This window comes from Erinaceus europaeus, chromosome 7 (genome assembly GCF_950295315.1).
Source record: "Erinaceus europaeus chromosome 7, mEriEur2.1, whole genome shotgun sequence".
NCBI lineage: Eukaryota > Metazoa > Chordata > Mammalia > Eulipotyphla > Erinaceidae > Erinaceus > Erinaceus europaeus.
The window spans coordinates 88,116,663-88,260,841 of record NC_080168.1 but is presented as its reverse complement, the minus strand read 5'-3'; the positions used below and the strand labels follow the sequence as shown (position 1 = coordinate 88,260,841).

The 144,179-nt window shown below is 40.5% G+C and overlaps 4 protein-coding genes across 17 annotated transcripts in view; 1 reads left to right on the top strand and 3 right to left on the bottom strand.

Annotated features, from left to right (window-relative positions):
* SMAD9 (SMAD family member 9) overlaps positions 1 to 20,669 on the bottom strand; it is a 98,751-nt gene extending 78,082 nt beyond the window's left edge. Inside the window, exon 1 of the mRNA XM_060194923.1 lies at positions 20,544 to 20,669. The gene's annotated coding sequence lies outside the window, so the exon portion shown is untranslated. The remainder of the gene's footprint in view (positions 1 to 20,543) is intronic.
* Positions 20,670 to 33,248: 12,579 nt separating this feature from the next.
* On the bottom strand, positions 33,249 to 75,539 carry ALG5 (ALG5 dolichyl-phosphate beta-glucosyltransferase). 2 transcript variants are annotated; one of them, XM_060194920.1, is made up of 10 exons: positions 75,383 to 75,539; positions 70,637 to 70,808; positions 70,207 to 70,253; positions 67,204 to 67,272; positions 65,994 to 66,086; positions 63,151 to 63,264; positions 54,475 to 54,534; positions 43,764 to 43,915; positions 38,284 to 38,369; positions 33,249 to 33,441 (listed from the first exon to the last, which is right to left on the bottom strand). In XM_060194920.1, the coding sequence occupies exons 1-10, from the start codon at positions 75,446 to 75,448 to the stop codon at positions 33,326 to 33,328; spliced, it is 975 nt and encodes a 324-aa protein (XP_060050903.1). In that variant the 5' UTR covers positions 75,449 to 75,539; the 3' UTR covers positions 33,249 to 33,325. The 2 variants fall into 2 exon arrangements, with proteins under 2 accessions (XP_060050903.1, XP_060050904.1); XM_060194921.1 differs by lacking the exon at positions 75,383 to 75,539 and having other exon boundaries at positions 70,639 to 70,775.
* A 1,699-nt stretch (positions 75,540 to 77,238) lies between these two features.
* EXOSC8 (exosome component 8) lies at positions 77,239 to 86,922 on the top strand. The gene is made up of 11 exons (XM_007526528.2): positions 77,239 to 77,300; positions 79,222 to 79,258; positions 79,402 to 79,465; positions 80,919 to 80,992; positions 81,779 to 81,824; positions 82,649 to 82,754; positions 82,844 to 82,889; positions 84,788 to 84,884; positions 85,038 to 85,158; positions 86,295 to 86,401; positions 86,711 to 86,922. The coding sequence occupies exons 1-11, from the start codon at positions 77,284 to 77,286 to the stop codon at positions 86,824 to 86,826; spliced, it is 831 nt and encodes a 276-aa protein (XP_007526590.1). The 5' UTR covers positions 77,239 to 77,283; the 3' UTR covers positions 86,827 to 86,922.
* On the bottom strand, positions 86,836 to 133,398 carry SUPT20H (SPT20 homolog, SAGA complex component). 13 transcript variants are annotated; one of them, XM_016189735.2, is made up of 25 exons: positions 132,975 to 133,398; positions 129,858 to 129,949; positions 127,111 to 127,146; positions 125,723 to 125,781; positions 125,382 to 125,448; positions 121,301 to 121,430; positions 120,326 to 120,429; positions 116,182 to 116,298; positions 116,013 to 116,066; positions 115,363 to 115,502; positions 111,649 to 111,805; positions 111,256 to 111,312; positions 107,702 to 107,773; positions 106,196 to 106,353; positions 104,051 to 104,083; positions 102,690 to 102,807; positions 101,654 to 101,756; positions 101,370 to 101,528; positions 99,224 to 99,530; positions 98,360 to 98,514; positions 96,307 to 96,362; positions 91,631 to 91,753; positions 89,579 to 89,684; positions 88,095 to 88,198; positions 86,836 to 87,333 (listed from the first exon to the last, which is right to left on the bottom strand). In XM_016189735.2, exons 2-25 carry the CDS (start codon positions 129,858 to 129,860, stop codon positions 87,190 to 87,192), a joined length of 2,562 nt encoding a protein of 853 aa, XP_016045221.2. In that variant the 5' UTR covers positions 129,861 to 129,949; positions 132,975 to 133,398; the 3' UTR covers positions 86,836 to 87,189. The 13 variants fall into 13 exon arrangements, 10 of the variants coding, with proteins under 10 accessions (XP_016045221.2, XP_060050897.1, XP_060050894.1 ...); XM_060194914.1 differs by having other exon boundaries at positions 99,224 to 99,293; XM_060194911.1 differs by having other exon boundaries at positions 133,148 to 133,398.
* Between the last annotated feature and the right edge of the window lie 10,781 nt (positions 133,399 to 144,179).

Sequence of the window (144,179 nt, the reverse complement as noted above, 5' to 3'; positions counted from 1 at the left end):
GGTCAGATTGATGGGATTTATAGTTAATAGTATTTATATGCTTTTTCCATATTTGGGAGCTACCCTCTGCCCTGATCCAGATTTCTAGTCCTATTCTCAACTCTGACAATATCTTCCCAAATAATGCCTTTTTTTTTTCTTCCTCCAGGGTTATTGCTAGGGCTCAGTGCCTGCACTATGAATCCACTGCTCCTGGAGGCCATTTTTCCTATTTTTGTTGCCCTGTTGTTGTTATTATTGTTGGATAGGACAGAGATAAATGGAGAGAGGAGGGGAAGATAGAGAGGGGAGAGAGAAAGATAGACACCTGCAGACCTGCTTCACTGCTTGTGAAGTGACTCCCCTGCAAGTATGGAGCCGGGGCTCGAACTGGGATCCTTGAGCCGGTCCTGGCGCTTTGCACCATGTGTGCTTAACTTAAGCCCTGTGCACTACTGACTGCCCCAGACAATACTTTTAGCCCATCTGCATGTTAGCTATTGGGTTCAATCAAAAAATGATGGCCCCCTTGGAATATACCTAAAAAGACTTCCTAACTCCTTCCAACATGAAAACCCCAAATTTCATCTGCTGTACTTTTACCTTTAAGTTCCTGATTATTAGACAATTTGTTCTGCTTTATATCTTAATGCTTTTCAGCCACAAAGTTACATATGCTACCATGATGCCAACCTGAGTTCTCTGGGCAGATGACCTCACCAATGTGTCCTGGAACCCCACCCCTACTGCACACCCAGAGCCCTACTCCACTAGGGAAAGATAGAAACAGGCTGGGAGTATGAATTGACCTGTCAATACCCATGTCCAGCAGAGAAGCAATTACAAAAGCCAGAAACTCCCACCTTCTCCACCCCATAAGGAATTTTGCTCCATACTCCCAGTGGGATAAAGAATAGGGAAACTTCCAATAGAAAGGATGGGGTACGGAAATCTGCTGGTTGGAACTGTATGGAATTGTACCCCTCTCATCCCACAATCTTGTCGACCATTATTATTAATTCACTAATTAAAAAAAGTCTCCAACTGTAGTAAAACTCTCAAACTGCATAAAACATTCTCCCTCTCTCTCTTTACAATAGCGTTCCTCAAATAGTAGTTTGATTTCTTTTTATATTAATATTGAAGTTTTCATAAAGCAAGAAAGAAGCCCAGACTCAAAATAACATCTATTGCACCTAACCAAGACACACTTTACTTTTCTCACCAGATGAAGTGCTATGGTCATCTGGGATCACTAGAATTTAAAACTAATTAGTCACAGGGGAAATACTGAGATATGTTCATTTGAGTTCCTAACACACAATTCTCTTGGTCACTCATCTAATTTGATCTTGTGCTAGAATACCAATATTGTTCACATATCATTTCTTATACTCCAATGGAGATTCAGAATTATTTTCTTTACTTTTTCATATTTATTTACAGAATTGGAAGATAACATAACGGCTATGGAAAATACCCTCATGCCTGAGTGAGTCTCTGAGGTCCCAGGTTCAATTCCTAGGACCACCATAAGCCAGAGCTGAGTACTGCTCTAGTATCTCTCTCTCTCTCTCTCTCTTTCTCTCTCTCTATTCCTCCCTCTCCTTCCCTCCATACCTCCCTCTCCCCTCATTAAAAATAAGTAAATGCATGGCCCAAAGCACAAGGACTGGCATAAGGATCCCGGTTTGAGCCCTTGGCTCCCCACCTGTAGGGGGTTGCTTTGCAAGCAGTGCGTCTGGCATCTAGAGAATAAACTTGGCATCTTTCTCTCCCTCTCTCTGTCTTCCCCTCCTCTCCCCATCCTATCCAACAACAACAACAACAGTAATAACAACAACAGTAACAACAAGGACAACAAAATGGAAAAACTGGCCGCCTCAGGAGCAGAGGATTCATGATGCAGTCACTGAGCCCTAGCGATAACCCTGGAGGCAAAATAAATAAATAAATCTTATTTATTTATAGAAACAGAGAGTGGGGCCTTGCAGTGGCATACCCAGTTAAGCACACATCTTATCAAGTGCGAGGACCTGCGTCTGAGCCCCCGCTCCTCACCTCCGGGGAGTCTGCTTCTTGAACAGTGAAGTAGGTCTGCAGTTGTCTAGCTTTCTCTCTTTCTCAATTTCTCTCTATCCTATCAAATAAAATAGAAAAGCAAAAGATGGCCACCAGGAGCAGTGGCTTTGTTGTGCTGGCCTCAAGTCTAGTGATAACCCTGGTGGCGATTAAAAAGAAGAAAAGTAGAGAAACTGAGAGAGGAGGGAGCGGTAAAGACAGAAAACAAGAGATAGCTGCAGCACCGCTCTAATGATTTGTGAAGTTTCTCCCTGCAGCTGAGGATCAGTAACTTGAAGCCAGGTCCTTGTGCACGGTAATGTGTGTGCTCAACTGGGTGCACCACCATCTGGCCCCCAGAATTATTATTTTTATTATATTTATTTGTTTATTGGATAAAGACAGCCAGAAATCGAGAGGGATGGGGGGGATAGAGAGGGATAGAGTCAGAGAGACATCTGCAACGCTGCTTCGCCACTCATGAAGCTTTCCCCCTGCAGGTGGGGACCAGGGGCTCAAATCCAGTGCCTTGCACATTATGACATGTGCACTCAACCAGGTGTGCCACTGCCCAGCCCCCAGAATTATTTTCTTAAACAAGGAGATGAGCTGTTTTTTTTTGTTGTTACTCATTACCATTTCTTTTGGAAAAACAATCATTATTCTACTGACTAGTTGGTATTTTACTTATGCCAAATAGTAGTAAAAGGAAAGTAAAATAAGCACCAGAGCAACAAAGAAGGAATCTAAAGAATTTTTCTAACTCTTAGGGTCATATTTAGAGTGCTATATGTCTTTTCCACATAGTTTTCTATAATGTTGGGAGGGTGGCGGGGTGCCACAATGGCTATGCAAAAAACTTTCATGCTTGAGGCTTTAAAGTCTCAGGTTCAGTCCCAGAGCTGAGCAGTGCTCTGGTAAAAACAAATAAATAGAATAATGATGATAATGTTGGGAGTGGCCCAGAAAATGGCACAATGAAGAAGTATTTGACTCTCAAGCATGAAATCTTGAGTTCAGGGAGCCGGGTGGTAGCACAGCGGGTTAAGCGCAGGTGGCGCAAAGCACAAGGACTAGCGCAGGTATCCCGGTTCAAGCCCCCGGCTCCCCACCTGCAGGGGAGTCGCTTCACAGGCGGTGAAGCAGGTCTGCAGGTGTCTATCTTTCTCTCCCCCTCTCTGTCTTCCCCTCCTCTCTCCATTTCTCTCTGTCCTATCCAACAGCAATGACATTAATAACTACAACAATAAAACAACAAGGGCAACAAAAGAGAATAAATAAATATTTAAAAAAAAAAAAAAGAAATCTTGAGTTCAATCCCTGGTGTCAGATGTTATCAGTGATGTTCAGGTTTTCTCTATCTCTACTCTTTCTCATTAATAAATAAATCTTTACATAGAAGAATAAACTTGGCAGCTGGAGAAAAAGCTCAACTGCTAAGGCACCTGCACTGCCATGTATGTACACAACCTAGGTTTGAGCCTGACATCACATTGGAAGTGCTGTCATCAGAGGTTAACTCTGGTGCTGTGGTGTCTTTCTGTTTGTGTTTTTATCTAAATGAAAAGGTGATCCAGAGTGGAGAGATCATGCATTCACAAGGGCTCAACAAAAACAAGAGGAATGGGGAGTCGGGCAGTAGCGCAGCGGGTTAAGCGCACATGGCGCAAAGCACAAGGGCCGGCTTAAGGATCCCGGTTAGAGCCCCCGTCGCCCCACCTACAGGGGGGTCACTCTGCAAGCGGTGAAGCAGGTCTGCAGGTGTCTCTTTTTCTGTCCCCCTCTGTATTCCCCTCCTCTCTCCAGTTTTCTCTGTCCTATCCAACAACAACAGCTATAACAACTACGACAAGCACAACAAGGGCAACAAAATGGGAAAAATAGCCTCCAGGAGCAGTGGATTCGTAATGCAGGCACCCAGCCATAACCCTGGAGGCAAAATACACACACACACACACACACACACACACACACACACACACACACACACACACACACACACGAGGAATAAGCAGGAGGAGGAGAAAAGGAAGGAAGGAAGGAAGGAAAGAAAAAAAACAAGGAAGAAAGTAGAAAGGCTAGAGCTGAACATTTTCTCTTTTTGCTGTTTCTTTTCCTGGCATTTCATTGCTACAAGTTAACTTTTTCAGATGGAGAGGAAAATAGACAGAAAAGGAAAGACACCACATCACTTCACTGAAGCTCCCTTCAATTCTGTGGAGCCTAAGTTCAAACCTGGTCACATGCATGGCAAAGCAGGTACACTATTCAGGTGAACTATTCTGCCAGCTTCAAGGTTGACCATTTTAATAGGAAATGACTTATAACAGTGTTATTAGAGTATGTGCACATTACTTTGGGTAGATAATGTGTATGTCTCTAGCATTCCAATCTACACTCTTTATAATGTCAACATATTCTTGAAATACTACACACCACCCACAAGTGTAATATTTTATTATTCAAGTTTAGAAAGGCCTTAACTATAAGTTGTGTTTCCAAGAATGAGAGGCCACTAGATGATGAAATGGATAAAATACAGGCTGGGAGGAAGACGAGTCTAAATGCTAGCTCCTTCACTAACCAGATATGACCTTTAAGTAATAAAACGTGTGTGTCCTGTTTCCTCTGTAAAACTGAAACAAAACCACCATCTTTCATACTCACAGGCTGTGCACAAAAGCATCTTGAAGGGAGTCAGGCAGCACACGTGGTGCAAAGCACAAGGACAGGTGTAAGGATCCCGGTTTGAGCCCCCGGCTCCCCACCTGCAGGGGAGTCGCTCCACAGGCAGTGAAGCAGGTCTACAGGTGTATCTTTCTCTCCCCCTCTCTTTCTTCCCCTCCTCTCTCCATTTCTCTCTGTCCTATCCAACAACAATGACATCAATAATAACAACTACAACAATAAAACAAGGACAATAAAAGGAATAAATGAATAAATATTTTTAAAAGCCTCTTGAAAGCTATAAGCTAATTACAGGATATTTATTTTTATCATTGATAAAATACTTCATTGTGGATGTGAAAGATATCACAAAAGAAAGAGAAGAAAAAAAAATCCTAAGGAATAAAAAGAAAACTGTGGGCAAAGGTTAAATGTTTACGTGAAAAATAGCACCTGAATTAAATCAACACATTAGCACCCCATTAAGAATTATAATAGAGTGGTCTGGGCGGTGGTGCAGTGAATGGGGCACTGGATTCTATACCATGAGGTTCCAGGTTCAATCCCCAGCAGTACATGTACCAGAGTGATGTCTGGTTCTTTCTCTGCCTATCTTTCTCATGAATAAATAAATAAATTCTTTAAAAATTAAAAAAAAGAATTATAATAGGGCAGGCAGTAGTGCAGTGGGTTAAGTGCAGGTGGTGCAAAGCGCAAGGACCGGCTTAGGGAACCTGGTTCAAGCCCTCGACTCCCCATCTACAGGGGCATCGCTTCACAAGCAGTAAAGCAGGTCTGAAGGTATCTATCTTTCCCTCCCCCTCTCTGTCTTCTCCTCCTCTCTTCATTTCTCTCTGTCCTATCCAACAACGATGATATCAATAACAACAACAATAATAACTACAATAATAAAACAAGGGCAACAAAAAGGGAGTAAATAAATATTTTAAAAGGAATTATAATAAAATAATGATACCCTTTTCTTCTTAATCAGCATTAATTGCTACTGTTTACTCATTCAGTAAATCCAACTGATAGAAACTTCTGAGTCTATAATATAATACCTTTTTTTATCATTCCAGGGTCTAATAGAAAAAAATATGGAATCTGTATGATAAGAAAGATAACTCGACAAAAATCTGACTATCCAGCAATTTCTTCTGTAGAAAACATAATCAAGGGCTAGAGAATTGATAGTATAATAGCTATACCAAAAAAAAAAAAAACTTTCTTGCCTGAGGCATCAGAGGTCCCAGGTTCAACCATAAACTAGAGTTAAGTAGTAAACCATAAACCAGCACCACCATAAACTAGAGCTAAGTAGTGCTCTGGCCTCTCTATTTCTATCTCTGTATCTCTTATTAAAATTAATTAATTACTAAGCAAATAAAAATATAACAAAAAAAGAAAGAAAACAAATGGGAATAAGCAGCAAAGGAAGAAACAAGGTTTAAGCAAATATAATCTGTTTCCAAGCTCACAGAAAATTGGAGCAGCAGCATATTGGGAGAGGGAAACAGAGATGCTATCAGCAGAAGCAGGGGGAGCAAAGCAAAATCAGAAATGGCAGCTTGACCCCAAGGAAAGAGACCAAAACAAGCAAACAAGTGAGTGAGAGAGAGATTAGGAGAGAGAGAGGGAGAGAGAGAGAGAGAGAGAGAGAGAGAAACCTAGTGAAAAATAACCCCAATGGCGCAAAGTACAAGGACCAGCATAAAGATCCCGGTTCGCCCCTAGCTCCCCACCTGTAGGGGAGTCGCTTCACAAGCAGTGAAGCAGGTCTGCAGGTGTCTTTCTCTCCCCCTCTCTGTCTTCCCCTCCTCTCTCCATTTCTCTCTGTCCTATCCAACAATGAACAACATCATCAACAACAATAATAATAACCACAAGAAGACTACAACAACAAGGGCAACAAAAGGGGGAAAAAATGGCCTCTTGGAGCAGTGGATTCATGGTGCAGGCACTGAACCCCAGCAATAACCCTGGAGGCAAAAAAAAAAAAAAAAAAAACCCAAGACTCAATATACACGAGTTTGAAGTTACTAGACCTGGGCATTTAACAGTCCTTCCTCTGAACTCCAGAAGTGCTTACTTTGCAGTTTCCAAATAAAGTTCATCAGAATTCTGCAGTTGAGTCACTGGAATGAAAAGGTGGCAGGAATGGGGCAGCAGGGGCTGGACAGTGCTCCAGACTGTCCCTCTGCAGTTGCCCCTTTTCACCAGAGCAGCCCTGCTTCATTCAGGCATACTTCATGAAGCTTCTTTGATCAAAGTGCCCTGCTAGTTCAAAAAAATTTTTTTTAATATTAAAATTTGAAGCCCATGGAATCGCTCACTTGGATAGTGTTCCTTCATATAAGTGATCCAAATTTGACCCTAGCTCCCAAAACATTGAAGGATGCTTTGGTACTGTGGTCTCTTTCTCTTTTCCTCTCTCTCTCTCTCTCTCTCTATTTCTCTATCTCTCTGTCTCTATCTTTTTGTTGGTCATCATTTCTCCTTTGGCTAATTCTGCTTCTGTTTCTATCCGTGTCATCATGCCTAGTTCCCCTGCATTGCTTAACACTATGGTCTATTTACATAATCATTGTTTTGTTTGAGACCCACCCTGCCTGCAGGGCATTGGTTTAATGCCCATTGGTTTAATCTCCACTGGTTTAATCCCCACTGGTTCGTGCTCTTTTTCCACTCTGCCCCCTTATCCTACGTACTTCCTTTTCCACCCTACCACTTCCTTCCTGGAAAGTATAAATGCAGATTCTTTTCTCAGTAAACATTGGATTGCATTCCTGCTCAGCCATGAGTTCCCGGTCGTCTCTTTCCTGCGAAGCTAGCCTGGCATCTTTTAATTTGGCCACCAGTGACTTTCATTCTCCAGGGGTGAGAGGGAAAGAGGAATAAGCAAAGCACAGAGGTCACTGGGGGGCAAAGTGACTATTCTGTATGATCACATAAGGGAAGACAAATGTCAGTCACACACCAAAAGTGGAACCTGGATGACAGCCCTGCACTCGGCAACTGTCCATAGTTGGAGAGATTATCTGTGGAGATGGAACATAGGGTGACTCTGAATCTTTTGCTCAATTTTTCTACAAACCTAAAATTTCTCTTAAAAAATTAAACTTGAAAAAGAAAAGTCAAACTTGGAGGGCCAGATGGTAGCATGGTTAAACACACATAGCAGGAAGCGCCAGAATGGGTGTAAAGATTCTGGTTGGAGACCCCAACTACCTCCCCCGCCAGCGAGGGGGGGGGTCACTTCACAAACGGTGAAGCAGGTCTGCAGGTGTCTTTCTCTCCCCTTCTCTGTCTTCCCCATCTCTCTCAATTCCTCTCTGTCCTATCCTACGACAATGGCAGCAGTGACAAAATAACAATCACAATGATAAACAACAAGGGTAACAAAAGGAAAAAAATAGCTTCCAGGAACAAAGAAGCAATATATGGTTGGGGGAGAGACCCAGAGCACTGATCAGCTCTGGTTTATTGTGGAATAGAGGCTTGAGCCTAGACCTTGGAGCCTCAGGCATGAATATCTTTGTGCTATGCTATCTCTTCTGCACTAGTTTTTCACTGATGTTTTGTCTTTTTAGAAACAAACGGAGCCTATATGTTTTCTTTTCTTTCTTTATTTATTTATTTATTTATTCCCTTTTGTTGCCCTTGTTTTATTGTTGTAGTTATTATTGTTGTTCTTGATGTCATCATTGTTGGATAGAACAGAGAGAAATGGAGAGAGGAGGGGAAGACAGAGAGGGGGAGAGAAAGAGAGACACCTGCAGACCTGCCTCACTGCTTGTGAAGCGACGCCCCTGTAGGTGGGGAGCAGGGGGCTTGAAACGGGATCCTTAAGCTGGTCCTTGCACTGTGCGCCATGTGCACTTAACCCACTGTGCTACCGCCCAACTCCCTATATGTTTTCCTAAAACACTGTTCTCCCACCTTGCTCTATTTGCTGCAGCAATCTTCTCAACCACTTGCACAAGCTAGAAACCAAGGATTCTCTGAGAACCCAAGAAAATTCTTTTCTTTCCTCTTTTCCAATTTCACATTCTACAGTGTCCAAATCCTGTTGATGGACCTCACCAAGTATTTCTCAGCCAAACCCTATTTAGATATTACCCCAAGAAATCTGCTCTTGTGCCTCCTCTCTTGCCTCCTCTTTCTAGTCTTCCCACACCCAGAAAAGCACCCTCCTTGTAGGGCCCATCATAGCCTGCCCTTTTAAGTCCAGGCAAAATTCTGTTACACTCGTGAAGGGCATCAAGCTGTGAAGCTGCTGTCAGTGCAATCAGTGGCATAGTAACTATTCCCATGGAATAGGATGAAAAGTGCTTTAAAGGGGCTGGGCAGCTGTGTCACAGCTGCTAGAGCACACATATCACAGTGCACAAGGACCCGGGTTCAAGCTTCCAGTCCCCACCTGCAGGGGAGGAAGCTTCATGAGTATAAAGCAGTGCTGCAGTTCCCTCCCTCCTTCCTCATCTTCCCCCGTTCTCTCGATTTCTTGGTCTCTATCCGATAAATATAATTTAAAAAAAATTTTAGGTAGTTGGGCGGTAGTGCATCAAAGTACACGTGGTGCAAAGCACAAGGACCGGCATAAGGATCCCAGTTCCAGCCCCCGGCTCCCCACCTGCAGGGGAACTGCTTCACAAGCAGTGAAGCACGTCTGCAGGTGTCTATCTTTCTCTCTCCCTCTCTGACTTCCCCTCCTCTCTCCATTTCTCTCTGTTCTATCCAACAACGAAGACATAAATAACAACAACAATAATAACTACAACAATAAAACAACAAGGGGAACAAAAGGGAATAAATAAAATTTTAAAAAATTATTTAAAAAAAATTTTAAAGGAGAAGTGCTTTAAAATGTTTTCTTCCCACTGCTTCTATGAGTATGCATTTATATATTTTACATGAAGAAAAAATGATCAGGATCCTGGGGCAGTATAAATGAGTGTGTTTTTGTTTGTTTGTTTACCTTCAGTGTCAAACCAATCTGTCCCTCCCCCACTGCCCTCGCCCACCTCACCCCTGTGGGTCCCTGGTCCGCTGGCTCAGTGCCCTCTGCCCAGAAGGTCCCTGTATCTGTTTCCGACTATTCCTTCAGGACAGAACTGGAAGCCAGCTTCCTGGAGACCTTCCCTGCGGGTCCTAGGCAGCAGCATTAATCAGCTCTCCCTGGCTCCTTTGGGCTTCCACAGCACCTAGTGGAGAGCTCCACATCAGCACAGAAACCTCATTTTTTTAACTCCTTGGCTGTGTTTGCTTTTCCCAAAGAGGATGGGTTCCTTCTAAAGATCACAGGCCACACCACAGCACTCTTGCTGCCTAACAGTGGTCACATTACTGTTTATTAGTGTATATTATTATTCGTGCTCACAAGAAATGTTGTATGAAAGAAGGTACAATCCAGTTTGAGCCATAGCATTAATTATTATCTTATTCAGCCCCAGTGTAATCAGTCTAATGTCTGATCTAAAGGCTACTGCTTTGCTGATATGATACAATGAATCCCTTTGAAAAACTGAATCATATGATTCCGGAATTCTCTCCTTCCTGCATATGGAATAGTCTTATCTACTTATGCTTAATGTGATGCTCTACAGAATAGCAACCTGTATTTGAATACCTCAAAGTGTTAAATGGCAATAAAAATGATCTTAAATGCTTTTTATAAAATGGTGTGTGGGTACTTTTATGCATTTTATAGACTGTGTGTGTGTGTGTGTGTGTGTGTGTGTGTGTGTGTGTGTGTGTGTGTGTTGTGGGAGATTGAACTTCCTGGACATAGGCTGCCTATGGGGCGAAAAGTATCAAGTGATGTGGAAGAATCACTGAGAAACGGTTCTGGGCTATTTCTTGGGGAAACACTTAGTTTTCTTTGTCAACTGCACTCATGAAGCAGTGGGAACCATGGGTCAGTTACCACCTCCCCACTTTAGCCAGGTGAGTTCACATGAGCATTTCAAGGCACATGTCATTTCAGTTCAATCTCTACCCCCTCCAAATACCCTACTGGATTACATGATTTGTTGTTGTTGCTCTTGTTGTTGTAGCCTTGTGGTTATTATTGTTGTTGTTGATTTCATTCATTGTTGGATAGGACAGAGAGAAATGGAGAGGGGAGGGGAAGACAGAGAGGGGGAGAGAAAGATAGACACCTGTGGACCTGCTTCACCACCTGTGAAGCAACTCTCCTGCAGGTGGGGAGCCAGGGGCTCAAACCAGGTTCCCTACGCCAGTCCTTGCACTTTTTTCCACATGCGCTTAACCCTCTGCGCTACCACTCGACCCCCTAGATTACATGATTATCCTGCTCAACCCCTTTTATATTTCTCTTCTGACTGAAAAATTAAAAAAAACAAAACTGGGAGTTGGGAGTTAAAACAACAAGGGCAACAAAATGGAATAAATAAATGTTTTTTAAAATGTTTTAAAAAAACTAATGGTTTTATTTTTCTTTTGCTTACAGACAATCCCTCCAACTTCCCAAAAGTACCATTCTTACTATATTTATCAAGAGTGACTCAAAACGTATACACAGTCATAATGAAATTTTAACGACAGGGTGGGGGGGGCAGAGTGGTCCAGAAGACAAATGCTCTCTGGTTCTCTTCCTGTATCTTTTTTTTTCTTTTCTTTTCTTTCTTTCTTTCTTTCTTTCTTTCTTTCTTTCTCCCTTCCTTCCTTCCTTCCTTCCTCTCTCTTTCTTTTCTTTTCTTTCTTTTTTTCCCCAGAGAACAACTTATCTCTGGCTTACAGTGGTACAGAGGGATTGAACCTGGAATGTTAAAGACTCAGGCATGAATGCCTTTTTCATATAGCCATGATACTATTCCCCCACCCATGACTCCTATATTAGGTTGGGAATACAGTAGTAAATACAAACTAAGTGCATGGAAGGAAGTACTCTCTGTGATGTTCACACAACAATGAAATCACCTAAGGATACATTTCTTAGTACCCCCAGTGAAGGGTCATATGTCTGTAAGTATATCATCACAAGTGAAAGAAAACTTTAACAACAAGTGAAAGAAAACTCCAAGAATGTGGGGCAAGGGAGTGGAAAAGAAATAAGGAAAGAAAGAGAGGAAGGAGGGAGAAAGGAAGGAAGGATGGGAAGAAAGAAAGAAAGAAAGAAAGAAAGAAAGAAAGAAAGGAAGGAAGAAAGAAAGAAAGAAAGATCACTACAAGATAACAAAATTCTTTCAGGCCAAAATATTTTCTCATCTTTCACATGCATTACCACCACTCTTTTAGCTTGCCTGGGAGATGACACAAAAGATAAAGGACCAAACTCTCAGGCATGAGGGTCTGAGTTCAAACCCCAGTATTGCACATTGTCAGAGTGATGTCATCACTCTTTCTCATAAATAAATAAATACTTGTTTATTTTCAGAGCACTATTCAATTCTGGCTTACACTGGTATAGGGGACTGAACCTTAATCTTGGAGCCTCAGACATGAGAGTCCGTTTCTATAGCCATTATGCTATTTCCCTGACCCAATAAATAAATCTTAAAAGAAATAAAGAAAGGAAAAGTAAAAGAAAAACTCAGGACTGATGGCAGAACTCACTTGGATAGTGCACTTCTTTGCCATGTGTGTAGCCCAGGTTGAGTCCAGTCCCCACCTCATTGAAAGAAGCTTCACTGCTGTGGACTCATTCTCTCTCTCTCTCTCTCTCACACACATACACACACACACAGAAACACACATAGACACTCCCTCTTTCTCATTGCCTCTCTGTGTTCTCACTCTCTCACTGCCTCTCTGTCTATAAATTAATAAATAAGCATTTATATGAATAATAATCTATCATGTCTTTAATAACTGGCAGTCCTACTTTATAAAGAACTTATGTTCACTTTTGCATGGTTATCTGGAAATTGGAATTCTCCACCTAGAAGCAAAATTAGGAATGCTATTATATTCCCAGGCCAGCCCAGTGCCCACTGCCTTTTTTTTTTTTTTTTTTAACCAAAGCACTGCTCAGCTCTGGTTTATGGTGGTGCTGGGATTGAACCTGGGACTTCGGACCCAGGCTTGTTTTAATCCTGGAGCCTATAATATAGCCAACATTAGCCCAAACAGGTGACTTGGCATTTGTCAACATGCTTTCTGCAGCAGCCCCTGCCTAAGTTCAGCAGCATTGTATCCTCGTCACTACCGTCCATGCTCTCAAATTACTATTCTTGCTTGCTCCTTCTCCAGTTCTCTTACATGTGATTCTGAACAAACAGAAATAAATGAATTAATGGATTCTAATGAAGTGTGAGTAACATCTACCGTGGAATGGAAAATTATGCTGGAATCTGTGAATCATTTTCTAGGCCCTTTTCTGAAACGTAATGCTACTAAGTCAGTTAAATTTAGATAAAATAATTCAAAATGCAACTCCTAGCATTTTAATTGAATTCTACCATACATCAAATTCTCCTTTAAAAGTATCTGTATAGGAATCCGGCAGTAGCGCAGAGGGTTAAGCGCACGTGGCACAAAGCGCAAGGACCGGCATAAGGATCCCGGTTCCATCCCCCAGCTCCCCACCTGCAGGGGAGTCGCTTCAAAGGCAGTGAAACAGGTCTGCAGGTGTCTCTCTTTCTCTCCCCCTCTGTCTTCCCCTCCTCTCTCCATTTCTCTCTGTCCTATCCAACAACGACATCAGTAACTACAATAATAAAAAATGTATTTGTATATGTGCTCTAAACTTTTTCTTATATTTATTTATTTATTTTCCCCAGACCTGCTTCACCACCTGTGAAGCGACACCACCTGGGAAGCTGGGGGCTCCAACCGGGATCTTTGAGCGGGTCCTTGTGCTACGCACCACATGCTCTAAACTTTCTATAGTCTCCAAATACTTAGGGAAAAAAATCCTTCAAGGTCTTCTATTCAACAGCTCCAATCTACAGTCCTCATCTGTCTTTTGCCTTAACCATTTAAGAATATTTGCATTTTCCAAAAACAAATCACAACATACAGACCTGCACGCATGCATACACCAACCAAAGTAGATTTATATTTCAAGTAGTTTAACAGCTTAAAAGTGAACAGCCACAAACTATGTGGAGATAATTCATTAAATTCAAGCAAGGTTTGTAAAGAAAGTACTTGGCCTGCTCTATTTTTGGGATGTGCTCCCAGGATTAGTGAGCATTTACAGAATGCTTCAACTTCCACCCTTCCAACCTCTCTTCAAGCTGTCTCGGACAAAATGAATCCCCAATATCATCAACTTATTGGGTAACTCCGAGACACATCTGTGTGTCAGATTATATGCTCCATGGGAAAGACTGAGAATTGGCGTTATGAAATGAGTTCTTTCTGGCAGTCCCTAGTATTGGTACATCAAAGACTACTTTTCACTGACCAAAGCAACAAGCCTAGCTCCTGATTGAAAAATACGCACTTTCTATTTATAATTCTTCAAAATTAAAACTGAAAAGGAGGAAAAGACAGGCATAAAATAGCAAAGGTTTCCAAAGGGAAATTCACAGATTAAAAAATAATCCCCCGGGGTTGGGTGGTAGCACAGCGGGTTAAGTGTATGTGACACAAAGCGTAAGGACTGGCATAAGTATCCCGGTTCGAGCCCCTGGCTCCCCACCTGCAGGGGAGTCATTCCACAGGCAGTGAAGCAGGTCTGCAGGTGTCTATCTTTCGCTCCCCCCTCTGTCGTCCCCTCCTCTCTCCATTTCCCTCCATCCTATCCAACAACAACATCAATAATAACTACAACAATAAAACAGCAAGGGCAACAAAAGGGAATAAATATTTTTTAAAAAATCACCACATCCTACTAAATGATTCAGAATTAGTAGCATTAACTTAATGCTAAAAGTAGTATTTTTGGTAATGCTTGAGCAAGGCACATAAAGGAGATTTAGTTATTTTGACAAGACATGATAACAAGTGCTTTTATACATTCTCCTGAGCAGAACAGAAGTTCATCTCACTAGAAGTCTGCATTACCTTTTGTGAAAATAGTTGGAATAGAAGCATACACACAAGAAACAGTGTCTATTTTCATGGTGGGAAGAGAAGGGGGTCAACATATCATGTTAGCATTTTCTGTGGAATCATTAAATTAGAGTTGTCATCATGGGAACCATTCCACATTAAAAATCTGTTGTGTTTTTTTTCCATTTTGCTAAATGGTTTCCATTGTGTATTTAGTGAATCTGATACGGAAAATTGCTAATGCAATAAGAGTATCATGTAAGCTTTCCTGACTCTAATGCTCAGCCACAATATTCAGGAGAAGGAAGTTCAGCTGGCCTGAGGAGGGGGTCGGGGGTGGGTGGGAGGTTGGGCTCAGCCTCCACAGTTCTTTTTTTTAATTGTTGTTGTAGTTATTGATGTCGTTGTTAGATAGGACAGAGAGAAATGGAGAGAGAGGGGAAGATAGAGAGGGGGAGAGAAAGACAGACACCTGCAGACTTGCTTCACCTGCAGGTGGGGAGCCGGGGGCTTGAACCGGGATCTTTATGCCGGTCCTTGCGCTTTGCGCCACGTGCGTTCAGCCCTCTGCGCTACCGCCGGACTCCCAACCTCCACAGTTCCTAGCAAGTCCTCAGCTTAAGTTCAACACTGGCTTCTTGAAAGATATTCATTTTAAAACCTACTGTAGGGGAGAAACTCAGTTGCAGATCTTATTTCAGAAGAGATGGTGGGTTCAGTGAAAGATTCCTCATTTAATGAATCTTTATTGACTGAGTTCACTGCAGGGAATGCAGCTGGCATTAAGGGTATGAATATAACCGATAAAACATGGTCACTTCCTTCGTGGACGTTAAAAGATGATCTCTGGAGGAGAAGTAACTAACATATGAGTTTCTTGACACAAGACAGGATGTGATTGAAAATGGAAAATGCAGAGAGCCACAGGAGCACAGAGGGCACACCTAGGATTAGGGCCATGAGAGAAAGTTCTGAGAAGGCAGCACGCTTGGACAGAGGCATAAAAGATGTCAATGAGGGAGTCGGGCGGTAGCACAGCGGGTTAAGTGCACAGCGCAAAGCGCAAGGATCAGCGTAAGGATCCCAGGTTCGAGACCCCGGCTTCCCACCTGCAGGGGAGTCACTCCACAGGCGGTGAAACAGGTCTGCAGGTGTTTATCTTTCTCTCCCCCTCTGTCTTCCCCTCCTCTCTTCATTTCTCTCTGTCCTATCTAACAAAGATGACATCAATAATAACTACAACAATAAAACAACAAGGGCAATAAAAGGGAATAAAATATTTTTTTAAAAAGATGCCAATAAGGTGTGAGGATCTGGTAAGAGGTGAGGAAGTAGGTGCAGGTATTCTAAGAATTCGCACAAATAAAGGTGCAAAAGAAGGCAAAGTCAAGGTATTCATGGGAGTTATAAGTCATTATTTTAGTTGCTGATTAAAATATGGGAGGAGGTATGCCACTACCCATATTAAAATATGGGTAGTGGCATACCTTGTAGAGCACACACATTACATTGTTTAAGCCCTAAATCCGAATCTTTAGGGGAGAAGCTTCATGAGTGGTGAAGCAGTGCTCCTTGTGTCACTCCCTCTCTCTTTCCCTCTTTTTTTGTTCTTTTTTCCTCCAGGGTTATCGCTGGTGCTCAGTGCCTGCACCACGAATCCACTGCTCCTGGAGGCCATCCTCCCCCCCTTTTGTTGCCCTTGCTGCTGTAGCCTTGTGACTATCCTTGTCATTGTTGATGTCGTTTGTTGTTGGATAGGACAGAGAGGAATGGAGAGAGGAGGGGAAGACAGAGAGGGGGAGAGAAAGACAGAAACCCGCAGACCCACTTCACCGCCTATGAAGCGACTCCCCTGCAGGTGGGGAGCCAGAGGCTCCAACCGGGATCCCCATGCTGGTCCTCACGCTTTGCACCACGTGGGCTTAACCAGCTGCACTACCGCCCGACCCCCTCTTTCCCTCATTTTCTCTCTTCCCTCCCTCTCGATTTTTCTCTATCTCTATTAGAAATGGAAAAAAAAATGTCTGGTGCTAGCTGTGAGTATAGTGTAGGCACCCACCTCCAGGGATAACCCTGGTGGCAACAACAATAATGAAGACTCTGGATTTCTAAAATATGGAAGAAGTAGAAAGAAATATGGAAATGAGCTTGGGCTCTGCTTGTGGCTGTCACCAAGGGACAGAAGTGTGTGAAGCTCAGGATGGAAGTGACCAATACAGTTCCTGACAAGAGTAGCATCCAGCTTTCATGGGTGGGATAGCTTCTTTTCTTTTCTTTTTTTCTTTTTTTTGCCTCCAGGGTTACTGCTGGGGCTCAGTGCCTGCACTGCTCCTGGAGGCCATTTTTCCCCCTTTTGTTGTCCTTGTTGTAGCCTTGTTGTGGTTATTATTGTTGTTGATATCGTTCGTTGCTGGATAGGACAAAGAGAAATGGAGAGAGGATGGGAAGACAGACAGGAGGGAGAGAAAGATAGACACCTGCAGACCTGCTTCACAGACTGTGAAGTGATGCCCCTGCAGGTTGGGGGGGGGGCTCGAACCGGGATCCTTAAGCCAGTCCTTGCGCTTTGTGCCACATGCGCTTAACCTGCTGTACTACCACCCGACCCCCCCCCCCATGTGATAGCTTCTAACTTTAACAATTACCTTGCAATTTAAACAGTTTTAATTAGCACACATTTCTTAAGAAATATCGTTTGTTGGAATGTTTATTTTAAGGTTAGTTTATTGCCAAGATCTATTCATTTTTTGTTGTTGTTGTTTTGTCCCTACTCATGACATTATTATTCACCAGGTTACCAGAATAACAAAAATCACTGATGTGCTCAGACTGTTATAACTACTTATGAATTTACTAAGTTTTTTTTCTTGTCAACCCACTAGCAACAGTAACCAAGGAAATATAAAACCAACAGCCTAGAAACACAACTATTTGAAGAGATTCATGCCCTCTATGTACTGATTTACTGTTTCATTCTGGAGACTTCCCTGTTCCTAAATTCTTCTCTAATGTTAGAAGCAATAAACAGAACATCTGCACTAAGCTTTACTGGAGGTTTGGAATTTAATGCAGTATGTTTTGCAAATTAAAAAACAAAAAAGTTTTCCATTACCTTTCCCTTCCTTTAAATCAGAATACATTATGTAGATATGTGTTATTTCTGATATAATAAAGCAGAATACAATGAGTTAGTTTTTTTATTTATCACAGAAGGAATGTCACATAGTCAGATCCTTAGTATTGTGGTGACCTCTTATTAACCATGCCTCTCATGGCATCAGGAATTACTTTTTTTTTATTATATTCCCTTTTGTTGCCCTTGTTGTTTAACATTGTTGTGGTTATTGATGTCGTTGTTGGTGGATAGGACAAGGAGAGAAGTGGAGAGAGGAGGGGAAGACAGAGAGGGAGAGAGAAAGATAAACACCTGCAGATCTGCTTCACCGCCTGTGAAGCAACTCCCCTGCAGGTGGGGAACGGGGGGCTCGAACTGGAATCCTTACACCGGTCCTTGCACTTTGTGCAGAAATTACATTTTTAATTAAAACTCTTTATTACATAATTCAAAAAGATTAAACTCATCATGTGTTTATTACTTACAGTTATTCTTAGGAATGCTTCATTTAAATCTAAAAGAAAATTCAAGTATCTCTCATACTGTATGGCTGAATACATCAGAGATGCAGTGGTTGCTATCTGTGAATATTTATGTTTACCCACTAGCTGGAGATAGATGCAGCTAAAAAAAGTTCTACAGCTCTTGACTGAGAGGTACAAGAATTGTAACTAACTTGGGCTTAATCTAAAATTTGTTTATATCTTTACATAGAGATTGTACTGCTAGAAAATGAGTTTGCTCAGGTCAAGAACACACTGGCATTCTCTTAAACATAGCTCACAACCACAGAGCTCAAGCATAAAACAACACTGGCAAAGATAGCTAGTCAAGCAGAAAAATGGGAGTTGCTTGTGTCAGAAGAGATTAAGAGGTTGAAGGCTCTCTGTTAAAGACAGATGTCTCACCATCGATGAAGGCAATTGCTACCAAGGGAAGTGATTTTTCCAGTATATTATTTGAAACTTCTGTCATATTTTAAATGTTTATTGCTAAACAATTACATCATTTTCTTATCTGCAGTGACCTTGTTTGAGAACCACAAACTTGAGTGTGGTCCAAAATCCAGTTCATGGTTTCCCTCAAGCATAAGAAAACCCATTTGCTGAACTATCTATTTAGAATCAGAAAAATAGTATTTGGGTTTTAATTGGTTCCTTTATAAATATAGATCACTGATTTTATGATGTAAACATCCAATGGCATTCCTTCACACTGACAGGAATCTGAAAGCAGAAGATATTCCTGGAGTGCTTGTATTTCACTCATCTCAGAAGGATGCTTTGTTACTACCAAAAAAGTAGCATTATAAATAAATGTTCATGACTTGACAACTACTCTTTATTATTCCCGCTAATCCATTACTTCTAAAAAAAAAATAAATCTAGCAAGACACTGAAACGGTACTTGAAAACTGGATCCACTAAACGCAGTCCACAGTGTCCTGTGGGTGTGTACCCGACTGTGAATGACTGGGTAAGGCATTTTACATGCAATTTCATTCTAAAATGAGACCTCCATCATTTGTAGGTTATTTCGCAGAGGTTAGCATTTCTAGCCCAGACACAAGTCAACGGAGTATTTTGTAAACTATCATTTCAAGTGTCCACTGTCAAGGGTGGGAGGAGGAAGGACTAGTAACGGGAAGACTTGTCAGCGATTAGCCATCCATAAAAATGTCTCTCCACCATACCACAACACACCACACCACCCCCTTCCCGCGCTTCTCCTTCCGATCACAATGCTGGCGTCAGTGAGTCTCCTGTATCTGTCCCCCACCTCGCCCCCCTCCCCTCTGCGAGAGCTGGCACCGGGGAGGGGAGCAGGCGGAGGAGAACACAAACAGCCCCGCTCCCAGTGCAGCCCGAGCGGGAGCTCAGAAACACTTGGACATTCCTAACTTCTCCCCCCACCCCACCCTCCTTCTCACTTAGCGTGCCTCAAAGGTAAGCAGGAGTCAAAAGCGCATGAACTAGAAAGTCAGGCTCACAGACCCCCACCCTCATCACTTTAATTCTTCTCCTCCTTTTTTCTTTTTTGTCAGAGCACTACTGGACTCTGGTTTATGACGGTGCAGGAGATTGAACCTGGTAGCCTCTGGCATGAGAGTCTGTCTGCATAACCTTTATGCTGTCTCCCGCCCTCATCACAGCTATTTCTCCACCTCCGCCCCCACCCACCCACCCACCCACCTCTTCTCCCCTCACACATTACAACTCCCCCACCAGCCACACCGAGCGGTTACTCAGCTCCTGGAGTCGGGGTCTTGGAGGCGCCTGTGCTCCGAGCTCGGAGCCCTGGGGGTGCGCGGGTCACCCCGCGACCCCCGGAGCGCACCGCTGTCCGCGCCCCAGCTCCGCGCCGCCGGCGCCCCAGGCCCGGGGAGCAGCATCTTCCCACCGCGCCCGACCCGCGGCCACCTCCCTGCAGCGGTCCCCAGCAGCCCTTCGTCCGCCCCGCCGCCCCAGGCACAAGCTCCACCGAGAGCCTCGGGGATGCAGAGCACAAAGCGCCCGGCACACGCCACACAGAGCCGCCAAGACTCCCCTCGTGGGAGCAAAACTTGACCGCACACGCACACACCCGCGCACACGCCCAGCGCGCGCGCCAGGGAGGAGGGCAGCTCTTACCTGTCCCGGCGATGCCTTTCACCACCCCCCACCCCAAAACACACACACCGGCCTGCCCGCCCCCCCTCCCTCGTACCCCAAGGAGGGTCCCCCCCGCAGCAGGCTTCCCAGCGCCGCGCACTCACTGCCTGGCTGCGCGCGCCCGGCGGCGGCGGGGACCGAGACAGCGGCTGCAGCGGCGGCAGCGGCGGCGGCGGCGGCGGCGGCGGCGGCCCCAGCGGCGTCAGTCAGACTGGAGCCGCGAAGCCTCCTCGCCCGTATTAGTGCGCGGACCTGGAGAGTCGCCAGCAGCGCTGCTAGCCCCCGCCCGCTGCTGCAGCGCGCCGGGCGGCCAGCGGAGCCCGCGGGGAGACAGCGCCGCCTTGGCCTGGCCGCAGACACGTGCGCGGAAGCTCGCGGCGGGCTGCCAGCAGCTGGGAAGCGCACCCCCTCCCCCCCCCAACCTTAGGCTGAGCTGGGCGTCTCCCTGGGACGCTCCCGCCACCAGGTTTCTCTCGGTGGGGTGCAGGGGAGGGGAGGGGTTACCTGGCGTCTACTCTCCCGCTTGCCTCCGCAGACGTCTCACCTTCACCTGGTCCCAGGCGTTGAGGGTTGTCACTAGACGGAGAGATACACGGACTGAGCTACAAGTCAGTTTGGAAAGACTTTTTTTTCCCTGACAGATTTTCGCAGCCCTGGTCATTAATGTCACTTGCTCTTCGTGGTGAAGGGGAACGTTCCACGTAATGACAGTGCCAGAGCAAAGGGGGGTTCCATTGGCACAGGTAGAAGAAAAAGAAATCTAATCTCTCTGAGGGTGAGTGGTGATTTAAAGTCTTGCCATTGTGTGGATTATCATTTCCTTACGTGTATGTATTTGCTTAGCAACCCATATAATATAATACGATATCTAATCTAATAAAGATACAACAGTGTGGGGAGTGGGCCGTGTTAATAATGTAACCTTCTTGCCATATTACCAGGCTGCCTCCTAGTAGACTGACTTTTGAGGTTACTGTGGACTCCTGGAACCCACTTAGGATACCTTAGGGAATGTCACTCTAAGTCCTGAAGGTCTTTGACTCACAATTAGTCAGTCAGTCCCTCTTCTTAGAAAAGGCATAAACTTACTGCAGGGGTGAAAATAAAATGATGCCACAAGGTATTCATCTTGTCCCCCTTGTGCCCAGACAAATTGGTCTTAAGAAAAGGCCTGTAAACCCTGCATGTAAATGGAAGGCCTTGAACTTAGCACCTTGTTCTCTTTTCTCAAAATGCAGCTCTGTCCTGGCAGATGCCATTTTTGCAGAATCATGCTGTTGTAGTTGAGTTATGACCTTGCTTCACATTGCATTTGTCGATGAGCCTTCAATTCGAACTTAAATCCTCTTCTACACCTGGCCAGTTTAGCTCTACTCTAGACGGAGCTCTAGACGGAGTGTCAAGTTCCATAGTGCTCTGGGTGTGAACCGTGAGGGCATATTTGGGTCGCTAAAAGCTGCAGTTTGCACTTGATGTGCACTTTGTGGCAAGTAAACTAATCAGGTCCTCAGAGCTGAGGTTTTGTGACTCACTGAAATGAAAACTGTTGTTTAGAGAAGAAACGCCCCAATCACTGCCCCTGTTTCATTCTTTTGTGTGCTTATACAATGCAGAATAGTTAACGTGTTAACGCAGAGCAAGAAACTGTAACCTCTGCAGTGCTGGATCATGTTTCTGGAGTGGAGTCTTCTGAAGTTCAGAGAATTCTCTGGGCTCTTGGCAGGACATTGATTTCAGATTCTTTGAGTGTGAATAGTCTATTTTTGTGAGTTCTCATTTACATACCAACAAAGTTTGGCACCTAAAAGCCTGTCACATATACAAGCCTGCCATTTATTTTTCAAACTAAATATAGGAAATTAGTCCATGGGGGCTGGATGGTGGTGCACCCAGTTAAGCCTTCATATTACCGAGCACAAATACCCGGGTTTCCCTGCTCCCCACTTGCCAGGGTTCCACTTCACAAGCGGTGAAGCTAGCCTGCGTCTCTCTCTCTCTCTCTATCTCCCTGTCCTCTCCCAATTTCTCTGTCCTAATAATAATAATTTTAAAAATTAGGGGAAAAAGTTAATCCACTAAGGGAGCAGGTGGTGACACACATACTATCATGCATGAGGACCCGGGCTTGAGTCCCCACTCCCTACCTGCAGAAGGAACACTTCACTAGTGGTGAAGCAGGTCTGCAGGAGTCTCTCTTTGTTGCGCCCTCTCTAGTTCCACCTCTTTTCTCAGTTTCACTCTTTCCTAGCCAATTAAAAAAGAAAAAAAAAGGGGGGGGGAAGAAAGTAAGCTAATCCACTATATCCCAAGAACAATAAAATTTGGTGAGTTCTTGGGTGAGGTAGAGAGTACAGGTCCTAGAAAAGGATGACAGAGGACCTAGTGGGGGTTTTATTGTTATGTAGAAAACTGAGAAATGTTATTCATGTACAAACTATTGTATTTTATTTACTGTCAAATGTAAAACATTAATCCTCCAATAAAGGGAAAAAAAATTGGTGAGTTCCAGGAAGGGAAAAATGCAGAGGAGGACCTAGTGGGAGTTGAATTGTTATGTGGAAAACTGGGAAATGTTATGCATGTACAAACTATTGTATTTTACTGTCAACTGTAAACCATTAATCCCCCAATAAATAAACTTAAAAAAAAAGATGGGAAAAATGTTGGACTGGGGGTAGGGGGAAGGTGTGTAGTGTGTGTGTTTAAGATTTATTTATTTACTTTGAATGAAAGAATGAGAAAAGAGAGAGAGAGCCAGAGCTCTGCTCAACTCTGGCGTAAGGTGGTAGCTGGGATTGAACCTGCAGCTTCTGGGGCCTCAGTCATTCAAGTTGGTACTTTACCACACTGAACTATCATTCTGGTCCAGAAGAAGGCTGTGTGTTGACAATTCATTTTGTAGAATTTGATTATCCTTGTGATAGAAGGCTCTTACTTTTCACTTTTCCTCAATTTGGGTTTTTTATTTATATATTTATTTTTTTGGTTGTAATTTTACTGCTTGTTAGAAGTTTCACCAAACAAACAAACAAAACTACATAAAGGGAGAGAGGTGAGATTCAGTCACAGATTTAATTGGGTAGAACAAGATTTTACAGAAGATACTTGAAAATTACAGCTAAGCTGCCAGGAGATAGTGTTGGACTCTCACATATGAGGTCTGAGTTTGATCTCTGTCATCACATAAATGCCAAAGTCATGCTTTAGTTCTCGCTCTCTCTCTCTTGTCCCTTTTCCCTCATAAATAAATAAATAAACCTAAAAAGAAAAGAAAGAAAATTATAGGGCTGGGGATACAGTATATTTGTTATGTGGAAGTCATTTATGCCGAGACTCTGAGTCTCAGATTCAATCACCGGCTCCACCATAAGCCAGAACTGAGCAGTGCTCTGATCTCTTTCTCCCGGTATCTCTCTCATAAGTAATAATAATAAACTAATTTAAAGAAAAATATCTGTGATGATGGGACCTCTGGTGACAGGAGTGGTGAAGAAAATTAGTTAATTAAAAGGGGGCGGGTGGTGGCACACCTAGTTGAGTGCACAGGTGTCTCTCTTGTCTCTCTCCCTCTTCTTTCTTTATTTTTTTCCCTTTTGTTGCCCTTGTTTTTTTATTGTTGTTGTAGTTATTGTTGTTGTTATAGATGTCGTCATTGTTGGATAGGATAGAGAGAAATGGAGAGGAGAGAAGACAGAGGAGGAGAGAAAGATAGACACCTGCAGACCTGCTTCACCGCTTGTGAAGCAACTTCCCTGCAGGTGGGGAGCCGGGGGGCTGGAACCAGGATCCTTATGCCGGTCCTTGAGCTTTGCGCCACTTGCGCTTAACCCACTGCACTACTCCCCGACTCCCCTCTCTCCCTCTTTATCTCCCCCTTTACCTCCCCCTTCCCTCTCAATTTCAGGCTGTCTCTATCCAATAACCAAATAAAGATTAAAAAATAAAATAAAAAGGGAAAGTATAGAAAAACTAAGTGTCACTTTCTGAATTACTAGCATGAGTGACCTCTAGAAAACAATAATAGTGAGGGCACATTAATAATTTAGGGCAGGAGAAAGTGGAGAGAGCTCACTAGCTGTGACATCTTATGGTGACATTTCGTCCCCCTGATGAAATGTTTTATTCTGTAACCTTGGTTTAAAGAATGGAATAAAAAGAAGGAATTAACCTAAATGTCTAGCAGCTGGAGGATTTTTCTTTGAATTGTTCATAGTACATTTTTTGCAAGGCAACCTGAATGGTCATGGACTTATAATAAATGAACTTTTTATAATAAATGAAAAAAAATAGTGAGGACAGCTCCCTTGCCTTTTAGGAGATTGATTCTTGTCACTTGTCAGATACATTACATAGCACACAACTGGGACAGAGTCTGTATAGTATGCCATAGATGTAAAGATTCTGCTTTGGGCAGTTATTATACTGTCTGTTTGATCTAGTATTATAATGGCTCCATTGGGAGCCATAACTAAGAATTGCTGCCTGCATACTTCTATTCTCCTTTTTGCATTCCATCTATAACTCTGGCCTAACTCCGCACTTGTTTAACCTCTCCCTGAACTTTCTGTGAAGAGTGGTCATTCATTCATTCCAGAATCATTAATGAACACTTTCCAAAGCACCAGGTAGACCCAGAGTACTGACCTTGTCTTGCCAGAAGACACACATTGCAGTGATTCTCATACTACATTATGGTATATGAATACAGAGAAGTGTCAGGGAGGGCAGCCAGAGAGGTGTCCGAGAAGACACCAGAGGTGAAATTTCAATTATCCCTTGAGCAGTGCATTCGATTGGCCATCACACTGAAAATCAAAGAACATTCCCACTTCTCCTTCCTTGGCAAATACAGCTCTGTGGTTGCGGACTTGGTGGCAGAGAACAGGCCAGATTTTGGCCCCCTTGGGGTACTCAAGCACAACTTGCACAATCACAAAGGTAGCCCGCAGTGCCTACTATGTGCAGAATTCCTTGAAAATTTTGAATATTTTTTGTTGTAGTTATTGTTATTGATGTCGTCATTGTTAGATAGGACAGAGAGAAATGGAGAGAGGAGGGGGAATACAGAGGGGGAGAGAAAGACAGACACCTGCAGACCTGCTTCACCACCTGTGAAGCGACTCCCCTGCAGGTGGAGAGCCAGGGGCTCGAACCAGTATCCTTTTTTTAAAAAATATTTATTTTATTTATTTATTCCCTTTTGTTGCCCTTGTTGTTTTATTGTTATAGTTATTATTGTTGTTGTCGTTGTTGGATAGGACAGAGAGAAATGGAGAGAGAAGGGGAAGACAGAGAGGAGGAGAGAAAGATAGACACCTGCAGACCTGCTTCACCGCCTGTGAAGCGACTCCCCTGCAGGTGGGGAGCCGGGGTTCAAACCGGGATCCTTATGCTGGTCCTTGTGCTTTGCGCCACCTGCGCTTAACCCGCTGCACTACATCCCGACTCCCTCGAGCCAGTAGCTACATCCCGACTCCCTCGAGCCAGTATCCTTACGCTTATGCTGGTCCATGCGCTTCGCATCACCTGCGCTTAAGCTGCTGCGCTACCGCCCAACTCCCTAACATTTTTTAATATTTATCAACAATACTTATACACCTTTCCCATATTTAGGAGCTACTCTTTCCCTGATCCTTTTTCCAACTATGACATCATCTCCCCAGATAATAACTTAGATCCACCTGCATATCAGATGTCAGGCTCAGGAAAAAGACAAAAAAAACTAGTATAGTCATGGGCTCTTTGGAATTTAACTGAAATAGGACTACTAACTATCTACAAAACAGAGACCCCACCCCAACTCTTCATCTGAACTTTCCAGCCTTCAGGTTCATGATTAGTCAACAAGTAGTTTGACTCTATATGTTAACTCTTTTTTAAAGTTTTTTTTTAATTTTATTATCTTTATTTAGTTATTAAATAGAGACAGCCAGAAATCAAGAGGGAAGGGGGTAATAGAGAGGGAGAGAGACAGACACCTGCAACACTGCTGCACCACTCATGAAGCTTTTCCCTTGCAGGTGGGGATGGGGGATTGAACTTGGGTTCTTGCACATTGTAACACCCGGCCACCACCCGGCCCCATGTTAACTCTTTTTTTCAGCTACCAGGTTCCAGATGCTAACATGATGCCAACGGGACTTCCCTGGGCAGAAGACCCCACCAATATGTTCTGGAGCTCCGCTTCCCCAGAGTCCTGCCCCACTAGGGAAAGAGATAGTCTGGGAGTGTGGATCGACCTGCCTATGCCCATGTTCATTGGGAAGCAATTACATAAGCCAGACCTTCTACCTTCTGCACCCTGTAATGGCCCTGGGTCCTCACTTCCAGAGGGTTAAAGAATAGGTAAGCTATCGGGGGAGGGGATGGGATATGGCATTCTGGTGGTGGGACTTGTGTGGAGTTGTACCCCTCTTATCCTATGGTTTTTGTGAGTGTTTCCCTTTTTTTTTTTTTCCTTTTTCTTCAGTGTTTCCTTTTTATAAATAAAAATTTTAAAAATGAAAATTTTGAATATTAAAACCTCAGATTTTCAGAGGCCGGGCAGTAGTGCACCAGGTTAAGCGCACATAGTACAAAGTGCAAGGACCAGCGCAAGAATGCCCTGGACTCCACATCTGCAGGGGAGTTGCTTCACAAGCGGTGAGGCAGACCTGCAGGTGGGGAAAAAAAAAAGGGGGGGAACACCTCAGATTTTCTTAGAGAACTGTAAAATTAGTTGGTTAAATCAGGAAAAAAAAAGATATCACAGATGGCCAAGAGATGGCACATCGGTTAAATGCACATATTACTATGTACAAGGACTGGGTCAGAGCCCCTGGTCCCCAGCTGCAGGAGGAATGCTTCATGAGTGGTGAAACTGTGCTGCAGGTATATTTCTTTCTCTGTCTCTTTTATTTTTTAATTAAAAATATTTTTATTGACTTATTATTGGACAGAGACAGAGACATTGAGAGGGGAGGGGAGATAGGGAGGGTTAAGAGACAGAGGGTTAAGAGACAGAGAAGCCCAGTCAGTCTATCTTGGCGTTACTCTTGATCGCACTCTGTCATTTCACAAACATCTCATAAAAACTGCAGCAAAGGTGGGCGCGAGGAATAACATCATTGCAAGACTGGCCAGCTCCTCATGGGGCGCGAGCGCTTCCACACTACGATCATCATCTCTGGCATTATGCTATTCCACTGCAGAATATTGTGCCCCAGTATGGTTCCGTAGCCCCCATGTCCACTTGGTCGATTCCAAATTATATTCCTCCATGAGGATAATTTCTGGAACCATCCGTTATACCCCGGTTCCATGGCTGCCAGTTCTTAGCAACATCGCCCCGCCAGATATTCGTGGGGATGCGGCATCATCTAAGTTCATTTCCCACGTTTACGCTCGACCGGACCTGCCAATATACGTGGATATCTTCGCCTACCCTGTTCAACGCTTGATGTCTCGTCACCCGATCTGGTCCCCTACGCCTACACTGAACTTCTCTGTTCCAGTCTCTTGGAAACAGAGCTGGCAGTCAGCTGAGGTAAAGAACAAACACCTCATCACAGACCCCTGCAAGCGTCAACCCGGCTTTGACCTGGCACGTTATGATTGGGCCCTCCTCAATCGCTATCGAACAGGCCATGGCCGGTGCGCCGCTATGTTCCATCGCTGGGGAGCCAGAGACGACCCGAACTGCTCCTGCGGCTACAGACAGACTATGACCCACATAGTCAACGACTGACACCTCTCCAGATTCAAAGGAGGTCTCGAAACTTTACATCAGGCTCAACCTGATGCTGTTGACTGGCTACGGAAGAAGGGCAAACGCTAGAAGAAGAAGAAGAGACAGAGAGATATCTGAAGCCCTGCTTCACTACATGTGAAACTTTCCCCCTGCAGATGAGGACCAGGGGCTTGAACATGGGTAATTGTGCACCATCTTGTGTGCGCTTAACAAGATGCACCACCACCTGGCCCCCTCTCTGTCCCTCTCTATCACTCCCTTCCTTCTCAACTTATCTCTGTCCTATCAAAACAGAAAGAGAAAGAAAAACAAAAAAGAAAGAAAGAGAGGAAGAAAGGAAAGAAGAAAGTAAAAGTGACTATCAAGAATGATGGATTCATAGTACTGGCATTGGTGGCAAAAAAAAAAAAGACATTACAAGACAGGTAATCACAAAATAAATGCTCTGGCACTGCACCAAGGTGGGGGGGGGGCGCAGTAAGAAGAGCATGTTTGTTTGGTGAGGAAGAGTGAACACTAGCTCCTGTTTGAGAGTCTCCTGGCTAGGAGGAGAGCAGTGTTTTATGCAAATCATTCTTGCCTTTATGACATCTCCAGAGATGAGACTGATAACTTATTTTATAGTTGAAGAACCTGAGGGAAGCACAATGAAATGGCCCTTTCTGACACAGAATTTGAACTTCAGTTGGCTTGGCCTCAAAATCTAGACATTTACTATGTACAGCTCTGTCTCCCTGGAACTTGGAGGTTTTATTGAAAAGTGTGAGAACAATGTGACACGCTAGCTAGCTATAAAGGATTGAGTTTGGGAGGAAAAATTTAAAGAGACAAGAGGTAGGTGACTAAGAAGAAAGTCATTGCTAGTAGTTTGGTAGTGGTGCACCTGGTAGTGTATAAGAGTTACAGTGCTCAAGCACCCTGGGTTCAAGTCCCCTGTCCCCACCTGCATGGGGAAAGCTTCATGAGTAGTGAAACAGTGCTGCCAACGTCTCTCTTCTTTCTCCTGCTCTTCAGTGAAAAAAAATTCTTTTTTTAATTTTTCTTTTTAAAGACTTTTTAAAATATTTATTCATTTTCCCTTTTTGTTGCCCTTTTTTATTGTTGTAATTATTATTGTTGTTGTTATTGATGTCTTTGTTGTTGGATAGAACAGAGAGAAATGGAGAGAGGAGGGGAAGACAGAGAGGGAGAGAGAAAGATAGACACCTGCAGACCTGCTTCACCGCTTGTGAAGCGACGCCCCTGCAGGTGGGGAGTCGGAGGCTGGAACCGGGATCCTTAGGCCTGTCCTTGCGCATTGCGCCACCTGTGCTTAACCGCTGTGCTACCACCCGACTCCCTTTTTTCTTTTTAACCAGAGCATTGCTCAGCTCTGGTTTATGGTGGTGTTGTGGATTGAATTTTGGTGCCTCAGGCATGAAAGTCTTTTTTTGCCTAACTATTATGCTGTTTCTCCAGCTCTCACTCTCTATCCCTCCTGCCCCCCTCTCTTTTGCCTCCAGGGTTATTACTGGGAATCAGTGTCTGCACTACAAATCCACTGGTCCTGGCGCCCATTTTTTTTTTTCTGTTTTTCATTTTATTGGATAGAAGAGAGAGAAATTGAGAGAGATGAAGATATAGAGTGGGAGAGAAAGATAGACACCTGCATACCTGCTTCACCACTTGTGAAGTAACCCCCCCCCCCCAGCACCACAGGTTGGAGAACCGGGGGCTCAAACTGGGATTCTGGCATGGGTCTTTGTGCTTTGTACTATGTGTGTTTAATCTGGTGAGCCACCTCCTGACCACCTCCCTCCTTGTCTGTCTCCCATCTCCCCTTTCCCTTTTGACTTGTTTATTCAATAAATAAATAAAATTATTATTATTGTTATTATTTTGCCTCCAGGGTTATAGCTGGGGCTTGTTGGTGCCTGCACTAGGAATCCGCTGCTCCTGGAGGCCATTTTTTTGTTTTTGTTATGTTGCCTTTGTTATTATTGTTATTGCTGTTGTTGTTGGACAGGACAGAGAAAAACTGAAAGAGGACAGGAAGACGGAAAAGGGGAAGAGACAGATAGTCACCTGCAGACCTGCTTCACCACTTGTGAAGCGACCCCCCTGCAGGTGGGGAGCTGGGGTCTTGAACTGGGAACCTTAAAAATGGTATTTTTTTTTCTTTCCTCCTCCAGGGTTATTGCTGGGCTCGGTGCCTGCACCATGAATCCACCGCTCCTGGAGGCCATTTTTTTTTCTTCCCCCTTTTATTGCCCTTGTTGTAGCTTCGTTGTGGTTATTATTATTGCCCTTGTTGACGCAATTCGTTGTTGGATAGGACAGAGAGAAATGGAGAGAGGAGGGGAAGACAGAGAAGGGGAGAGAAAGATAGACACCTGCAGACCTGCTTCACCGCCTGTGAAGCGACTCCCCTGTAGGTGGGGAGCCGGGGGCTCGAACCGGGATCCTTATGCCGGTCTCTGCGCTTTGCGCCACATGCGCTTAACCCACTGCGCCACCGCCTGACCCCCCAAAATGATATTTTTTTAAGAGGCCACTGCAGGCCATCTAGACATGAAGTGAGAACTAACTGGATTATAATAGTGTCTATGGGACTCTAGAAAAGGTGGCAGGGGCTATGTTTTATGGATTCTTTGACTGGAAAATCAACAGACCATATCAAAAGTCTGGAGGAATTAAAAAAAAAGGGAGAAGACTGGAATTTTTGGAAGAAATAGGCATTGCCAAGCATTTCTTTTGAAATAAAAATAATTATTTATAACTGTCCTAAATTTTTCTATTTATTTACTGTCTTTTTTTTCTTACAAAAATGTCACTATATGCAGTTCTATCTTTGTTTCAAATGGTTTGTGATAAGCATGCTTTTGGCTTTTTTTGTTTTCTGACTGCTACATCCTATAGCCTGAACATCACCAGCACATAGTAGGTGCCCTATAAACATTTGTCAACTCGATGAAATGTTTAGTATAAGATTAAAAGTTTTGGGCAAGTAATTAGAGCAGATAGAGATTTGAAATTTATCACTAGAGGTGGTAGCAGAAACGAGAATGAATGAAATTCCTGACGAGAAATTTTGCAGAGGAGAAAGTTTATATACATTAAGGGCTTGTGAGTCTTAAAAGAGAAAAAGGGGGAGTCAGGCGGTAGCACAGTGGGTTAAGTGGTGCAAAGCACAAGGACCAGCTTAAGGATCCCGGTTCGAGCCCCCGGCTCCCCACCTGCAGGGGAGTTGCTTCACAAGCGGTGAAGCAGGTCTGCCTGTGTCTGTCTTTCTCTCCCCGTCTTCCCTCCTCTCTCCATCTCTCTGTCCTATCCAACAACGACAACAACAACAATAATTACAACAATAAAACAACTAGGGCAACAAAAGGGAATAAATATTAAAAAATAAATAAATAAAAGAGAAAAAGGAGGGGTTGAGCGGTAGTGCAGTAGGTAAAGCGCACATGGCATGAAGCATGAGGACCAGTGTAAGGATCCTGGTTCAAGCTCTGAGCTCCCCACCTACAGGGGAGTCGCTTCAGAAGTATTGAAGCAGGTCTGCAGGTGTCTTTCTCTCCCTGTCTTCCCTTCCTCTCTCCATTTCTCTGTCCTATTCAACAATGAAGAAGACATCAATAACAACAACAATAACCACAACAACGATAAAACAACAAGGGCAACAAAAGGGGAAAAAATAGCCTTCAGGAGCAGTGGAACCCTGGAGGCAGAGAGAGAGAGAGAGAGAGAGAGAGAGGAAAGGAGCCTAGAATAAGACCAAAGAATGGTTCCAGTGGTAAAAAAAAAAAAAAAAAAAAAGCAAGTCTATTGCTTTTCTTTCTCTTACACACCTCAAGACTTTTCCACTTTTCCTTCTCTGTAATCAAACTTACAAGGTCTTTTGTCAATATTTGTTTTTTGTTGTCCAAACTATATTGACTATTATTTTTATTGATGATTTTGCTGTTCCAATAAATGTACAATTTGGTGGGGGAATAATTTGAATGAAAATTAAGTTAATGAAACACAAATTAAATAAAGAATAGGAAACATCTTTTTTTCCCCTCCAGGGTTATTGTTGGGGCCTGGTGCATGCACTACTAACCCACCACTCCCAGTGGTTGTGTTTTTTTGCTTTGTTTTGTTTTTTTCTGTTTTATTCAGTAAGATAGAAATTGAGAGGGGAGGGGAAATAGGGAGAGAGATAGACACTGGCTTTTCACCACTCAATTGAAGTGTCTCTGATGCAGAGTGGCTCAAACCAGTGTCTGTCCACTTAACCAAGTGCCCTGCCCAAACTAGTATAACTACTAAAGATAGGTTTCTGGATCTTGACTGCATGCCCTGGAGTCCTGAATACATTATTTCCCAGTGGTGGGACTTTCAGCATGACACCTCTGTGCCTCAGTTTCCTCTTTATGTATCGAGAGCTTAAAACAGTGGTTGGAATGCAGTAAGCTCTCAATAAATAGTAGGCCTTATTATTAGTTTCTCTACAACATCAGAAACTATCTAATTCAGATTTTTAGAGGTTCAGTACTTTATAATTGTTATTAACTAGTCTTTACAGTATTTTAGACTTTTGCTATTAAAAAGTTCCTTAATAATAAATACCTTCTCTTCATAATAATTTTTTTCATAATAATTTCTAATAACATGAAGTTAAAAAGGGAAAGGTTGCCAGGAATAAGAGAGTAAGTACAGTAATCATAAGTAAAATTAGGAAGGACATAAATTTGTGTGAGGAAGTGGATACATCTGTGCTTGTGCCTATGTCCTTGTTTATATCAAATAATCCTGGCTGACTTATAGGTTTCTTTAATATTGGTAAATACATAGGTTTACATATATGCACATTTTATTTTTTAAATTTCTGAACACCATACCATGAATATAGTCCATATCAAAACTCAAGAAAAGTATGCAAGGATTTTAAAGTAGTTGCTTCTATCTGCAGTGTAAAAGCTGCTCAGAATCACGATGATAGTTAACCTGACTTTTGTTACAGACACCTTAAGAACTTTTTTTTTTTGTCCAATAAAGGTATAGAAATTATTGTTTCGGTAATTAATTCTTTAAAACGAGCAAAAGGTAGACAGTGACATAGGTTTATTCCAACTTTATTTAGATGAAACAGTGTGACACTGATACATAAGAATACAATCAAAGATCGAAGATGCCTTAATTCATTTTCCTGGTTTGCTCAAGCTTCCAGGCACCAGTCAAGTATCGAAGTCGTATAAAAAGTAGGTCCTTGCCCATTTGTAGCCAGCTCCAAAATGGGACTAATTTAGAACCTGAAATTTAAAATAATTAAGATTAAAACAACCTCAGGAGAAAGCATCATTTATTATATTGTGTTTTAGAAGTCAGTCTATATTATCTTTGTGAGCTTCTAGTCATCTTACTTTTGTGATGTTAAATGTTTAATTTGATTTTAATAATAAACAATGCTCTTTGGGAATTTTCATTTTATTTATTTATTTTCCCAGTTGTTGCCCTTGTTGTCTTTTTATTGTTGTAGTTATTATTGTTGTTGTTATTGATGTCATTGTTGTTGGATAGAACAGAGAGAAATGGAGAGAGGAGGGGAAGACAGAGAAGGGGAGAGAAAGATAGACACCTGCAGACTTGCTTCACCACCTGTGAAGCAACTCCCCTGCAGGTGGGGAGCTGGGGGCTCGAACCAGGATCCTTACGAAGGTCCTTGTGCTTTGCGCTACATGCGCTTAACCTGCTGCGCTACCACCCAACTCCCAGGGAATTTTCATTTTTATAACTACTTTTCAGTCCCATATCTACTACAGAAAACTATGTATCCCTCTACATATAATTTAAGGATAGATTAATAACCTGATATTTGAAAGCTCAGATCAAATCCTAATGTTTATTCTGCTTTAATCAACTTCTCTCAACTAACTCAAGAAACCTAAATTTCTTTTTTCATCTTTTTACTTAATTTTATTCATTTATTCATTGAGTAGAGACAGAGAAATTGAGAGTGAGGAAGGATTAGAGTGGGAGAGAGAAAGAGAGATACCTCAACACTGTCAGTGCTAGATAAACTTTCCCTCTGCAGGTTGGGACCTGAGGCTTGAACCAAGGTCCTTGTGTATGGTAGTATGTATGTTTAACTGGGTGCACTACCACTTGGCCCCAAAAGCCTACATTTCTTTATCACTTGAACAAAAAAAAAAAAAATTTTTTTTCTTTTTTCTAATTCAGGACTATAGCCTTCCTCTTAGCGCCTCACAATTGCAGAGGTCAGCTAACTGGGGTGCTGGGTAAAGTGACCTGATCAAAGCCAGGGTACTAAATCATTAACAATTTTCAGCTGTAAGTCCAAATGCTTTAGCCTAATTCTCTTTTTCATCCTGTGCTTCATCTCAGCTTTACTGTGGTATAATTGATAAATATTAAAATATTTTTAAAGTATCCACTGTCAAGGTTAAGCACACAATGCATATACACATTGTAGATTGGATAACACAATCAAGTTAATTAACACATCCACCTTAATTTTATTCAAGGCAAAGGAATGAAAAATTTTTAAAGCTGAAGCGAATGGTTTCCTTATTGACAACAACAACAACATCCTCTAGAAATGATGGATGGGACAAGGGAGTATCTATCTATGGCTTAGAATTCTGAGAAAGTCCAATAGAGTAAACTGCTCACTGAATAGTTTCTATTGTGGAATAAAGTAATAATTACATACAACATAACTAGTCAAACAGAGGAGAATTACTGAGACCATTTCTATATGTGAATCCAATCATTTTTAAAGATTTCTTTTTTCTTTCTTTTAAAATAATATTTATTTATTTCCTTTTGCTGCCCTTGTTGTTTTATTGGTGTAGTTATTATTGTTGTTGTTAATGATGTCGTCATATTGAATATTGAATATCCAATATCCATCAGAAGGAGCGTTTAACATTTCATTACCATTTCATTACACTTTACCCACAAAGGACACCTTTTGCACTGCTCTGAATTTATACAGCAGTTTTCTTCTGAAGACAGTACCATCAAAACTACTTGTAGTCATTAGTTTTATTCTATATTATTAAACAGGGGTAAGTATAATTTTCATTCCACAAATGACAGATTTAAATTACCTAGAGTTCCTATCAGGACACAGCTGCATCCTAATGCATCTGTTTATAACGCAAACAAATGATATAACCCCTCTGCCTGCTTCTAAATCCCGTTTGATCTAAGTAACTACTGTAGAAATTAGTATCATAGCACAGCGGGTTAAGCGCAGGTGGCGCAAAGTGCAAGGACTGGCTTAAGGATCCTGTTCGAGTCCCTGGCTCCCCACCTGCAGGGGAGTCGCTTCACAGGTGGTGAAGCTGGTCTGCAGGTGTCTATCTTCCTCTCCCCCTCTCTGTCTTCCCCTCCTCTCTCCATTTCTCTCTGTCCTATCCAACAACGATGACTTTAACTATAACAAAAATAAAACAGCAAGGGCAACAAAAGGGAAAATAAATAAATAAATATAAAATAAAATAATTAAAAAAAGAAATTAGTATCGTTCCTGTAAACTCAATTTTAATTCAGCAGGACTATCAGAGGCTTGACTCAGTTCTAGACTGTATAATTTTATAATCACTAGACTGGCTCTTGACTGTTTTCTGTCCCTGAGGTAACATCTGAGGTTACAGAGTAATAATGGCTTACTGTAACAATGACACACAAAAAAGGGGCCATGGTCATCCAGGGAGATGGTGACTCTTGAAAAATTCTTCAGTTGATTTATTCATTGACCCTCACACTGGGAATTAATTTAAGATTATCTTGAGGTAAGCAATGGAGAAAAATTTCTTTTACATTCTAGATAGTTAAAGCTATTCAAATTTCTTGTTTGTGACCTAGGTTTGAGCCCTGCCCCTACCCCGTTGAAGGAAGTTTCAGAGCTGTGTTATGTAGTATCTTTCTCTCTTAAAAAGTCAGTTTATTGGCTTGGGGGTATAGCATAATGGTTATGCAAAAGACTTCCATATATATATTTCCCCCCCTTTTGTTGCCCTTGTTGTTTTTGTTATTGTTGTAGTTATTATCATTGTTGTTATTGATGTCGTTGTTGTTAGATAGGACAGAGAGAAATGGAGAGAGGAGGGGAAGACAGAGAGGGGGAGAGAAAGACAGACACCTGCAGACCTACTTCATTGCCTGTGAACCGACTCCCCTGCAGGTGGGGAGCCCAGGGCTCGAATTGGGATGCTTAGGCCAGTCCTTGCACTTTACACCAGCAAAAGACTTTCATGTCTGAGGCTCAAACCTCCTAGATTCAACCCCTAAGACCAGCATAAGCTAGAGCTCAGCAGTTATCTGGTGTTTCTCACTGTATTTCTGTCATAATATATGTAATATTTATTTATTTATTTATTTTTTAAAGCTTCAGGCAGGGGTAGATAGCATAATGATCATGTAAAAAAGACTCATGCCTTAGGCTCTGAAGACCCAGGTTCAACACCCTGCACCACAATAAGCCAGAGCTGAGCAGTGCTCCGGCTACAAAAAAAAAAGAAAAAAAAACTTTTGTTTTTTGTTTGAACAACCCAGGACAGCCCAAACAAAAAAAACAAACATGAAGCATTAAAATTATTATTAATCAGGAGTCGGGCGTTAGCACAGCAAGTCAAGCTCATGTGGTGTGAAGCGCAAGGACTGGTGTAAGGATCCTGGTTCAAGCCCCTGGCTCCCCACCTGCAGGGGAGTCGCTTCACAAACGGTGAAGGTCTGCAGGTGTCTATCTTTCTCTCCCCCCTCTCTGTCTTCCCATCCTCTCTCAATTTCTTTCTGTCTTATCCAACAAGAACAATAGCAATAACAATAATAATAAAACGATAACAAGGGCAATAAAAGGAAAAAAAAATAGCCTCCAGGAGAAGTGGATTTGAGGCACCTAGCCCCAGCAATAACACAGAAGGCAAAAACAAAACAAAACCGAAAATTATCTCAGGCAGTTGGGAAGGTGGTTCTGCAGGTAAAATACAGGACTTGCATACTTAAAATCCCAGGTCCATTCCCACCACTATATATGCTTTGCCTTCTCTTTCATGAAATAAATACATACTAAAAAATAAACAAATATCCATTCTCCCAAAGGGGTAAATGTTAGGGGAAGATGACCCACAGCTCTGAACTCCCAATTCAATCTGGCTCCAGAAAGAGAAGAAGAAAAAAAAAGGGAAGGACACTCAGAAGTAGTAGTTGTGACTTAGAAAGAAAGAAAAGGCAGGACCATAGAAAAAACACGGGAAAATATATATAAATATTGATAGTTCTAGAAATAATAGTCAGCCCTTATCTGTGACCTTGGGAGAACTATTATACCCCTATTATCTTATAATTTTGTAAATTATTAAATCACTAATAAAAACTAATTATAAATAAATGGGGGTCAGGCAGTGGCATACCTGGCTAAGCACTCACATTACAGTGTGCAAGGACCCAGGTTCAAGCCTTTGGTCCCCACCTGTAGGAGGAGCGCTTCACACGTATTGAAGCAGGGCTGCCGGTGTCTGTCTCTCCTTCTTTCTATCTCCTCCTCCCCCCTCAATTTCTGGCTGTCTCTGTATAATAAATAAATAAAGATAATAAAAAAATTAAAAAAAAAAAAAGAAAACTGGTTCTGAAGGGACTGTGGACACCTGGAGTTAAAAAAATTACTCATTTACCTTCATAATGTGGTTTGTTGGGACTCAGTAATTGCCAGGAAGTGAAATGATGCTAAACAACAGTGATGATATAAACAAAATCTTAGCCTATGTTAGGCACTGGCCAACAAATCTAACCTTGCCTCACTGTGATCTTATCTACTGCAGCAAGTTTTATTGACTTTCCTGAGCAAGGTTGAGGGATTACTTGAAGACCCCAAGAAAAACACTGAAAAGAAGTGTAGGTCAGCTGGGAGGTGGAGGGAATTCATAGACAATCCTCTCTAAGGAACAGCCTGAAAGGCGAGAAAGCTGAGAAGGTCCTCACTGGAGGTGGAAGACTGGGGGGGGGGGGGGGGGGCGGGGGGGGTTGGGGGGAGTGGGAGGACATCATCAAAGCTGGCTGAGTCATTCAATTACGTCATCTGATGGTCTCCTACTTCAGCCTGGATGTAACTTAAGCAATATACTCACCTTCAATTTCAGTCCAGTTAACAGCAATTTCTGCTATTGGAATTTTAAAGGACTGTGCGATGTAAAGAAGTTCTACATCAAATGCCCTGCAAGAGACAAAATATTCATATTTATTTTTAAAAAGACAAATAGCGTGTAATTAAATCTCCACCGTGGCAAGTTTTAAAGAAGCTTACAAGGCAGATATAATGTTTGCATTGTAAAAACTGAAAGTCAGATCCATCTAAGATCATAGAAAAGCTAACTCATTCAGAAGCTACAAGACAAAATCACTTGTGTCACTGCATGACATTTAAATGAGAAATGTGGTTTCTCTCACACAACTCAGAAACTCTGAGAAGTAAAACAATCTTTTGGGTTCCAAGAGAATCCTAGAAATCTGTGAGACTGTTAAGTTTTTAATACTGGCTATAACTAGCTTGAGATACAAAATTCATAGTATTTTTCAACTGATTCAGAGAGTTAATAAAATAGTACCTTGAGCAGCTCTAGGAGAGAATGCTCTTGATCTTGTTAACATGATTTGATTACATTTTCCTACCACTGAAGGATCCAAGTTTCTTTTCTAAACACAGTGTGCCCAAGGCCTTATCTCTTCCTTTACCTCACCTGCATCCTGGGAAGTGCAGGGCTGGCAGCTACTGAGAGTGAAAAGCCAGTTTTGACTCGTGTCAATCATTCTTTTGAGAAGAACTGAGCACACACATAGGACTCAGATATATTGTTTTAACAAACACTCTCTACTCTAAATTCTCAGTTTATCCTTTTACCTGTGGTAGGTAGGGGCTGGAGGCTTTAATCTGGGTCCTTCTACATAATAATGTGTGCACTCAACCAGGTGCACCATCACCCAGCTCCCCCCTTTTTTGCCTCCAGGGTTATTGTTGGGGCTTGGTGCCTGCACTATGAATCCACTGCTCCTGGAGGCTATTTTATCTCTTTTGTTGCCATCGTCATTTATGGTTGTTTTATTATTATTGTTGTTATTGCTATCATTGTTGTTGGATAGGACAGAGAGAAAGCAAGAAAGAAGGGGAAGACAGAGATGGGGAGAGAAAGATAGACACCTGAAGATCTGCTTCACTGCCTGTGAAGTGACCCCTCTGCAGGTGGGGAGCCCGGGGCTTGAACCGGGATCCTTTAGCCATTCCTTGCGCTTTGTGCCATGTGTGCTTAACCCGCTGTGCTACCGCCCAGCCCCCCTTTTTGTTTTTTAAGGGTCGATGTACAGCTTGTGTACACTCATTAAAGAAGTAAGTACTTCATATATTAAGTGTGGGACTTAACTCTTGATTCTCCAAACATCATTCAGAGGGCTGGGCTAGTGTTAATGATATTCAATAACTAGATAAGATTTTTAAGTATTTTTCTAAGAAAACAGCATATACTTAATGACTTATCAAAGACACAAGGCAATGCTTGAATAGTGAATAAAAAGTGTGTGTGTGTGTGGGAAGCATTGATAAACTGAATTCATTTTAATTAAAACAACTGAAAGGGATATTCATCTTCTGAACTGTTACTTCTATTTTTCTCCCCCTAAATATAGTGCAAAACATGAAGATGCATATTAAAAAGTAAAGGCTGTTTACATCATATTATGTTCCTAAAAAGTAAACATTTTAACTAAACTACCAAGTACTTCTGTGTAGAACTGTATTTTATTACTGACAAGCAGTAATAGGATTAGTTCCTTTCTTTCTTTTTTTTTTTAAATTTTTTTTTATATTTTATTTTATTTATTTATTCCCTTTTGTTGCCCTTGTTGTTTTATTGTTGTAGTTATTGTTGTTGTCGTCGTTGTTGGATAGGACAGAGAGAAACGGAGAGAGGAGGGGAAGACAGAGAGGGGGAGAGAAAGATAGACACCTGCAGACCTGCTTCACCGCCTGTGAAGCGACTCCCCTGCAGGTGGGGAGCCGGGGTTCGAGCCGGGATCCTTATGCCGGTCCTTGTGCTTTGCGCCACCTGCGCTTAACCCGCTGCGCTACAGATTAGTTCCTTTCTAAGAAGTCCTTCATATGCTTTTTGTAAATGTGCAGAAGGCACATTCCTGAAGAACAATGGTTACGTTAAGACTTTAAATGCAGTAAAGCCATCTGAGAGATGATACAATGGATACAGCATTGAACTTTAGGCCCTGAGTTCTACCCCTGGCATTACATCTTCCAAAGTGATGCTCTGGCTCTCTTCCTAAACAAACAAAAAATCTTTTAAACAAATAGCATAGTAAACAGACATGTAACCTCCTGAAATCTCACTAAAATTAAAGAGTGACGGGATACACATAAGAGAGAGGGAAAAAAAAAAGATAAATATTTGGGTTATAGTGATACAAAATGTAATTGGAAAGTAAAGAATTGCTAAGTAGCCAAGGGCAGTGGGAGAAATTCAGAAGCAGGCTGGAAGGTACCATAGAGCCCTTTAAAAGCTCAGGTAACAGTAGCCTCAACAGATGTCTACATGCAAATGAGAGGATGCCTTGAAAAAAAATCCTTTCTTTTAACAGGTTCTGCAAATGCTGGCAGCCAGGATCATATAACCCAAGCAAGAGACTGAAGGATCCCATTTTGTGAAAATACCCAGCCCAGAAGATAATAACAACTGAGAGCTTCAGTACAAAATGGCCCTACTGGTTTTAATCTTGAGCGAAATCTTTCAGTAGACGAAAGGCTCTGTTCATGCACAAAGCTCCTGACAAGCTTCCTATACTTCACTGAAGACATCTGAAGGTAGATTGTAATGATAAAAACAAGGGCCCAGGGAGGTGGAGTACACATGTTTGTTTTTTAAATTTTTTTATTATATTTATTTATTTATTGGATAGAAACAGCCAGAAATCGAGAGGGAAGGGGAGATAGACAGAAAGACAGAGCACTGCTTCACCACTCGTGAAGCTTTCCTCCTACCAGGACTTGGACCTGGGTCCTCATGCATTGTATCATATGCACTCAACCAGGTGTGCCACCATCTGGCCCCCACGTGTGTTTTAAGACCTGGGTTTGTTTGATCCATTTCACGTGATGGAGTCGTGCTTGTGTTTCTCTCTCTCTCTCTTTCATTTTTTTTTTTAAGTTGAAAAACAAGACTTGTAATAAATTTAGAAAAAAATTTTAAGGTATCTTTAAAAAATATTTTATTTATTTATTACTATCTTTTATTTATTTATTTATTTCCTTTTGTTGCCCTTGTTGTTTTATTGTTGAAGCTGTTATTGTTGTTGTTATTGATGTCATCGTTGTTGGATAGGACAGAGAGAAATGGAGAGAGGAGGGGAAGACAGAGGGGGAGAGAAGGATAGACACCTGCAGACCTGCTTCACCGCCTGTGAAACAACTCCCCTGCAGGTGGGGAGCCAGGGGCTCTAACCGGGAATTTACTTATTTTTAATGAGAGAGACAGAGAAAGAAGAAAACACTGCTCAGTTGTGGCTTATGGTGGTGTTGGAGACTAAACCTGGAACCTCAGAGCTTCAGGCATGAAAGTATTTTTGCATAATCATTATGCTATACTCCTAGCCCAAGAAAGTAAGATTTTAAAAAGTAGAAATAAAATTTCAGAAGGAAGTCTGAAGGATAAAATTGGGGACATATCCTTAAAGAAAGAAAAACAGAAGAGATTAGGATCAGTAAGGAGGCTGCAGATGAATCAACTATGAAAAGCGAGAAAATAAAGAGATTTTTTTTAGGGGCAGGGGAGATAGCCTAATGGTCATACAGATAGACTCATGCTTCAGGCTTTGAGGCTCCATGTTCAATCCCTAGCACCACCATATGCCAGATCTGAACAGTGCACTGCAAAGAGAGAGAGAGAGAGAGAGAGAGAGAGAGGTTGTCAAACAAATGGGACATTTCTTAGAAGTAAAGAATACGTTTCTAGAGTTAGAAGGTCTGTTGAGTAGTTAATAAAATACATGAAAAAGAGCCACAGTAACAGGTTGGGGAAATAGCTCCGTTGCTAGTGGCTCAAGGCATGCACACTTGAGGTTCCAATTACGAATATCCAAACTGCATATACCAGAGTGGTGCTCCGATCTCTCATGAAATAAACATATATATATATATTAAAGCCACACTAAATTCCCAAAGCATGATACTTCCAAACCTTGTGGAAAAACTGTTCCCCTTAGGAGGTAGACATATGCCCTTGACACAGAGTCAAGATTCTGATTAATGAGGGACTTGAACTTCTCCACAGATACACCATGAGCCCAAGATAGTAATAACAATGCTCTGAGGAAAAAGGATTTCCAATGTAGAACTGATTTCTAGCTAGGAAACTAGGTAAATGTGTGAATAAAATATACATTTTCATACCCATACTCTCCCAATTTCTTCTATCTTTTGGAAGTTATCAGTGAATCCTTTCATAATAGGAGAGAAGACTAAGAAAATGAAGATGGAGGGCAGGGGCTGTGCAGAAAAGAATGAAGCTGAGAAACAACCTGAAGTGTCAGAATATACTGAGGATTTATATTCCCAGTAGAGTATGGGCATCTTCAGAGTAAACTAATACACACCAAAAACTCCAGATATTCATTACCTACAGGAAAAGAATGAGTATTATAAGATAATTGGACTTGGTGGCTCAAATACCAGTTATCTTTTATACAGTTAAAATGGTCAACACTGATCTAACCAAAATTATTTAAAAATTCTATTAGGAGAAAAAGTACACAGGGCACAAGGGAATTTAAGAGAACTCAGTACTGATCCATTGATTTCCTATTTTTGGAAGTAGACTTTAAATTGAACAACTGATAGCTAGCTATGCAAACCCATCATTTTGACTAAGGATGAGAACATCACACAGAAATTATAAAGGAAAGAATTTAGGTGATGTACACTTCAGATGTGGAATGAATGAAAAAAATATATATCATATCATATTTGAGCCTTTAAGTCTCAATTCAGAGATGCCTATCATCTTAACTCCAACTATCCTTGATATTTTCTTATACTTAGAAGTTCTACCTGATTTAGGTTTCCTCAGTTATGAAAAAAGTCTGAAATCTTTAGGACAATTAAAAAAAATTTTTTCAAAAATATTTATTTCTTTGGGGGAGGGGGGAGGAGAGAGTAAGTTCGCACACGCCAGAGCAAGACCAGAGTACTAATCAGCTTTGATTTATGGTAGTGCTAAAGACTTAAGAAGGTGGCAAAAGATAGAGAACTTGAAAGATTGATTTTAGGCAGAAAGAGAATTACTCCTATAAAAGGAGGGGAAAGAAGAGAAAATACTTGCCTCTTCTGCTTGCTAATTTCTGAGGCTTGACATTTTTCTTCATAGGATAACAAAAAGGAAGCTTAAGGATTTCAAAATAAGTTCCAACCCAGTAAAAGTATAAAGGCCCAGATTGATTAAGGGCATCTCTATAATATCTATTTTTGTTTAAACCCAAGGATACAGGGCTGCTTCTCCAAAGAGGAATAACTGTTGTGTTATGAGAAATACAAAATACATTCCAATTTGGAACCTACCATCGTTCAATGTGTAGAGATGAAAACGTCCGGGAAGCTGCTTCTCGAGTTAATAATTTGAACCCACACTGTGTGTCCCTGATTCCTTTGACACAAAGAAACCATACCAGAAAGTGGAAACCATACATGAGGAGAGTACGGAAGTAAGAACGCTGAAACAAAGACAAAATACAAATGACTTTTCCATCCATGTATCTGTAAAGGAGACACTGAAAACACCTAGCTATACATAACTCTATTTTAATATTTAACAGGGATGCATTGGATCGACCTTCCCTTGGTGCATCCCGTGGGTATCCATTCATTGGGGAAACTGACGATCCTTCCTAGCCGACTGAATCCACATGGATCCCAGTCACTTTCAAAGCCAGCAACAAGCAGCTCCTGACAGCTTTCAAGCTGTTGGTACTGCTCTTCGAGTCCTCCAACTTAATGTTGAGGGCCTGTCCTTTGCCAAACGCGTTATGACCCACATAGTCAACGACTGCCACCTCTCCAGATTCAAAGGAGGTCTCGAAACTTTACATCAGGCTCAACCTGACGCTGTTGACTGGCTACGGAAGAAGGGCAAACGCTAGAAGAAGAAATATTTAACTGACTGAGTAGATCTTGTTCATGGACATCAGTTCTACTGGCAAAGTACATATATATATTATAAAATAAAAAAATTTTATAATATATATATGTTATTTTTTAATGTTTATTCATTTATTTTCCCTTTTGTTGCCCTTGTCATTGTACTTATTATTGCTATTGTTATTGACATTGTTGTTGTTAGACAGGACAGAGAGAAATGGAGAGAGGAGGGGAAGACAAAGAGGGGGAGAGAAAGACAGACACCTGCAGACCTGCTTCACCACTTGTGAATACACCCCCCTACAGGTGGGGAGCCAGGGGCTCTTACCTGGATCCTTATGCTGATCCTTGTGCTTTGCACCATCTGCACTTAACCCGCTGCACTACAGCCCGACTCCCAAGTTATTTTATTTTATTAAAAAACTTTTTAATTATATTTATTTATTTATTTATTGGATACAGACAGCCAGAAATTGATAGGGGAGTGGGTGACAGAGAAGGAGAGAGACAGAGAGACATCTGCAGCAAGCCCTGCTTCACCACTCGCAAAGTTTTCCCCCTGCAGGTAGGGACCAGGGGCTGGAACCCAGGTCCTTGTGCATTGTAAGAAGTGCACTCAACCTGGTGTGCCATCACCTGGCCCCTCAAGTTATTTTTGTATTTATTTACTACTGGATAGAGAAAAAAAATTGAGAGAGGAAGGAGAGATAGGAAGAGAGACAGAAAGACACCTGCAGCTCTACTTCACCACTTGTGAAGATTTCCCCTTGCAGGAGGGGACCAGAGACTTGAACCTGGGTCTTTGTGCACTATAATGTATGTGCTTAACCAGCAGAGACACTGGTTTTGCATGAGGTTTTTTTTTTTTTTTTTTAAGCCACAAAATATATTTTGGGAATCAGGAGGATGCTTACTGCTTGGAGCAGGTACTAGAGAAATAGTTACTCATTGCTCAGAGGTTGGGTCAGACAAAAAAAAAAAAAAATCACAGTAATTTCACTGGTTCCATTGAATGTCTGAATGATGAGGGCTTCCATCCATTAGGAAAAGCATAGCGTAGTGGTTTGGAGCTGCAATAAACATTTCTTTCACTTACATGTTTTATGCCTCTTTGGCCCAAATATATCTCAGTTTTTTAAAAGGTAACAGTTATCAGAATGCTTTGGAAAAGCAAGGCACTTAAAAATTGTGGAGCCAGGAGCCAGGCTTGGTGGGTTAAGCACACATGGTGCGAAGTGCAAGGACCGGCCTAAGGATCCCATTTGGAGCCTCCGCTCCTCACCTGCAGGGGAGTTGCTTCACAAGCGGTTAAGCAGGTCTGCAGGTGTCTGTCTTTCTGTCCCCAGCTCTGTCTCCCCCCCCATTTCTCTCTGTCCTATCCAACAATAACAGCAATAACAACAATAATACTAACAACTAGGATAACAAGGGCAACACAAGGGGAAAAAATAAAAAAAAATTAAAAAAATTGTGGAGCCTCAGATTTGATGACTAATGAGAATACTGATAGGAGAGGTACTACAGAATACTACAGGTGTTATAGACCAGAAAGGAATTCAAAACAAAACTCAAAAACAAAACTAGTTTTTCTAACTATTGAATAGGTATGCCAAATATCTGATTTAGTACATTTTAACTAAGTTAAAATTTAGCTATAACCATGAATGGCTTTTGTATATGATTTATATGCCCACACTAATAACTTAAGTATATCTAATGTACTAAATAACATAACTCACTATTTGTAATTAATTTTTTAGTAGGAGTTATAAGACATAATCTATTTATTCACAAAACATTGCAAACTTTCAAATCTTTCATATTTAAGGTTTTTAAAAAGAAACAGGGAGCTGGGAAAAATGGCTGAATGTCATAGCACAAGTTTTGCAAGCATGAGGTGATTTTTTTTTTTTTTTTTTTTTACCAGAATACTAGTGGTATGGGAGATTGAACCTGTCACTTTGGAACCTCAGCCATGAAAGTCTTTTTGCATAATACCTATCCCTGCCTCAAGCATGTGGTCTTGAGTTGAATTTCCAGCATAGTACATCCCACAGTGATGCTCTGGATCTCTCTAAGTAAATAAACAAATCTTTTAAGAATATTTAAAAAGATAGGATCTCTCAAAAACTTTTTATGATTAGGGCAATACATCCATAGAATGATGCATTACATATGCACATAATAATCCTAAGCATTATGTAAAATATGTATTTAAAAATATTTATTTATTTATTCCCTTTTGTTGCCTTTATTGTTTTATTGTTGTAGTTATTATTGTTGTCGTCGTTGCTGGATAGGACAGAGAGAAATAGAGACAGGAGAGGAAGACAGAAGGGGGGAGAGAAAGATAGACACCTGCAGACCTGCTTCACCACTTGTGAATCGACTTCCCTACAGGTGGGGAGCCGGGGGCTTGAACCGGGATCCTTACGTGGGTCCTTGTGCTTTGCACCACCTGCGCTTAACCCGCTGCACTACAGCCTGACTCCCATAAAATATGTATTTTAAACTGTAGAAGTCCTTTCCTCCTTTTGACTTTTGCTTTATAAGCTGCCACTGTTATTCTCCAATCACGTTTTTTCCCCCATCATTACTAAACAGAATCTTGACTGACTAATGATAATACAACATTAAGCCAATGAACTAAGGAGGCTCAATTTAAAATCATGGTTCCACTAATACTTAGCAGGGTGACCTTGAGCAAAATACTTCAACTCTCTAAGTCCTACTTTTATCATCCATATAGAAATGTTCACTTCATAAAGTTGTTGTAAATATGATGTGAGATAACATTATGCTTTTAGCCAAGTGTTTGGCAGAAGAAGTAACAGTAACTCAAAAAAATATCTTTAATAAAGGAAATGCATTTGAAAGCTTACTTTAACTTCCTCATCACAATTTCACTTGTGTATTACTAGGCTAGGAGGAGAAGGAAGAAGATACTTATCCATGAAGCATGTAAAACAAACTATTTAAAAGGATCTAGCCATTCTCCTTTATCACCTAAAGTCATTAGTTATGTTTGGATGCAAATATCTTATCTCTCTAGGTAGATAGGGCAGAAAGCTTATCTTAAAATACCTGGAAACCTCAAAATAGTTTGTTCAGGGCCTTCCATATAAGATATTTCCAATAAATACTGGTTGACTGATTAAACCTCCAAAGAGCATTTACGCTTAGAAAAGGAATAAATAGAAATTGAAAGATACTGGAGTAGGGTACCAACGTAAAAACCCTGGGGTGAGGGTGAGGTTGGATATTCAGCTTCCCAGGCCACTGGGGGGGTGGGGGGGTGGGGTGGAGGGGTGGGTGGGTTGGGACAGTCTTTTGGTGATAGGAATGGTATTTATGTACACTCCTATTAATTTTCAGTCATATAAATCACTATTTTATTAATGAGAGGGGAAAAATTGATTTCATGTCTCAAACTTTTTTTTTAAAATATTTATTTTATTTATTTATTCCCTTTTTGTTGCCCTTGTTGGTCTCAAACTTTTTAAAGCACAGACTGAGTCTTTTTAATACATAGGCTGAGTCTTTGATATGTTGACTCTCTCAAAAGCCTAGACCAGGGAGAACAGAAGCCACCAGTAGCACAGCTATATACAAATAAAGTCAAAGGACATAAATTATGATGATGTTGGGTATTATACAGCAAATCCTAACAAAGGGATTTTTCAAAGTTAACCCAATTACCAAATAATGTGATTATAACAATAACTATTGTCTTCTTGAACCCTAAGACAGCAGGAACCTCACATTTCCACTATAGAGCCTATATTTCCCCCAGTCCTGGAACCTCTAGAATGGGGCGCACTTTCCTGCATGCTTCTTCTCTCAACTCATACCAAATGATATTTCACCCGCCCATCCCAATCTAATCAACACAACGAGTACCACCTCAGCATGCTTCACTTTAGACTGTGTCCAGAGACATCAGGCATGGAATGTCAACCCTTCACCCTCATTACTCAGGTGAGATCTTTCCTTTCATAGAATTCTCTAATTCCACTCCAAGTGGTTCACTTCCTAACAAAGTTCCAAAACCTATATATAGACCAGGTCCCGTGAGATAAAGCATATGCTCACATGTATCCATAAACTAGGGCAAAATATGTACCTGAAAGCAAAAGTACACAATAGTCTGCCATGAGTCAGTATAAAGTTCCTAATGAAATAGTGTCTAATTAGACTTAGATACCCTCCTCACCTACTTCCTAGTACAGTTCTCTCACTCACTCCAAAGCTAACCTTAGCAAATCAAGGACTACAAAAGCTGAATAAGGGCAAGAGACTGGCATACTTTAATGATGACTATCAGGCCACCCCATTAGCTGGGGCCCTATTCAGGGAGTCCTGAGATTCTCAAACAGACATGATGGGCCTAGACCTCAAATAAATCCCTCTCTCCATTGTCACTGGTCATCTCTATCAACACAATAGACCCCTGTGTGGGGCCCCCCATGTGACCTTGCCTTCAACTTGGATCAACAACGATAGAGAATGTTCCATCCTCTGAAGGGAGGATGGACAACATACTCTATGCTATACCTGAGGAAGATAGGTCAATATTGGGGCAGCTTGGAATGTTCCTATTCATGACCACAGAATGTGAGCTCAGATCTACAGGGATGCAGAGGCACATAGGCTCCTAAGCTGAATATGGGCCCCAGACCAAATCAAATCAGTGGGCTTTACAGTCAATAATATTTATACCCCTTCCCCTTATTAGGGAGCTAATCTTTTCCCTGATTCAGCTTTCTGTCCCTTTTCCAGCCATGACATCACCTCCCCAGACAATAACTTGGATCTACCTGCATATCAAATTTTAGGCTCAGAGAAAAAAAAAAAAAAACTAGTATAGCTACAGGCCCTTTGAAATGTAACTAAAATATGCCTACTAGCTATCTACAAAATGGAAACCCCCCCCAACTCTTCATCTGTACTATTCCAGCCTTTAGGTTCATGATTGGTCAACAATTTATTTGGCTTTGTATGTTAACTCTCTTTTCAGCCACCAGGTTCCAGATGCCAACCAGATTTCCCTGGACAGACAACCCCACCAATGTGTCCTGGAGCTCCTATTCCCCAGAGCCCCACCCTACTAGGAAAAGAGAGCGGCAGGCTGGGAGTATGGATCTACCAGTCAACACCCATGTTCAGTGGGGAAGTTGGGATGCATTGGATCGACCTTCCCGTGGTGCATCTCGTGAGTACCCATTCATTGGGGAAACTGACGATCCTTCCTAGCCAACTGAATCCACATGGATCCCAGTCACTTTCAAAGCCAGCAACAAGCAGCTCCTGATAGCTTTCAAGCTGTTGGTCCTGCTCTTCGAGTCCTCCAACTTAATGTTGAGGGGCTGTCCTTTGCCAAACGCGTTCTTATTGGTCAATTGGCGATACAGCATCAGGCAGATGTTATCTGCCTACAAGAAACACATATAGCAGTCGATGAAGCTGCTCGATTCACCATCAGTGGATTCGATTTAATATGCTATAATTGGCAAACGCTAGAAGAAGAAGTGGGGAAGCAATTACAGAAGCCAGACCTTCCACCTTCTGCATCCCACAGTGACTTTGGGTCCATATTCCCAGAGGGATAAAGAATAGGAAAGCTATCAGGAGAGGGGATGGGATACGGAGATCTGGTGGTGGGATTGGTGTGGAGTTGTACCCCTCTTATCCTATGGTTTTGTTAATGTCTCCTTTTTTAAATAAATAAAAACAGAAAAAAAGAAATTGAAAGATAAAGAAAAACTAAAAGGTACCTATCAAATGTTCTCCTTGAATGATTTTTTAAAATTATCTTTATTTATTTATTGGATAGAGACAGCCAGAAATCTAGATAGGAGGGGAGACAGACAGGAAGAGAGATACAGAAATACCTGCTTCATGGTCCGGGAGGTGGCACAGTGGCTAAGACACTAGACTCTCAAGCATGAGGTCCTGAGTTCAATCCCAGGCAGCATATGTACCAGAGTGATATCTGGTTCTTTCTCTCTCTCTCCTCCTTTCTCATTAATAAATGAATAAAATCTTAAAAAAAAAAAAAAAGAAAAGAAAACAAAAGAAAAGAAATACCTGCTTCACTGCCTGGGAAACTTCCCCTCTGCAGGTGGGGGTTGGGGCTTGAACAAAGGTCCTTGGCATTTTAACACGTGTGCTCAACTAGGTACGCCAGCCACCACCTGGCCCCCTTCCTTGAATGATATTTTTTTTGCCTACAGGGTTGTTGCTGGGGCTCAGTGCCTGCACCACGAATCCACTGCTCCTGGAGACTATTTTTCCCATTTTGTTGCCCTTGCCGTTGCCCTTGTAGTTGTTATAGTTGTTGTTGTTGGATAGAACAGAGAGAAATGGAAAGAGGAGGGGAAGACAGAGAGGGGGAGAGAAGGATAGACAACTGCAGACCTTCGCTTGTAAATTGACCCCTCTGCAGGTGGGGATCTGGGGGCTCAAACCAGGATCCTTACAGCGGTCCCTGCACTTTGCACCATATGTGCTTAATCCGCTGAGCTACCGCCCAGCCCCCTCTTGAATGATTTTTAATGTGATAGAGGTAAACTTATTAGTTTAGCAAAGAAAAGTATTTGTGACTGGTTTGGCTTGGTCATTAATAAAGATAGGCTTGTTTTCTTAGCATAAGTGATATTTTGAAAAACCAAAACAAATGTAGAATTCACATGAAAACCTTAACTAAGTTGATTTCTAATATAAAAGCCTAACAAGGTAAGCAATAATCAAGATCTTCCTTTAATTTTACCACCAGACAACATATCTTAAAGTTTAGAAGACATTTAAAAATACATTATAGAGGGCTAAATAGTGTTGTATGTACCTGGTTGAGTGCACCTGTTATAATGCACAAAGACTGGGTTCAAGATCCTGGTCCCCACCTGCAGGGGAGAGCTTCAAGAATGGTGAAGCAGTGCTACCAGATCTCTCTCAGACATGAACCCCCAGGCAGAGAAAGGATTCTGTCAAATACAACAAAGAGGTCTAGCACCAGGGTGCATATTATAAGGTGACACCACACAATTCAACAGTCAAAATTTTAATGCAAGGATTAGAAAATAAAAATTGATGCAAAAGTATCCATGATGAACAAGACATCAACATTTATAATGAAGACAGGCCCCAACGCTATACTACACAACTAACCTCACCTCTTTTGATACATGGATTTCTTTTCATCAGTTTTGCTTTTATCTCCCAGTCAATGGTTTTCAAACTACAAGTCTCTCTCTCTTCTTCTCTGTTTCCCCTTCTTAATTTGTCTCTAACCAATAGATAATATTTTTAAAAAGAAAATAAATTACAGGATAGACATTTAAGTGACACTAATGAAGTCATAGAGTAGTATTATGTGAACTTCTGAAATAGTAGTTTTTCTTTCATGCCTGATACTGAGGTCCCAGGTTCAATCCCAGCACAACCATAAGCCAGAGATGACCAGTGCTCTCTGGTAAAACAACAACAACAAAAACAAAATATATGGGAGGGAGGGGAGAAGGAGCTCTTATATGCTAAGTCAAAGTGAAGTCAATATCTGCATATACCCATCAAAATAAAATCAATTCCTAAATGTGTTAAGATTACAAGATCAAAAATTGATTTATTTGATTTCTAAAAAAAAAATTATTATTTTCCCTTTTGTTGCCCTTGTTGTTTTATTGTTGTTGTAGTTATTATTGTTGTTATTGTTGGATAGGACAGAGAGAAATGGAGAGAAGGGGAAGACAGGGGGAGAAAAAGCCCAAAACCTAGATATACACCAGTTTCTGTGAGAGAGAAATTTATTATTATTTATTTTCCCTTTTGTTGCCCTTGTTGTTTTATTGTTGTTGTAGTTATTATTATTGTTATTGTTGGATAGGACAGAGAGAAATGGAGAGAAGGGGAAGACAGGGGGAGAAAAAGCCCAAAACCTAGATATACACCAGTTTCTGTGAGAGAGAGCTTATGTTCACACGTATCCATAAACTACTGCAAAATATATACCTGAAAGCAGAAATACACTAGAGTTTGCAGTGAGTACCTCCCTAACACTTCCTCTCCACTATTCCAAGCTTTAGGTCCATGATTGCTCAACAATTTGTTTGGCTTTGTATGTTAACTCTCTTTTCAATCACCAGGTTCCAGATGCCATCAGGATGCTAGCCAGGCTTCCCTGGATTGAAGACCCCACCAATGTGTCCTGGAGCTCAGCCTCCCCAGAGACACACCCTACTAGGGAAAGAGAGAGGCAGACTGGGAGCATGGACCGACCCAGTCAACGCCCATGTTCAGCGGGGAAGCAATTACAGAAGCCAGACCTTCCACCTTCTGCAACCCTCAATGACCCTGGGTCCATGCTCCCAGAGGGATAGAGAATGGGAAAGCTATCAGGGGAGGGAGTGGAATATGGAGATTGGATGGTGGGAATTGTGTGGAGTTGTACCCCTCCTACCCTATGGTTTTGTTAATTAATCCTTTCTTAAATAAAAAAAAATCAAAAAAAAAAAAAAGAAATATAACTAAAATATGCCTACTAGCTATCTACAAAATGGAGGACCCCTCAACACTTCATCTGCACTATTCCAGCCTTTAGGTCCATGATCGTTCAACAATTTGTTTGACTTTGTATATTAACTCTCTTTTCAGCCACCAGGTTCCAGATGCTAACAGGATGCGACCAGACTTCCCTGGACAAACAACCCCACCAATGTGACTTGGAGCTCCGCTTCCCCACAGCCCTTCTCCACTAGGGAAAGAGAGAGACAAGTTGGGGGTATGGATCGAACTTTGAATGCCTATGTTCAGTGGGGAAGCAATTACAGAAGCCAGACCTTCCACCTTATGCATCCCACAATGATCTTGGATTCATACTCCCAGAGGATTAAAGAATAGGAAAGCTTATCAGTGGAAGGGATGGTATATGGAGGCCTGGTGGTGGGAACTGTGTGAAGCTGTGCCCCTCTTATCCAATGGTTTTGTCAATGTTTCCTTTTTTATAAATAAAAAATTTTAAAAAAATTTATTATTTATTTTCCCTTTTGTTGCCCTTGTTGTTTTGTTGTTGTAGTTATTATTGTTGTTATTGTTGGATAGGACAGAGAGAAATGGAGAGAAGGGGAAGACGGGGAGAAAAAGATAGACACCTGTAGACCTGCTTCACCACCTGTGAAACAACTCCTCTGCAGGTGGGGAGCCAGGGGCTCGAACCTGGCTCCTTACACTGGTTCTTGCGCTTTGCGCCACCTGTGCTACTGCCCAATTCCCCCTAATTGATTTTTTTTTAATTTTATTTTTTTATTTTCATGAATAAGAGATACAGAGAAAAAGGCCAGAGTACTGCTGGCCTTTCTGAGCAGTTGAGAAGGTGGCTCAGCAGGTAGAGAGCAGGACTTGCAAGCCCCAGGCACCAGATATGGGAAAGTAATGACTTCTCTCTCTTTAAAGCAGGGGTAGGATGGGCTGGAGGAGATAATGTAATGATTATGCAAAAAAACAAACAAAAGAAAACTTTTATGGCTGAGGCACCAGATATCTTAGGTTCAATCTCTAGCATAAGGGGTAGGAGAATATATTTTTCTGTCAAGGGCCACTTGGATATTTATAACATCATTTGAGGGCCATGCAAAATTAACAGAGTCTTACAATGTTGTAATTCACTATTATTCAAAAATCAGAAGGGGCAAAAATAAAAAATATTAAAAAAATTAGTACTTAATGTTGATATGAAAAAATGCTGTGGTGGCATTGGTAGTGCCACATTAAATGGTTTTGTGGGCCAGACATCTCCCCAATCCTGCTTGAAAGACATAAATCAATCTTTAAGAAACAGAGGGAGTAAGACGGTAGCGCAGTGGGTTAAGCGCACGTGGTGCAAAGCACAAGGACCTGCTGAAGGATCCCAGTTTGAGCCTCTGGCTCCCCACCTGCTAGGGCATTGCTTCACAAGGGGTGAAGCAGGTCTGCAGGTGTCTATCTTTCTCTCCCCCCTCTCTATCTTCTCCTCCTCTCTCCATTTCTCTGTCCTACCTAACAACATCAATAACAACAACAATAATAACTACAGCAAAAAAAAAAAAAAAGAAAGTAAGAAAGAACCAAACAGCTGATCTGTGCCAGTCAATGAAAGCCTCACCTGAGCGATTGATTCTTTTTCCAAATGAGCTCGAGATCCACATGCAATAGCCATTTGATCCTGAGGAGAAGAGAAATAAAATAATCTTTCAATATTTAGTTATCATTAATAAAAAATATATATGTTTTCGTGGGTCGGGCGTCAGCGCAGCGGGTTAAGCGCAGGTGGTGCAAAGCGCAAGGACCCGCGGAAGGATCCTGGTTCCAGCCCTCCCCCCACCTCCCCAGCTGCAGTCGCTTCACAGGCTGTGAAGCAGGTCTGCAGTTGTCTAGATTTCTCTCCCCCCTCGGTCTTCCCCTCCTCTCTCCATTTCTCTCTGTCCTATACAACAACAACGACATCAATAACAACAACATCAATAACAACAACAATAAAAACCACAACAATGGTTAAATAACCAGAGTAACAAAAGGGAAAAAATGGCCTCCAGGAGCAGTGGATTCGTGGTGCAGGCACTCAGCCCCCGCAATAACCCTGGAGGCAAAAAAAATATATGTGTGTATGTGTGTGTGTGAGACTATCTCATTTTTTTAAAAATAGCATTAGAAATGTTTAAATGTTAAATTGATGAGTTCAAATATGCACAGCTTCAAGAAGTGCTAGACTAACTACAGTTATGTAGTTACTAACAGGACACAATTTAGTGGCTGCTCAGCTGCTAGTGTTTGAAACTCATGCCTACAGCTCCCATTTCCAATTCTATCATTGCATATATGCCCCCTCTCCATGAAACTCAATCTAATATGAAATGAATAATTTGAAACAAGAAAGTACGAGGACACTATTCAGAGCTAAATGCAAGAGGGTTATATTAGTTCAAAACTCAAACTCACATCTATAAACTAAAGGGAATATGGTAACTGCTATCTAGGAAACCAGAACCTAACACCTGGAAGTGTATACCATGCCTGTGGGCAGAAGGATGTAAGATAGCATTGATATGTCAATGTCCTAAATTTATATTTAAGGTTCCAATAGAAATATCAAAATAAACTTTCTCTTTCTTCTTCCTTTCCCCCCCCCCCCCCCCCCGCCTCTCTGGAGCATGGCTCAGCTCTGACTTATGTTGGTAGTGTGGATTGAAATTGGGAAGTTGGAGTCTCAGGCACTGAACTCTTTTTGCATAACTATTATGTTAACTCCCCAGCCCCTCGATAATTATTTGTTGAACTTGACCAGTGATATTAAAAAAAAAAGAAAGAACAAAGAAGTGGCCCAGGTAAACTCAAAAGGAGAAAGAGGATTAAATAATATACTATAGAGCTATAGTAATTAAAACTCTAATACATTATAAATATCAATAGATAAATCCATGGACTAGATTGAAAAGGTTAGAAATACATGCCTTTACACACATACAGCATGGATTCTTAGAATATGATAAAGACAGCATTTCACCCCCCTTTAACTTTCTGATAGGACAGAGAGAAACTGAGAGAGGAGGAGGTAGAAAGGGAGAGAGACACCTGAAACTCTGCTTCGCTATTCATGAAGCTTCTTCCCCATGGCAGGTGAGAAGTTGAGAAGGCAGCTTAGCAGGTGGAGAGCCTTTGCAGGCTTAAACCTCAGTCTTTGTCCATGGTAGCATGTGCGCTCAACCTAGTAAGCCACTGCCCAACTCCCTAAAATGGCATTTTAGGGGCTGGGTGGTAGCATACCTGCTTAAGTGCACGTTACTATGAGCAAGGACCAGGGTTCTATCCCCTGGTCCCCACCTGCAGAGGAAAGCTTTGCACGTAGTGAAGCAGTACTGCAGGTGTCTCTGTCTCTCAGCCTCTCTACAACCCCCGTCCCTCTCAATTTCTGGCTGTCTCTATCCAATAAATAAATAAATATTTTGGGAGTTCGGCAGTAGCGCAGTAGGTAAAGAGCACGTGGTGCGAAATGAAAGAACCAGCTTAAGAATTTCGGTTCGAGCCCTGGCTCCCCGCCTGCAGGGGAGTTGCTTCACAGGCGGTGAAGCAGGTCTACAGGTATCTATCTTTCTCTCCCCTTCTTTATTCCCCTCATCTCTCCATTTCTCTCTGTTCTAACAATGACAACATCAATAACAACAATAATAACTACAACAACAACCACAAGAAAAGGGCAACATAAGGGAAAATAAATAAAATATAAAAATAAATAAATACTGGGACCGGGTGGTGGCAAACCTGGTTGAGCGCACATGTTACAGTGCTCAAGGACCTGGGTTCGAGCCCCCGGTTCCCACCTGTAGGGGGAAAGCTTTGCTTCACTTGAAGCAGTGCTGCAGGTATCTCTCTTTTTCTCTCCCAGTCTATCTCCCCTACCCTCTCAATTTCTGGCTGTCTCTATCCAATAAAGATAATTAAAAAAAAAAATTTTTTTTAGATATTTTAAAAGGTGGCATTTTAAATTAATGGAGAAAAGAAGAACTGATAAATGCTATTGGATTATCTTGATAGTTATTTAAAGGTCGAATTAAGTTGTATGTCAACCACACACAAAATACCGGGATATATTTCAGATACATGAAAGATTTAAGTGTAAAATATCAGAAACATTTTTTAAAAATGATATCAAGGGAAGAGTTATTTTTTAAATATTTATTTATTCCCTTTTGTTGCCCTTGTTTTATTGTTATAGTTATTATTGTTGCTGTTATTAATGTCGTCGTTGTTGGATAGGACAAAGAGAAATAGAGAGAGGAGGGGAAGACAGTGAGGGAGAGAAAGATAAAGAGTCACTTGTGAAGTGACTCTCCTGCAGGTGGGGAGCCGGGGGCTTGAACCTGGATCCTTAAGCTGGTCCTTGCGCTTTGCACCACCTGTGCTTAACCTGCTACACTACTGCCCAACTCCCAGAGAGGAGTTATTTTTATACAAATCCCAAAAGATAGATAAATTTGATATTGTGTCTATGTGTGTAATACAACAATAACTCAAAATAAAGAAAAAATTGGGAAAAATATTGTTATTATATTACAGACTAAGATTAATTTCCAAAATGTAAAAGTGCTCCTATAAAAAAAAAACCAAGCTTATTGTAGCTATGTTTAAATAAATATTTATTTAAATCCAAGTGATCCATCATCCAATTGAATTACCCTATGATTATTCATTCTGTCGACTGATTTTTAATTCAATCTCAAATGGTAATCTATCTTGCCTTAAAATTTTACTATAAAATTCAGTGTACTTTTATTAAAAGTGAACACTTATTAGTTCATTTAAAACCTGGGGAGAAACTTTTGCACTTAAAAAGAAGATAATACAAATAAAGTATTAAAAATTCGAAACTCTTTTAATTTTGTGTCAAAGTGTGACAAATTATGGATGTTCAATTTAGAATCTTAAAAGAATTATTATCAGGTGGGTGGGGAGAATACAGATCCAAGAAGGATGACAGAGGACTTAGTGGGGGTTGTATTGTTATATGGAAAATTGTGAAGTGTTATGCATGTACAAACTGTGTTTACTGTTGAATGTAAAAAATTAATTCCCCAATAAAGAAATTTAAAAAAAAAAGAATTATCTTCAGAGAAAGAACTGTAGGCAATTTTTTAAAGCTCACTACATAAAAGTAATTAGACCAGAACAGGTAACCTGGTTACTCTAAGAGGAAATATTAGTAACAGGAGGCACTAAGTTTCTATTTGCTGCAATTAAAAATACAATCAGTTGAGATGACTAGAAGCTAATAGAGAGGGAGTTGGTGGTAGCGGGGTTAAGGGCAGGTGGTGCAAAGCACAAGGACCTGGCGTAATGATCCCAGTTCAAGCCTCCGGCTCCCCACCTACAGGGGAGTCGCTTCACAGGCGGTGAAGCCTGTGTAGGTGTCTTTCTCTTCCTCTCTCTGTCTCCCCCTCCTCTCTCCCATTTCCCTCTGTCCTATCCAACAACCAAGACATCAATAACAACAACAATAAAACAACAAAGGCAAAACCAAAGGGAAAATGAATAAATATTTTAAAAATTTTTAAAAAGAAGCCAATAAAAAGCATACTGGGAGGCTGGGTGGTAGTGCAGCAGGTTGAGTGCACGTGGCGCAAAGTGCAAGGACTGGCATAGGGATCCCGGGTATAGCCCTGGCACCCCACAGCAGGAGAGTTGCTTCACAGGCAGTGAAGCAGGTCTGCAAGCGTCTATTTTTGTCCCCCCTTCTCTGTCTTCCCCTCCTCTCTCGATTTCTCTCTGACCTATCCAACAACAAACGACATCAACAATAACAATAATGACCACGACAAGGCTACAACAGGGGCAACGAAAGTTGGAAAAAGGTGTCCTCCTAGAGCAGTGGATTCATGGTGCAGGCACTGAGCCTCAGCAATAACCCTGGAGGCAAAAATAAATAAATAAATAAATAAATAAAAACATACTGAAGAATCTGTCAAAAACTATACTATAAAAATTATTTAAAGGTGGGGGCAGGTGATGGCACACCTGGTTGAAACATATTATCACAATGTGCAAGGGCTTGGGTTCAAGGCTCTGGTCCTCACCTGAAGGAAGGAGGCTTCTTGAGTGCTGCAGGTGTCTTTCTGTCACTCTCCCTCTATATCTCCCTCTCCCCTCTTGATTTATATCAAATTAATAATAATAATAATAATAAAAAATAAGGTGACTACTGTCTTCTAGTGAGTCAGTCTTGTAGCTGTCACAGGATTTTGAGGCTCATAGGATTTTGAGGTTCACATTCCTGTTTCATCATTTTCACAATTACACTAGTGGACTTTTACTTTATATGCAAGGCGTGATTATCAAATTTATGGCTTAGATGAATTAAGAAGAGGATAACAATTGCATTAAAGATAGAAAAAGAACATAACTCTTGAAAAACTGAAATCTATACAGTGACATTTAATGAGGAATAAGAGCCCATTTCTACCCCTCAAGCAAAAAAGAAACACAAAACAAAATGAACTCTGTGTGAATATAAAGACTAGAAGGTTCTATGGTAATGCATAAGAAAAAGGTAATGGGGGGATCGGGCATTAGCACAGCGGGTTAAGCACACATGGTGTAAAGCTCAAGGACCAGAATTAAGGATCCCGGTTTGAGCCCCGACTCCCCACCTGCAAAGGGTCACTTCACAAGCAGTGAAGCAGGTCTGTAGGTGTCTATCATTCTCTCTCCCTCTCTAGATTTCTCTCTGTCCTATCCAACAACATCAGCAGCAATGACAACAATAATAATAACAAGGGTAGCAATAAAATGGAAAAAATGGCCTCCAGGAGCAGTGGATTCATAGTGCAAGCACCAAGCCCCAGCAATAACTCAGCAAAAAAAAAAAAAAAAAAAAAAAAAGAAAGAAAGAAAGAAAGAAAGAAAGAAAGAAAGAAAAGAAAAAGGTAATAGGGCTGGGTGGCTGGGTACTCAGTTAAGTGCACATGTTCCCATGCTCGAGAATCCAGGTTCAAACCTTCAGTTTCCACCTGTGGGCTGTGGGAGCGTGGGCCTCAGAAGCAGTGAAGTAGTGCTGTAGCTATCTCTCTTACTCCCTCTCCCACATTTATCTCTGCTCTATCACAAAGAAAGAGAAGGAAAAAGAGAGAAGGAAAAAAGGCCACTGCGAAAAACAGAGGAGTTATTATGTAGGCTCTAAGGAGAAGAAATAGGCTGTTTAAAATTGGGAAATATAACTTCAAATAAAATATGCAAAACACTTATCCATTTTAATTTTTCAAAAATTTGTTATGTCATGCTGAATTTTACAGTAAAATAAAGAGAAGTAAAGCAAGTTTATAAAAACAACAACTGGAAAGTAGAAAAGGCCAAGTGGTGGTGTACGCCATTGAATATACATGTCACCATGCAGAAGAACATGGGTTTACATCCCCAGTTCCCATATGCAGAGGGGAAGCCTCACAAGTGGTGAAGCAAGTCTGCAGGTATCACTTGTTCTCTCTCCTTCTCTTTCTCCCAGTTCTATCTAATAAAAAAGAGAAAGAAAAGGAAAAATTGGCTGAGAGCAGTGGATTCATAGTGCTGTCGGCACGATAACCCTAGTGGAAGAGCAGAATTAAAAAAAGATTTGCTGTTATTGTAATGAGAAGCTTTAGAGTTGAATTGGGATAAAATGGGCTACTCAGAAATCCCTAGAGGGCTGAAGTAAGCACACTGGGTTGGGAGCACGCCTCGTTATGCATAAGGCCCAGATCTGAGTTCTGGTGCCATATGGGAGGTACCATGGCACCAGGGAAGCTCTGGTGCTGTAGTGTCTTTCTGAATAATAATAGTAATAGTAATAATAAGGCCTAGTGTTAGTAAAGTCTATTGGTAAAACTGCATGTGTGAGAGGCCCTGGTTCTACAGAAGGAAAAAAAAATCATTAGAAGCAGTGACTGAAATATCACTTGGTAGTCATAAAAGGTTCCCAATATTAGATAAATGATTTAATTGGATCAAGAGTCTGCAAAAAGCATTTGGGGAAATGGCTCAACTGGTGGAGGGCTTCTATGCCTCCTGGCTTAGTCCCCAGTATTATGTGTACTAGAGTGGCACTCAGACTTCTCTCTCTCTCTCTCTTTTTTTTTTTTAAAGATTTTACTTATTTATTAATGAGAAAGATAGGAGGAGAGAGAGAAAGAACCAGACATCACTCTGGTACATGTGCTGCCGGGGACTGAACTCAGGACCTCATGCTTGAGAGTCTGATGCTTTATCCACTGCACCATACCCCGGACCACTCAGACTTCTCTTTTATGTGAAACTCTCTACTTTGTGTGAAATAAATCTTTAAATTTATAATTATGATTATTTTTCCACTGTGGGGCTCCACTACTCTAGAGTTAACTAAGGAGACAGAGTGACAGGGGGCAAGACACAGTACAGAAATGTACTAGCAGGTCGGGCATTCAAATGTCCCTCCCTTTTTCCTTCTCTCTCTCCAGGTCCTGTTGGAGCTGGAGTTTAGAGCCCTCTTATCCTCTTCCTCCTATCACTTCTCTGCCACTGGGAGTATGGATCCAAATTGTTTATCGGGTACAGGAGTTAGGAATTCTGGTTTCTGTAATTACTTCTCTGCTGGACATGAGGGTTGGCAGGTCAATCCACACCCCTAGCCTGTAAATTGAATTATTCTCATAGTAGTAGAAAGGGTACTGAATTCACAAGACGAAAATTTCAAATTTTTGTTTTTCTGTGTAATATTTAGTCTATTCCTAACTTTTACTTTATTTTTCTTTGCCAAACAACAAACAAAAAAACAGTCAACTGCTAAGAACTTGACATTGTCTGCCTACCCTACCTTCCATTTACAGCTTCCCAAACTAGAGAGATAATGCTGGAGGAAAAACAAACAAACACACAAAAAACCAATCAAGTCTCTGTGTGTTCTCTAGGGGAGAACCAGGAAACTGAAACCATCAATCTAAGTGGTTGAATTTTTATTTAGCTTACCATAATTTACTAAGAGGTAGCAGAAGAAATGTATGTCAAAAATAGCCAAATACTACATAGCTTAAAGCAGCACTGTTCCATGGAATGTTCTGTGATGATGGAAGTGCTCTATATCTGAGCTAGTCATTAAGTCAGCAAGTTATAATATTAGCCACAGACACTTGCGACGTGGTGAGTGAGACTAAGGAACTAAACTTTAATTTCTTTTATATTTATTTATTTTCCCTTTTGTTGTCCTTGTTTTTAAAAAAATATTTATTCCCTTTTGTTGCTGTTGTTTTATTATTATAGTTATTATTGTTGTTGTAGTTATTGTTACTGATGTCATTGTTGTTGGATAGGACAGAGAGAAATGGAGAGAGGAAGGGAAGATAGAGAGGGGGAGAGAAAGACACCTGCTGACCTGCTTCACCACCTGTGAAGCAACTCCCCTGCAGGTGGGGAGCTGGGGGCTCAAACCAGGATCCTTACTCTGGTCCTTGTACTTTGAGCAATGTGTGCTTAGCCTGCTCTGCTACCACCTGACCCCTTTAAACTTTAATTTTAATTGAAATAGCTACAGGTGGCTAGTAGTGCTTTCAACAGCACAGGTAGGGACTGGGTGGTGACATACCCGATAGAGTGCCCACATTATCATGTGCAGGAACCAGTACTGAGCTCCCAGGCCCCACCTGAAGAGTGGTGAAGCAATGCTACAGATGTCTTTCCTTCTCTCCCCCTATATATCTGAGAGAGAGAGATAGCCGCCAGGATCAGTGGATTAAATGTGCAAGGCATCAAGCACTAGTGATAACTATGGTGGCAATTAAGAAAATAAAAATAGGGAGTAGGGCGGTAGCGCAGTAGGTTGTTAAGTGCATATGGCGCAAAGCGCAAGGAGCAGCATAAGGATACTGGTTTGAGCCCCCGGCTCCCCACCTGCAGGGGAGTCGCTTCACAAGCGGTGAAGCAGGTCTGCAGGCGTCTATCTTTCTCTCCCCTCATCTTTGTCTTCCTATCCTCTCTCCATTTCTCTCTGTCCTATCCAACAACAACGTATCCAACAACAAGGACATCAATAATAACTACAACAATAAAACAACAAGGGCAACAAAAGGAAATAAATAAATAAATATAAAAAAAAAAAAGAAAAATAAATAGCACATATAGGAGAGATATTCTCAGAGCTAGTTCTTTTAGAGTATACTAGCTAATTAATAAGCTAAAGAAAAAAACTATGTGTTGGAAAAAACAAGGGATGTGGGTGATGAAAGAACCAGAATACTTTCTAACCACCCTATATTCTTCACTGAGTATTACTTAAACTTATACTCACAGGCCAAGGCTGTAGATCATTCAGCCCCTTTTCTAGTTTCTCAACATCTGGAAACTTTGTAGCTCCATCAGCATCTGCCATAAGGATCTTTTCTCCCCGACAACTGAATATGCCCTGTATTTCAAAAGTTCATTTAAAAGAGAGTTGATTGAAATTATGGTTAAATTTTATGATACATTTGTTCTGCTTTACTTAAAATATACCTACAGCTGAAATATTACACATGAATTACACAAAAGATTCAAATTCACTAAAAACAAATCACACTGATATTAAAAAAAGTACATTGATAAAACCTCAAATTATCTATTGCTTGATTCATGATTTTAAAAACTTTGTGACCTCATACTACTAATACCTTAATAAATATAATATAGTTTTGGGTAAAAAATATTCTGTATCAATAAGAATAAAAAGGTAAAATACCGGGAGTCGGGAGGTAGCGCAGCGGGTTAAGCGCAGGTGGCGCAAAGCACAAAGACCGGCATAAGGATCCCGGTTCGAACCCCGGCTCCCCACCTGCAGGGGAGTTGCTTCACAGGCAGTGAAGCAGGTCTGCAGGTGTCTGTCTTTCTCTCCTCCTCTCTGTCTTCCCTTCCTCTCTCCATTTCTCTCTGTCCTATCCAACAACAACAACAACAATAATAATTAGAACAATAAAACAACAAGGGCAACAAAAGGGAATAAATAAAATAAATATAAAAAAAATTAAAAAAAAAAAAGGTAAAATACCTATCATATGTGTTACATATGCACTGATATGTTTTATTTACTTATTTTTATTTATTTAATTTATTTTCCCTTCTTGTTGCTCTTGTTTTTTATTATTGTTGTAGTTATTACTGTTGTTGATGATGTCGTCATTGTTAGATAGAACAGAGAGAAACTCAGCTTCCCCAGAGACACACCCTACAAGGGAAAGAGAGAGGCAGACTGGGAGTATGGACTGACCAGTCAATGCCCACGTTTAGCAGGGAAGCAATTACAGAAGCCAGACCTTCTACCTTCTGCAATCCTCAATGACCCTGGGTCCATGCTCCCAGAGGGATAGAGAATGGGAAAGCTATCAGGGGAGGGGGTGGAATATGGAGATTGGGTGGTGGGAATTGTGTGAAGTTGTACCCCTCCTACCCTATGGTTTTGTTAATTAATCCTTTCTTAAATTAAAAAAAAAAAAAAAAAAAATATATATATATATATATATATATATATATATATATATATATATATAAAAAGAACAGAGAGAAACTGAGAGAGGAGGGGAAGACGGGAGAGAAAGATAGACACCTGCAGACCTGCTTCACCACCTGTGAAGCAACTCTCCTGCAGGTGGGGAGCAGGGGGCTGGAACCCGGATCTTTCCGCAGGTCCTTGCACTTTGCGCCACCTGCGCTTAACCTGCTGTGCTACTGCCCAACTCCCTCACATGCACTGATATATAACATGGAGCTTCAAAGGGGTGGCTACATGGAACATCGTATAAAGAACAAGTCAATAGATATTAACAGATTTTCTGTGAAATGGTCGCAAGATGATAGGTTTTTCGTATTCTTTACTATGGAATCTAAAGTATTTAATATTAATCACTCAATCAAGAAATATGGAATGTCACTAAAATTTAAAGAGTTCAGATATATACTAACACTACAATCTTTGAGGCATCTGATAGGTAACAAAATCTTGCCATTCAGCTTTGAATGGATTGATTTTTTGTGCAAACTGGGATTCTACAAATGTACACTTTATGCAGAAATAAGCTGTATACCAACTCTTAATTTCTATGGGGCATTTAAACAAATTTGTTGTTTCTTAAATATATTTCTAAATATATGTATGGTTTGATACTACTGTATACTGTAGTTTTGAAATCACTTAATAGTATAAAGATTATATATAAATGTAGGTAGAAAAAATCTATCATTTATTCTAATAGCATAAATCCACTAGTTAATATAATGTCCTTTTATCATAGAATTGAGAAAAAAACAGGAATAATGTGAAGTTTTTGAAAAGAAACTACTAATTAAAAGCACTGTTCATTAGATTTTCTTTTTCTTAGCTTGATTATATTTTTCCATTTTTCTTTTCATACCTTGATTTCCGCCTGAGATGTTTTAGTTGAAAATACCATCTTCTCCATCTGTACTTCTCATTTTTCCTATTAGACCATATATTTCACTGGGATAGACCCATATCAGATTTATCTTAGTTCATAGGACCATGCTTAGCACAGTGTCCCAGTACAGGTAAAACTCAATATTCAAAAGCATTAAACACATTGCATAATCTCATTATCTGTTTACTATATCAACAAAAACAAAAATAGGCCATTATTATTTATTTAGTTACAGAAAGTCATTTTAAAACTTAAGGTAAACACATTTTTCCAAGTCACCTACTGTAACCTCTCTGGCTCCATATATGACATTATTATTAAGAATAATTTGTGGGTAGTCAGGTGGTAGCGCAGCGGGTTAAGCTCACGTGGTGCAAAGCACAAGGACCAGCATAAAGATCTGGGTTCGAGCCCCCAGCTCCCCACCTGCAGGGGGTTCGCTTCACAGGTGGTGTAGCAGGTCTGCAGGTGCCTATCTTTCTCTCCCCCTCTGTCTCTCCACTTCCAACAATGATGACATCAATAACAACAACAATAACAACTACAACAATAAAAAACAAGGGCAACAAAAGGGAAAATAAATAAATAAAATTTAAAAAAGAATAATTTGTGATGAATTTGAAGTGTTGATTCTCAGCTAATTAGCTGTCCAATAAAATATGTGTGCAAAACAGGTTATTCAAAATATTCTTACATTTTAGAGAAAAATATTGAAACTATATATTACCATCTTAACTGCTCCACCTTTCCCTCGATTCTTCACCAGCGTTATCACTCGAACTTTGTCACTCCCATATTTCTGGCAATATTTAGAGGCTACCTGTCAAAGTGTATGAAAGTCAGAATAAAAGTAATTTGGATTCCATGATGGCAATGTACACTGAATTTCTCATGGTGGCTTAAGCACTTATTCCAATAGTCTTTTCCTGTGACTTGATTATACACACTGTATGTTTTGGTAATTCAGAGGAGCCACTGAATGCCTGATACAAAGATCTGACCTACTAGGCTAAAGTCACAGTTTTAGGCAATTGGAATCACCAGAATAAGCAGTAACTGTCTGATTCTCTTTTAGGCAGACAACTTAAGAGAGGTAGTGCACTCTTAGAAAAAGAAAAAAAAAACAAAATCAAAAACCACGTGCTCATCAAATGGTATGAATTTGTTAATCGGACCCCCATATTGCACAATAACTTGCTTACTTGTCAGCAAATGGTCTGATTCCCTACGGTGGCTGCCTGTATCCTAACCATTTCACCCACATCTTTGCTCTTGAATTACTCTCTCTGAGCAAACATTCATGCCATAACTTGTCCCTTTCTGACACTTCATAATCACTTCCTTGCTGGTACTTCTTCAGCCTCAAATGTGCTGAAGACTCTTAGCATCATAAACATTTTTCTTTGACTTTACTATTATCTTACCAAATGCCATTCACTGCTTCTGATTTATGAGCAAAGTCATGAAACAGTGACCTACATTTGCTAACTACATCTTGATCTGGCTCACACCTGTTGCTTTTCCACATGGCCTTTTTGATTGACCCTCTTCATCAAGAGCACCCTTTGCTTTTGACCCTGATTCCCAAAGGCAGCTATGTCATGTTTTCCCCATCTTGGCCATTGACAAGAGATAGCACAAATACTTCTTCCACGTTCATTCTTACCTGCTCCCAGAAGAAAACAATAACAACAACAACAGCTCCTAAGGCATCTTACCATTCACACATTACTTCACTCACCAGAGGACATAACCATACACTTTTCCCAATAGGCTGTGGGATAGGCGTAGCACTAGGGCCCCGTAAACAAGCAGAAGTCATTTTTCACATATGCCAAGTTATTCTTTTTTTTTTTTTTTTTTTTTATTTTATTATTTTTTTTTCAAGTTATTCTATATACCCCAGTGCAGGTCATTCTAAATGTAAACTTACTTACTTTTGAAGTCTGGTCTTTGCTGCCATCATCTACCACTATCAGTTCATAAGTGAAAGTAGGATTTTGTTTCTGCAAGCAGGAAAAATAAAACATCATGATCGTTTTAACTGCCATGAAGAATTTTAATTAAAAAATGCAAAGAATTAAAACAACAATTCTGCTTTTCCTGTCTGTATACGGTGCTTGGGCCTCATACAGGCAGGGCATATGTTTTACCACTGTGCTACATCTCTAACTTTGTAATTTGTTCTTTGTGTTTGCCCTTTTCTTTTCCTCTTTTCCTTCCTTTCTTCTTTCCTTCCTCCCTTCCTTCCTTCCCTCCTTCTGCCCCCACCCCTCCCCTTTCTTCTTTGCCACTATAGTTATTGCTGGGGCTCTACAACTGCAAAAACCCTCCAATTCGGACAAACTCACTCTTCCTTCCTTTCTAGAAAGAAAAAGACAGGCAGAGAGGGAGAGTCAAAATAAATAAGCAACTGTTTTAGTGTTGCTATGTGTAAATAAGCACATAAATGCAAATGCACAAATCAAAGGAAATAAAAAAAAGTCAGGATCAAAAAGAGGTGAGAGAAGGGGTGAGAGGAGAGTGAAATTACTGACTAAATCTCTGTGTCCCTGCTCTATACCACTGGGGGAAGGAGCCAGGTTCTCAGGTGGCACTGTGCACATCTGAGAGAAGATCCCAGGCATTCCAGGAAAAAGTCCATGTTGGTCTGAAGTGAAAAATGCACAGCCTCTTTAAGCAAAGGAAGAAGAGGAAATAGAAAAAAAAAATAATAATTTAGGGGAAAATCTACTGAATAATGAAGAAATGCAAAACAATCTCACCCTAATTACATGTCTTTTCCAAATAAACATTTAAAAAGTTACAAAAGAAAAAAAAATGAAATTGTGCTGTCACACAAAGTCTGCAGACACGCTGTCACCCAATTTAAAATATATCATCATTGTGGTCTGAGAGGTGGCGCAGTGGATAAAGCGTTGGATTCTCAAGCATGAAGACCTGAGTCCAATTCCCAGCAGCACATGTACCAGAGTGATGTCTGGTTCTTTCTCTTTCTCTCTCTTTTTTTTTTTTTTCTCTCTCTCTGAATGAAATGAATAAATGAAATGAAATGAATAAAATCTTTAAAAAATAAAATAAAATAGGTGAGTCGGGCGGTAGTGCAACTGATTAAGTACACGTGGTGCAAAGTGCAAGGATCAGTGTAAGGATCCCGGTTCGAGCCCCCTGGCTCCCTATCTGCAGGGGAGTCGCTTCACAAGTGGTGAAGCTGGTCTGCGGTGTCTATCTTTCTCTCCCCCTCTCTGTCTTCCCCTCCTCTACTTCTCTCTGTCCTATCCAACAACAATGATGACATCAACAATAATAATAACTACAGCAATAAAACAAGGGCAACAAAAGGGAATAAATATTTAAAAACAAATAAATAAAATATATCATCAGGCCAGACAGGATAAAAAGTAGGTGGGATCATTGGTCATCTCCAGCAGGAATAGCATCATAAACCCTCTTGTGGGTCTCTACAGGACCTTGCCCTCAATGTAGAACAACAGTGGTAGAAATTACCCTTCTCCAAAGGGAAGCTTGGTCAACATATTCTGCCACTTGAGGAAGACTGGTCCTGAAATGAATGCAGCCTAGAATGTTCCTATAGCAATGATCATGGAGTGCGAGCTCAGATTGATAGGGATGTAGAGGTTACAAAGGTTCCTGTGCTAAATATGAATAGACATGGGCCCAAGGTCAGATCGATGGGGTTTACAGTTAATGGTATTTACATACTTTCCCACATTTGGGAGCTTCTCTCTGCACTTTTCCATCTTTCTAGTCCTATTCTCAACTCTGACAAAATCTTCCCAGACAAAACTAACTCACCTGCATGTTAGCTGTTGGGCTCATTCAAAAATTAGTAAAGTCGGGGAGTCGGGTGGTAGCACAGTGGGTTAAGCGCTCGTGGCGCGAAGGGCAAGGACCTGCGTAAGGATCCCAATTGGAGCCCCAGCTCCCCACCTGCAGGGGAGTCACTTCACAGGCAGTGAAGCAGGTCTGCAGGTGTCTATCTTTCTCTCCCCCTCTCTGTCTTCCCCTCCTCTCTCCATTTCTCTCTGTCCTACCCAACATCAATGACATCAATAACAACTACAATAATAAAACAAGGGCAACAAAAGGGAATAAATTAAAAAAAAATAGTAAAGTCATGGGCCCCTTGGAATATACCTAAAATAGACTTCCTAGCTTCTTCCAACATGAAGACCCCAAATTTCATCTGCTGTACTTTTACTTTTAGGTTCCTGATTCTTAGACAAATAGTTCTGCTTTATATCTTAATGCTTTTCAGCCACAAAGTTGCAGATGCTACCATGATGCTGACCTGACTTCCCTGGGTAGATGATTTCACCAACGTGTCAGGGAACACTACCTCACTAGAGCCCTAGCCCACTAGGAAAAGATAGAGACAGGTTGGGGGTGTGGATCAGCCAGCTAATGCCCATGTCCAATGGAGAAGCAATTACAGAAGCCAGACCTTCCACTTTCTTCTGCTTCCCATAGAGATTTTTGGTCCACACTCCCAGAAGGATAAAGAATAGGGAAACTTTCAATGGAGAGGAGGGCATATAGGACTCTGGTGGTGGGAATTGTACCCCTCTTATCCCACAATCTCATGAATCATTATTAAATCACTAATAAAAAAAAGGGGGGATGGAGAGTTACAAAAGTGAAATGCAAGTCTTCTGGTTTGCTCTGGGGTCACCCACCTATCTTTCGAGGCAGCATATTACATCTGGACTTTCACCCTAACATGTGAAATTGGGCAGGCAACTGAGATAGGTGTGTGGCAAGGGCTGAGGTGTGTGTGTGTTCACATACATGGACGTGAACTCATGGTGGTCTGCACAGCCTCTCTGCCTCTCAGTGGATCTAGCCCTGGTTGCTCAAGTTGGTGGCTTGGTTGAGTTTTAATTGGAAAGATAATCACACTGAAAGAGAAAAAACAATACCTGTCGCTTCTCTAGATAGCCCAGGGCTTCATCCATCATGGCAGGTACTTAAAGAAAAAGGAAAATATGCATTAAAATTCTTTGTTTTTGAAAATGGCTTAGCAAACCTTGATGCAGTCATTTCATACAAAAACAAAACAAAAAATGGCTGAATAAATCAATAAGCCCCTGTGGGCTTTGCAGTGTCCATTCCCCTCTGGAACATCTGTGCACATTTAGAATACTTCAGTTCCACTTCTTCATAATGTTGTTCCTTTCCTGGAGCAAGTAATTCTTGTTTCTTCTAAACAACAGACCAACAGCTGTGCACACATTACAGCCCGTATTGATTAATGTTCTGGCAGAGACATATATATTCATACATATTCAACGTATAAGATTTTCTTTTCACCCCGAATTATCCCTTACCAAAAACTCAAATAGGGCTTACACCGTTTCTCTTCATTGTATGAAGGCACGACAACAGAAAGCTGCTTAGTAGGTGAGTCCCGTATGCTGGGTAAAGTTTCCTTCTGGCCTCTGGCATTTAAAAAGAACTTCTCTTCTTCATGCCGATGAAGATTTGGCATTTTTGTAGCGCTTATAAATGCAACAAAGGAAATCTAAAAGCAGACATATGAAAGATAGCTTGTTTTATACAGATCCATTATCTCATGTTAAAATCCATAGTTTACCTTATTTGTGGTTGTTGCTTGGCATGTTTAGTCTGAGTTTTTAGCCCAGTTAACAATGGTTTGGAGCTGATGGCGAAATTCAAAGACAGTACCTTACTATGAACTAGTGTTTGTCCCTTTTTCCAACAGTTTGGTACTAATGACTTATGAGGGCCTGTTTCTTCCCAACTGTCATTCCTCAGGTCTCTGAAATCCCAGATCTAATAGTTAAGAGTCTATTAAATAATGTAAATAGTACATAGTATATGAAGTGTGTGGGGTGAAAGCAGACCTTAATTTAGACTACACAGACTCAGGCTGTGAAGAAAATACTACCTTGAGCTCACAGCAGGGGGTCAAGGTTAATGTTAATTGTATATTTTTGATACTTGTCCCCAAATTTGTAGACTGCCTGGTACAACTAACAATTATATAACTTCCTTGCATATGCATTTGGGATTAGCTTTGGAAATAATCACTCTTTGTGGCATTTTTTTCCTCCTACTGGTATGCTTCATTTTCAAAACTGTAAGTTTTTGGATTGCTACTCATTTGTAATATGATGGTCCTTTACAGTATTCCATTGGGTACATGCTGAAGTTGAGTATGTGTCTGATGGGTATGAGTAAGAATTCCTGCTCTAGTAGTCCGGGAGGTGGCGCAGTGGATAAAGCACTGGGTTCTCAAGCATGAGGTCCCGAGTTCAATCCCTGGCAGCACATGTACCAGAGTGATGTCTGGTTCTTTCTCTCTCTTCTCCTATCTTTCTCATAAATAAATAAAATCTTAAAAAAAAAAAAAAAGAATTCCTGCTCTAGGGGCCAGGTGGTGGTGCACCTGGTTAAGCACACACATCACAATGCGCAAGGGCCCAGGTTCAAGTCCCTAGTTCCTACCTGCAGGGGGAAAACTTTCCTAGTGGTGAAGCAGAGCTTCAGGTGTCGCTCTGTCTCTCTCCCTCTCTTATCTGCTCCTTCCTTCTTAATTTCTCTCTGTCTCTATCCAATAATAAATAAATAAAAAGAATCCCATCTCTGTATACCTCATGTTCATACAGTAGTTTCTACATTCAGTTTCCCCCTAAAAACAACCACTGTTCCTATGAGTTTTTGATTCAGTTCTGAGGCAGGAAATGCACAATGGTGGAATAGCATGTCAGATCAGAAATCAAAGAAGCTGTGAACAATTGCATGCATCATGACAAAATGATTTAAAAAAAAAATTCTAGATTAACTTTAAACTGGAAAACTAAGGTTTAAATTAATAACCAAAATTTTGGGACATTTTTATTAGATATATTATTATTGCATAAGTGTAATAAAATAATTTATATTAATTTTTAAAAAAATTATCTTTATTTATTGGCTAAAGACAGCCAGATATTGAGAGGGAAAGGGTGAGGGGTGAGAGATTGAAACACATGCAGCCCTGCTTCACCACTTCCCCCCTGCAGATGGGGACCAGGGGCTTGAACCTAGGTCCTTGCGCACTGCAATGTGTGCACTTAACCAGATATGTCACCACTCGGCCCCTAAGATCATTTCTATTAATTAAAAAAAAAAAGAACAAAATGACTAACTCTAGGGCTTCCTCTGGCTTATGAAATGGGAGGATTTCAGCATCAAAAAGAATAATTACTAAAGTGGGTTCCATTACATAAAGAAAGTTTAATTAATGGCTTTATAATGATACTAAAATAAATAATTTATCATCTTTATAAAATATAAAGGTAAACTATATCAGTATTTTGATAACTTGCCTTTTATGTTACCCTTTTTATATGAAAGATATTTCAGGGCAAGTGACATGCTGAGGATAAATGATTTTCACTATGCAACTCATGGTAATATGTGAAGGAATGATATAACTAAGACATTGCATTTTGTAATCCTCAATGAAATAACAGTTTTAGGTAGCCCATCATCAATGACTGGGTAAATCCTTTAGGTTAGTGACAAATCTTGAACCAACAAGCTCCTGTCACTATCAGAGAAAAATGAACATTTTACACCTGATGTGATTCAAAAGGAAGTAATCAGTATCACACACTTTTCTTGATTAAAGACTTTAAATGTAGAGGCCGGGCAGTGGTGCACCCAGTTAAGAGCACACAGATCACTATGTACAGGGACCCGGGGTTACAACCCCTACTCCCCACCTGCAGGGAGGATGCTTCATAAGTAGTAAGGCAAGTGTGCAGGTGTCTATCTTCCTCCCTATCTTCCCTTCCCTCCCCTCTCAATTTCTCTGTGTTCTGTCAATTAACATAGGAAAAAAAGGAAAAAATGGCTGCTGGGAGCAGCGGATTCATAGTGCTGACACCAAGCCCCAGCAATAATCCTGGTGGTAACATACATTTGACCACATCTCTCAGTTAAACCAACAGTTTACAGGGAAAGGGGGACACAGTAAGTTACTAAGAGGCATGAGTGGGAAGCAGTCTGACATCCACACTGTGAGGCACTCTGTAGAACAAATGGTCACTTGAAGACAGGAAAAGGAAAAAGGGGAGAGAAGTGTTATTATTCGAAGCATACCAATAAATTGCAATATGTGAATGCTGACAGGAATAGACTTTACAAAGACACAGCATAAAAGGACTGAGGACATTTGAACCAATGAGTCTTTGAAATCTCAGAATGGTTAAAATTAAAAAAAAAAAACCAAAAACCACAAAAACCCATGGTAACCATAAGTATGATTATACTTTTTGAGAGGGGATCCTTTAGAGCTAAATGCTAGAGCATTTGTAGATAAAATACTACCTTAGATTTGCTTCAAAATAATTCAGAAAGTGTGTGCAGTGGAAAGAATATATGAAGGGTAGCTATGTATGATTCATATGCATACATGCATTTTTAAATGATTCCCTCCTATGGCATTTATAAAAGCAAAATTCCTGGAACTTATCGAGGAGCAGATTCAGTTTTCACTTCAAACAAAATACTGGCATTTTCTACCACAGTGTTGTTTTAAAAGTTAAATGAACAAGTTTCCATTAAAATAAATATAATATCGTGGTCCGGGAGGTAGCACAGTGGATAGAGAACAGGATTCTCATGCCTGAGGTCCAGAGTTCAATCCCCAGGAGCACATGTACCACATGTTTGGTTTGGTTCTTTCTCTTTCATCCTATCTTTCTCATTTATAAATAAAATCTTTAAAAAAATAACTATAATATCTAACATACTATAAATTTTTGGTAAGTGGTGCCTCATATTAATTCTTCAAGCCAGCAGGGTCCAATATCTCCAGTATAACTTCATGATGTATATATTTAAATCAGTGTAACAGATTCAATATCCAAGCAGCTTCAGTCTAGGATTGTGTCAAATCCTACCCTATTTCAAAACCTACTTAGTTCAAAAACCTGAATAACCCCAAACTCTCCGGATACTACTAAGGAAAACTTCTGTACCATAAATTAAATTATTAAAGAAATCAGATACAATGCATTTTCTCTAAATTGTGTCTATGCTGTAAATTCACACATACTGGGAGGATGCCACAGCGGCTTACCTGGCTGTGCTACAAAAATTGCTATTGTGAATATGAAGGAAGCAGAAGCTTCTCCATGTGCAAAGTAAATAACAGGCTTATTCCAATGTAGGCCAGTCCATATAACCTCTCTCCCTTCAAGGTTGCTAAGGACCAAAGAATCCCCCGAGGACACTGAACTAATGAATTATTGGAGGACCCGGTCCTCTCATAGCTGCCTAGCTTAATGCAGCATCTTCCAAGAACCTAATAGTCACATTAGGTAAGGACTCACTGAATATGGGGAAAAGTTCACTTTGCACATCTGCTGTTACTTCTGGACCATCAAGTGTTTACAGTGTTTCTATATTTCCTAAGTAATGGTAAAAGAAAACCTGAATTTTAATTCCACTGTATTGTCTTATTTGAAAGCAGCAAATGTAGTGTTTAAGTCTGGAACATAAAGATTTGTAGGCAAACGGTAACACCAGGCTTCGTTTATGTTCGCTCATCCTGAAACCCTAGTGGGTCTTCTTTATCCACTGGCTTATTCCAATCTGACATCGCTGGCCCCTGTCACTGCTGTCACCACTTCCCTTATGCTTAACAGCATCAGGAAAGGGCTATAGATTGGAGGACACACAGCTTATTTTTTGGGGGTTGGGGTGTTGAAGACCTCCCCGTGTAGGGTCAGGGCTCCAGAGGCTGCAGACTCAGGAGGTTGAGATCTGGTGAGGTCGGGGTGATGGGGCAGGTGGGCAGGGGGGCCGGGGAAGTGCTGGAAGGCTGGGTGCACGGAACCCGAGGTGAACAGTAGAAGGCTCAGTGAATGCAGAATAATAATGTCCCAAAAGAAAAAGATTAAAAGAAGAAAGGAAGAAGGGGGGGAGGTGACATTCCAGGAGAGGAAATTCTGAATGGAGGAGTGAAGCATGGGGGCAAGGACACGTCAGACAGCTCGCAGAGCAGGGGATGCCCGGGGGCCACGTCTCCACGACAGCGGCGATCCAGGCTCGCGGCGGCCCCCAACCCTTCTTCTCTCTCACCAGTATCAGGGCTGCAGCCACCAGCGCCACGCCGAGCCCCGCCAGCTGCAGCAGGAGCGGAGCCATCCTCCATGCCCGCCGCCGCCAACCCTATCCCGCACCTACACACACGCGGAAGCGCCGCCGCCACGCCCGCCTACCCCGCGCCCAGAGAGGCCGCGCGGGCTGTGCTCTCTTTGCCCACAGCGCCCCCGCGCGCGGAGGAGGACACGGACTTGTAGCGTGCAGGCGCTGTATTTCGATGGCAGGGTTGTCAAAACCAGCAAAAAAAAAAAAAAAAAAAAAAAAAAAAGGGGCGGCCATTAAATTTAAATTTCAGATAAGCAACGACTAAGTTTTTTTTTTTTTTCCCCAAATCAGCCTTTTGAAATGTCATCCCTAGGCTGGGGATAGGGGACAGCCTAATGGTCATGCAAAAACACGTCATGCCCGAGGCTTTACAGTCGCAGGTTCAATCCGTAGCATCGCTATAAAACAGAACTCAGCAGTGCTTTGGTTTTTCTCCCCCCCCAAAAAAAATTAGTAATAATAAAAAATAATATAATACGAGGACCGGGCACAAAGCGCAAGGACCGGCGGAAGGGTTCTGGTTTGAGCCCCAGGCTCTCCACCTGCAGGGGGGTCGCTACTGCAAGTGTCTTTCTCTCCCCGTCTTCCCCTCCTCTCTCGATTTCTCTGTCCTATCCAACAACAACGACAAGAGCAATAACAGCAATAGCAATAACAGCAAGGGTAACAAAAATGGTCTCCAGGAGCAGTGGATTCGTGGTGCAGGCACCGGGTCCCAGCAATAACCCTGGAGGATAATAATAATAATGATAATGATGATAATAATGCATATGCTAAACAACTCACCCATTAGACGTATGTGATTATTTCAAACATTGTGACAAAGCACACAAACTGCCACTTTTATCAGATTAAGCATCCGATTATATTGACATTACGCTCACATGCTCCACAGGCAGCATCTTTTTTCTTTTTTTAATTAAAAATTTTTTGTTATTGGATAGAGATAGAGAGAAATTGAGAGACAGAGAGGAAGAGAGACACCTGCAGACCTGTTTCACCGCCTGTGAAGCGACTCCCCTGCAGGCGGGGAGCCGGGGGCTTGAACGGGGATCCTTATGCCGGTCCCTGCGCTTTCCGCCACGTGCACTTGACCAGCTGCGCTACCGCCCGACTCCCTGGCATCTCTTTTTCTAAAAGTTCTTCAGGCCACTCCCCAGTCCCTGGTGACAATCAGTAACACTCGCTCTTTCGAGCACACTTAAAGCAAACAAATCACTGTTAGTCTGATAGTTTTAATGGGATGTTCTGTATTTTATCTGGAAGTCGTAAGCTACGAGAGCCTACAAAACAATCTGCACATTTGGAGCCGCTGGCGTATGGGTAGGGAGACACCTGCAAAATGTAACCAGCTGCGGACAAGGAGCGCACGGAAAGTTCAGGGAATCCCCCAGGACTGCAGCAGGGAGCCTTTACCCAGGAGGGGGAAGCCCAGGCCCAGAATTAATTGAGGAAAGAACAGCAGGAACATTAGAATAATGCTCCGATTCGATTTTTTCTTTGTTTGTTTGTTTGTTTTCTGTAAGGTGGGGTTTCTCTTAAATTCGGCAAGACATCCTCTACGAAGAGAGACCTGTCAATTCTCGAGCAGCAGATTCGTCAAGAACACTTCTCAAAGCTCGACGCCTAAAGAGGTTTCGGGCTGTAAGAACTGACTGTGGAAACCTGATGGGGTCGGGTCCCAGCCAATGCCGCATCTTATCCCGGCTTTTCTAGTCTCAGCTACCTGAGGGGGGCGCCGGAATCTGTGTGGAAAGTGCGAGGGCTGAGCGAGAGGTTAAGAGCTGCAGGGTTCGTGGGCTACTGCGCAGGCGCAAGCTTCCGGCGGGAAGATGGCGGCTGGGTTCAAGTGAGTGTGGTTGTGGACGCGAGTTTGTACGCTGGAGCAGGGCGGCTTCCTTTAACTCTTCACTGGGTTTTTTCCCGCACTTTGAAACCATACCATCAGGGTCCCAATTTTGTCTCCGACCGAAGGAGATGAGAGGCGGGAGGACCTGAAGATGACTGTAGGGAAAGGACAAGGGGCTTCCCCTCTGGGAGAAGTAGGGGCGGGGTGAGGACGTCGGGACCCGGCGACAGGTGAAGGCTCTTGGATGGAGGACGTGTGTCTCCAGGAGGCGGGGCTCTGGTCTTTAAAATATTTTTTAAGTTATATTTATTAATGAGAGAGAGGGGAAAAAAAACCCAGAGCACCACTCCGGCACCTGGGATTCCTTGGGGACCTTATGCTTGAGGCTCCAACTGCTGGATCCTCTGCACCACCTCCTCCTGGGTCGCCATCTTTTTAAAATATATATATATTTTCCCTTTTGTTGCCCTTGTTTTTTTTTATTATTGTTTTGTTATTGATGTCGTTGTTGTTGGATAGGACAGAGGGAAATGGAGAGAGGAGAGGAGGGGAAGACAAGAGGGGGAAAGACACCTGCAGACCTGCTTCACCGCCTATGAAGCGACTCCCCTGCAGGTGCGGAGCCCAAGTTCGAACCGGGATCCTTACGCGGGTCCTTGTGCTTCGCACCACCTGCGCTTAACCCGCTGCGCTACTGCCTGGCTCACCCCCCCCCCCCCTTTTAAAGTGTTACTTCGGAACCACATACACGGTATTCTCACTTTTCCTCCCGTCACTTACCTGGTAAAAAGGATTGCGCCTTGTACGGATGGGTTTGCTTAGGCAGGCGTGTGACCCCCTCGCTGAGACTAGATTTTCATTGCTAGAGTTTAGGGCTGCTTGCAATAGGATTGTAGAGAAGTCCACCGCTAAGTTTTCTAATGTTTGCACGAACTCCGCAGTTCGTGATACAGTAGTATGTGTACTTGTTGTAAATTTTTTTTTTTTTTTTGGTATTTATAGGATAGTGACAAAGAAATTGAGAGGAGAGGGGGAGATAGCGAGAAAAGGGCAAAGACACTTGCATCACTGCTTCACCCCTCGTGAAGCTATTCCCCGGCAGGTGGAGACCGAGGGCTTGAACCCGGGTCCTTGCGCACTGTAATGTGTGTGCTCAACCAGGTGAATCACCACCTGGCCCCCTTGTAAAGAATTTCTGGCTAAAGCAGCAAGATCTAGTCTAGTAATAACTAGACTTTCAAACTAAGGAGGAGCCTACACATACCTTCGAAAAGCAGAAGTATACGACTTGTTTTCTTTATGGGGGGGAATTACGATACTGTGGCTATTAAAGTGGCGAACAAATTGAAGAATATGTTAAGTTTCTGTTATAGGAAAGTAAAGATAAAACTTTTTTACGCTAAGAACCCTTCAGAGTGTGTTAATGTCCAAGGGCTCCTGTCTTATAAGAGTTTAAGGTAGAATTAAGGACAGCAGTTGAATGTGATCGTTACATATATTGTTAAGTTCTAGATAGTGACATATGTAATAAGTTAAAAGTCAAAATTATGGGGCACAGCGGGATAAGCACACGTGGCGCAAAGCGCAAGGATGGGCATGCCGGTTTGAGCCCCCGGCTCCCCACCTGCAGGGGAGTCACTTCACAGGCGGTGAAGCAGGTCTGCAGGTGTCTGTCTTTCTCTTCCCCTCACTGCCTTCCCCTCCTCTCTCCATTTCTCTCTGTCCTATCCAACAACAACAACAATCATAACTACAACAATAAAACAACAAGGGCAACAAAGAGAAATATTTTTTAAAAGTCAAAATTATGAAAGAAAAGGCTACAGATTGTGGAGGCTTATGCTGCGGTGCCACCCTTTTAAGATTCTGGACTTATGTTGAGATAGATTAATTTACTTAATATATTTTTAACGTGTTTTAGAACTGTGGAACCTCTGGAGTATTACAGGAGATTTCTGGTGAGTAAAGGTGGTTGTGCCTTTCTGATAACATTATATGCTTCCTTCAAAACAGTGCTCAAGCAATTAAAATAATTTTAACAGTTAATAATTAAAATGAATTAATGTGCTTTTCCTTATGTGTTCGTATAAATATCATTTAGAAAGAGAACTGCCGTCCGGATGGAAGAGAACTTGGTGAATTCAGAACCACAACTGTCAACATAGGTAAAGTTGTCTTGAGTTCTGGAATATTGAAGTTGCTTTAGTCTTAAAAATAGTTTTTGTATTTTTATTATCAGTAAAGAATTAGTAAGTTTTTAAAAAAATTTTTTTTTTATATTTTATTTATTCCCTTTTGTTGCCCTTGTTGTTTTATTGTTGTAGTTATTATTGTTGTTGTCGTTGTTGGATAGGACAGAGAGAAATGGAGAGAGGAGGGGAAGACAGAGAGGAGGAGAGAAAGATAGACACCTGCAGACCTGCTTCACCGCCTGTGAAGTGACTCCCCTGCAGGTGGGGAGCCGGGGTTCGAACCGGGATCCTTATGCCGGTCCTTGTGCTTTGCGCCACCTGCGCTTAACCCGCTGCGCTACAGCCCGACTCCCAGTAAGTTTTTTTTAATATTTATTTTCCCTTTTGTTGCCCTTGTTTTATTGTTGTAGTTATTATTGTTGTCGTCGTTGTTGGATAGGACAGAGAAATGGAGAGAGGAGGGGAAGACAGAGATGGGGAGAGAAAGACAGACACCTGCAGACCTGCTTCACTGCTTGTGAAGAGACTCCCGTGCAGATGGGGAGCCGGGGGCTCAAACCGGCATCCTTACGCAGGTCCTTGCCCTTCGCCAGGTGCGTGCTTAACCTGCTGCGCTACCCGGCATCTCCCAAGGTTTTTTTTTTTTCCTTCTAACTCACTATCCCCTCAGTTGTTTTCAGTTTAAGTAAATTTGGGTTTTTTTGGTTTTATTTTTGCCTCCAAGGTTATCGCTGGGGCTTGGTGCCTGCACTACAAATGCACTGCTCCCGAAGGCCATTTTTTTTCCCATTTTTGTTGCCCTTATTGTTATTGCTTTTTTGTTGTTGTTGTTATATAGGACAGAGAGAAGTAGAGAGGAAGGTGGCGAACTGGGAGCTCTAACTGGGATCCTTATGCCAGTCTTTGTGCTTTCTGCCATGTGCACCTAACCCACTGCACTACCGCCCCCCCCCCCCAATTTGGAAGTGTTTTTATCTCATCCTTCCAAAGCTACAAGATATGGTTTTATTGGGTTGTTGGAAAATCATGACGTTTTTTTGCATAGAGAGATATAGAAAAAATACATGACTTTTTCCAATAACCCAGTATTTTAGACCAACAAACCTCTGGGATTTTCCAGTTTTATCTATTTGACTTTACTAGGTTTTATTTAGCCTTTGAGCCACCAAGTGTTTCAGCCAAATTCTACCATGTGTGAGATCCTGAATGGTTCTGTGTTCAGCAAATTTCACCTGTAGAGCAGTCTGTATAAAAATGATTAATTCAAATCCAAGGGCAGGTGACTAGTTCTTCAGTACATTAACTTTAAATGGTGAAATTTAAAAGGAATCTAGATAGGAACATATTTTCATTAGCAACTAAGATGTAGTAAAGACGAAATCTAATGTAGAAAATGAAAACACTGAATTCTTGTTTATATTTTTAGGTTCAATTAGTACTGCAGATGGCTCTGCGTTAGTGAAGCTGGGAAATACTACAGTGATTTGTGGAATTAAAGCGGTAGGTTATAAATATGTTTTACTGAAATAAATTACCAAATTCATATTTTAGGCTACTGAAAAATTAGAACGAAGAGTTGAATAGTAATTAATTTTTTTATTTTCCCTTTTGTTGCCCGTTTTTTATTGTTGTTGTAGTTATTATTGTTATTGATGTCATCATTATTAGGACAGAGAGAAATGGAGAGAGGAGGGGAAGACAGGGGGAGAGAAAGAGAGATGCCTGCAGACCTGCTTCACCGCTTGTGAAGCGACTCCCTGTGTAGGTGGGGAGCCGAGGGCTCGAACCCAGATCCTCATGCCAGTCCTAGCGCTTTGCACCACGGGTGCTTAACCCGCTGCGCTACGGCCCGACTGCCAGTAATTAATTTTGTTTTTGACACCTGCAGACCTTTTTCACCACCTGTGAATCGACTCCCCTGCAGGTGGGGAGCCAGGGGCTCTAACTGGAATCCTTACCGGTCCTTGCGCTTTGTGCCACGTGCGTTTAACCGCTGTGCTACCGCAGACTCCCCAGTAATTAATGTTTTAAAAATATCCCCAGGTAATTTTGCAAAGTAACACTGTATTGTAGCATGCTATCCTATACTGCCTTCTTAACTTGCAGAGCTAATGTGAAGATGGACACCAATTATCCATGGAGCCCTTGGTAGGACTCTGAAAGCTTAGTAGATGCTTAGGTCATAATTAGCAAAGGTGATGTTTACTAGAGATTACCGTAACTGTTAAGTGGTCTTCACAAGTTTATATTACTTCCTTCATATGAAACATTTGCTTACTTCTGCAGGAATTTGCAGTACCACCAACAGATACCCCCACTAAGGGATATGTTGGTAAGTTTTTACAGTTTTAACACATTTAATAATATTTTAATTAAGTGACCCAGGAGGTGGTGCAGTGGCTAAAGCATTGGACTCTCAAGAATGAGATCTTGTGTTTGATCCCTGGCAGCACGTGTCCCAGAGTGATGCTCTGGTTCTTTCTCTCATCAATAAATAAAATCTTTCAAAAGTAATATTATAATGAGGTTTTAGTAGTTGAAGAGTGTAAGATCCAGGAATGATGCAGATATTCCTAAACAGCTGTGAAAAGGCATAACTGCAAGATTGCATTTCATAAATTTGATTAGACTTGTTTGATCAGTTTTTCCTTCCTCACCCCTGATCAATTTTGTGTATATATATTATCATTAACCAAGAAAATAAAACTTTTCAGCAGACAGATGTCATTGCAGACTTTCCTGTTGCATAAGGATTTGTTAATACGAGTGTTTTTTGTTTGTTTTGTTTTTTAACTTTTACAATGTGTTTGTTATGGTGGGAACCAAAATTTGAGTAGGATGATTATCTTCTGTTACAGGTTGAGGTAATTTGAAAGAAATCTAGAAAATCTGTGCAGAATTTAGGAGGACTAAGGCATTCAGTAGGTTCTTTTTCTTGTGTGTAGAAAAAGGTGGAAACTAAATTTTTTTTTTTATCTAAATCTCGGAGACCAAAAGAACATAGTTGAAATATACTACTTTCAGTTGAGAAACTTTCCCACTGGGAGGGAGAAGCCTAATTATGGCAACAGTAACCTTTGCACTGGATAATCCCTTGAATGCTGCCTTAAACTAGAAGGCGAAGTTTAGTTCATAGCTATAGAGTGTTTCTTTCAGTTCCTAATGTGGATCTACCACCTCTGTGTTCATCGAGATTTCGGTCTGGACCTCCTGGAGAAGAAGCCCAAGTGGCTAGCCAGTTCATTGCAGATGTTATTGAAAAGTAAGATAACATAATATATGGCACTCATTAACTTTGGGAGTTATAAATTTGTTTTTTACTTTTGGCTTATTCTTTGTCACTAAATCAAGTTCACAGATAATTCAGAAAGAAGACTTATGCATATCTCCAGGCAAGGTAAGAGGAATTTAATATATATGAGCTTTCTTTAATTCTAAGGTTTTTCTTTCTATTTTATGTGGGAAACTAAACAGCATAACCACTGTAGCCTTAAATATGATTGTCTTGTATTGTTAGATGGAATTCAGTAGAAAGGCAATAAACTGTGTTGTTCTTAAAGAACCAATTAACTTATTGCCTGAAGGGGGGGTACCTTTGAAGCTGATGTAAAACCCTATTATAGAGAATAATAGCGGCCAGGTGGTGGCGCACCTGATGAAGCTACTGTACACACTACAGTCCGCAGAGACCCAAGTTCAAGCCCCTGGTCCCCATCTGCTGGGCAAAAACTTCATGCATGGTGAATAGGGCTGCAGGTGTCACTCTTCCTTTTTCCTTCTCTATCTCCCCCTCCCTGCTCAATACTCAAATAATTTTTTAAAATTTATTCACTTTTGTTGCCCATGTTTTATTGTTGTAATTATTATTGTTGTTATTGATGTCGTCCTTGTTGGATAGGACAGAGAGGAGGGGAAGATGGGGAGAGAAAGATAGACACCTGCAGACCTGCTTCACTGCCTGTGAAGCGACTCCTCTGCAGGTGGGGAGCCAGGGGCTCAAACCGGGATCCTTACGCCAGTCCTTGCGCTTTGCACCACCTGCGCTTAACCTGCCACGCTACCAAACGTATACATTTTTTTTACAAAAAGAATAATGAAGTGGGCGGGGTCGGGAGGTAGTACAGCAGGTTAAGGGCACGTGACGCAAAGCACAAGGATCCCAGTTCAAGCCCCTGGCTCCCCACCTGCAGGGGGTTGCTTCACAAGTGGTGAAGCAGTTTTACAGGTGTCTTATCTTTCTCTGCTCTCTGTCTTCCCCTCCTTTCTCCATTTCTTTCTGTCCTATCCAACAGTAATCTCAATGGCAACAATAACAAGGGCAACAAAATGGGAAAAAATGGCCTCCAGGAGCAGTGTATTCATAGTGTAGGCACTAAGCCCCAGCAATAACCCTGGAGGCAAAAAAAAAATGAAGCCATATATTACTTATAGCAGATTATTAATTTCTAATCACTTCTGTTTAAGATGAATTTGCATGGTAAATTTGAAGCTTAGAACAAGGCTGGTTAGAAACTCGACTAAAGGGGGCTGGAGAGACAGCACAGTGATAATGCAAATGACTATGCCTGTGGTTCTGAAGTCCCAGGTTCTCTCCACAGCATGACCATAGGCCAGAGCTGGTGTCTCTCTCTCTCTCTAAAATATTTAAAAAAAAACTAGAAAGTTTTTCCTATTTTATACTGATTTGTTAGCATTGTGATATCTTAAGTATTTTATGTTAGTAGGTTTTGTGGGAAAGTGTTTCACCTGAGACTTGTTAAGTAAAAGTATTTTCCTTATTTACTAACTTAGCAACAAGAGTGGAAATTCATTCTGCATCTAAATTTCCATTGAAGGAGCTGTTATTGTCACTTGTCAGTCTGCTAAGCCACATTTTAGCAAGCCTACTTTTTAAAAAAATTTTTAAATATATTTATTTTATTTATTCCCTTTTGTTGCCCTTGTTTTATTGTTGTAGTTATTGTTGTTGTCGTTGTTGCATAGGACAGAGAGAAATGGAGAGAGGGAGGGGAAGACAGAGAGGAGGAAAGAAAGATAGACACCTGCAGACCTGCTTCACCGCCTGTGAAGCGACTCCCCTGCAGGTGGGGAGCCGGGGTTCGAACCGGGATCCTTATGCTGGTCCTTGTGCTTTGCGCCACCTGCGCTTAGCCCACTGCACTACAGCCCGACTCCCCCCCCCTTTTTTTTTTTATCAAGTTATTTATCTAAGCAAGAGTTCTCTGACTCATATAAATTAAATACCATGTTCTACCCAGTAGGAGGTTTTAAGTTTTATGTATACTCTTATTTCAGCTTGCTTGGGTTCTATACTGTGATCTCATTTGCCTTGACTATGATGGAAACATTTTGGATGCCTGCACATTTGCCTTGTTAGCAGCTTTAAAAAACGGTAAGGAACTTAATTAAAAGACAACATTCCTGCATATTGTTCAGGATGTTCTGTTTTGTGATACCCATACTTTTAAAAGGTTTTTACCAAGATTAATCTACTCATTTACTTGTGCTTTACTTAAATGTACTTTATACATTTGCCTTTTTGTAGTACAGTTACCTGAAGTTACTATAAATGAAGAGACTGCTTTAGCAGAAGTTAATTTAAAGAAGAAAAGTTATTTGAATATTAGAACTCATCCAGTTGCAACTTCCTTTGCCGTGTTTGATGAGTAAGTTTATAAAACATCTATTTAAGGTAATGGATTATTTTTTTAGCTAACTTCAGGAAGTGGCTAAGACATCAGATACATTCTAATGTGTCATGGTTTATACTTGTCATCTCTGGATCTTTTTTAATACTTGCCCTTGTTTTGTTGGTTATTGTTATCGATGTTATTGTTGTTGGATAGGACATAGGGAAATGGAAAGAGGAGAGAAGACAGGGGGAGAGAAAGACAGAGACACCTGTAGATCTGCTTGTGAAGCAACCCCCCTGCAGGTGGAGAGCCAGGGGCTCAAACTGGGACCCTTCCACCAGTCCTTGCGCTTTGCACCACCTGCGCTTAACCCACTGTGCTACTGCTTCTTTTTGTTTTTTTTTTGCCACCAGGTTTATCGCTGGATTTCAGTGCCTGCATAGCTATACCTTACCTGGTGCTTTTTTTTTTTTTCTCCATAAACCATGCTCAGTTCTGGTTTATGGAGGTGTGGGGTATTGAATTTGAGACCTGGGAGACTCAGGCATGAGTCTCTTTGCATAACCATTAATGCTATCTCCCCCCACCAGGCTATTTTTCTCACCCTTCTAATAGAGACAGAAATAGACACCTACAACACTGCTTCACCATAGGTTGGATACTAGGTTCTTGCACATGGTAATATACATACAACTAGGTGTGCCACTATCCGACCCTTACATTTACTTTTAAAAAAGAGATCAGGCATTTAAACCCCACTGTGCATTGTATAATTTTTGCCTTACAGTGGCCTTGTCCAGTGTGGTACCTCTGGCCCCTTTGTTATTAATCCCACTTTCAAAAGCATTTTGATTTTGATTAGTTCTGTGCTCTGTACCTATCTCTTGGCTTGCTTATACCTGTGATGTTAATTTTTCAGTTATTTACTAGTTACCTTGATCTGTCTTCAGCATTTGCCAAGGCCATTCACATATTCATAAACCGAAGGATGAGTCTTACAGGTCATTTCTGTCAGGTGTTGACAACATTTTTTAGTTTTCTGTCAGCTCTAGATTTTTTGATCTAATATAAATATTAGATCAAATTAAAATGCAGATAGTAAGATTAGTACTTTTCTGAAATGTGTTTCAAGGATTGACAATTTACACATTTTATTTTTCCTTAACTAGCACTCTGCTCATAGTTGACCCCACTGGAGAGGAGGAACATCTAGCAACTGGAACCTTAACAATAGTAATGGATGAAGCAGGCAAGCTATGCTGTCTTCACAAACCAGGCATGTTCTTCCATTTCAGTCCCAAACATAGATGAAAATTCAGTCTGAATTTTGACTAGGGAATGTGGGAATGTCTTACTCTTTATAAAGTATGTCTCTTTTAATTTCATCTCATATTGTTTTTAATATTGTATCTCACTAATCCTTAAACTTAGGCTGTTCATCAGAATCACTGGGAGGCTTTGTTAATATGTAATTTGATACCACACACCTAGTTTTGTTTTATAACATGGCATGACATAAATCTTTTACAATAAATATTACTGAGCTGTTAAAAAGTGTTGACACCTTTAAATAATATTTTTTCAGGTGGAAGTGGACTGACTGGAGCTAAACTTCAGGATTGTATGAGCCGAGCAGTTACACGACACAAAGAAGTAAAAAAACTGATGGATGAAGTAATCAAGAGTATAAAACCCAAATAAACAGCCACATTTTCAAAACAATTGTAAAAATTTTATTTGTTACACTGTGCACAAACCTTTTATACTAAATAAATATCAAACTACATTCTTCTGAAAGAGGTTTCTAGTATTTCTTGGATCACTTCCATATGTATTATGTACAGTGAGAAACATTTTTTATTAAGAATGACTTGGGCAAACCAATCCTACTGTTTCTTAAACCGTTTCTTTGTATTTAAAAAGTACAGGGTTGTGCTTCTGTATAAAGTTTACGCATCTAGCATTGTAAAATACTGACATCTTAAAAAAAATAGTAGAAATAATTCTTTTGATTCAATGCTCTTTTTTTTCTTTTTAAAGAGGAAAAAAAAACTGATGCAAGACTCAGAATTTTGGAGTGGTGGGTGTGCCTCTCTTCATTTTACTTTTTGGCTGGCTGCCTGTATGCCGACGCCGATGTAGCTGAGCTGTTTGTGCTGCTGCTGCTGCCGCTGCCATAGCCATTTGATGCTGCAAGAATCGCAACTGCTGTAAAAGGAAGGGGGGAAAGTCACGGCATGGTAAATGTAGGCAGGTTTGGGAAGGTGCTTTTCCTGAGAGTGATGGAAATAACAAAATTGAAAGGGAGAAAGCACCAAGGTAACAAAAAGAAACTATTTCACAGCGAGACAACGCACAGTCAAACAGCACCAGTGGCACAGAAGCCTGCTGAGGGCTTTGAGACAGTTATTGGTAAACTTTATTGTAAGTATTTCCGTTACTTTGCCCTGCCAGTCTATATTGCAGTAACTCAGCAACTTCAGTTACCATTTGTTGTATGTTATTTAAAGCAATATAATACTAAGTTGACAGATATAAAAGTGTTGGCACATAGTCAACTATAGTGTGCTGACTTCCTAAAATAAAGTAATAACATAGGCCTAAAACTTGTATGACAATTACTAAAAAGGAATACTGGTATACTTCTTCCCTGTCTCTGTGGTACATCAAAAAGTTTTAACCATGGCACTTACAACTGTAGTTCAAAATACACTGAAAACTAGACAGATGTATGTTAATGTGCCACCAGCACTTCGTAAAAAAATTTGTAAGAAAAAGAATATGGCTTATTATACAAAATTGTGTTCAGTGCTCCAAATCAACTGGCTAAAATGTCAGGCAGTAAAATCTGCGAAGTGGTTCACCAATTACTGTGTATAGTCTTAAAAACAGTAAAATAAGATATTTTTAGGTACATTTGGAGCAAGCATCTTAAAATGTAATTAATTAGAGTGAAGTTGCTGGATTACTTGTATCTGCTGCTGCTGCTGTTGAAAGGCAGAAGAGAGCTGGAATCTCTGCTGAGGAAGGCTTTGCTCAGGTCTGTTCTCGGCAGAGCCAAGCTGAGACAACACTACAGAGAGGAGAAGGGGAAAGCAGGCCAGTCAAATAGTTTGAAGGCTACTAGGGTTAGAAAAGGACAACACAGAAAATGAAATAATAGAAAAGTTATCAGTATGATTAATCCTAAGTATCAAAACACAGACATTTCAGAATAATTATATAGTCTCCTGCTACTCAAGGGTAGTGCTAATTACAGAACTTCCTGGATATGAAAGGAAGTATTTTAGTGCTAAAGTACTGTTCCCCTCTCTTCAGTCTCAATTGATAGCTGATACTAGTACTGTTTTGTCCAGAAGACTTTCTTACACAATGTGAAACAAAGTACATTGTTTTAAAATATAAGCAGTTAAGTAGGAAAGGGGAGCAGGGCAGAAGAAATTCAAACTACTATAAGGACAAAAATCGGTGGACAGACAAGTGCTTTTTAACAGAAGATGTTGCAATGAATATCAGACTAACAACCAAGGTGAGCTGAGACTGCATTCTTCCTTTTAATGCTGACTGGAGCCAGAGTAGTCAGTTCAACCCTCATGTGCTACAGAGGAGAAAATTTCTAAGATCTAAACAGTTTGAGTGGATCTTCTCTAGTTTAAAATTTAGAGCCAGAATAGGCTGATTTTTCTTCAGTGTTTCTATTAAATTGTACTGATACCTCAGGAAATTTATAACTTGAGTGATAAAGGTTTATAATTACAAATTTCCATTTGGAAAATGAAATTCACTCTAAATTAAAACTTTATGTAAGACCACAGAGTATCTTAAAGGACTTCTTAATCCAGACACTGGAATTGTATAAGGTTCTAAAGGCATCACAGTGAATTGTAGGACAGGTGGTAGCGTATCTGGTTAAGTGCACATTACAGTTAATTCTCAGAGAGACCATTCAATTCTAAATTCCTACCCCAACTTTGTACATTTGTTTACTGCTTTAAATTTGAAGTTACAGTTACTGTCTCCAGTTAGAAAAGATGATCTTCACTAAGGGTAAATCTTTGGTTGACTATTACAGAAAGTGGAGAATACCGGTGTGTATAATGTTTTCACCATTTTATGCAATCACAACTTTTTGAATTGTCAAAGTGGTTTACTTTTTGAACTGTCAAAGTTAGATTGTTGACCATCAGGATTTAATTCATGCCAACTACAAGCTAGTCTAGAAAAATGTAATCTCAACTCAGAAAAACCAACACCAACAACTCTTGTATAAAACTACTGTAATAGATCAGAGCACTTTTAGCTAGACAGCTGTTGATGAGCAGATCTAAAAGTGCCATCAATTAATTGACATAGGTCACATATTAAATATAATTTTTTCCCTAGTTACTGACCACAAGAGGATAGAAATAATTAAAATGCTAAATTCAGCATGTGAAATTATGAGGATACCAACCAGCTGCCTGTGACTGCATAAAGCTTCCTACTCCAGCAAGGTTAATAACAGCAGCATGCTGAGTAGATAAGGCCTGTTCTTGACTGGTTGAACCTTGTTCAGAACCCTGGATAAAAGAAAAAAAAAGATATATGACTTGTGAAAAAAAAATTGAGTTGGTGAGAAAAACTTCTGTATAAGAGAAGTTAATGCATCACATCAAATTGATGGGGTTTACAATCAACAATATTTATAAACCTTTCCCATACTTGGGAGCTACACTCTTCCCTGATCCAGCTTTCTGGTCCTCCTTCCAGCCATGACATCACCTCCCCAGACAATAGCTAGGATCCACCTATATATCAGATTTCAGGTTCAGGCAAAAAAAACAAACAAAAACAAACCCAGAACACTCTAGTATAGACACAGGCCCTTTGGAATGTAACTAAAATATGCCTACTAGCTATCTACAAAATGGAGACCCCCCCCAACTCATCTGCACTATTCCTGCCTTTAGTTTCATGATTAATCAACAATTTGTTTGGCCTTGTATGTTAACTCTCTTTTCAACCACCAGGTTCCAGATGCCAACCAGACTTCCCTGGACAGACAACCCCACCAATGTGTCATGGAGCTCTGCTTCCTCAGACCCCTTCCCCACTAGGGAAAGAGACAGGCAGGGAGTATGGATCAACCTGTCAACGCCCATGTTCAGTGGGAAAGCAATTACAGAAGCCAGACCTTCAACCTTCTGCATCCCACAATGACCTTGGGTCCATATTTCCAGAGGGTTAAATAGGAAAGCTATCAGGGGAGGGGATGGGATATGGAGTTCTGGTGGTGGGAATTGTGTGGAGTTGTGACCCTCTTATCCTATGGTTTAGTCAATGTTTCCTTTTTATAAATAAAACATTTTTTTAAAAAGTTAATGTTAGATGATCTTGTAGCTAGAATAAAATTAAGGGAAGGATTTCAAAGGTATACAGAACCAACAGGAATAAAATTAAAAAAAAAATTTCTCAGAACTGATTCTGTATTTTACTATTTTCATGCCCCCCCCTTCTTTTTATACTATGACTCCTACAAGGCTTCAAATACATCTTTTAACAGCTTGGTACACTTTGCAACATAGTACTGGGATTTCTAGTGGATGCAGCAAATCAAGCAAAGAAAATAAATGCATATAGATTGTAGTTTTATTTATTTTTAAACAGAACACTGCTCAATTTTGGCTTACAGTGGTACAGGGATTGAACTTGTGGCCTTTAAATGTGCCGCAGGCATCAAAGTCTTTTTGCATAACCTTCATGCTATCTCCCCAGCCCCAAGACATAAAGGCTGGAAAGGAAAACCTTTGTTTGCAAGTAATACAACTATATAAAAAGAAAATTCCAAATAATCTGTAAACCAAAAGGGTTGGAGAGACAGTATAATGTTTATGCCAATGACTTTCATACTTAAGACTATGAACACTACAGGTTCAATCCCCAGCACCACCACAAACTAGAGCAGAGCTGTGTCCTGATAAAACAAATAAAAAACAAGTGTTCTTAGCACTAGTAAATGAGCTCTGTAAGACAGAGGATTACAAGATGAACAGTTTAAAGACTAATTCTGTATTCTGACAAGGACTATGTGGGAAACTAAAATAAAACCATTTATTACCTACTCAAACCAACTGAGGTCTGTATGCTAGAAACCAGCTATTTTGGTCTAGAGACACTAATATATTTATAAAATACTCTATCTAGCAACATCATCATACTTATTTCTTTCTTTTTTAAATACTTTATTTTAATGAGAGAGGTATATATAGATACAGAGAGGCATAAACAGAGTACTACTTAGCTCTGGTTTATGGTGGTGCTGTGGCTTGAACCTTGAAGCCTCAGGCAGGAGAGTGTTTACATATCCATTATGTTAATCTGCCCTGCCCCATTTTCAATGTTTACAGAGGCTCTGAAACTGAAAATTAAAGCTCTTAACTATGCTTGGCATTTTTTTTTTTTTTAATTGGGAGTCTATCATGAAAGGTAAATAAATAAAGGTTAAAAAAAAAAAAAAAACAAATACCTGCTCCACTGGCTGCTGAGGACTTGAAGTCACGGGTTGCTGAGGTGGTTGTGATGTGAACGGAGAAAGTTGCTGCTGCTGCTGCTGCTGTAATGTGTTGAAAATAAGTGGGCCACCTGGGAGCTATTAAGAGTTTAGACAAGAATGGATTATTCGGCTTCACATAATTTAAATTTTTTGGTCTTGGAAAAAGGCATAAAACCAATTTTAAGTACTATTACTTTAGGCTCACAACTATGCAGCTAGCTTTTTCAATAGCAACCTTTTTACTTCAATGTATTAGTTAGCTAACTATATAAATAGATGTGTTGACTTTAATGAACCCATGTCAATGCAAAATAGCACTACAAAGTCTAAGAGAAGCTGGTGGGAATTAAAGGTATATGTAAAAAAGGTGATGTTTCAAAAATATGCTGTTGCTTTTTAAAACTCAGAAATGCATAGATTAGTATTATAACATAGTGAAGAATTTAATATACATACAAATTGAGAGGGAAGAGGGGAGGCAAGAAGAAGGAAACACTTGTAGCACTGCTTCATTGTGAAGTGTCTGCAAGTGGGGACAGGGTCTTGAACCAGGGTCCTTGTGCATGGCGTGCTCTACCAGGCATACCACCCGTCAAAGTACTTTTTCATCTTTAAAAAAAATTTTTTTTTTTTTTACTTATTTATTCCCTTGTCCTTGTTTTATTGTTGTAGTTATTATTGATGTCATTGTTGGATAGGACAGAGAGAAATGGAGGGGAAGACAGAGAGGGGGAGAGAAAGATAAGACACCTGCAGACCTACTTCACTGCTTGTGAAGTGACTCCCCTGCAGGTGGGGAGCTGGGGGCTCGAACCGGGATCCTTTTGCCAGTCCTTGCGCTTTGCGCCACCTGTGCTTAACCTGCTGTGCTACCGCCCAACTCCCCACTTTTTCATCTTTAAGTTTAGTTAACCAGCTGGGCAAGTCAGCAGTACTTCTTCCTTAAGACTGTCAATGCACACATTTAGATTCTGTTAATTAACTGTTTAACTATTTCCAACTTTTGTTTTTCAAAATTTCTTTATTGGGGGATTAATGGTTTACATTCGACAGTAAATACAATAGTTTATACATGCATAACATTTCTCAGTTTTCTACATAACAATACAACCCCCACTAGGAATTTAATAATTTTAGTTTGTCATTTGAGATTTTTTTTTTTCCTCCAAGGTTATCGTTGGGGCTCAGTACCAGCACTATGAAGATAGTGCTCCTGGTGTCCAGTTTTTTTTTTTTTTTTTACTGGATAGGACAGAAATTGAGGAGAGGGAGAGAGATAGAGAGGGAGACACCTGCAGAGCTGCTTCACCGATTGTGGGGAACCAGGGGCTCGAACTGGGATCCTTGCACTTTGCACCATGTGAGCTTAATCCAGCGCACCACTGCCTAGCCCCTTGAGCTTTCAATGATAATCTTTCCCTCTATCCATTTTTGAGTCTGAAAACAATAAAAAAACCCACTGATATCTCACTATGTTACTTTTAAAAAATATGGTAATTCTAATTTATACATTTACTTATTGGATAGAGACAGAGAAATCAAGAGGGAAAGGGAGAGATAGAAAGGTACAGAGACAGCGTTTTTGAAGCTTTCCCCTTTTAGGTGGGGACTGGGAACTTGGGTCCTTGCACACTGTAATGTGTGCACTTAAGCAGGTGCACCACCACCCGGCCCTGGTAATTCTATTTTTAATGGGGGAAATGTTGGCTTCTTGTTTTTTTCCCCACCAGGATTATTACTGGGGCTCTGTGCTTGCACTGCAACTGAACCATTCCTGGCAGTCCTTTTTTTTTTTTTTTTTTAGTACAAGAAAAGGAAGAGAGGGAGGAAGAGAAATACGGGGGGGGGGGGGAGGCGGGAGAGAGGGAGAGGGAGAGAATTGCAGCACTGCTCAACTGTTTTCAAACTACAGGTGGGGACTGGGGCCTTGAACCGGGGTCCTTGTGTATGGTAGCTATCCCAGCCCTAGGGAAATGTTTTATGAGAAATACTTCATGAGACCAGTTGTTGGGACATGGGTACAATTTCACATGTTCCCAAAATATGTGCCAACACACCTCATACACCATCAAAGTTCCATTTTCTGCTACAATAGGTACATCTGAGCTCCCTTTGATGCTTTCCCCTGCCCCATAGTGTTAATGAGGGGTTTTAAAGATGCAAAAGAGTATATTTAATACCCATATTTGGTTTGTATTTACTGGCTGCTATTTTGAATATTTTGAATCCCAGTTAACTCAAATAAGAATTCTCAGAGATATCCAGAAAATTCCATACCCAAAATGAAAAGTATTCTTTTTTTTGCTTCCAGGGTTATTGCTGGGGCTCAGTGCCTGCATCACAAATCCACTGTTCTTGGAGGCTTTTTTTTTCCCCTTGTTGTCCTCTTTTTTTTAAAAAAAATCATTGTTGTGATTATTATTGTTGTTGTTATATATTGCTGATATTAAATAGGACAGAGAGAAAAAGAGAGAGGAGGGGAAAACAAAGACAAGACACATGCAGACCTGCTTCACCACTTGTGAAGTGAACCCCCTGCAGGTGGGGAACTGGGGACTTGAACTGGGATCCTTGTGCCAGTCCTTGCACTTTGTGCCATGTGTGCTTAACCCACTGCGCTACTGCCCGACCCCCGCCTTTAAGATTTTTTTTTTTTTAAATCTGTATTTATTTATTGGATAGAGACAGCCAGAAATCAAAAGGGAAGGGGATGATAGGAATGGAGAGAGACAAAGAGACACCTGCAGCCCTGCTTCACCACTTGCAAAGTTTTCCCCTTGCAGTTGGGGACCAGGGGCTCGAATCTGGGTCCTTGTGCACTGTAACATGTGCGCTCAACCTGGCATGCCACCACCTGGTCCCCAAAAGCATTCTTTCTAAATGCATCAGGGAACAAATAAATGGCATCCCCATTTTATTCTAAAGGAATTTAAGAGTACTCTGATGCTTCTAAGAGAAAAATCCCAAGCAAATATCAACTACAAAACTTAGTTGGGACAGTTAAGGAATTTTACTATTCTTAGTATTAAGAATAATTCTTGAGAAAAACTACAACAGGGGGCTGGGTGGTGGCACACCTGGTAGAGGGCAAAAATTACAATACACTAAACCCTAGGGCCCCATCAGCAGGGGGAAAGTTCATGGAGTGGTGAAGCAGTGTTGTAGGGTTCTTTCTCTCTTATCTACCCTTTCCCTATCAATTTTCCTGTCTCTACCCAACAAATATATACATACCCTGGGTGGCAATTAAATATTACAATGGCAGTATACAGAGAAAAAAAAATTCATGTGCTCTACAATGTCAAGGACCCAGGTTCAAGCCCCTAGTCCTCACCTACAGAGGGGAGCTTCAGGAGCAGTGAAGCAGTTCTGCAGGTGTCCCTCTACTCTCTCCCTCTCTGTCTCCTCCCCTCTTGATTTCTGTCTCTATCCAATAAATAAATAAACATGCTTGATTAGAAAATTAATGTGCTATGTGGTTTGTCCTACTGTAAGTAGACTGCTCTCTGGGAAATGTTATGCATGTACAAACTATTGCATTTTACTGCCAACTAGAAACCATTAATCCCCTAATAAATTAGGAAAAAAAAAAAAAGTAGATTGCTCTCAGTTACAGGCTGAAAATACTGACATTATGTGTACTGTTTAACAAATATTAACAAGTGAATAATTCTGGATCTAAGTATTTCCCAATAGCCCCAGATCTACCATTTTGTACTTCCAGATTTTTTTTTTTTCCCTCCAGGGATATTGCTGGGCTCGGTGCCTGCATCATGAATCCACTGCTCCTGGAGGCCATTTTTTCCCCTTTTTGTTGCCCTAGTTATTGCAGCCTCGTTGCGGTTATTATTGCCATTGTTGACGTTGTTTTTGTTGTTGGATAGGACAGAGAGAAATGGAGAGAGGAGGGGAAGACAGAGAGAGGGGGAGAGAAAGACAGACACCTGCAGACCTGCTTCACCGCCCATGAAGCGCCTCCCCTGCAGGCGGGGAGCCGGGGGCTCGAACCCGGATCCTCACGCCAGTCCCTGCGCTTTGCACCACGTGCGCTTAACCCACTGCGCCACCGCCCGACCCCCTATACTTCCAGATTTTTATTCCCATCTATCTTTTGCTGAATGTTCTCCAGATATTCCCACCCATTTTCCAAACTACTGGCTTATTATAGGACTCCATTCCTAAATTTACAAACAAAACAAAACCTAGCATCAGCACTCAATACCTCTTTTATGTGCTGACACTATAAATGTGTTAAGGAAAGTCTCATCATTAGACACACACTGTGATCTAACAGACACTGATTTTAAGTTCCTGGAACTGGGTTGAGAAATCATATTCTCCTCAGGAAAAATCTGCTATAAGCAATGATGTATACAAAACATGGTGTTGAATGAATACTTAGAGGCATATCTAATGCTTCTATTGTAAGCAGGCTCTTTTCTTGGTATTGGAAGAGCTTTACTTGAGTCAAACTAGGTGCGGAACATAGGATTACCAATTCTTTCTCCCTCTTCACTTGTTCATACAAAGGGACCATTCATAACCGTACCCTTAAAAAAGATTCTGAACAGACCCCAAGGTTTCAAGTGTGGACATAAATAAAAATACAAGAATATAAACTTTAACCAAAAACAGTGCTTCAGGCTTACCTGCAGTAGGTTTAAGGGCCTGAGATTTGAAGTGTTTTTTAAACCAAATGGAACACCTGTTAAGTAAAAGTAATGGTTATTATATGGCATTAAAATGGAAGTATTTTCTCTTTGGATGTGCTTACTTTTCTATACCTAAAGAATATTGAAGAAGCAAAAAACACTCATTAATATTTATCAAGAATGAGATCTTATTCAAAGTACAGTACAAGATGTACAACAAGCACATTTCAGAAACTGAGGCTTCATTACCACGAAGACTTGTGACTTGGTTGAAAGAAATATCTAGAAGCATGAAAGCACTGGGACTACGATAAAATGGAAGGTATGAGCATCTATTCACTTTTCTCAGTATACTCGTAATGTCTATGAATCGCTGTGATTCGTGTTATTTTCTTAAGTGCTAATATCAATAATACTAAAGAATGTTGAATTTTATACATGGAAATCAAAATTGAAGTCAGAAAACATTAATGATATTAATTCTGAATTCATTCCTCCAAATCTGTGATATAACAAAGACCTTGACATAGTGGACACACTGTTGAATGTAAAACATTAATCCCCCAATAAAGAAATAATAAAAAAAAAATAGTGGACAGTAGTCAGTAAGTTTTGCAGATTATATTGTTCCTCTTCATTGTTTTTTTTTGCTTAAAATATAAAACCATTCTTGCAGCTAAGACTCAGTAGCTAGAGTGTAGAACTTGCATGCCTGAAGTCCCACTTCAGTCTCTAGTACAGCATATGCCAGAGAGACATGACATTTTAGTCTCTCTTAAAATAAATCTTGAAAGGGACTCGCTGGTGGTGATATAACCGGTATGGTTAGTTACCATGCACAAGGGCCAGGATTCAAGTTCCCTGATCCCACCTGCAGTGGAGAAACTTTTTATCAGTGGCGAAGTAATGCTGCCACCCAACCAACCTGCCTGTCTGTCTGTCTGTCTGTCTGTCTGTCTATCTATCTATCTATCTATCTATCTATCTATCTTCCCCTTCAAAGAATAAGGGCCAGGCAGTGTCAAACCTGGTTAAGTGCACACATTACAGTGTGCAAGGACTCAGGTTCAAGCCCCTGGTCCCCACCTGCAGGTGGACAGCTTCACAAGCGGTAAAGCAGTGCTACAGGTGTCTCTCTCTCCCTCATCCTTCTCAATTTCTTTCGGTCTCCACTAAATAATTAATAAAAAGAAAAGAAAAAAAGGTATCTGTTAAAAAAATATATAAGATTTTTTTTTAGGCTAGGGAGATAGCATGTTTATCCAAAAAGGCTTTCATGCCTGATGTACGAAGGGTCCGGCCCCCAGTACCATCATCAGCCCAGAGCTGCTCAAATCAATAATAATAAAAAAAAATTGAAAACCAACAAAACATATCCATTTGAACACCAATTAAAAATGTATATAGTCTAGGCTGGGAGATGGCTCACCCGGCAGAGGGTTCACTTCACCATATGCAAGGACCCGGATTTTAGGCCCTTTGGTCACCAAATGGGAACATTTCACGGGGAAGGTTCATGAGCATTGTAGTAGTGCTCTTGTCCTGTAGTCCCTGATTCCCATTCTCTATCTTACAAGGAAAAGAAAAAAAGAAAAAAGGCCTCTAGAAGTGGAGAAATTGTACAGATGTGGAACCACAGTGATTAACACTGGTGGAAAACAAAAGTATCTAGTTCTATAAGCAGTTATTAAAAAACAGATGTGGCAGGAAACAGGGTTCAAATCCAGGCAGTTTAGCTCCCAAACCAAGGCTTTCAGCTGCTTTTACTTTTCCAGAACAATGTACTTTTACCCAGAGTAAAGCTACTGTGGCAACACAAAGACTACCAAAGTTAAATTTTATTATAATATTCAGAGGGCAGTGATAAATTTCTTACAGCTACAAGCTGATTGGTTTTCTTCGCTAAATGCTAATTTAAAAAATCAGAACTTCAATGGCTTTTAAAATGAAATAACTGTGACATAATATTATTTAAGGATGTGAAATGTCTTTATTGGTATCCTCAAAATGACACAACAGTCTGTGCTAAGAAATGACCAGTCTCTCTCACCTGCTTGAGAAGTTGCCTGCATTGTACCAGGCAATGCATTTGGTAGTAGGCCCCCTGAGGGGAGAAGGCCACTCAAGTTTATTCCAGCAGGAGTTATGGCACCAGTGTTACAGCCCAGCATAGGGTTTGAACCACTCATCAAAGTTTGAGCTCCACTGCAAAAGAAGACAGAGCACTAGACATCCGGTTGAAAATGAAAAACTAGTCACATAGTATTTCCTCAGACTAGAAAACAAACTACAAGGGGGTGTGCTGTGGTGCAACTGGTAGAGAGCACTCATTATCATGTGTTAAGAGTGTGGGTTCAAGTCCCCAGCCACCAAAGGCAGAGAGTGAGTGAGTGAGTGTCCCCTTCAACTCTTCCCTCAATTTATCTATTTAAAAAGAAAGAAAAGCTACTAAACCCAAACCTACATAATTAGACATTTGTCTGCAGTTTTGAGGATCAGTTTCATTTTTCTGAGGCAGTTAGCTAAAGTTAGGTACTGTCTATTTACTTGAGGTTTTAAAATATAACATAAAATAGTAAAGCACTAAGGGATTAAAAGATAAAAACAGCCAACAGGAGAATCCAAACTGCTGTCAATGTGTGAGAGCATGTAATAAGATATGTGATATCTAAAACTAAAACATACTTGTGAGAGCTGCTATCCATATCTCAATGATTTTGTTTCACTAAAATGCAATTTATCCTTCCGAGATCAGATGAGATCCGGCGTGTTCAGGGTGCTATGGCCATAGACACAATTTATCCTAAACTTTTAAGTAACCTAATTTAGACTATCAAGATTAAAAAAATATATATATATTTACATATCACATATATGTAAATATATATATATATCAACATTCATGCAAACTTACCAAACAGAGCCCACTACATTGATGAAGTTAAGTCCAGCAGAGTTTGCCATGACTTGGGTGGCTGTGGTTCCTGTTGTTATTGATGTTACCATGGTGGAAAGAGGAATGGTCGTTACAGGCATTGCCTGGCTCAGAGACCTTTGCTGCTGAGCAAACTGAGTTAACAAAGTGGGCTGAGGGGTGAAGCCTGAATCTTGGGGAGTAGGGGTGGCTGAAGGGGTAATAGGAGTTGAGCTCTGAGCATCAGGAGGGTGTGGGGTCGATGAAGGGGTTGGTGTAGGAGTAGATGACTTAGGAGTTCCAGATCCTGCTCATTGAGAAAAATAAAAATTGCTAGTTTGTTATAAATGGCCAGTCCTCTTTAAAATAAGGTTAATGGAATCTTACTTAGCACTGACAATTTGCTCCAGTTTTTTTTTTTTTTTAAAGCAGTTAACTGCAAGTGTTAATTTCTACACGATACACGAGTGTAGCAACACTCAATTACAATTAAGGATGCAGTATATCACCTAAAAATTCCATTAAAAGATGCTATTATGGCAACGGTAAAAATAGACAATCATATTCTTTCACAATACCCACTTAAAAAGTTAGTTTCCTACATGCTACCTTTGGCCTATAGAGTTTAAAAAATTCAAATTAATTTTTTTTGTTATTTATTATTTCACTATTTTAGGTCATCATTTAAAATATTTCTTATATTCTCTAACAGTCTGAGATAAAACTCTGAACATATTTAATTACATATGGTTAACAATCATATTTGGCACCTAACTGTACATATTTAATTCCTAACACATCAAGTTTATCCTGACAAACAAGTTTACAAAAACACAGCAATAAAGCAAATATTTGATAGATAATACTGCATCTTTAACAGTAACTGTGTACTTCTGTTTTAAAGGAGAATGTATAGAAAATTTGTAGTGAATGAAGTATGCACAGTTTATCAACTTTAAAAAAAAGACAAAAATAAAAAAACAAAAAAAAAAAAATAAAAAAATAAAACCAAAAGCTCTTGAGGTGTTTTCTTTTTTAGCTTTCATGTCCTGCAGAAAGAAAGGAAAGAAATGTGAATGTCCAGAAGCTGTCACTCAACCCTTACTTAAAGTAACAACTGTGTGCAGATTAACATAATCCATACCCACAACATAAGAAGTATGAATAAGACTTTCAGAAAATTTATAAATTTTTTTTCTTTGTGCAAAACAAGAAGGCAGAAAAATTACACCTTTTGAGCTATCAAGATGAAGATGCTTATACCTAATGTGGAAACTATTCTATCTCTGTGCAGTGTATTAAAGCTTTCAGCACAGACTAATTACCTCTTAAAAAAAAAAAAAAGCCTAAAAATACTGGGAAGTTTTTTTTTTTCTTGCAACTCAGTAGCTAGATGTCTCAGATATGTATTAATATAATAAAATTCTTCAAAATGCAGGTTAGAATTTTGGTATAACTATTCTTGATGTTAAAAAAAAGCAGTAAAAATTCCATTTTAGTAGGGGGTTGAACTGTTATATGGGAAACAGAAATGTTACACATGTACAAACTATTATATTTTATTGTTGACTGTAAAACATTAATTCCCCCCAATAAAGAAAAAAAATTACATTTTGGTAGTGTTTATGATTATCACCACAATTCACTGACAATAACATAAAAATGTGCTTGCTTCTGAAAAAGTTACTTATGGTGTATTGCATCACTGCCTTGGGACTTGCTGACTCTGGACACATTAAAAAAAAAGAGAGGACTGCAGCAACAACTGCTATGACAGTTTTGTTCATATCATCTGCATAGTTTACAGAGATGTAAAATGCTCCTAGAATACTCTAGAGTAAAAAATACTTTGGAATCTTACTGTTGTGTGTAACTACCCAATTAGACTCATTTCTCAGGAGATGTGAAGGTTGCAAGTCTATAAGAAAGGTCTACGAAAGTGCATACATACAGAAAAACATACAATTACAGTAAACACATGGTACATACAAGCAACAAAATATTTGCCTAAATTTTCTTCAGACTTATACATTTTGAATACATAATACATTTAGACTTCACTATTGTGCTGGTAAAAAAATAAATGCCTAAAATGAACACTAATGCAAAAACCATATTAACAATTAATGAAAACTTTATGACTCACTTTGTGATGAGCTGGCAGGTGACAAGGCAGCTGGAGAAAGCATGCCAACTTGATTAAGATCCACAGATGACTTCCTAGAAAGGCTTGGTGGCTTAGAAACAGGAGGAGGAGTTGGAGATTTAAGAAAGCTGCTGGCCTGTTGTGGTGTAAAATAGTTACCTAGAAGAAAATCATACAAGTTATTTCCTAGATTTACAATAGAAAATTTAGTGACCCGTGTATGAGTAAAAGTTCATCAACAGGTTACAGTATGGTGTTTGAAAGAATATCATAGAATGAAATACCTGTAGAACTATTTCCTGAGCTTGAGGGAAGTTTGATTGGTGGAGGTCGATGTTTTACTCCCTTCCCTAGTACAGAAGACTGAACTGACACAGTTTCAGGCTGCTACGAGAATGTGACATTAAGGATACTTGTTAAGATTGAGGTCAAATCAGGAATTCATAAAATTCATAAATACCACTACAACTTCTAGATCAAAGCACACAATTTAAAACTTTGCAAAGTACTTGTAGTCACATATATATGACAAAGAACATATTTCTAAGTGATAGGTTGAGAAGAAAAGGTGTTTGAGGGAGAAAGGTAGAGAAGTAAGTTGAAGGTGATGCTACCACATTCTGCCACACCTTTAAAAAAAAAAAAAACCATCATAAATTGAAGTTAGGAGATAAATGTCTTTAAAGGTAAAAGTAAAACCAAATAATCCCAATAACTATATATATATAAAAAAGTCTTTAACATCATGAATTTTCTTGAGAAACAATCTGGCACAAAATCAGTTTGGAAGAGGGGCCTGGTGGTGGCACACCTGGTCAAGTGCACACATTATAGTGAGCAAGGACGGGGGGGTTGAGCCCTCACCCCCCACTTGCAGAGGGAAAGCTTTGCAAATGGTGAAGCAGGGCTGTAGGTGTCTGTTTGTCTCTTTTCCTCTCTATAGCCCCCCCCTTCCCTTTCGATTTCTGTCTTTCTCTATCCAATAAATATAGATAATAAAAATTTTAAAAAGAAGTTGGGCAGTGAGTTAAGCGCACATGGCGCGAAGCTCAAGGACCAGCAGAAGGATCCCGGTTCAAGCCCCCAGCTCCCCACCTGCAGGGGAGTTGCTTCACAAGTGGTGAAGCAGGTCTGCAGGTGTCTATATTTCTCTCCCTGCTCTATCTTCCCCTCCTCTCTCCATTTCTTTCTGTCCTATCCAACAACGATGACATCAACAACAGCAATAATAACTACAACAATAAAAAAGGGCAACAAAAGGGAAAATAAATAAATAAACATAAAAAAATCAGTTTGGAATAATAAAGAAACCAAGCATACTTCTGTTTCTTTCCCTGGAGAAAGCTGATTCAAGCTGGTTGAACCACTGGAGCTGTGTGACATCTTGACTGGACATTTTGCTTCATTCTGAACCAATTCTTGGTACTGATTAACCACTCTGAAATAAAAGGTAAGGAATGACACAGGTTAAGCATTAAATACAGATTATAAATATAACATATATTGTGCTTTGGGAGGTGACATAGTAGATAAAGTGTTAGACCCTCAAGCATGAGCTTTAATTCCTAGACTCACATGTGCCAGGAGTAGTGGTCTAGTTCTCTCACTGACAAATAAATAAACCTTTAACCAAAATAAATAAATACACAGCTCAGGAGGTCATGAAATGGATTAAGCATTGGATTCTTGAGCATGAGACTCTGAGCCTGTTGCCCAACACTACACGTGTCAGAGTGACGATGTGTGGTTCTCTCCCTTTCTCATTAATAGATCTTTAAAAATGGACAAATAAAGGAAAAAATATAATTTTAATGAAGAATAGTTCTATCTAAGAAATAAAATTAAATTTGGACATGTTTTTAAGAGTACATTTGAAAAATCTTTCCAACATTTTGAAAGAAATACTTTCAGTACTTTGTTTTCAGTGTGTGGGGACCCTAGTCACCTGCCCCGCTGAACAGGTCCTTAAGACACTTTGCTCCCCCCCCCCCAGTACTTTACTTGTAAAATAAAAATTACAGTTATTTAATCAATGTCATTATAAGCTTTAATTTTTTTTCTAGGCCATTAGTATTATTGCTGGGGATCAGTGTCTGCAGGACTCCACTGTTTTTTTTTTTTTTTAATATTTTATTTTTTAATTAATGAGAAAGGAGAGAAAGAATCAGACATCACTCTGACACATGTGCTGCCAAGGATTGAACTCGGGACCTCATGCTTGAGAGTCCAATGCTTTATCCACTGCACCATCTCCTGACCACACGGCTCCATTGTTTTCAATGGTGTTTGTTTTTAATTTTATTTCTTTGATTAAGGGTGAGAGGCAGAGAGGGAGAGAGCAGCAGCACTGTTCCACTGCTTGTGAAGCTTCCCCCCTGCAGGCAGGGAGCCAGGGATTGAACCTGGGTCCTAGCACATGGTAACATGAGTATTCTATTGGGTCAACAACTACCACCACTCACTTCCATTCTAATTAAAACATCAGTTGAAATCAAATTTCTTAGCTTAAATATGTCTACTTTTACTATTTAAAATACAACTAAGTATTAAGTGTTATTCTTTTGCTATGTTACCAACTCTAAAGTAATTCTACTAGCACCTAGTGCATTACCACCTAGTTTGCTAACATTTTCTCGTCTTTCACATTCATCCTGATTAATAAAGATGCGAATAGTTTTTACCTCTCAGCATCAGTCTTCGATCCAATGATGAACCTAAAATGTTTTAAAAAAAGAGTATTAGACAAGAGTTGTCTTAAGGATTCCAGGGATCACTTTCAAAGGCATTCCTATTTGTGACAAAAATTTTATAAACTGAGTCGAAAACAAACTAAGGTATTATAAGGCATTTTAAATGACATGTATGCTTATGAAGAAATGATCAATTATTGCATGCAAGAATCCTGTGAATGATTTGGCTGACTTATTTTAAGGGAAATTTATTTTGGCATAAAACAGTGATCACAACAAATCTGCACTGGGAGTTGAACTTAAACCCTTGCAAATCCTACAGCAAAATTCACTAATTTAAGCAAGGCTTCTGACCCTCCTTTTACTTTATTCTTTGATTTGGGAAGTCACTGTGTACTAGCAAAATCTTAGAAAATATTTCAGAGCCAAGAGGTGGTGGACCTGGTTGAGTGCACTTGTTAAAATGTGAAAGGACCTGGGTTTAAGCCTCTGGTCCCCACTTGCAGGGGAGAAGCTTCATAAACAGTGACGCAGTGTTGCAGGTGTCTGTCTTTCTCCCTCTTTATCACCCTCTCCCCTCTCAATTTTTCTCAGTGTTTATCAAAAGAAAAAATAAATTAAAAAATTTAAAAATGTCTGATACATGAAAGAGTTTATAACCAATTCAAATAAACTATACTGATTTTTTAAAAATGAATTAGATATTTATGATTTCTTAGTAGACTGAAATAGTGAGTTTGTTTATTTTTTAATTACCAATTTGAATGATCATCTGTGGAGGAGCTGAAATATAAAATGTGAAAAAAAGAAAAAAAAAAAGAAAAAATTTTGGTTAATGCACCTCAAAGCTTAACTTCACAGTCATTCAATGGAGCAATTTGATTTACTGACTTGATGAATATAAAAGAGTGTATGGAAGATAACAAACTATGGAACCTTACTCTCTGATGCAAGTCCAATTTTTTTCTTGTAAAACAAACCTAACTTTCTGAACAATTTTCTTAAAAATGAGACAACAGGGAGTCAGATGGTAGTACAGCAGGTTAAGTGTACATGGCGCCAAGCGCAAGGACCAGCATAAGGATCCTGGTTCGAGCCCCCGGCTCCCCACCTGCAGGGGCATTGCTTTACAGGTGGTGAAGCAGGTCTGCAGGTGTCTTTATCTTTCTCTCCCCGTCTTCCCCATCTCTCTCCATTTCTCTATGTCCTATCTAATGACATCAGTAACAACAACAATAATAACTACAACAATAAAAAACAACAAGGGCAACAAAAGGGAAAATAAATAAGTATAAAAAAAAATTAGGGAGTCGGGTGGTAGTGCAGTGGGTTAAGCACACTGTGGCGCAAAGTGCAAGGACCGGTGTAAGGATCCTGGTTTGAACCCCCGGCTTTCCACCAGCAGGGGAGTCGCTTCACAGGCAGTGAAGCAGGTCTGCAGGTGTCTATCTCTCTCTCTCCCTCTCTTCTCCATCCTATCCAACAACAACAATATCAATAACAACAACAATAATAACTACAACAATGGCATTCAAGAAAACTTAATAAACTATTTAAACTTATGGGGGAAAAAAAGAATCTAGGAGACCTTATCTGCTTCTATTTCCTCCCACTTGTATTAACTTAAGTACCAGTGAAATTATTTTTTCTATATCTTTTTTGCTTGAAAGATCTGACTGTATGTATGCATCTGTATGTGCTCACATAACCCCGTAGCCAGTGATTTATTAAGCACTTAGTTTGTGTCTTTTCATGCAAAGCTGAAATAAAATGCATCTATAGTAAACTTGTTCACATTCAAACAATTATCAAGAAAAATGCATCACGCTCAGAGGTAAAAATCAACTGGCAACAATTCCAGGATATCAAAGGTTTATATCACACATATTATTACTTCAAGCAAGTATGAAATTAAACATACTATAGAATGCTTTTAAAAGAAATACTACATTAATAGTTTTTTTCGATAAAACGTAGCCATAATATATTTACTTAAGTCCACTACCAAAGCTAATGGGAACATTTAACTAAAAAAAAAAAAGAATTCCAGAATAGAATTACTGATTAATGCTTCATCAGCAGTTGCCAAATAAATTCTGATGTCTGACTTTGTTAATTACATCTAATGGAACTCACTGGGATGGAGACAGCTGGCCATCACTTTCTTCATCTTCTTTACATGGCTGTATTTTACCATAGTAAAGTGGATCACCAAGTGACTGAAAAATGGTCAGTTTTGTTTTTTGATACTGACTGCCAGCTTCACATTCAAACACATAGTCATCTTTCACATCCTAAAAAATAGAGGTATTCCAGATAAATATCCCAAACATGATCAAATCAGAATTTAAAAAAAACTAGGAGCAAAAGGGACAGTAGCTTAAATCTGGCAAGAGGAAAACACAAAGCATTTAAAGCTATTGACCGGGGTAGACTGATTCGGGATAAAAACTAGGATTTGGGGAAAAGATGAAACTGTAGCTCTTTAACAATAGTCTTATAAATCAACATTTCCTCAATAAAGTGATTTGGTTGAAAAATAAACAGAAAAGGGGACTGGCAATGGCACACCCAGTTGAGTGCACACAATACCATGTGGAAGGACCTGGATTCAAGCTGGTGGGTGGGGGTGAGGAAGCTTCACAAATGGCAGGTAAAGCAGTGCTACAGGTGTCTCTTTATCCCTATCTCTTCTCCCCCACTCAATTTTTTTTTCTGACGTATCCAATAAATCAACAGACATTAAAAAAGAAACAAATGAATACTTCTGGGAATGAGAGTTCCAGTGAAACATAGCATTCTCATGTGGCATTTAGTTAACTAAGCCTCACTGAAATGTGGCAGAATTTCACATACTGAATATGTGAACACAAATACTAAATGCTCAAAGGCTAAAATTGTCAGGGGCAAGCCTTTTCCTGTCACTATTTCTTTAAATATCTTATATACAGAACATCTTTCATTTCACCCTAAATTCACATAATTATATTTACTACTGAGCAACTTGTAACATGTGGCTGAGGAGATATTCAGTAGGTAGAGTGCATTCCTTACATATGAGGTTGAAATCAACCTTTCAAAAAAAAAAATCAGGGAAATGTACACTGAAAATTTCTTTTAGAATAATTTACCATTTATTTAAAACAAACTAAATTAGAACAACCAGGACATGGCCAAAACAAAATCTGAAATGCAATTATGCCTTAAAATTGTCCTATAAGGGGAGTTGGGTGGTAGGGCAGCGTGTTAAGCGCATGTGGCGCAAAGCATAAGGACCAGCATAAGGATCCCAGTTCGAGCCCCGGCTCCCCATCTGCAGGGGAGTCACTTCGCAAGTGGTGAAGCAGGTCTGCAGGTGTCTATTTTTCTCTCCTCCTTGCACCATTTCTCTCTGTCCTATCTAACAACGACAACATCAATAACAACTACAGCAATTAAACAAGGGCAACAAAACGGAATAAATACATAAAAAAACAAATAAAAACGGTTCTATAAGAAACATATTTTATGAAAATAAAAATTGTTCCTTCTTTTAATTCATTAAAAAGTCCTTTAAAAAAAAAAAATCCCAAACTATATCCAATTGCACTTTCCTTTAGTAAATTCAGATCCCAGATCAGAAACAGACACTGCAATGATTACCTGAGCAGGCCAGACTGTTGGTTGTGAGTCATCAGATTTGATAGATTTTTCTACTTTGGCATATTTCTCCACCTAAACCATCAAGAGATATCAGATATAGTCAGATCAAAAGCAAAGAGAAAAATCCATATAATAATTTTTTTTCAATACCAGACACTGTTCAACCCTGACTTACAGTGATTTTTGAGGATTGAAGATGGGACCTTGAAACTATAGGCATGAGTCTTATTGCATAACCATCATGGTATCTTTCCCCTCCATAAAATACTTCTTAACAGGAAATTTTTACATTACTGGTATCACCAATTACTTATGCTTAAGTGGTTTAGAACTATCCTGGTACATTCAATTAAACCAAATTGGTTTAATTTCATTTAAAAAACATTTTATTTTAATGAGAGATGCACAAAGTGGGAGACCAGAGCAGAGTGCTGCTAAGGTGGTGCTGGTGACTGAACCTAAGACCTCAGAGTGTCAAGCATGAGAATCTTTTTGCATAACCATTACACTATCTCCCCAGCCTCCAACTGGATTTAAAAATTTAGAATCTCTTTTGCATTTAACAAATACAATAAACTCCGTGATGTTTTTTCGGAAGTCACTTCTTTTTATTCTATGAGTTAATATCACCTTTGTCCTTTCAGAAAATTAAAATGCCAGAGATAACCAGAACTAAGAACTTTTCTTTTAACTCAGCTTTAAAAAAAAAAAAAAAAAAATCCGGGGGTCGGGCGGTGGCGCAGTGGGTTAAGCGCATGTGGCGCAAAGCGCAGGGACCGGTGTAAGGATCCCGGTTCGAGCCCCGGCTCCCCACCTGCAGGGGAGTCGCTTCACAGGCGGTGAAGCAGGTCTGCAGGTGTCTATCTTTCTCTCCCCTTCTCTGTCTTCCCCTCCTCTCTCCATTTCTCTGTCCTATCCAACAACGAATTGCGTCAACAAGGGCAATAATAATAGCCACAACGAAGCTACAACAAGGGCAACAAAAGGGGGAAAAAATGGCCTCCAGGAGCAGTGGATTCATGGTGCAGGCACCGAGCCCAGCAATAACCCTGGAGGAGGGAAAAAAAAAAAAAAAAAAAAAAATCCTTTTTTTTTTTTATTGCCACCAGGGTTATGATGAATCCACTAGTCCTGGTAGCCATTTCCCATTCCACCTCCTTTATTTTTTTTCTTTCTCTTTTTTGACAGGACAGAAAGTGAGGGGAGAAATATGGAGAGACAGAGAGACACCAACTGTACTTCTTCACAGCTTGTGATGCTTTCCTCCTATGGGAAGGGGTGGTGCAGGGGCTTGAACCTTGGTCCCTGCATATAGTAACTTGTGCACTCAGCCAGGAACCATGACCAGGTCCCCTTAACTAAGCTTTTAATGGAACAGGGGTTTTCATGGAGAAATTATTTATTTACATATTTTTTATTGCTACTCTCATTTTTTAAACATTTTTATTATTTATTTATAAAGTGGAAATATTTACAAGACCATAGGATAAGAGGGGTACATTTCTACACAATTCTCATGGGGAAGTTATATTAAAGCAGATAACATTTTTTGTGAACCTTTCCCACTTTTTAGTCAAATTTGGGTTATATAATACATGTATCTGCTACTAATTTATGTAAACCTACCTCACTTTAAGCATAACTAAGACTAGTGGCCTGGAAGGTGGTGCAGTGGACAAAGTATTGTGACACTCAAGTATGAGGTCCTGAGTTAAAATCCCTAGTATCTTACCTACCAGAATGATGCTCTGGTCCTTTCTCCTTACTCTTAAATAAAAAAAGGGGTGGAAGATGAATAATTAAGACTCATCTGGGCAAGTGATAAATTTAGATTCTCTGAAGAATTGACTTAATATAGTGGATTTGAAATCTATGTTTAGCAGGTAGATCATTCTTCCGACTGAGTCAGACTTTAAAAGTTTGTATTATCAGAAAAGGTAACAGCAGCAAATGCTGGAGAGGGTGTGGGGTCAAAGGAACCCTCCTGCACTGCTGGTGGGAATGTAAATTGGTCCAACCTCTGTGGAGAACAGCTGGAGAACTCTCAGAAGGCTAGAAATGGACCTACCCTATGACCCTGCAATTCCTCTCCTGGGGATATATCCTAAGGAACTCAACACATCCATCCAAAAAGATCTGTGTACACATATGTTCTTGGCAGCACAATTTGTAATAGCCAAAACCTGGAAGCAACCCAGGTGTCCAACAACAGATGAGTGGCTGAGCAAGTTGTGGTCTACATACACAATGGAATACTACTCTGCTGTAAAAGATGGTGACTTCACCGTTTTCAGCCGATCTTGGATGGACCTTGAAAAAATCATGTTGAGTGAAATAAGTCAGAAACAGAAGGATGAATATGGGATGATCTCACTCTCAGGCAGAAGTTGAAAAACAAGATTAGAAAAGAAAACACAAGTCGAACCTGAAATGGAATTGGCGTATTGCACCCAAGTAAGACTCTGGGGTGGGTGGGTGGGTGGGGAGAATACAGGTCCATGAAGGATGATAAATGACATAGTGGGGGTTGTATTGTTAAATGGGAAACTGGGGAATGTTATGCATGTACAAACTATTGTATTTACTGTTGAATGTAAAACATTAAAAAATAAAAAATAAATTAAAAAAAAGTTTGTATTAGGCCCTTACTACATAGAAAGGACTATGTAACCTAGGATGTTCTTAGACCCTAAACTAAACTGGTTGAAGTAGAATATGTAACGTAATGACTTAAATGATTTTTGTGTAAAACTTAGGGAGCAGTTTTAGATATTTAGCTTGCCTTCAGAGTTAAATCCGATCTGCTGGTATTTGCTTTAAATAACTCTTTTAAAGCTATGTCTCTCTAGGAGTACGTGTTACCTAAAGGTATTGTGATTTATTCCCAGAGTGATGCTCTGGTGATCATTTGAGATCTTTCACTTGCTCACTCACTATCTCTCTCTTTAAATAAGACCTTCCATCAGAAGATTTCTGTGTTTTGATAACTTATAGTTCATCTGTATCATAGATAAAAACAACAGCAAAAAACCCCAAGACCCCTACTTTAAGTCATTGCTCCATTATTATTGATTTTTAAAATTAACCACAAGATAAAGCACAATTGGGAAATCATGATGAAATATGAAAATAACCCATGGCACCTAATGCATATTTCGTAATATTTACCATCTTTTCCTATATTGTGAAATTCTTTGGTTACATTAAGAGTTTACGTTCTTGCTAGTTAATTTGAAAGTATTTAGGTTTTAAAAATGAGTAGTTGGGGCCCAAGAGATAGTTTAGCAGAGGACTTTCATAGATGCCCCAGAGATCCAAAGATTCAATCTACAGCACCATCATATGCCAGAACTAAGTGGTGCTCTGGTTTGTCTCTCTCATTAGCTCCACAAATCAACATTACCATCACCTTTAAAATGAGCAGGTGACTGAAAAATCATTATTTTGTGAAATCATTATGATTTTTTTTTTTTACTTCCTCAAAGCACAAGCTACTACTAGGTTAAACTTAGGAACCTTATATGAAAACAAGTTCAGTTAATGAGCTGACTTACATCTACTTCGGAGGGTACAGCCAAAGTGCAGGGACTCCGTTTCCACATATCTACACACTGAAAATTTAATAAAAAGTATTAACAAATTGAAAACTCAAAACAGAGCATGAATTTTTTTTTTTTTGCCTCCAGGGTTATTGCTGGAGCTGAAAACCATAAAGAAGATTGTCCTTAGGCTTGAATGTGTTGAACCCAACTGCAGGTCCAAGAGGATGCTGGCCATTAAGATATGCAAGCATTTTGAACTGGGAGAAGATAAGAAGAGAAAGGGCCAAGTGATCCAGTTCTGAGCTTTGGAACTCTAGTTTTGAGATGAAAATGTTTCAAGAGGAAAATTATCTGTGAAAATAAAGATATACATGCATATAAAAAAATATATATATATATACTTACGTTTCCTGCTTTAGAAATTTTGAGGTCATAATGTTGACCTGCTTTCCTTTCCTTTCTTTTTTGTAAGAAGTCAAGTAATTTTAGCTGAGGAGGAGGTGGGCAATTAGAGAGATCCTGTTGTCGATTCAGAGAGGACCTGGAATACCTCTTGAAACACCTGAAAAATTAGGGAAAAAAATTAGAAATATCTACACATTACCACCAAGCAATGTCCTAAATACTGGTAAAATAAAAACTAGTAAGATAAAACTCCTTCTATAGAAGAACTGAAAGTCCACAGGGAGAGACATTCATAAGTAAACAGGTTAGATTTTTTGAATAGAAATAAGCAGTAAGGGAGTTAGGCGGCAGCGCAGTGGGTTAAGCATATGTGGCACGAAGTACAAGGACCAGCGTAAGGATCCCAGTTCAAGCCCCTGGCTTCCCACCTGGCCCCTCTGTCTTCCCCTCCTCTATTTCTGTCATATTCAACAATGACAACATCAATAACAACAACAACAATAACTATAATAAAACAAGGGCAAAAGGGAATAAATATATAAATACATATTTTAATTTTTTTCTTTTTTATTTAAGAAACAATTAATTAACAAAACCATAGGGTAGGAGAGGTACAATTCCCACCACCCAATCTCCGTATCCCACCCCCTCCCCTGATAGCTTTCCCATTCTCTATCCCTCTGGAAGCATGGACCCAGGGTCATTGTGGGCTGCAGAAGGTAGAAGGTCTGATTCTGTAATTGCTTCCCTGCTGAACATGGGCGTTGACTGGTCGGTAAATTTTTTTAATAAGCAGTAAGAGAAAATCAGGTTATTTTGACAAATAATATATGGAAACACTAGGTAACAGAAAAATTCACAAAAAAATGTTTTGCGGGCTAGGGCTAAGGCTGGAATGATAAGGGATCATCTATGTAAAGATTAGGAAATGAATATTTGAAGCAGGAAAGAACTTAAGAAGACAGAGACAGAAGACAGACAACCCCACAAATGTGTCCTAGAGTTCCGCTTCCCCAGAGCCCCACCCTGTTAGGGAAAGAGAGAGGCAGGCTGGGAGTATGGATCAAGCTGTCAACGCCCATGTTCAGCGGGGAAGCAATTACAGAAGCCAGACCTCCTACCTTCTGCATCCCACAATGACCTTGGGTCCATCCTCTCTGAGGGTTAAAGAATAGGAAAGCTATCAGGGGAGGGGATGGGATACAGAGATCTGGTGGTGGGAATTGTGTGGAGTTGTATCCCTCTTATCCTATGGTTTTGTCAATGCTCCTTTTTATAAATAAAAAAAATAATAAATTAAAAAAAAAAGACAGAGATACAAATTTTACTCATTTTCAAAATAGAAACACAGCACCATAGTCTACACAATAGAGGAGATGGGGAGCAAGGTAAGGATTTTGTATACATTTTCAGATCTGATATGAAGAATGTCACACACTTTTAAGACAAATTATACAAGTGGTGCCATGATCTGCTTTGAGGTTTTTAAAAGACTGCTGGTGGTGCACAGACCTAGAGGTAAAAATGGAGGCAGAAAAACAAGTTAGGTAGCAGTTACTCTCAGAAATCAAGGAGATGAGGTTCTGGCAGTGAGCATGAACATATGTAGATGGACACATACATCTTATAAAACTGCTGAAAAGACTCTATGGACTTATTTCACTATTTCCAAAAACATTTTCCTCAAGTAAATCAGAGAATTTAGAAATTATTCGTTTTTTGAGTCCTTTTTTTTTTTTTAAAAGAAAACATTTTATTTATTTTAATGAGAAAGATAAAGAGAAAAAAGATAGATTAGACAGAACACTGCTCAGCTCTGGCTTAATAGTGATAATAGGGATTAAACTTAGGTTCTCAGTGCCTCAAACATGAAAACTTTTTGCATAACCATCATGATACCTTCCTAGTCCTTTTTTGGATACTTTCACACATTATAAAGATCCAAGTGGGTAACTCAAAGCCATTATGAATGCTTAATGATGAATCCACTATGACTGCAGGCCAATTAATAAGCATTCTTTCATTAAGTAGAGACAAGTGATGATCTTATATAATGGCATTTAGTTATAAATTGCCATCTAAAACTTATTTCTCCAAATCTGAAAAACAAATTTTGAATTGTTTATCTTTTATTTATTTTGTATACAGACAGAAAATGAAGGGGGTAAGAGGTGGGTTGGAGGGCAAAAAGAGAGCTAAAGCATTGTGCACCAGTCTTGAAGCTTACCCCATTGCAGGTGGGGAGCAGTGGGTTGAACCTGGGTTCCTGTGCACTGAGACACGTGCGCTCTAACAGGTGTATCACTGTCTGGCTCCATGAATTCTTTCTTTCTTTTTTTCTGTATATTTATTTATCATTATTTTGATAGGTCACATAGAAATTGAGAAGGGAAGGGGAGATAAGAGAGACAGAGACACCTGTAGCTATCTATGCGTCACCATTTGTGAAGCTTCCCCCATGCAGGTGGGGATTAGGGGCTCAAACCTGGGTCTTTTCGCATGGTAACAGGTGTGCTCAACCAGATGCACCGCTACCTGGCCCCTATGAATTGTTTCTTTAAAGGTAATGCTAACAAACTGGTTACTGGTTCCCCCCCAAAAAATTATTTTATTATTTTTAAATTTTATAAAAAATATTTTATTCCCTTTTGTTGCCCTTGTTTTATTGTTGTAGTTATTATTGTTGCTGTTATTGACACTGTTGTTAGACAGGACAGAGAAATGGAGAGAGGAGGGGAAGACAGAGAGGGGAGAGAGAAAGTTAGACACCTGCAGACCTGCTTCACCGCCTTTGAAGTGACTCCCCTGCAGGTAGAGAGCCGGGCACTCGAACCGGGATCTTTACACTGGTCCTTACGCTTTGCGCCACCTGCGCTTAACCTGCCGCACTACCACCTGACTCCCCAGGTCACTGGTTTTTAAAAGTTAGAAGACTTCTTTCTTTTGTACTTATGTCTTCTCAGCTCTCACCCTTTTTGACAGTCTTACAGTTTACTCTTTTTTTTTTTTTTGTCTCCAGGGTTATCGCTGGGGCTCTGTGCCTGCACCACGAATCCACTGCTCCTACAGGCCATTTTTTTCCATTTTGCTGCCCCTGTTGTTATTGCTGTTGTTGGATAAGACAGAGAAGGAGAGAAAGACACCTGCAGACCTGCTTCAGCACTTGTGAAGAGACCCCCCTGCAGGTGGGGCACTGGGTGCTGAAACTGGGATCCTTATGCCAGTCCTTGCATTTCACTCTATGTGTGCTTAACCCACTGCACTAACGCCCAGTCCTCCAGAGTTTATTCTTTTTTATTTTTTTAAGATTTATTTATTCCCTTTTGTTGCCCTTGTTGCTTTATTATTGTAGTTATTATCATTGTTGATATTGTTGTCGACATTGTTGGATAGGACAGAGAGAAATGGAGAGAAGACAGAGAAGGGGAAAGATAAGACACCTGCAGACCTGCTTCACCACCTGTGAAGAGACTCTCCTGCAGGTGGGGAGCCGGGGGCTCGAACCAGGATCCTTATGCTGGTGCTTGTGCTTCGCGTGGCGTGCGCTTAACCCGCTGGCTGCACTACCACCCGACTCTCGAGTTTATTCTTTAAAAAAATGTAGCACATGCTTTAATACAAAGCAAAGGACACCTTAACACACACACCAATTGTTAAATTTAAATCCTATGTATAGGAACAAAGAGCACTTTTATTCACCAAAGTCGACTATACCTTTTCATTGGTCGTGTATTCATCTTTTGCTTGTTATAAAGCAGTCTGTTCACAGTGCAAGTTACTGCTATAGAAGGATCAAGACATAGTGGCTCAGCTGTGGCTAGGATTAATTGGCTCTCAAGCAAAAGTTTGTCTTCCTGAAACATGTAAGAGCATATGTCAATATTAGACATGAGATCTTCAAGTTTTATGTATCAAACTAGAAATATTACTTTAAACTCTGCTAAGGACTACAGTAAAATACAATACTTCAGATGGTAACTTTAGAGACCTGACAGCATGAAACTACTAGTGGAAAAGCTAATCATTTGTACAGTGTACAAACTGGTCAAATTGTAAGATTGCTTGTCAATTGAATTAAAAAAAAATTCAACTGGGCACCAACTGTGGGTTAGATTATTCTATGGTTGGGGATAAAATGTTGAGCAAAATGGATAAAATACTCTGGCCCCATAGAGACTGAAAGATCTTGATGGATGATAATGCACTTATGAAGAGGCCACTGTTTTCTACGCTCACGAAGAAACCCCAAAACTTACTTATGAATAAAATTATGAGCAGAAAATATGTGTTCATTAAACTGATGGCAAGTACTATTATCATATATACTTGTTTAGGATAAAAACAACCACCACCACAAAACTAACCTGGGTCCATTTATGGTTATCACTTGTTATTGAATGCACATCACAGATTAAAGTCTAGAAGAAATAAAATTAGAAAAACACACGAATGTACAGGTATACAGATATAAGAAGACATTTAATAAAATTGCAAGGAAAATCACTCCTAAAGTAATACTTAAACTTTCCTTACCTGCATTGTTGGACGTAAAAGGATGTGTCTACTTTGGTAACCAGGAGATTTCATATTACTAGACTGCCTGTAGTCACGTATTTCTGCTATGACACATCCACAATGAAAAATATTAACCTGTTGAGTGAAAATATTTAAGTAAATGTAATTTTTCAAAAGCTCACATAAGTGAGCTTCTAATGAATGTTTCAGATGCTTTATATTGTAATGTAATATTTCTAGTCACTCACATACCTTTAGATGGACTTCCTTGGAAGATTTACCAATATGTGAGCTTCACATAAAGAACTGACTAGGTTTATAACAATGAGTCACCACACTGGTGAAACTGGCAACAAGGACAATTTTAATTTGTTTAAAGGTGGACTTTTTGGCATTTTATAGACTCACAGTAGTATTATTAAATTTTGTTGCAGTCAAGTATAGAAGAAACAGCATAATGATTATGCAAACAGACTCTCCAGATGTCAGGCTCAGGAAAAAACTAGTCATGGGCCCTTTGGAATATAACTAAATAGGCCTTCTAGCTACCTCCAAAAAGGAAACCCCCCAAATCTTCATCTGCAATATTCCAGCCTTTAGCTTCATGGTTAGCCAACAATTTGTTTGGCTTTATATGTTAACTATTTTTTTAGCTATCAGGTTCCAGATGCTACCATGATGCCAACCAGACTTCCCTGGGCAGACGACCCCACCAATGTGTCCTGGAGCTCCACTTCCCCAGAGCTTACACCACTGAGGAAAGAGAGAGACAGGCTCGGAGTATGGATGGAACTGCCAATGCCCATGTTCAGTGGGGAAGCAATTACAGAAGCCAGACCTTGCACCTTCTGCACCCCAGAATGATCCTGGGTCCATGCTCCCAGAGGAACAAAGAATAGGAAAGCTATCAGGGCAGGGGATGGGATATGGAGTTCTGGTGGTGGGAATTATGGAGTTGTACCCCTCTTATCCTATGGTTTTCTAGTGTTTCCTTTTTATAAATAAAAACTGGGGGGGGGGAGGGAGGGAGAGAGAGAGAGCGAGAGAGAGAGAGAGAGCGAGCGAGCATGATTATGCAAACAGACTCTCTTGTCTGAGGCTCTAAGGTCCCAGGTTCAATCCCCTGCACTACCAGAGCTGGAGCTGAGCAGTGCTATGGTGAAAACAAAGGAACAAAAACTGATGCAGTCATTCACTGACTTATTGTCATTTTTTGCTAACCTTGGCACTATTATAAATTGTTAATCCACTCTGCCTGAGTTTCAGCTATTGGAGACAACTCCTACAAAATTTGAAGTTGTAAAATTTACACTGCTAAAATTTTAAGAAGATAGTTTATATGAATTAGATTAAAAAAGGCAACTAATTATTCAAGCCCCCCAGCTCCCCACCTTCAGGGGGTGCGCTTCACAGGCGGTGAAGCAGGTCTGCAGGTGTCCGTCTTTCTCTGTTCCCCCTGTCTTCCCTATCTCTTTCTGTCCTCTCCAACAACGGCAGCAATAACAACAATAACAACAATAAACAACAAAGGTAACAATAGGGAAAAAAACTGAAAAAAATTGTTTAATTTATTTCAATGAGAGAGATGCAGAGAGAAAGATAAAGAGAGAGGGAATGACATGAGAGCACTGCTCAGCTCTGGCTTATGGTGGTGCTAGGGATTGAACCTTAGAGCTTGGAGCCTCAGGCATGAGAGTTTTTTGCATAACCATTATGCCATCTCACCAGCCCCAGAATACTTTTTTGTATAAGAATCTAAGAGTGGGAGTCAGGCAGTAGCTGCACATGGCGCAAAGCGCAAGGACGGGCATTAAGAATCCCGGTTTGAGCCCCCAGCTCCCCACCTGCAGAGGAGTCACTTCACAGATGGTGAAGCAGGTCTGCAGGTATCCATCTTTCTCTCCCCCTCTCTGTCTTCCCCTCCTCTCTCCATTTCTCTGTCCTATCCAACAACAACATCAACAACATTAATAACTACAATAACAATGGAAACAACAAGGGAGACAAAAAGGAAATAAATATTAAAAAAAAAATCTAGGAGTAAATTTTTTTTTCCATTTTAGTTTTATGAGCTTAATCTTGCTGTCTACAAAGAATTGATTTTTAAGATTCTAGAATGAAAGCAGAGTGTTCAGGAATGTAATGAAAATTAGAAGTAATCACCACATATATTTTGACAGTATAGCTGACACTTGCTGTTGGATTGAATGTGAAAGAATAGGATCATTTATTAGACTAGAAACACTGGTGACTGAACTGATTTAGGGATAAATTTAAAAGTTCTGTTTCTGTTAAGTTTGAGGAATCTATTGTGTATCTTAGTAAATATTGTTAGCTTGGGCCTTGGTGAAATAGTCACTGTGAGGGACAGAAGGGATTAAATGTTATTTTTTACTTCATGAAACTCAGAGCATACAAAGAGAGTCTTACTGAAGAATAAAGAAGGGGGCCAGGTGGTGGTGCACCTGGTTAAATCATACATTACAGTGCCTAAGGACCTGGGTTCAAGTTCCCACTCTCCACTTGCAGGGCGCAAGTTTCCTAGGTGTCCGTCTCTCCCCCTCCCCTCTAAGTTTCTCTCTGTCCTATCAAATAAAATAAATAAAAGTTTAAAAAAAAGAAGCTAGGTTTGGGACAGATGACAGAAAAAAAAATTAAAAGAGAGGGGTTAGGAAAACCTAAGAAATGTGTTATCTTGAAAGCCTAAGTGAGGTTGTTTCACTGAGTAAAGTGGTGCTACACTTAGAAGAGTGCACATTACAGTGCACAAGCATCTGTGTTTAAACCTCCAGTTCCCATCTGCAGGGGGGAAGCTTCACAAGTAGTGTTGCAAGTCTCTCTCTCCTCCCCATCCTCTCTTTTCTCCCTATCTTCCCCTTCATTTTCAGTTTCTCTTTGTCACTATCCAAAAATGAATAAATTAAATAAGATAAAGAAGGATGTTTCAGGAAGGAAGTAGTCTTCTGTACTGAACTTTTCTACAAGACCAATTATGATGAGAACAGAAAGGTTGGTATGACAGCTAACTTAGGAAAGCACCTGCTTTGCTAGCATGCTCACCCAGGTTTGAACTCAGCCCCCATCACGCTGAGGGAGGCTTTGATGTTGTGGCCTCTTTCCCTCTCCCTCTATTTCTGTATCCCTCTCTATACTTGAGAAAAAAATAGGTCCAGATTGGTGCACCTGGCAAGAACAACAAAATGAAAACAGGGAAGTAAACAATTTACTCTGTGCCATGAAGTTCTGTGGTAACTGAGTGGCTTCTGTAGAACAGAGCTGTCCTAATAGAAGTTGGTAGTGAAAGAATGGGATATGAGGAAAAAGACGATATAGACAACTTTTTGAGTTGTTGTATAATTTGGCTATAAAAGAGCAGAATTACAGAACAGATGCTGGATAAGGGCATAGGGTCAAGAGAGGATTCTTTTTTAATTGAAAGTATAATGTTTACATTCTTTCCTCTTAAAAAGATTTACTAATAAGAGGAGAGGAGAGGAAAAGGGAGAAACAGAACTATCGTGTGATGCTTGAGCTCAAACTTGAGACCATACACTTGAGAGACCAAAGCTTTTTCCACTGCAACTCTTCTAAGACTGCTTTTCTCTATCTTAAGAGAGAAACAGGTTAACAGAAGAGTGGGAGACTACAGTTGCAAGTACTACACAGGGATTGGGGGAGAACCAGAATTATAGAGAGGATGCCTTAGGAATATCAGACATCATCTAAGTTAACAGGTAAAAGGGCAAAAACTGTGGGCAAAGACATGATGTTGCCGGATAACAGGGGCTAGAAGGGAAGGGGAATTTCTATCTGATGGCTTCTTTTCCTCAGTAAAACACACAGGTATGGAGGTTAAGGCTGGCGGTCAACCAAGGAAGTAATTTTTATCATAATTTTTTTTTTAATCATAGTTTCTTAGTGGTAGGTATAGGAAGATTTTGAATGGGTAACTAGTTGTCACAACTTTTGAAGAATCACCTAAATCTGTGTATTTCCATACAGTCTAAAACATCTCAATAAGGCAATTTCCACAGACCTCTATCTTATAATAAATTCTAAGTATTAACAAGAACACAAATATAAGTCGTCACAGACTACACAGTTAACAACTTAAGGCTATCTTAGAGAAAAAAATGTGTATCTGAAAAAAAAAAATGTGTACCTGAGATTTTTCTAGAAGATCAACCAAAATAGGAGGTAATTCTTCTGCGTCCAAGTATTCAAGCAATTCCCCTTCTTCATAAGGCAGTCGAATGGTCTCAGAATCTTCAATAATAATAAAAAAGAGCTTCTGAAAATGATCATGCTAACTGAAGAGTCTAGGTATGTAATTAAAATGAGATTTCTTTCTTTAAGCTTTAATAAAAATAATGACTTTACATGCTAAAAAAACATGCTGAACTACACAACTCAGATAAGGAGAAAAATATCTAGTATGCTATAGAAAACCATGCTACATTTTACAAGTGATTGACGCAAAATCCTTGTAAAACTCAATGTCATCACTATATCAAACTTTTATTATGTCTCTTTTGTGAAATGTGATAACATTTATATTTTGAAATTTTAATTTATGTCACATTAATAAAAACAAAATCTCAACATATGAAATTTATTCCAAATGCAGTCATGTTGCTAAGTTTTGAAGGTCCAGACTCAGTATACTGAAAATGTTAAAAGAGTGGTCCGGGAGGTGGCGCAGTGGATAAAGCACTGGACTCTCAAGCATGAGGTCCTGAGTTCAATCCCCGGCAGCACATGTACCAGAGTGATGTCTGGTTCTTTCTCTCTCTCCTCCTATCTTTCTCATTAATAAATAAATAAAATCTTAAAAAAGAAAATGTTAAAGAAAAACACACCCTTAAACACTGTCTTATAATTTAACTCCAAAGATCTATCTCATTCTCAGTGATTCTCAAATGCGTATTTAGGAAAGCTAATGATATTAGAAGTAATTTTTAATATTCTAACGAAACATTAGATAGGAAAATCTGGAACCAAAATTTTGTGTTAAGTTACCACTGGACTGAACGACAGATCACCTAACCATTTAGCAGATGAGAAACTACTTCTAAAGTGCAGCACATCTTGCCTTGCAAAAAAGAATTCTGGATTTCTGCTTTCTAAAATTTCTTACCTGATCCATTCTTTCCCCTGAGCATCAGAGAATAGCCCTCATTTCCTGGGTATAGGTTGACCACTAGGCATGACAATGTCTCTTGCATAACGAGCTTCTCTAACAAGTTCACATTTCTTCTTAATTTCTGCTTTAAAGAGAGGCAGAGTTTATGAAAATTATTCAATATAGCCTTAACAGATAGCACTACAATTTAACAAGTCATACCTGAATTAATCTTTTGGTTGTATTTTCACATTACAATTCTAACTATATGGGGAAGATTCACAAACACAATAGACAAAGTATGGGACATGTATAATTAACTTTTTTTCAATATTTATTTTCCCTTTTGTTTCCCTTGTTTTTCATTGTTGTTGTAGTTATTACTGTTGTTATTGATGTCCTTGTTAGATAGGGCAGAGAGAAATGGAAAGAGGTGGGGAAGACAGAGAAGGGGAGAGAAAGACAGACACCTGCAGGCCTGCTTCACTGTCTGTGAAGCGACTTCCCTGCAGGTGGGGAGCCGGGGCTTGAACCAGATTCTTATGCCCGTCCTTGAGCTTTGTGCCATGTGCGCTTAACCTGCTGCACTACCGCCCAACTCCCCATGTATAATTAACTTTGCACAATCATTATGTTTTATGCAAACTGATAACACAAGAAAAACTAGTGCTCTACAAAACAATAAAATAGCTGGAGCCAGGTGGTGGTGCACCCAGTACTATAGTACTATGCTCAGGGGCCTGGATTCGAGTCCTTGTTCCCCACCTGTGGTGGGGATGATTCACAAGTGGTGAAGCAGGTCTGCAGGTGTCTTTCTCTTTCTCTCTCCCTCTGAATTTTCTCCCTGTCCTATGGCATAAAATGAAGAGAGAAAAAAAGAAATAAAAAAGGCTGCCAGGAGCCCCAGTGGCAGGAGGCAAAAATAAAATAGTTAATGTAAAAAGATATACCACTGACTATATAAGCAGCAAATATCAAAAGTAAATATCTCATTAACTGTAAAGAGATAATATGCAGAGGCTTTGTAAGAAGCACAAGGACCAGCATAAGAATCCCGGTTCGAGCCCCCAGCTCCCCACCTATAGGGGAGTCGCTTTACAAGCAGTGAAGCTGGTCTGCAGGTGTCTATCTTTCTCTTCCCGTCTTCCCCTCCTTTCTCCATTTCTCTCTGTTCTAATGATGACGACATCAATAACAACAATAATAATACAACAATAAAAAAGAAGGGCAACAAAAGGGAAAGTAAATTAAAAAATATATCTAATTGATAAATGTAAATAAGCACTTTCTGATAAATTCAATTTAGTATTTCACCATGACATATAAACACCACAATCCACGATTCTGAAATGTACATGGTTTAATTAGAAAGGTAATAATTCTTTTCATTCAATTTTATTTATTCATTTATTTTTAAAAATTTATGTATTTATGAGAAAGGATTAGAGTGAAAGAACCAGATATCACTCTGTTACATGTGTGGCCGGGGAATGAACTCAGGACCCCATGGTTGAGACTCCAAAGCTTCAGCCAGTGTGCCACCTCCCAGACCACCATTAAATTTTATTTATTTTAAATCTTTTTATTAGAGACAGAAAGAAATTGAAAGGGGAGGGGGAGACAGAGATACCTGCAGCATTGCTTCACCACTTGTAAAGCTTTCCCTCTTCAGGTAGAGACCAGGGGCTTGAACCCAGGTTCTTGTGCACTTTAATGTGTGTGGTTAACTAGGTGTGCCACTACCTGGCCCTTTAAATTGTATTTGTAAAAGACTGGGTCAATATAATATTTTTCTGTAGCTCTGAAAAACAGTTCTGAGTATATTACACATGTATACATATAATCAAATGCAGAAAAAAAAATCACAATTTCTTGTTGTCAATATAACATCAAAAATGTATCTTGAAAATTGAAAAAGGGGGACAACTTTTTAACCACTTTAAGAAAAAAAAAACTATAAAAAAAACTAAAAAAAAAGGTAAACTTTAAAGTCTTTTCAAGCATAAAGAAAACCTGATCTGAAATAAGTTAGATTAAATAGATTAGATGCATCCTGAAAGTTTAAGTCTTTAAGAAAATAAGTTGGTTCTCACTTAGCTCTAGGTGAGCAATCAGGTCAAACATTTTTTAAAAAAAATATTTTATTTATTTTACTTTTGAAAGAGATGCAGGGAGAGAAAGAGAAACACCAGAGCACTGCTCAGCTCTGGCTTATGGTGGTGGTGGGGGATTGAACCTGGGACTTTGGATCCTCAGGCATGAGAGCTGTTTGCATAACCATTATGCTATCTCCCACACCCAGTCAAACATTTTCTTAAAGTGCCAAGTAATATTCAAAGTTCTGGACTTTATGATCTGCTTTCCAACAAATCAAGCCTACTACTGCATTGTAAAATAAATCATAAGCAAGATACAAACTAAGGAGAGTGACTGAATTCCAATAAAACTGCAAGTGTAGAACTGGCTAGAGTAAATGTTAGTTCACTCTAAAAATATAAACCATTATCTGCATCAAATGTTAATTACTTCAAATTTTTCCCTTTTGCTAATTTTATTTAATTAAAATTTTTAAATATTATTATTACTGCTATTATTATTTGCCACCAGGGTTATCAAAGGAGCTTGGTGTGTCAGCAACAAGAATATACTATTCTTGGCAGCCATTTTTTCTTCTTCTAATTTTTATTAGATAAGACAGAGAGAAATTGAGAGAGGTGGGAAAGATAGAGAAGGGGAATAAAGGGGCTGAGCACTAGCACACCGGATTAAGTGCGCATAGTGTGAAGCGGAAGGACCCACACAAGGATCCTGGTTGGTGCCCCTGGCTCCTTACTTGCAGAGGGGGGGTCTCTACTTCACAAGCGGTGAAGCAGGTCTACAGGAATTTATCTTTCTCTCTCCTTCTCTATCTTCTCCTCCCCCTCTCAATTTCTCTGTCCTATCCAAAAAAATTTTTAAAAACGGCCACAGAGTAATCTAATCGTGCACACCGAGCCCCAGAAATAACCCTGGAGGCAAAAAAAAAAAAAAAAAAAAGGAGTGGGGTGAAAGACAAGACAGGTGGGGTGTGGGGGCTCAAACCCAGGTCCTTGAACACAGTAATGTGAGCTTTTAATTGGAAGCATGACAACTCATCCCCATCGATGCTGGGAATACTGTGAGAACTAGGTTGAGCATGGTGAGGCTTTTCCCAGCTGGATGTGGGGATATTCCCCCTTTTACTTTTTTTTATTTAATTGAGCCTTAAGGGTTTGATGGGCCTTCTTGACAATGTCTTGTCCTTAAGACAGGAGTGGCCCATAAATCACTAAGCACTGTGTCTGGGGTTCCTTTTGGGCGTGGGGCTGAGGGCTGTCCCACTTCTGGTAAAAGCAGCAGTCGGGTACTGTTTCTATGAAATGTAGCCCGACAATCTTTTCTCCAGTCTGGGCTGTAGTCCACATAAACTTAAGAGAAGGTATCAATTGAGACAAAAGCATAGCTTTGTTTGCCAAAGTTGGATGTAAGTGGGTGACATCAATTTGCCAAAGAGCATTGGCTTTTAAGCCACGGGGGTTAACTCCAAGAGTCTGAATAGCAGGTGTCTTGATTAGGCCAGCGCAGGTGGAGCAGGTGGCAAGAATGCACTTTAGTTGTGATAGGGGGGCATTAGGGAATCTGGCCCTGAGAGACCCTTAAGGTTGACATGGGTGAGAGAATGGAAGTCAGCAGGATCAGAGGCAGAGGTTGACAATGTAGATACTGTCAGAAAAAATAGATTAAAGGATCCAAGTACAGCCTTTAAAGCTAGAAGGACACGTAAAGTTCTTTATACTGTGGGGAGTGGATGGGGAGTTCAACGAAAAGAGGTGTGGTGGCTGAGGCTGCTCTCGTGGAGGGTTTTAACTGCTCCCAAGCTCTTAATGCACAGAGGCTACCTGATCAAAATAGCTGAGGGGAAAATTTCACCTCAGCCTGCTGGAGACCTGTCTCCCAACGTCCCACTCCAAAAAGGGCCTCAAAATCCCAGTTAGGTTGGTTCTGACCATTCCTGCGGGATTGCTGCAAGCACCCTTTTGCTAATTTTAAAAGTCAAAAAAATAAAAGCCATACTTACCTTAACCTCAGGCTCTTTTTCACATTCTTCTACATATAAATCATAAAGCTTCTGAAATACAGATTTTCTAAAAAAAAATAAATAAACCAAAAACATAAAAATATGAATATAATAATGACAAAGTAATTGCTATTGTGCATTTTACCATATATATATATATATATTTTTTTTAATTTTCTAAACAACTGGTGGTGAAGTGGGGTTGGATAATATAGCTAACTAATACATGTAAAGTACCTGTAATATAACCATTTCTAACTGAAGACCTAGTAACAATGTCTAATAAATATAACTATCGTATTTCAATATTGCTAAGATACTATCATAATTAAGTACCATACCTTCCACCAGACAGGTATTTCCTTTTAGGAGGTCTCTGTCGAGCAGTTTCAATGACATACTAAAATAAAACAAACAGAAGTTAAAAAAAAAAATTGCCTTTCCCTTAGTGTATCAACAACTACATTAAGTATACTTAAAGATGTGTAAGGCTAAAAGCGCTACTCAGATATGAAAGCCTGATTCATAATAACTTGTGTCTTGTAGAAAATTAAGTTTTAGAGGGCTGGGCGGTAGCGCAGTGGGTTAAGTTCACGTGGCCCAAAGTGCAAGGACCAGTGAAAGGATTCCGGTTAGAGGCCCCGGCTCCCCACTTGCAGCATGCTTGCTTCACAGGTGGTGAAGCAGGACTGCAGGTGTCTTTCTGTCCATTTCTCTCTGTCCTATCCAACAACCACAACAACAATAGCTATGACAACAATGGCAATAACAACCACAACAGGGCAACAAAATGGAAAAATAGCTTCCAGGAACAATGGATTCGTAGTGCTGGCACCAAGCCCCAATGATAACTGAGGGGGAAAAAAAAAAAAAAAAAGAAAATTAAGTTTTAAATGCATGGTAAAAATTTGCAAACTCAGATGCACAAAATTTAGTGTAATATTTCACTGCTATGAACAAAATCATATAGTTTTACAAATACCACTTCATAAATCAGAAAAATCTGTTGTTTTATGGTTGTTCATAATATGCATAGGTTACCTTACTGCAAGGCCTCTATATTTTTTATTTTCCCCGATAAATAATTAGTAGAAAAATTGCCCCCAAAAAGGAAAACAATTTTAGAAATGGTTTTTGTTCAAATACCATTTACTCTGCAGCACATGATTTAAAGAATTCCACATGCTACCATGCATAGGGACCCAGGTTCAAGTCCCCAGCTCCCACCTGCAAGAGGAGAGAAGCTTCACTAGTGGTAATACAGTGCTACAGGTATGTCTCTCTCCCACTCTATCTTCTATTCCCTTCTCAATTTGTTTGTATATAAAATAAATAAATTAGAAAAAAAAATCCCATTAACAGATGATCCAAATATTTTTATACATTTGGTCCCAAAATTATTTGCATACTTGTCCTATGATAATATTAATGTACTCTTAGTAGCAATACACAAAGAACTGACCTTAAAAAACTTAAACTCAAGATGGGGGCTAGGTGGCAGCACTCCTGGTTGAGTGCACAGGTTACTGTGTACAAGGTCCTACCCCGGTCCCCAACTACAAGGGGGAAGCTTCACGAGTGGTGAAGCAGGGCTGCAGGTGTCTCTCTGTCTCCCTCCCTCTCTGCCCCACCCCCCAATTTCTGGCTGCCTCTATATGATAAAGGTAATAAAATTAAAAAAAATTTTTTTTAACTCAACATAGTTCCAATATGTAATTTAAGGGCTCACCTCTGCACGATCCAAAGCTAGTTCTAAAGCTTGTTGCTGTAAAAAAGTAAACAATGCATTGGTAATATTATTCTCATATAAGCAATAACCTAATACACATACAGTATTTCTAATTAAATGTTCTAAAATCAGCTTCTAAAATCAGGTCACACTTTTTCTTTGCTCCATCCACTCCTTACCTAAGATATAGTACACAGAAAAAAACACATGGCAGTTGTAGGAACCTGATTATGACAGTAAGAGATATTAAAGTGGTTTTTCTCTGGTTAGTGCTTGAGTGTCACGACTGAAGGTTGGTTATAGCAAGTGCTACTGTTTTATATTTTATTTATTCTTTGTACTGCTACTTTTTATATCATTTGAATTTATACTGGCCATCAACTGTGCAATTAAAGTGAAGTAAAGTTTAAATTTTAGGGACAAGGTGGTGACGAACCTGGTTGAGTGCACAGGACCTAGCCCCCACACCCCACCTGCAGGGAGGGCACTTCATGAATAGTGAAACATGTCTGCAGGTGTTTTTCTTTCTGTCTCCACTTAATTTCTCTGTCCTGTCAAATAAAATAAAAATGAAAAAATGCCAGCAAGAGTAGTGGATTCATAATGTTGGTACCGAACTCCAGAGATAACCCTGGTGGCAATAAAAAAAAAATGTTAGTGTGTTGAGAATCCTGAATATAGAGGGGGGAAGAGAGAAGACAATACTGTTATGTTAGTAGCTAACATGAACTTAGGAACTCTCAATATGTGAATTGGGCAGTAGCACAGCAGGTTAAATGCATGTGGTGCAAAGCAAGGACCAGCGTAAGGATCCCGGTTGGAGCCCCCAGCTCCCCACCTGCAGGGGAGTCGCTTCACAGGCAATGAAGCAGGTCTACAGGTGTCTATCTTTCTCTCCCCATCTCTGTCTTCCCCCTTCTCTCCATTTCTCTCTGTCCTATCCAACAACAACAATAAAACAACAAGGGCAACAAAAGGGAATAAATATTTAAAAATAAAATTAAAAAAAAGAAACTCTCAATATATTATGCAAGGCATGTTTGTAATATTTCCAGATCAGTAAGAAATGCACCAAGTGATGGCTATCATTACCCAGTTTCGGTGACTTTACGATGTACATTATTTCATGTAATACTAAGAAATGCTCCCACTTTTAATTCTAAAATGTCACCAATTGCAGACTTGTCACTCAGTACTATTAAAATTAAAAAGGTACATCTTAACATGACAAAAATATAATAAGATCATTATATGTACATATGATTTGAGGAAGAAGAATAACTCTTCTTTCAACACGATAGTCATTTTCTATCCTACTGAGAGGTAACAAACACCCCCCACCAAAATAGAAATTTAGGAAGCATATCTACTGCCAGCCTTTCAGAATCATGAAAAGGTTTAAGTAACTCTCAACCTGTCTTAAGATAGAGAATTCATGATAACAAAAAAAGCTGGCCTTCTTACATTGCAAACTATCAAACATCTAAAGTGCAGTAAATGAAAAGAAATCTCTGAAACATGCTGTTGTTTCAAAACAGTGAAGTAAATTATGTACCAATTTATTTTAAAATCTTCTAAGGGGCAGAACACCCAGTGAAACTGGCTTCCAGAATTTAACATCAGCTTCCTGAGTACAAACCATTTTCCAACACAAAAACAAAACCTTGCATATATGCTCTTGACAAATCAGTAAATTCCTTTTGGTTATTTTCGCCATAAAACTTTAAAAAGTAAGTTTACATAGAAATTACAAATAAACAGAATCATGTGTCCTCTAAGAGAATTTAAACAGTTTTCTCAAGTAATCATTTTCATTTCCTACAATTAAAAGTTTACATAGTCTAGTGAAATATAGTTCCATATGTCAACACAACAAGACCTAGAAAAGGAAGCTAAGTATTTTCTGAGGCTTATTCAACATGATGGTCATTTATTCCCTCAATAATAAACACTGTTCTTCTTTAACACATTAGAAAGGGGAGAAAAAAAAAAAGCCCTATAAGTTTTAATGTCAAAAATTAAATGTCCAGGGGGCCTGCTGGGGGGGGGTGTCGCTTCACAAGGAGTGAAGCAGATCTGCCAGATCTATCTTTCTCTTTCCCTATCTTCCTATCTCTCTCAATTTCTCTCTGTTCTATCCAACAACATCTAAAAAATAAATAAACGTCCAGGCCTCAATACGTTTAATGACTGTATGTTAGTGAACAGAAATGTACCACTGGAAGGTTAACACTGATTATACAATTTGTAGTAAGCATGTTATATTTGGTTTCTTAAATTTTTTTAATCTAAGAATAAATTTTAAAATGAAAAATCTGTATACAACCCCAAAACTACTTGCATTTATATCCATTCTTGTTGCCGAAGATTTGGAATGTGATAAAGTTTATGCACATAGGTATGTGTTTGAGTGAGATATATCTATTTACAAAGAACACCGAAACACTCAGCTTGTAGACAATATGCAGTATGACTATTAAGTCATTTCCAATAAGGATAATTTGGACAGCTTTTAATAGTATTTCTTTCTTTCTTTTTTTTTTTCCTTAGGATTTTATTTATGAGAAAGATAGGAGGAGAAAGAGCCAGACATCACTCTGGCACATGTGCTGCTGGGCATAGAACTCGGTGACCTCATGCTTGAGAGTCCAAAGCTTTACCACTGCTCCACCTCCGAACCACTGAATAGTATTTCTATGAAGATGATGTACTAAAATACAAATGTGAACATTTGAGCTATAGCTTACCATTGTTATAAAATAGGCATCCAAAAAGAAGCGAGAACTTATGTGTGCTGACAAAGCGGAGTGTAAAACATGTTATTATCAAACTTAATATGCTGTAAAAAAAAAAAAACAAAACAAAACCTTTATTAATATAAAGCAACCATGAGAAATGACTTAGCATGTAACAGTAAGAAATTATTTCAGACATATATATTTCTAACACATTTTATCAACAATAAGACTTATGAATCCCAAGCTTGTCACTGAAACAAAGTTTTAACCAAGTAAGGCAAATACAGGTGAGAAGCTAAAATTCTAATAGCTAGCCCTGCTGGCCTTGGTTACTGCATAGCTTAATTTTACATATCATTAATTTCTTCACACTAGATGACAAAAATCTTCTAGTTTTATTTCCCCAAATATCCCTGACTGTATTTTTTCATATGCAGGTCTATACCTTGTTTTTTTCTTCTCAAGCAAAGTAGATACGACTGTTATAGAACCTCACTCCTCTAATGTTCTAACCACCATCTAGCAGAGTTTCTATTTGGTCTAGAGCAGGGTCCTAGAATTAGCATGTCTGGAGCTCCCTAGGGGATTCAAAGCTGCTGTCAAAAGTTGAAATCTACTGCTGCATTTTGTCTGCTTACCACAGATGGCATATGTTTGCTCTGAGATGAAGGTAGCTTTGAAACTAATTCTTTACTCTATGTCCAGTAACCACCCTGATGTATGTGTATGTACACTGCTGAGCTACACTGCACCTTCAAGAGACAAAGAACAATATTTTCTTTTTTAAATTTAAAAAATTTTTTATTTATTTATTCCTTTTGTTGCCCTTGTAGTTTTATTGTTATAGTTATTATTGTTGTTGATGATGCCGTTGTTGTTGGACAGGACAGACAGAAATGGAGAGAGGAGGGGAAGACAGAGGGGGAAGAGAAAGATAGACAGACACCCGCAGACCTGTTTCACAGCTTGTAAAACCACCTCCCTCCAAGTGTGGAGCCGGGGCTGGAACCGGGATCTTTACGCAGGTCCTTGGGCTTCTTTTGCTTAACCTGCTGTGCCACCACCCGACTTCCAAGACCAATATTTTCTCCACATGAAACTTGTGGTTTGAGTTTTGGTGTAATTGTACCTTTAAAACTTACATGCACCTATTAACCAATATTAGCTCCATAAAAATAAGTAGTAAGGCAATCCTACTCCAGATGTGGTCTTAACAAGAATCTAGATGCATAATTTTGAGACATTAACTTTCAAGATGAAAATACAATTCTCTGTTTAAAAAACAACAAGGGAGTCGGGCGTAGTGCAGTGGGTTAAGCGCACGTGGCACAAAGAGCAAGGGCCGGCTTAAGGATCCTAGTTTGAGCCTGGGCTCCCCACCTGCAGGGGAGTCGATTCACGGGTGGTGAAGTAGGTCTGCAGGTGTCTGTCTTTCTCTCCTCCTCTCTGTCTTCCCCTCCTCTCTCCATTTCTCTCTGTCCTATCCAACAGCGAACGACATCAACAACAACAATAACCACAACAGGGCTATAACAACAAGGACAACAAAAGGGGGGGAAAATGCCTCCAGGAGCAGTGGATTCATGGTGCAGGCACTGAGCCCCAGCAATAACCCTGGAGGAAAAACACACACACAACTTAAAAATTAGTAAAGTTATGGCCCCCTTGGAATATACCTAACATGGACTTCCTAGCTTTTTCCAAAATGGAGATCCCAAATCTCATCTCTATATTCCTACCTTTAGGTTCCTGACTATTAAAGAATTTGTTCTGCTTTATATCTTAATGCTTTTCAGTCACCAAGTTGCAGAGGCTACCATGATGCCAATCTGACTTTCTGGGCAGATGGCCTCAACAATGTGTCCTGGAACCTCACCTCCCCCGAACCCGCCCCACTAGGGAAAGATAAAGAGACAGGCTGGGAGTATGGCTCAACCTGCCAATGCCCATATTCAGCGGAGAAGCAATTACAGAAGCCAGACCTTCCACTTTCTGTATCCCATAATGACCCTGGGTCCATACTCCCAGAGGGATAAAGAATAGGAAAGCTAACAGGGGAGGGGATGGGATACAGAGATCCGGTGGTGGGAATAGTACCGTTTTTTTTGACAAATACCAATCTTGTCAGTCATTATTAAATCAATCAAAAAAAAAAAAGATCTCTAGTCACTGAGTTGAGGGTGTGATGGGGAGGTATAGGGGTGAAGAAAGTTTAGTGACTTATATGCCCCACCGACAAAAAAAAAAAAAAAAAAAACCTAACTGGACTTGTATACAAACCCAACATTCCGACTTTACACAGAACTTCCTAGGCCCGTGTGAGAAAACCACTCCGCCCACCGAGCTTTACAGCCTGAAGCCCTTTGGAACCAGGGTTCTCGGCCCCAAATCCCACCTGGCTGAAATTCAGAGTCTCTCCACATTTAACCTTCTTTTCTAAGAAACCGTATGACCCTCGGGGCACTCGATCTGGCACGATTTTGGATTTTTTTTTTTTTTTTTTAAATATAGAAGCTCTATTCTGTTCGGGTGAAAACACGTCCTTTAGGCGGGGAGTGCGAGGGTAGATAGCATAGTGGTTATGCAAAAAGACTCTCACGCCTGAGGCTCCTAAATCCCAGGCTCAATTCCCCATGCCACCGGAAAACAAGAGCTGAGCAGTGCTTTGGTGAAGAAAAAAAAAAAAACATAAACAAGAATATGTCCTTTGTTCTTTATTTTTGGATCTAACTTTGTTTCCAGGTTATCAACTACCCCAACGGGGGAGGATCAGTTGGACAAAAAAAAAAATAAATAAATAAGTAAAATCCGGCGAGTCGCTGCCCGGTTCCAGAGCCGCGGGGGGAGGGTCACTATTGTCCCCCCGGAGGTGCAGCCCCGCCCCGCGCGGCCCGGGACCTCGATCCCGGGCTGGGTCCCCTCCTCGCCCCCCAACTCTCGCCCCCTCGGGCCTCCAAGAGCCCCGCCGATTCCCGGGTCAACTCGTGTCTCTCCCTCAGCCACGACTCCGGCTTCGCGGCCAGAGGATGCCGCCCGTCAACGGCCTCGATTCAACATGGACACCCGGGGACCCGTCCCCCCCCCCGAGCCGCCCTCCGCGAAATCCTCGAGAGTTTCTGGAAATACCTGTCACTAAAATCGAAAAGCCAAAGCCGGACATGAAAAGCGGAGATCGGGCAGCAAGGCGACTCAGGGGAAGCGTCTCAGAGGGGTAGGTAACGTTTCCCCGCTGCCACCCCGACCGCAGACTCCAGGCTCCGGAAAGTGGCGAAAAGCCACTCGGGACGCCTCCCGCTAACCTCCGACCCCGCCTGGGTCTCGCGCGCCTCGCCGCCACGCCCACGCCGCCGCCGCCGCCGCCGCCGCCGCCACCACCAGCCTCAGGAGCGCGCCGGTGCCTCGCTGGGGGATGACAGATACCGGGCCTGGCCCCGCGCTGCCCGTAAAGCGCCCAGGCGCCGGCCTCGCTCCACGCCCCCTCGCTCCCGCGCAGCAGCCCGGCGCGAACCTGGGGCCTGTTCCGGCGCACTCACTTCCGACAGGCGCCTGGGCGGGGCGGAGGGCGCCCGCGAGCGGAAGGGGCGGGGCGACGAGCTCTGGCGGGAGCGGCTCGGGCTCCAGGAGGTGGTGCTGCAGCCGCCAACTCTCTGCAAGTTGGTTGAGACTGGCTTGGTTGCCCCGCCTTCCAAGTCTTGTAAAATGGGAGGTCGGGGTTGGGGTTGGGGTTGGGGTTGGGGGTGGGGGGCAGTCTATCAAAAGGACATGCAACTGCCATGCTGCGCTTAACTACTGCAGGCCTAAGTGCAGTGCTGACAAACAAACAAAACAAAACAAAACAAAAAGACACCTTATCATTAATGAGTCCTAAGCATTCAGAAACTGAATACCCAGCACTCAGCCCAACGTTGATTGTAAACCTGAACCTTCAAGCAGTTCTGGCTGTTGAGTTTTTAAATCTCATAAACCCACACACAAAATAAAAAATAAACATCATAAGCACACACTCTATATGGTATCCACAGAGGAACAGAATGGGAGAAAGTGAGAGAAGAGCACTACTCAGCTCTGGCTTATGGTGCTGGGGATTGAATCTGAGACTTCTTTTTTTCTCTCTTTTTATTGGGGGATTAATGATTTACAGTCGACACTAAAATACAGTAGTTTGTACATGTGTAACTTCTCAGCCACCCCCTCCCCCAGGCCCTCCTCTGCCATAGGTTCCAGGACTTGAACATTCTCCCTACTCCAGATTTTTTTTACTTTGGTGCAATACACCAAGTCCCGTTCAAGTTCTGCTTAGAGTTTCTCTTCTTATTTTTTTACTTCTGTCTATGAGTGAGATTATCCCATATGCATCCTTCTCTTTACAACTTATTTCACTTGACATGATTCCTTCAAGCTGTATCCAAGATGAGGTGAAAAAGGTGAATTCACTATTTTTAATTGCTGAGTAGTATTTAATTGAAACATTCACTCTTTAGAATAGAAAACAACACATCTCAAAAGTGATAATTCATCAGCACATGTCATCTGGGTGACGAGTCTAGCAGATGGAGACTTGTCTCAAGTGGCCTCCCCCAGGGCTCTGTTCTGGCTCCTACGCTATTTAATATTTACATCAATGACCTCCCAGAAACTTCTTCAAAGAAGTTCATCTATGCCGATGACATCTGCTGTGCAACTCAGGCATCAAAGTTCGACATCCTCGAGGAAACACTCATGAAAGACATGTCTCTGATATCTGATTACTGTAAAAAATGGCGACTAATCCCTAGCACTGCAAAAACGGTATCATCTGTTTTCCATCTACACCATGCCTCGGCCTCGCGTGAGCTTAATGTGCAGCTTGGCGATACGAGAATCCGGCATGAAGCCCAGCCAGTCTATCCTGGCGTTACTCTGATCGCACCCTGTCATTTCATGAACATCTCATAAAAACTGCAGCAAAGGTGGGCGCGAGGAATAACATCATTGCAAGACTGGCAAGCTCCTCATGGGGCGCGAGCACTTCCACACTACGATCATCATCTCTGGCATTATGCTATTCCACTGCAGAATACTGTGCCCCAGTATGGTTCCGTAGCCCCCATGTCCACTTGGTCGATTCCAAATTATATTCCTCCATGAGGATAATTTCTGGAACCATACATTCCACCCTGGTTCCATGGCTGCCAGTTCTTAGCAACATCGCCCTGCCAGATATTCGTCGGGATGTGGCATCATCTAAGTTCATTTCCCACGTCTATGCTCGACCGGACCTGCCAATATACGCGGATATCTTCGCCTACCCTGTCCAACGCTTGACGTCTAGTCACCCAATCTGGTCCCCTATGCCTACACTGAACTTCTATGTTCCAGTCTCTTGGAAACAGAGTTGGCAGTCAGCTGAGGTAAAGAATAAACACCTCAACACAGACCCCTGCAAGCGTCAACCAGGCTTTGACCTAGCACGTTATGATTGGGCCCTCCTCAATCGCTATCGAACAGGCCATGGCCGGTGCGCCGCTATGTTCCATCGCTGGGGAGCCAGAGACGACCCGAACTGCCCCTGTGGCTACAGACAGACTATGACCCACATAGTCAATGACTGCCACCTCTCCAGATTCAAAGGAGGTCTCGAAACTTTACATCAGGCTCAACCTGATGCTGTTGACTGGCTACGGAAGAAGGGCAAACGCTAGAAGAAGAAGCACGTATCATGGCAGAAGTATTTATAATGTGCAACCACCAAATTTATCTCGTTCTGAAACATTTTGATTACCCCATAAGCAATTTCTTTACATTCTCTCCATTTCCAGACCCTGGCAGACAATAATTGCTTTCTGATTATATAGGTTTACCTAATCTGAGTATTTCATATAAATGGAATATGTGACCTTACAATTTTTTTATGGGGGTCGGGCGGTGGCGCAGCGGGTTAAGTGCAAGGGGTGCAAAGCACAAGGACCTGCTTAAGGATCCTGGTTGGAGCCCCAGCTCCTTACATGCAGGGAAGTCGCTTCACAAATGGTGAAGCAGGTCTGCAGGTGTCTGTCTTTCTCTCCCCCCTCTGTCTTCCCCTCCTCTCTCCATTTCTCTCTGTCCTATCCAACAACGAAAGACATCAACAATAATAATAATAACCACAGCAAGGCTACAACAAGGGCAACAAAAGGGGGAAAAATGGCCTCCAGGAGCAGTGGATTCATGGTGCAGACACTGAGCCCCAGCAATAACCATGGAGGCAAAAAACAAAATAAAACAAAAAATCCTTTATTTATTATTGAATTGAGACAGAAATTAAGAGGGCACGGGGAGTTAGAGAGGGAGAGAGACAGACGCCTGCAGCACTGCTTCACCAGTCCTGAAGTTTTCTTCTTGCAGGTGAGGACCAAGGGCCTAAATCTGGGTTCTTACACACTGTAATGTGTACACTTATTCAGCTGTGTCACCACCTGCCCCTTTCTGTGACCTTTTGTAGTTTCTTTTTCACTTTATGCTTACCACTTGTCTCAGTACAATGATCAATCTCTACTTTATTCTTTATTTTTTGCTAATATTTGATCCATTGTGCACAACAAAATTTTATAACTGGGTTATTTACAGCTTCCATATTTTGTGACTAGTACCACCATGACAATTATGTGTGGAAGTACTTGCGTTCCTTTTCTCACGACTTTTAGGTTTATTCTGTTATATTACAATATCTCACAGATATATGATAAATGTCATTATTGCGATCTGATAGTGTCTTATAAAATTATAAGATTTCAGAGGTATAACTTCACACTTATATATGTGTGTGTAATTAATTCAATACACCAACCACCAAAGTTCCTATGTCCCACTCTTCCCCTCACCTTAGTTCTTACAAAGAAGCAGTTCTATCTACTTTGTCCCAAAGGACACAGTATCACTTTTTTGATTGCAGAGTAGTATAACACAGAATATATATTCCATAACTTCTTTAGCTTGTCATCAGTTGATGGGCATTTAGGCTGCTTCCACTCTTTGTCTATTGTGAATAATGCAGCTATGAACATAGAGGTATATATGTCCCTTCAAATTAATGTTCGAGTGTCCTTTGGCTAAGTACCTTATAATGACGTTACTGGATCATAAGATTATTCCATTTTTTAAATTTCTTTAAGGACTTTCTATACAGTCTTACAAAGGGGCTGCACCAGTTTGCAGCCTTTATAAATTTTAAAATTGGGGAATAGAAGTCCTTCAGTTTCTTTGATCTTTCTAATACTGTCTTGTTTATTCTGGTTTCCTTGAAATTATATGTAAGTTCAGAGATTTGCTTTTCTACTTCTTCAAAAAGGTATCAGGATTTTGATAGAAATTGCAATGCAGTGAGAACTCTCAGAAGGCTAGAAATGGACCTACCCTATGACCCTGCAATTCCTCTCCTGGGGATAAATCCTAAGGAACCCAACACATCCATCCAAAAAGATCTGTGTACACATATGTTCTTGGCAGCACAATTTGTAATAGCCAAAACCTGGAAGCAACCCAGGTGTCCAACAACAGATGAGTGGCTGAACAAGTTGTGGTCTACATACACAATGGAATACTACTCTGCTGTAAAAAATGGTGACTTCACCGTTTTCAGCCGATCTTGGATGGACCTTGAAAAAATCATGTTGAGTGAAATAAGTCAGAAACAGAAGGATGAATATGGGATGATCTCACTCTCAGGCAGAAGTTGAAAAACAAGATCAGAAAAGAAAACACAAGTAGAACCTGAAATGGAATTGGTGTATTGGACCAAAGTAAAAGACTCTGGGGTGGGTGGGTGGGGAGAATACAGGTCCAGGAAGGATTCAGAGGACCTAGTGGGGGTTGTATTGTTAAATGGGAAACTGGGGATTGTTATGCATGTACAAACTATTGTATTTACTGTTGAATGTAAAACATTAATTCCCCAGTAAAGAAATAAATTAAAAAAAAAAAGAAATTGCAATGTAGATCTCTTCAACAAGTATTGTTTTCTTAAAAGATTACATTTTCAAATCCATGAGCAGGCTATTTTTCCTTTTATTTGGATCTCCAGATTCTTTCAGCAATATTTTATATTTGTCAGTGTAACAGTTTCTACCTCCTTAGTTGAATTTATTCCTAGTCATTCATTTTTTTAAATGTTTTATTCTGCTCAGAGTACTATTAAAAAACTCAGACTGGGTATCTTAAAAAACAGATTTGTTCTAGAAACTAGGAAGTCCAAAGTGTTTTTTGTTTTGTTTTAACTATTACATGGAGTCAGCCAGAAATCAAGAGGGAAGAGGGAGATGGAGAAGGAGAGAGACAGAGAGAAACCTACAGCACTGCTACACCACTTGCAAAACTCTTCCTTTGCAGGTGGGGACCAGGGGCTCAAACCTGGGACTTTGTACATTGTAATAGTTGTGCTTAACCATGTACTCCATCACCACACCACCAGGCTCCTGAAGTGCTTGTTGTTTTGGCGTCTGTTGGGAGTTCTCTTCCTGACTAGCAAGTCAACTGCCTTTTCACTATATCTTCACATAACAGAGGGAGGACAGGAGCTGAGTGAGTGAGATAAGTGAGCTTTGGTGTCTCTTATAAAAGAATGAATCCTCGAGAGTTGGGTGGTAGCGCAGCGGGTTAAGCGCATGTGGCATGAAACACAAGGATCCATGTAAAAATTCCGGTTCAAACTCCCCATCCAGGGGAGTGGCTTCAGAGGCGGTTACGCCTGTCTGAAGGTGTCTCTCTTTCTCTCCCCCTCTTTGTCTCCCCTCCTCTCTCCATTTCTCTCTGTCCTATCCAGCAACGACGACATCTTTGTTGCTGGCGCTTGGTGCCTGCACCATGAATCCACTACTCCTGGAGGTTATTCCCCCCCCCCCCCCGCCCATTTGTTGTTTTATTGTTGTTGTGGTTATTACTGTCATTGTTGTTGGGTAGGATAGAGAGAAATTGAGAGAGGAAGGGAAGACAGAGAGGGGAGAGAAAGATAGACACCTGCAGAGCTGCTTCACCACCTGTGAAGTGACTCCCCTGCAGGTGGGGAGCCTGGGGCTGGAAGTGTGATCCTTCCACCTGTCTCTGTGCTTTGTGCCACATGCGCTTAACCTGCTGCGCTACAGACTAATCCCGTTTTTCCTTTTTCTTCACCAGTGCTTTACTGCTCCAAGATGATTTTTTTCAGATAGAGACAAAAAGGAATGAAAAAGAAGAGTATGCAAGAGACCACAGTACAGAAGCCTCTGTCAATGTAGTGGGCTCAAACCTGGGCAGAATTTATATTTCTTAGTTAAATATAAAAAATGTCCACATTAAGGTCCACACATTCCATTTGTTTGCATGCCCTTTAAGTACTTTTATTTATTTATTTATTTATTTATTTAATTTATTTTCCCTTTTGTTGCCCTTACTGACTTTTTATTGTTGCTGTAATTGTTGTTGCTATTGATATCGCTGTTGTTGGATAGGACAGAGAGAAATGGAGAGAGGAGGGGAAGACAGAGAGGGGGAGAGAAAGATAGACACCTGCAGACCTGCTTCACAGCCTGTGAAGCGACTTCCCTGCAGTTGTGGAGCCGGGGCTGGAACCAGGATCCTTAAGCCAGTCCTTGCGCTTCCGGCCACGTGTGATTAACTTGCTGCGCTACCGCCCGACTCCCTATATTATTATTATATTATTATTATTATTATTATTATTATTATTATTATTCTGCCTCCGGAGTTATTGCTGGGGCTTAGTGCCTCCACCATGAATCCACTGCTCCTGGAGGCCATTTTTCCCCCTTTTGTTGCCCTTGTTGTAGCCTTGTTGTGGTTATTATTGTTGATGTCATTAGTTGTTGGATAGGACCGAGAGAAATGGAGAGAGGAGGGGAAGACAGAGAGGGGGAGAGAAAGATAGACACCTGCAGACTTGCTTCACTGCCTGTGAAGCGACTCTCCTGCAGGTGGGGAGCCCGGGGCTCAAACCAGGATCCTTATGCCGGTCCTTATGCTTGGCGCCACGTTCACTTAACCCACTTCGCTATCACCCGACCCCCGGTACTTTTAATCTATGGCATTTCTCTATTGTTCCACATTTCTCATATCTCCTGTTGAAAAAAAAAACAACTATAATTGGGTCTTTTGTGTGTAGATTTTGAAAGAGCACTTCTGATCCAAATCCACACAAACTGACAAGTGCGCTTAACCCACTCTGCTACCAAGGTTTGCTCTTTTTTTTTTTCTCACTTTTTATTGGGGAATTAATGTTTTACATTCAACAGTAAGTACAATAGTTTGTACATACATAACAATCCCCAGTTTCCCATATAACAATACAACCGCCACTAGGTCCTCTGAATCCTTCCTGGACCTGTATTCTCCCCACCCACCTACCCCAGAGTCTTTTACTTTGGTCCAATACGCCAATTCCATTTCAGGTTCTACTTGTGTTTTCTTTTCTGATCTTGTTTTTCAACTTCTGCCTGAGAGTGAGATCATCCCATATTCATCCTTCTGTTTCTGACTTATTTCACTCAACATGATTTTTTCAAGGTCCATCCAAGATCGGCTGAAAACGGTGAAGTCACCATTTTTTACAGCAGAGTAGTATTCCATTGTGTATGTAGACCACAACTTGTTCAGCCACTCATCTGTTGTTGGACACCTGGGTTGCTTCCAGGTTTTGGCTATTACAAATTGTGCTGCCAAGAACATATGTGTACACAGATCTTTTTGGATGGATGTGTTGGGTTCCTTAGGATCTATCCCCAGGAGAGGAATTGCAGGGTCATAGGGTAGGTCCATTTCTAGCCTTCTGAGAGTTCTCCAGCTGTTCTCCACAGAGGTTGGACCAATTGACATTCCCACCAGCAGTGTAGGAGGGTTCCTTTGACCCCACACTCTCTCCAGCATTTGCTGCTGTTATCTTTTCTGATGTATGACATTCTCACCGGAGTGAAGTGGTATCTCATTGTTGTCTTTATTTGCATTTCTCTGACAGTCAGAGACTTGGAGCATTTTTTCATATGTTTCTAGGCCTTTTGGATCTCTTCGGTGGTGAATATTCTGTCCATGTCCTCCCCCCATTTTTGGATGGGGTTATTTGTTGTCTTGTTGTTGAGTTTGGCAAGCTCTTTAAGTATGTTGGTTATTAAACTCTTGTCTGATGTATGGCATGTAAAGATCTTCTCCCATTCTGTGAGGGGTCTCTTGGTTTGGGTAGTGGTTTCTTTTGCTGTGAAGAAGCTTTTTAATTTGATGTAGTCCCATAGGTTTATACTTGCCTTAGTCTTCTTTGTAATTGGATTCGTTTCATTGAAGATGTCTTTAAAATTTATGCGGAAAAGAGTTCTGCCAATATTTTCTTCTAAGTATCTGATAGTTTCTGGTCTAACATACAAGTCCTTGATCCACTTGGAATTTACTTTTGTATTTGGTGAAATACAGTGTTTCAGTTTCATTCTTCTGTATGTTTCAACCCATTGTTTGCAACACCATTTGTTGAAGAGACTCTGCTTTCCCCATTTAATAGTCTGAGCTCCTTTGTCAAAGATGAGATGTCCATAGGTGTGGGGGAAGGTTTGCTCTTAATCACTTAAATCACCTAACTTTCTATATGAAGGATTCCTAATTAAATCAACTTGGTGAATTTATAAATTCACAAATTTACCTACTTTCTATATAAGTACTGTTTAACATGGGTATCTACTTTATTTCCTCTAGTTGTTAGATTGGACCTGGATGCTGGTTCATATTTAAGATTGATATTTTTCCATATATATATATATATATATATATGAAAAAAATATGTATATATTGCCTCCAGGGTTATTGCTGAGGCTCAGTGCCTGCACTAATAATCCACTGCTCCCTGGAGGCCATTTTTCCCATTTTGTTGCCCTTGTTGATGTTGCTATTGTGCTATTGCTGCTGTTGTTGGATAGGACAGAGCGAAATCTAGAGAGGAGGGGAAGACAGAGAGGGGTAGAGAAAGACACCTGCAGGTGGGGAGCTGGAGGCTCAAACTGGGATCCTTGAGCCGGTCCTTGTGCTTGATGCCATGTGTGCTTAACTCGCTGTGCTACTGCCCACCCCCCATATTTTTTATTAGTGATTTAATATTGGTTTATCAAATTACAAGATAACAGGGGTACAATTCCACACTATTCCCACTACCAGAGTTCTGTGTTCCCATTCTCTCTATTAGAAACTGCAGTGGCTCTTCCAAGGTAACAGATACGGTTTACTATTATTTCTATAATAATTGGTCTAGCTATCTGTCATCTATCTTATCTATGTTTTTGCCCATTTTTTCTTTGGTCCCACCTTTGCTTCCTTTCTAAGTCACACCTACACATACACCTATTACTACTTCTGAATATTCCTTCCTTTTCCCCTCTTCTCTCTTCTCAGGAATTGGAGTACAGAACCCTCTGGTCATCTTCCTCTAATGTTTCTTCCCTTCTGGGGGTATGGACCAAATTTGTTTTTGATGTTCATAAGATGGGAGTTGTGGCTACTGTAATTGCTTCTCCACTTCTCAGATATTTTTGTGAGAGATGGTTAGGTCTTCCCTTCAGAAGAACATGAAGAGAACAGCTGTTTAGTACAAAAAAATTCTTTTTTGTACTAAACAAATAAATAAATTGTTTTCTATGACTCTCTGTGGCCAGTAGTTTGTATTGTTTAGGTCAGATAATAGTTCATTGCAGTGCTTGCTAATCCTCCAGCAGAGACCCTCAGACTCTTCCTCCTTTCCTTATTTAGACCATTGGGAGATTGTGAGCTCAGCCCAGGGGTGGAGGAGACAGTTCTGAGTCAGGTATAAAGGATGGTAGAAGAGTAAAGGGTGCGCTGCTGCCTGACTGCAACTATTGACAGCACACCCTTTTGCAAAAGAATAAATGCCTTGGGAGTTGGGTGGTAGCTCAGTGGGTTAAGCACATGTGGCGCAAAGCGCAAGGACTGGCGTAAGGATCTTGGTTCGAGCCCCAGCTCCCTACCTGCAGGGGAGTCGCTGCACAGGCGGTGAAGCTGGTCTGCAGGTGTCTATCTTTCTCTCCTCTTCTGTCTTCCCCTACTCTCCCCATTTCTCTCTGTCCTAAAAACGATGACATCAATAACAACAATAATAACTACAACAATAAAAAGACAAGGGCAACAAAAGGGAAAATAAATAAAATTAAAAAAAGATTAAATGCCTTGCTTCAACTCCTTATTTTTTGCCTCGACAAGTAATTTTAATTGGATGCCATTTACATCAATTTATAAGTTTTTTAATATATTGTCTATTATATCAACTCATGGAGGTTATAGTAACTGATGCAAATGTTCATTTTTCAGATAATGAGTTAATTCAATTTAACCACTAGAGGTCAGGATTTTACTTAAAATTTTAAAACCCTAACGGAATCTAGAATTAAGTTTTATAAAGATGAAAAGAAAAAAAAAAAAACACAACTTTTTTTTAAAAAATTTTTTATTTGGGAGTCGGGCTGTAGCGCAGTGGGTTAAGCGCAGGTGGCGCAAAGCACAAGGACCGGAGTAAGGATCCAGGTTCAAGCCCCGGCTCCCCACCTGCAGGAGAGTTGCTTCACAAGCGGTGAAGCAGGTCTGCAGGTGTCTGTCTTTCTCTCCCCCTCTGTCTTCCCCTCCTCTCTCCATTTCTCTCTTTCCTATCCAACAACAACAACAACAATAATAACTACAACAATAAAACAACAAGGGCAACAAAAGGGAATAAATAAATAAATAATAAAATTAAAAAAAAATTTTATTTAAGAAAGGATTAATTAACAAAACCATAGGGTAGGAGGGGTACAACTCCACACAATTCCCACCGCCAAATCTCCATATCCCACCCCCTCCCCTAGTAGCTTTCCCATTCTCTATCCCTCTGGGAGCATGGACCCAGGGTCATTGAGGGTTGCAGAAGGTAGAAGGTCTGGCTTCTGTAATTGCTTCCCCGTTGAACATGGGCGTTGACTGGTGGGTCCATACTCCCAGTCTGCCTCTCTCTTTCCCTAGTAGGGTGGGTCTCTGGGGAAGCTGAGCTCCAGGACACATTGGAAACCACAACTTTTTAATGAGGTATAACAATCAGTATTTTCTTTTTTTTTTAATTTTTAAAAATTATTTTATATTTATTTATTTTCCCTTTTGTTGCCCTTGTTGTTTTTTATTGTTGTTGTTATTGATATCATTGTTGTTAGATAGGACAGAGAGAAATGGAGAGAGGACGGGAAGACAGAGAGGGGGAGAGAAAGATAAGACACCGTCTGTGAAGTGACTCCCCTGCAGGTGGGGAGCCGGGGGCTTGAACCAGGATCCTTAGTCTGGTCGTTGAACTTCATGCCACTTGCGCTTAACCCGCTG

Coding starts and splice junctions, on each gene's coding strand:
- ALG5 (XM_060194920.1), bottom strand. CDS start 75,448: ATGGCTCCGCTCCTGCTGCAGCTGGCGGGGCTCGGCGTGGCGCTGGTG. Junction 70,254..70,636: donor ATACAATGAAGAGAAACGGT/GTAAGCCCTATT, acceptor TTTTTCTTTAAG/TACCTGCCATGATGGATGAA. Junction 66,087..67,203: donor GCAAAGACCAGACTTCAAAA/GTAAGTAAGTTT, acceptor ACACTTTGACAG/GTAGCCTCTAAATATTGCCA.
- EXOSC8 (XM_007526528.2), top strand. Junction 81,825..82,648: donor CCCCACTAAGGGATATGTTG/GTAAGTTTTTAC, acceptor TGTTTCTTTCAG/TTCCTAATGTGGATCTACCA. Junction 86,402..86,710: donor ATGCTGTCTTCACAAACCAG/GCATGTTCTTCC, acceptor ATATTTTTTCAG/GTGGAAGTGGACTGACTGGA.
- SUPT20H (XM_016189735.2), bottom strand. Junction 125,782..127,110: donor TAGCTTTGGATCGTGCAGAG/GTGAGCCCTTAA, acceptor GTTTTATTTTAG/TATGTCATTGAAACTGCTCG. Junction 125,449..125,722: donor AAATACCTGTCTGGTGGAAG/GTATGGTACTTA, acceptor ATTTTTTTTTAG/AAAATCTGTATTTCAGAAGC.